This window comes from Sorex fumeus, unplaced genomic scaffold (genome assembly GCF_029834395.1).
Source record: "Sorex fumeus unplaced genomic scaffold, SorFum_2.1 ptg000030l, whole genome shotgun sequence".
In the NCBI taxonomy this organism is placed as follows: Eukaryota; Metazoa; Chordata; class Mammalia; order Eulipotyphla; family Soricidae; genus Sorex; species Sorex fumeus.
In genome coordinates this window covers 14,597,249-14,741,427 of record NW_026606087.1, presented here as the reverse complement: position 1 = coordinate 14,741,427, position 144,179 = coordinate 14,597,249, and the positions used below count along the sequence as shown (strand labels likewise).

General features: G+C 36.5%; 12 protein-coding genes and 1 pseudogene across 13 annotated transcripts; 6 read left to right on the top strand and 7 right to left on the bottom strand.

The window, feature by feature from the left end:
* Positions 1-584: 584 nt before the first annotated feature.
* Positions 585-1,544, top strand: LOC130025338 (olfactory receptor 51G2-like). The gene has a single exon (XM_056116297.1). The coding sequence runs from the start codon at positions 585-587 to the stop codon at positions 1,542-1,544; it is 960 nt and encodes a 319-aa protein (XP_055972272.1).
* An 11,220-nt stretch (positions 1,545-12,764) lies between these two features.
* On the top strand, positions 12,765-13,664 carry LOC130025128 (olfactory receptor 51G2-like). Its single transcript, XM_056116058.1, has one exon. It carries the CDS (start codon positions 12,765-12,767, stop codon positions 13,662-13,664), a length of 900 nt encoding a protein of 299 aa, XP_055972033.1.
* An 11,391-nt stretch (positions 13,665-25,055) lies between these two features.
* LOC130025126 (olfactory receptor 51G2-like) lies at positions 25,056-26,015 on the top strand. Its single transcript, XM_056116055.1, has one exon. It carries the CDS (start codon positions 25,056-25,058, stop codon positions 26,013-26,015), a length of 960 nt encoding a protein of 319 aa, XP_055972030.1.
* A 10,789-nt stretch (positions 26,016-36,804) lies between these two features.
* Positions 36,805-39,913, bottom strand: LOC130025456 (olfactory receptor 52Z1P-like). Its single transcript, XM_056116395.1, has 2 exons — positions 39,892-39,913; positions 36,805-37,763 (listed from the first exon to the last, which is right to left on the bottom strand). Exons 1-2 carry the CDS (start codon positions 39,911-39,913, stop codon positions 36,805-36,807), a joined length of 981 nt encoding a protein of 326 aa, XP_055972370.1.
* A 4,055-nt stretch (positions 39,914-43,968) lies between these two features.
* On the bottom strand, positions 43,969-45,340 carry LOC130025127 (olfactory receptor 51I2-like). Of its 2 annotated transcripts, XM_056116057.1 has the most exons (2): positions 45,304-45,340; positions 43,969-44,870 (listed from the first exon to the last, which is right to left on the bottom strand). In XM_056116057.1, exons 1-2 carry the CDS (start codon positions 45,338-45,340, stop codon positions 43,969-43,971), a joined length of 939 nt encoding a protein of 312 aa, XP_055972032.1. The 2 variants fall into 2 exon arrangements, with proteins under 2 accessions (XP_055972032.1, XP_055972031.1); XM_056116056.1 differs by lacking the exon at positions 45,304-45,340 and having other exon boundaries at positions 43,969-44,901.
* A 5,474-nt stretch (positions 45,341-50,814) lies between these two features.
* LOC130025454 (olfactory receptor 51G2-like) lies at positions 50,815-51,771 on the bottom strand. Its single transcript, XM_056116394.1, has one exon. The coding sequence runs from the start codon at positions 51,769-51,771 to the stop codon at positions 50,815-50,817; it is 957 nt and encodes a 318-aa protein (XP_055972369.1).
* A 12,656-nt stretch (positions 51,772-64,427) lies between these two features.
* Positions 64,428-65,375, bottom strand: LOC130025453 (olfactory receptor 51G2-like). Its single transcript, XM_056116393.1, has one exon. It carries the CDS (start codon positions 65,373-65,375, stop codon positions 64,428-64,430), a length of 948 nt encoding a protein of 315 aa, XP_055972368.1.
* A 22,429-nt stretch (positions 65,376-87,804) lies between these two features.
* On the top strand, positions 87,805-88,761 carry LOC130025452 (olfactory receptor 51G1-like). The gene has a single exon (XM_056116392.1). The coding sequence runs from the start codon at positions 87,805-87,807 to the stop codon at positions 88,759-88,761; it is 957 nt and encodes a 318-aa protein (XP_055972367.1).
* A 4,297-nt stretch (positions 88,762-93,058) lies between these two features.
* Positions 93,059-93,997, bottom strand: LOC130025451 (olfactory receptor 51I2-like). Its single transcript, XM_056116391.1, has one exon. It carries the CDS (start codon positions 93,995-93,997, stop codon positions 93,059-93,061), a length of 939 nt encoding a protein of 312 aa, XP_055972366.1.
* Positions 93,998-100,282: 6,285 nt separating this feature from the next.
* Positions 100,283-101,236, bottom strand: LOC130025314 (olfactory receptor 51I1-like). Its single transcript, XM_056116273.1, has one exon. The coding sequence runs from the start codon at positions 101,234-101,236 to the stop codon at positions 100,283-100,285; it is 954 nt and encodes a 317-aa protein (XP_055972248.1).
* A 17,855-nt stretch (positions 101,237-119,091) lies between these two features.
* LOC130025325 (olfactory receptor 51V1-like) lies at positions 119,092-120,033 on the bottom strand. The gene has a single exon (XM_056116283.1). The coding sequence runs from the start codon at positions 120,028-120,030 to the stop codon at positions 119,092-119,094; it is 939 nt and encodes a 312-aa protein (XP_055972258.1). The 5' UTR covers positions 120,031-120,033.
* A 7,457-nt stretch (positions 120,034-127,490) lies between these two features.
* On the top strand, positions 127,491-128,432 carry LOC130025328 (olfactory receptor 51V1-like). Its single transcript, XM_056116287.1, has one exon. It carries the CDS (start codon positions 127,491-127,493, stop codon positions 128,430-128,432), a length of 942 nt encoding a protein of 313 aa, XP_055972262.1.
* A 23-nt stretch (positions 128,433-128,455) lies between these two features.
* On the top strand, positions 128,456-134,384 carry LOC130025450 (olfactory receptor 51V1-like; annotated as a pseudogene).
* The last annotated feature ends 9,795 nt before the right edge of the window (positions 134,385-144,179 follow it).

Genomic DNA, 144,179 nt, shown 5'->3' with positions numbered 1-144,179 from the left:
CTATCTTTTTATTCTCTAACAACTTTTCATATTTCTTTTTAGAGAAAATAAGGCTCTAAATGATCAATCAAGGGGATGGAAAGATAGTATAGTTGGTGAAATATTTGATATCTACGTAGTAAACTTGGGTTCAAATGTCAGTAGCATATAGTTCCCCAAGCACTATGAAGGTGGAACCCTGAGTACAGAGCCTGGAATAATCTCTGAAAAATGTTGCATATGCTTAAAGACAAAAAATAAAGAAAGAAATGTCTAGAAGACTACAAGACTTAGTGTAGGTACATTTCAGAGCTAAGTCTATAACAGTAACATTCATATTTGTAAAGAATTTTGATTAGACTATATTGTATAAGTAAAAGAAATATCCTTTTTGTTTTAAGAGAATATTTCAAAAAACCCACAGCAGCAGTTAAATGGAGAAGTTCAAGGGAAAATATGGGCATGGATTTAGGAGGGATTGCAAAAAGTAATGCCATGTATAGTTGCTTTATTTTGATTTCTTTCCATTTCCTGACACAGATGCGGATCTTTTTATTGTCTTCCCCATTGAAGAGTGGCTGTGGAATTGTACTGTGGTTAGAGATATGACAACTTTAAACTTGAGCAATACCCTGTCCTCCACATTCTATCTCACAGGTATCCCTGGTTATGCGGAATATCACCACTGGATTTCCATTCCTTTTTGCCTCCTCTACCTCATTGGAATAATGGGTAACTGCACCATCCTACATATTGTCCGGACAGACCCCAGGCTCCATGAACCCATGTACTATTTCCTGGCGATGCTCTCTCTCACTGATATGGGGATGTCCATGCCAACAATGATAACACTCTTTAGGGTGTTGTGGTCTATTTCCAATGAGATACAATTTGATGTCTGTGTGGTCCAAATGTTTTTTATTCACACATTTTCTTTCACTGAATCCTCTGTGCTCTTGGCCATGGCCCTTGATCGTTATGTGGCCATCTGCTATCCTCTAAGATATGCTACCATTCTCACCCCAAGACTTATCACTAAGATTGGAATCGCATCTTTTCTCAGGAGTGCCTTTGCAATGATTCCACTTTTGGCTCGGCTCCCCTTCTTTCCCTTCTGTCGGTCCCACATTTTGTCACATTCTTATTGTCTACATCAGGACATGATTCGTCTTGCATGTGCTGATGTTAAGTTTAATGTGATTTACGGATTAGTTCTGATCACTGTGCTTTGGGGCATGGATTCTATGGGTATTTTTGTATCTTATGTGTTTATTCTTCATTCCGTGTTAAAAATTTCATCCCGTGAGGGGAGGTTTAAGGCCCTCAATACATGTGCATCCCACATCTGTGCTGTGCTCATTTTATATGTGCCCATGATTGGCCTATCTATAGTTCATCGTTTTGCTAAACACTCCTCCCCACTCATCCATATCTTCATGGCTCATATCTACTTGTTAATTCCACCCGTACTCAACCCAATAATCTACAGTGTGAAGACAAAGCAGATTCGCCAGGGAATCCTTCACCTGCTTCTTCGCCAAAAGATCAGTTCTACTGCTATGTAAGAAATTCTCAACTAGTATAAAGATATCTTAATTAGAGATGCAAATACATAGTGATTTTTCTGTTAGTATTCTAGCCTAATTGCTACACAGAACATCATTTTAAAAGTTATAAAGAAACAATTGGTATTCACTGAAACTGTGTCATAATCTGTTTCACAAATATTTGATCATATTAGCTTAGTGTGTATTGTAAGCAATTTTGTCTGTTCTATCAATTTTCTTATCATACATACATATCTATAATTTTTATATTAAATTTATTTTTCTTTTCTTGTTGTACCTATGACTGTCAGGGATTACAAAGCCTCACTTAAGATAATTGTGATTTTAAACTTTTTCAAAAAAGATATTAAATGTAATTTTTGATACAAGGACTGTTTGGGTTTGCAAGTGATGAACAAGAGAAAAGTTGGTGATAGGTCATCTTTCTTACCTCAGAGATTTATTTTACCATAGATTAGTGAACTAAGGTGGGGAAAATATTTTTTTCTTAATTTATACTCCATAGAATAAATTTAGTGCAAGAACAAATATCAGTTATATTTTACTGAATAATAATTTTTTATACACTGTGATTTACAATATTAATAATGGCAGGATTTCATACATAAAACATCACACCCTCCATCAAAGTGCCATCTTCACTTCACCATTGTAGCATAGCTGCTCCTTTTCTATCTTCCATTCCCTTTAAAATTATGTTTCCTACTAATGACCAGTTCTTTGTTTCAGGTTTTGTGTGTGTGTGTGTGTGTGTGTGTGTGTGTGTGTGTGGGTATACACATGCTATTTCCTTGCTTTTTTCTTTATGTATCAGATGAATGGAAAGATCACTCTGTATCTGTCATTCTCTTCTGATTAAGGCCACTCAGAATGGTACTCTCCAGACGCATTAATGTAGCAGAAAATTGCATGATTTTGTCTTACAGTCAAGTAATATTCCACTGTGTGTATGTACCATGATTTATTTATACAGTCATCTATTTTAGGATGCTCTGGTCATTTCCAGATTTTGGTATCATGAACAGGGCTATTATGAATGTAGGTATGAAAATAATGAAAATGTCTTTTCTGAAAGAGTTTTTAAGCCCTTGGGTATATGTCAAGAAATGTCATTACTAGATGGTATGGGAGATAAATTCCTACATTTTTAATGAAGTGTCCATATTTTTTTTCTAATATTGCTGCTCCATTTGACATTACCACCAGCAGTAAGTAGATTATGTTTCCTTTTCCCCCCCATTACGACCAATACTGGTTGTTTATGATCTCATTAGATGGGCCAGTCTCACTGGTGTGAGGCAGTATCACATTATTTTGATTTGCATTTTCTGATGAGTGATGCAATGAATTTTTTCAAATACTTCTTGGCCAGCTGTATCTCTTCTTTAAATGTTTTGTGATATCATAACTTTCTCTTCTGTCCTCCCACAACAATTAACATTGTATAGATTAATGTTTTTGTTTTGTTTTCTTGCAAAATAGGAATAAGATTCTGATGCCTTGACAGTTGTGTTACTAATCAGTTTAGTTAACTGAATATTTAAAAAACATTATGTATAAAATAACACCTTTTTTTATTGAAATTTATTAAATTAGTATCTCCTTTGCTTATGAGAATCTTAACCAGTATTTAGCTTTTGTGAAAATGAATCTAATCACAAATTGATATATAGACATCAGGATTTTGGCATTACTATTTCATTTTGACTTACATAGAATATTACACACTCTGACCATAACATATCTGAATGATGTTGAAGTCTATTATTCTATACTGTCACTGTCACTGTCCTCCCATTGTTCATCGATTTTCTCGAGCAGGCCCAGTAATGTCTCCATTATGAGACTTGTTGTTTCTGTGTTTGGCATGTTGAATACGTCACGGGTAGCTTGCCAGGCTTTATCGTATGGGTGAGACACTCTCGGTAGCTTGCCGGGCTCTCTGAAAGGGGTGGAGGAATTGAACCCAGCGTGGCCAGGTCGGCTGTGCGCAAGACAAACTCCTTACCACTGTGCTATCGCTCCAGCCCAATATTTAAATTTATATTTAAGTTATTTATTATTCTATTATCCTTAAAAATATTCTCAAATTTAGTTTGTCCTAAATAGTGTAAGCAAAGTCCTATTAAATAGTTAAAACTTATTTAACTATTAAATTGAAGTAAACTATATTAGATATATTTTTCATCTTTTATTTTCTATTTACAATCTCAACTCTTAAGATTAGTTACTCATGAAAATTTTTGCCTAGTAAGTATTTTTTCTTGACATGTTACATTTTTCAAGGAATTCTTTTATGTACCTTGGCATATAAATATTTTTTTTTTCTGTTTTTGTTAGAGGTAAAAGTATCATATCTTTTTAAATGTCATACTGGGAATCAAAATGTAATTACCAATATGGCTGGTAAAATAGTATTTTTTTAATTTTGATTTTGGGGCCACACTCTGCTATGCTCATGGCTTATTTCATGTTTTGTGCTCTGGGATAATACCTAACAGTGCTCACGGGACGAAGTATGGTCAGAAATCTAACCCTGGTCAATCTGTATTAAGGCAAGAACCATACCCACTACTATTTCTCCAGTACTGTAAAATTTTCATGCTGATATCTGCAACCCCACCTTAAACTCCTTAGGATTAAAAACACAAAATGCCATTTTGGATTAATTTTTAAAAATAATATGTCTTATGAATGAGACATAAGACATAAGACATAAGACATAAGGCAACTATCGCCCGATCTGCCTATTGTCTGTCATCTACAAGTTGTTCACTCGAGTCATCCTGAATAGGATTGGCAGAACACTAGATGAAGGACAACCATGTGAGCAAGCAGGGTTCCGCAAAGGATTCAGCACCATCGACCATATCCACACGATAACCAAACTCATTGAGGTTTCTCGGGAGTTCAAGATGCCGCTCTGCTTAACGTTCATTGATTTAAAGAAGGCCTTTGATTCTGTTGAGACGGAAGCGGTCATTGAAGCACTAGCCAATCAGGGCATTCAAGCCCAATACATCAGGATCCTCCGTGAGCTGTATTGCGGATTCACTACCAGGATCTCACCATTCTACAAAGAAGTGATCCTTGATGTCAAGAGAGGGGTGCGGCAGGGTGATACCATTTCACCGAAACTCTTCAGTGCCACCCTCGAGAACATCATGCGACGACTGGAATGGGAAGGAATGGGAGTGAAGATAGATGGTCGGCAACTACACCACCTCCGCTTTGCTGATGACATTGTTTTAATAACACCAAACATCAGCCAAGCGGCACAAATGCTGGCCGACTTTGACCGTGAGTGTGGAAAGGTAGGACTACAGCTGAATCTTACGAAGACAATGTTGATGAGAAACAGCCTTGTTCCTGACGCCCCATTCGCTCTCAATGGAACGACCATCTCCGAATGCAACAGCTATGTGTACCTAGGTCGAGAGGTCAACATGACAAATAACCTGGCACCCGAGCTGCGCAGGAGGAAGAGAGCGGCTTGGAACGCCTTCAAGAACGTCGAAGAAATAGCTAAGAGGACGAAGAACCTCCGGCTCCGGGCACATCTCTTTGATTCCACTGTTCTTCCTGCATTAACATATGCCTCAGAGACCTGGGCCCTACGCAAACAAGATGAGAACGCCATTCAGGTCTCCCAAAGAAGAATAGAAAGAGCTATGCTTGGAATATCACGTTTCACTCAAATGAGAGAACGAATCCGGAGTTCTGACATCCGTCGACGATCAAGGATCAGGGATGCTGTCTCATTTGCCAAGGTGTCGAAAATCAGATGGGCTGGTCATGTAATGAGATTTAAAGACGACCGTTGGACTAGAGCTGTTACTGATTGGATTCCACGGGATGTCAAGAGACCGCGTGGCCGCCCACCTACCAGATGGTCAGACTTCTTTGTCAAGGTCATGAACGATCGGTTTGAGGCCCTCCATGTTCCCGGAGCGAAGAGATGCCATTGGGCTACACTAGCACGCGACAGGGACAAATGGAGACGTTACTGGCGCCCGCTCGAGCAAATCGACGACTAACGGGAAGTGATTAAGTGATTAATATGTCTTATAGCAAGCTGAGATTACTTTTTCAATTCTAAATATTTACCACCTGTACTGCCCAGACCCATGTGCTAGCTGTGCCCATGAGTTCTTGCATAGTACATGTAATTCCCAACACTTGTGTTGCCTGCATTTTCCCTCTTGAAATGTGTACTTGCATGCCTAATGCTTGACTGTGTAGTAGGGGTCCCTCTCTACCCTGGAGAAGCCCACAATCTCTCTTGGACACATTCTCTCTCTCTCTCTCTCTCTCTCTCCCTTCCTCAAAACTTCCTGTCTTAACAATAAAACACCTGTCTTAACTTAAAAAAATCAAGATATCTTAAAAATATGAAGGATATTATGATATACTTTTCTAACTATATCTTAATATTTTAGGTATATTATCTATTGAAATGAAAATAAACTATCATCAAAAAACGCATTTTTTTCTGTAACCAGAACATTTGTTAAAATTCTGAAATTTCTAAGGCATTTCTTCACAAAGAATTATGAAAACCTCGTTAAACTTAATTGAAATTTTAAAGTTCCTAAGTTTTTACATGTTGACAGACAAAAGTTAATAGAGGACTTTCAGTAGACTAATTTCCAGTATTTGTATTGTTCTTTTATAAAAATAATGGGTTCTTAACCTAACTTATCAAAGATTCTATAGGATATGCATGTTGTTTTAATTGCTGCCTGTTAGAGATTGTATCCTAGTGCAATAAATTACTATTGAATGCACAATATTAGCACTGTAGTACTGTCCTCTTGTTGTTCATTAATTTGCTCAAGAGGGCACCAGTAACGTCTCACAACAAATTGTGAAACTTGTTACTGTTTTTGGCATATCAAATACATTGTGTGAAGCTTGCCAGGCTTTGCAATGTGGGTGAGATAGTCTTGGTAGTTTGCCAGGCTCTCCGAGAGGGGCAGAGGAATCGAACCCGGGTCAGCCATGTGCAAGACAAACACCTTACCCGCTGTGCTATATGGGGTTATAACATAATATTGGTGGAAAGAAAATTTGAAGGAAAATAAGCACTATCATTAGCTATATAATTTAGAAGTAGACTTTAGCTATGCACATATCTTTGAAAAGAAATTAAATAAAAATTATTTTTAAGTTTAGGATATTTAATATACTTTCTCTAGTGCTATGTTCTAGTAAATGAAGTTTGTCAATTCTTTTACTAACAAAATCATAATAATTTTGTTATAATTACTAAAAAGAGGTTATAATATTCTAAATTTTAAATTTCATTTAACAGTAAAGATCATTTTAAGTGGATATCTATACAGACAACCCAAATTTCAGTTTTAGTAATTACTATCACTAGAGTGCATTTTTAATATTTTATTGAAGTTACATGATCTCCATAAAATATACTTTAAAATATAGATCAAAAACATTTTTAAATTAATATAACTGCCCCAGAAAAATTAAGTTGGCAAAAGGAGTGATAGAATATGTTAAAGAATGGATAAACAAGTAAATGGCAAATTTACATTTAAAATGAGTATAGATCATGGTGTCTCACTAATAAAAATTAAAAAATGAGTACAGAAACATTTTCATATTTTTAGAACATTAATAAAATCTATCAAGCAACTCATACTATTATAACAAGAGTCTGTTTTGTTCTTCCTTGAGTTAAATTATCATTGAAATATTTATCTCTAATGCTTATTTTAAAATTAGGAGACACACTCATGTCTTGTTTATTAAGTTCTGTGCATTTATACTACTGCCTCATTAAAAGCAGTACCAGAGATTTATTCCTACATATTGAGGCTGTATATTTTATCTTATTTTTGCTTTTTGGGTCACACCCGGAGATGCACAGGGGTTACTCCTGGCTCTGCACTAAGAAGTTACTCCTGGTGTTTCTCAGGGGACCATATGTGATGCTGGGAATCGAACCCAGGTCAGTCACGTGCAAGGCAAACACCTTACCCGCTTTGCTATCACTCCAGCCCCTGAGGCTGTATATTTTAGAGGCTTTCTAACCTTCCCCCAGTATTCCCACATAGCAATAACTTCCAAAAGTGCTGAGAGTGGAGAGAAGAAAATGGAAAGATACCTAAATTGCAATGGTGGCACGAACAACGTTACAGACAAGGTCCTGCATGTGTCCTGGGGACTTCTCTCTAAGGACTGGCAAAATACTTATTAACCCAGGCTTCTTATGCTGAGGATGAGAACAATTACTCCAGACATGAGGAAATGTCCTGCTGAGTGTGTAAGGACTAGGAAAAATAAAAGTGAAAGGAAGTAGAAAAATGCACGGGGGGACTTGTGAGTCAAAAGAGAGGAAGGTAGAAGTCAATGTGTGAGAAGGACACAGAGGCTTGGTCAAGAAGTCTCTCATTCGCAGTCCATCACAGGATATAAATTAGTTCAATGAGTTATGCCAAGCTAATATTATTCAAGACAGACTTTCAGACATAATTTGTGAAAAATACCCCAGAACCAGGTAAGTATACTCTTTGTACACGTTTTCAAAGAATAAAGAACAATTTTCATACATAAGAACAAAGGAATTCTACAGCAGTACTAAGATTTTACTAGATTGTTATGTTCTCTACAGATGTTAATTGTAATTTTTATACAAGTAATCTTATATTATATTTTTATATTATGTGTATTACATCTCATGTACTCTGATGTTTGAATTTTTACCTAATTCATCAAACTGCATCACACTGCTGTGAGGAATGGTGGAAGATCTCAGAAGATCAGGGGTTGGAGTTTAAAATATAGAATCAGAATCTATAATGGTTACATTATCAAAATGATCCCATGCTGCAATATAAAGGTTGTGATAGTATAAGTGGACAGACATGATAAATATACAAACTATAATTTGCATGTATGCTGTGGAGTTTTCTAAAGTGTTGCATTTCTATTCCACTTAAATACTGAGTTCTCATTTTCTTTTATCCCCTAGGCCTGAATGTTTTCTTATACAGTATAATTAATAACTTGTAAACTATATACATGGAGTCATTATGATAATTTTATCAGGAAATATTATTCTTCACTATATGAAATTGAGATAAATAAGATGCAATTCACTTCATAATTTTAGTCAAACTGTCACTTACATTCCCACCCTAATTTTTTAATTTATGGAAAGCTATACCAGTTCTTACATATGTCATTCTTAGTCATTATTCTTCAAAGTATCAGAGTCTGGGATGTGGCTTGGTGGTAGAGCAGTTGTATTGCATGAGAAGGATCTTAAACAGCAAATAAAACAAGACACACAGACAAACACAAAATCATGGCTGCAGAGGTATAAAATGGTTGAGGCACTTTCTTTGAACACAACTGACCTGAATTTGATCTTTGTCACCACATATGGTCCCCAGAATACTACCAGAATTGGTCCCTGAGAACAGAACAGGATAAAACCCTGAGACAAGCTGCATGTGGCCCTATCCTTCATAAAGAAAATCCCCCAAACAAAGAAATAAAGCTACCATTGTAACTAGTATATAACAATTATGGCAGACATTAGTGTCTCCATCACCATCATCATCATTATTTTAAAGTTACTGTATATTAAATTCTGTATTTTATCAACAGTGGCTTCCTCAACTGTGATCACAATTTGGTCAGATTGCTATAGTTCTTCATTTTACAGAGGAAGAAATTTTGACACTTCAGCATAGAAAGCATAAAGTGATCCAAAGTTAAAAACCAAAAAAGTCCTAAAAACAAAAATAAAATAAAAGTAGATATAATTGCAGAATCATGTTACTATGATAAAGATCATAGTTTGAATGTCAAAGATGGTTAAGCATTTGTCTCCTGAAAATCTCAAGAAAATTTCATTGTGATGACAAAATGTGCTTTAGACTGGTTTTCAGATAGATATAACAATCGTCACTTCAACATTATACCCATTTCTTGGCAATAGGAGAAAGACATGATATGAAAGAAATAGTCTGAACTAATAAGTGTGGTGAAAAATTTGAATTATGAGTGAGAGATAAAAACATAAAGGAAAGGGTAATAAAGGAAATTCTGGGCATTAATAAAATATTATAAACATTTATTGAAAGGGGTTTGAATGAAACAAACACAAGAATGGAGAGAAGAAATATTTAGGTGCTGATAGTATCTGGTGAACAAAGAAAAAGCAAGGCTCTATGTTCTAGGTTGTACAGATATGGTCAGAATTTAATTAGAATGTAACTAGTTAGGTTGACTAAGCTTAAATATGAAATTTTCTGTTTTTTAAAAATAATTGGGTAAATTTTTATTTTTTAAAAAATCAGAATTATTAAACTTTCAGACTAGTTACGTGGTATATTCAGGGTTTATCTACCTGCAATTATATGGAATGGCATTATAGGGGATTCGAGAGTACCAAAGAGCCAAGGTAGATTTTTTTATGATACAGAAATCTGCAAGTATGATAATTTACAATAGAAATCTATCTGTTGTAAATTTAATAAATACCACTTGGTAAGTAGAATACTTAGTGATGAATATGTGTAATCTTGAGCAATCATTGTTTGGTGTCTTTATAATTCGTCTCATATAACAAAGAAAGTATAGGTAACTAATTTGGGAAAATATTTGTTTCTTTTGGACCAATTAGATAATATTCCATTTCCATTCAAATCCTTATAGCTGTTACTGAACTTTATAATTTTTGTATATTTTTCTTTATTATTATAATTAATTTCTACTCTATCATTGCACAATCTCTGTCATCATTTTGCAATTTCTAAAGAACCTTCTCTAAATTATTGTAAGTCTTGGAACATAATAGGGAATATCTTTATACTATAAAATCAGTGTGAGTGAGTCTGAAAAGATTCCATAATTTTGAAAATAAGAACATTACATAAAATCATGCAAATAATAAATAATAATTAAAATAATTAAATATAATTATTTAAAATAATTTAAAATTATCATTTGGCATTTATCATTAGAGACCAAAATGTTGCACTTGTAAAACTAGGAGATAACATCATAGGAATAAGAATATGCTGAATAATATTTGACTATGTGTATGAAAGATTTTTGGAGGAGTTGGGATGTAGGCCACACATGCTGTACTTACTTGCTTATACATGACTGTACTAAGGTGGATTATTTCTAGCTGATCTTAGTGAACCATATGTGGAACAGGGTTTCTAACTCAGGCCAGATGCATGCAAGGCAAGTGCCTTACCTGCTGTACTCTCTCTCCAGTCCAAGGCTTTTGATCTTTGTTCCAGGAATGGAGAAGGTTATCAAATAGTAAAGCATTTGCTTAAACATTTCAGAGATCATTAATGAGAAAAAGCACTTTAAATCCAGTGAGTATGGCCAAGAAAATTTTATTAAAGAAATTATAATTTTCAATAATGTAGAAGAGGTGGTTTGGTGTTTCTGGTATATGTATATGTTTTTATTGAATCACTGAGATACAGTTACAAAGATTTCATTTTTGAGTTTCAGTCACACAATGATCGAAAACCCATCCCTCTACCAGTGCACATTCTCCACCACCAGTGTCTCCAGTATACCACCCATCACTTTTTAACCCTCCCCGTGCCTCTACAGCTGACAATTTCCCCCATATTCCTTCTCTACTTTGGGTCATTATGGTTTGCAATGTAGATAATGAGAGGCTATCACCTTTGGTCCTTTATCTACTTTATCACATATCTCCCATCCTGAACGATTGCACCAATCATCATTAATTTAGTGATCCCTTCACTATTCCAGCTGCCTTCTCCCCCAGTTCGTGAGACAGGCTTCCAACTATGTTGCAGTATTCCTGGCCCTTGCATCTATTGTCCTTGGGTGTCAGTCTCATATTATCTTATTTTATATTCCACAAATTAGTATAGTCATTCTATGTCTGTCCCTCTCTTTCTGACTCATTTCACCTAGCATGATGCTCTCCATGACTATCCACTTAAAAGAAAATTTCATGATTTCATGACTTCATCTCTCCTAACAGCTGCATAGTGTTCCGTTGTGTAGATGTACCAAAGTTTCTTTACCCAGTCCTCTGTTCTTGGGCACTCAGGTTGTTTCTAGATTCTGGCTGTTGTGAACAATGTTACAATGAACATACAGGTGCAGATGTCATTTCTACTATGTTTTCTTGCACTCTCGGGGTAAATCTCAGAAGTGGTATTGCAGAGTCATATGGAAGCTCAATTTCTAGTTTTTGAAGGAATGCCCATATTATTTTCCAAAAAGGCTGGACCAGTCGGCATCCCCACTAACTGTGAAAGAGCACCCCTTTCTCCCCACATACATGCCACCACTGGTTGCTTTTGTTCTTTCGAATGTGTACTAGACGCTGAGGTGTGAGATGATAGCTCACTGTTGTTTTGGGATGTAGAGCATTATTCATGTGCCTTTTGGCCATTTGAATTTCTTTTTTTGAGGAAGCGTCTGTTCATTTCTTCTCTCCATTTTTTGATGAGGTTGGAGGTTTGTTTCTTGTACAATTTTACTAGTGGCTTGTATATCCTGGATAGTAATCTCTTATCAGATAGGTATTGAGTCAATATTCTTTCCCATTCCATGTGCTCTCTCTGTATTTTGGTCATTGTTTCTTTTGAGGTGCAGAAGCTTAACAAACCAAATTGGAAATGAAAGGGAGGGGCATCACAATAGAAAATGCAGAAATTCAAAGGATCCTCAGAGATTACTTTGAGAAGCTTTATGCCACAAAACAAGAAAACCTCAAGGAAATGGATAAATTCCTGGTTTCCTATAGCCTCCTGAGGCTGAACTAAGAAGACCTGGAGTACCTGAATAGACTTATCAACATCAAATAAATTGAAACAGTAATAAAAAGTTTCCCTAAAAACAAAAGTCCTGACCCAGATGGATTCGCTAGTGAATTCTTCCAAATCTTTAATGAGGATTTACTCTGCTATGCATATTCTAAGTTTAATAAGTTTTATTTAGAAAATGGTGTCAGTTTTACAAGAAAGAGCAAAGGTTCTTTTGGCTATAATTTAAACATTTAATTATTCAGAACATTCAGGATTTCTATGAAAGGTACACTATGCAGGCGTTATACTAAGAACTAGAATTTATTTTTATGTGTGTTACAGATGATGATCTTCTTACTGACTTTGGAGAGTGAGACTCACTACATTGGAGAGTGACTTAAAATAAGATTGTAATTTAACAGCAATCCTCATGGCAGCTTTAAACTCCAGCAATACTGTGTCCTCCACATTCTATTTCACAGGTATTCCTGGCTATGAAGAATATCACCACTTGATTTCCATCCCATTCTGTCTCCTCTGCTTTATTGGAATAATGGGAAACTGCACCATCTTGCATATAGTTAGAACAGACTCCAGGCTTCATGAGCCCATGTACTACTTCCTGGCTATGCTCTCTCTCACTGATATGTGTATGTCCACACCCACAATGATAACACTCTTCAGGGTGTTGTGGTCCATTTCCAGGGAGATACAGTTCAATTTCTGTGTCCTACAAATGTTTTTTATTCATACTTTTTCTTTCACTGAATCATCTGTGCTCTTGGCCATGGCCGTTGACCGATATGTGGCCATCTGCCATCCTTTGAGATATGCCACTATCCTGACCCCAAGACTTATCTCTAAAATTGGAATTGCATCCCTTCTTCGGAGTTCTTTACCCATCATTCCACTTTTTGCCCGGTTACCATTCTTGCCTTATTGCCGCTCCCACATGTTGTCTCATTCCTATTGCCTACATCAGGACATCATTCGCCTTGCCTGTGCTGACATCAAGTTTAATGTAATATATGGGTTGGTTGTGATCACATTGCTATGGGGAATAGACTCTCTGGGAATTTTTGTGTCTTATGTGTTTATTCTTCATTCTGTTTTAAAAATTTCATCACGAGAGGGAAGGTTTAAGGCCCTCAGCACATGTGCCTCCCATATCTGTGCTGTGCTCATTTTGTATGTCCCTATGATCGGACTCTCGATGGTTCATCGTTTTGCCAAACACTCTTCTCCTCTCATTCACATATTCATGGCTCATATTTATTTATTAATTCCACCTGTACTCAACCCAATCAATCATCTACAGTGTGAAGACTAAGCAGATCCGTCAAGGAATTCTCCATTTGCTTCTCCCAAAAAATATCAGTTCTACTATGATGTAGCCAAGGTCTCAGGCAAAGATGTCATAATTCTTAGTTATGGAAATTCATGCTTCCCTGTACAGTTTTGGCATGCTAACACTGATGTTAGTAATAGAAGAACAAAGAATTAAACTAGAGCATTAAGAGAATAAAGAAATACTCTAAAAATAGTTGTATTCAATGAAGTAACATCATCTGATTTTAGCATGTTCTTCATAATTCTGTTCTTTGTATTGTTGTGCTCATACTTTGTGTGCTGGGAATAATTATCATGTATTTTCCCACAGTTTGAATTTTAACCCATTTTGAATTGTACCTACCTATAAGGTTTTCCTTGAATATACTGAACCTTTGTTCCTCTATTAGAGAAACTAGACAGTCTTTCTGTGTAAATTTGAATATAATTTTCTGCCCGGCAAGCTACCAAGAGTATCTCGCCCGCACGGCAGAGCCTGGCAAGCTCCCCGTGATGTATTCGATATGCCAACGGGAGGGCCTTTACTTTACTTTACTTTACTTTACTTTACTTTACTTTACTTTACTTTATATTTGGCTGGAGCAATAGCACAGCAGGTAAGGCATTTGCCATGCAAGCAGCCAATATGGCCAACCTGAGTTCGATTCCTCCGCGCCTCTAGGAGAGCCCGGCAAGCTACCAAGAGTATCCCACCCACACGGCAAAGCCTGGCAAGCTCCCTGTGACGTATTCAATATGCCAAACACAGTAACAAGTCTCACGATGGAGATGTTACTGGGCCCACTCGAGCAAATCGATGAATAACGGGAGGACCATGACAGTGACTTAATATTACTTTTGTTGTGAATTATAATATTGTTACAATTTTAATGTTCACAATATAGCAATACCATCATTTAAACAGTTATTCATGCATATCCTTTCATTTTTGAGAAACTTTAGTTTTCTCAGCAGTAGGAACAGGTGTCCTTCATACGCTTTATTCTTTACTTATTATTATTTTTTTCTTATTTTGATATTGGTCCAGGGCTGGACCGATAGCACAGCGGTAAGGTGTTTGCCTTGCACGCAGCCAACATGGCTGACCCGAGTTCGATTCCTCCACCCCTCTCGGAGAGCCCGGCAAGCTAACGAGAGTATCTCGCCCGCATGGCAGAGCCTGGCAAGCTCCCCGTGACATATTGGATATGCCAGACACAGTAACAACAAAGTCTCCAATGGAGACGTTACTGGGCCTGCCCCAGCAAATCGATGATCAACGGGAGGGCCTTTACCTTTTACCTTACCTTACTTGGAAGTACTTGGGAGCTAGACTCTGACAATGCTTAGGAGACCAGGTGGTGCTAATGATTAAATTTGTTGTTCCTGCATTGAAAACATGTGTTCAAGGTCCTTTGTTCTATACTTTCCCATTAATTTATTTTATAAATAATGTTATATCTTGAACTAGAGAGTTAGTATGGGTGGCTAAGGTGCGTTCTTTGCATGCACTGACCCTATTTGATTTCTGGCACTACATGGTCTTCCAAGCATCACTAGGTGCAATTTATAGACTCTTAACCAGCACAGAGTGGTTCAGTTAATCCTTGACAGTACAGGTCTAAAGCAGCACTGCATGCTCTGCTCTGCCCACTGAACCAAAGGCCCAGGTGGATAAAAATGGTTGAGTTGCTCACTCTCACTTTCTATACTCCAGAATATGGCTTCAATGCCCCCTCCCCACCACCAAATTGTTTTTTAATCTCATAGACAACTAAGGCACTGATTTAAAGTTTTTGTAAATAATCATGGGTAGATAGATGCCTTAATGCATTTATAAACCCATAGCAATATAATTTAGTTTAACTATTACATCACTATCACTGTCACTGTCACTGTCCTCCCGTTGTTCATCAATTTGCTCGAGCGGGCCCAGTAACGTCTCCATCATGAGATTTTGTTGTTATTGTGTTTGGCAAATTGAATATGCCAGGGGTAGCTTGCCAGGCTTTGCCGAGCAGGCGAGATACTCTCGTAGCTTGCCAGGCTCTTCGAGAGGGGCGGAGGAATCGAACTTAGGTCAGCCACGTTGGCTGCGTGCAAGGCAAACGCACTACCGCTGTGCTATTGCTCCAGCCCAACTATTACATCAATGCAAAAAATATTTTATTTATTAGAAGTTGTTTACAAACCTGGTAACAGGAGATGCATAATAATTTTATCTACAATTTCGCAATATATAAAATAACTTTATAGATCCAAAATTATCTGACACATAGTTCTGCAGAGATATGTATAAAATATGAAAACTGTATTTAATTGTATTAGTTTATAAGTGTTCACCTGAAAATAATGATGGGGAAAAACCTAAGGAATTTTCTAGCTTCTATTATATTTTCTGCTATCAATATAAGTAAAACTCTTAATAAAATTTTTTTTCTGTTTTCAAAATTGAGATTTCAATAGTTTAAAAGGACTTAAATGTTCGATAAATGTTTAATAATAATAAGAATTTGCATACAATATTCCAGCAAATAAGAATTATATATTGAACTGGTTCTACTATGACAATCAATTACTGTGCTTGGAGTAAAGTTGTTACTTCATTATTGAATATCTAATGTTCATGAAGTGAACAGTAAGGCTAACCAGTTTGTATATACCAAAAATAATAATATTGGGGGTCAGGGAATAGCTCCAGTGCTAGAGTATATACTTACCATGTGGACAAACCTGAGTTTGATCCCCAGTACCATACAGCTCCCACAGAACTATTGAGAGTAGCCTCAAACTACTTTAGAGTAGGTTGAGAGTAGGTCTTAAACACCACTAGGAGTGACTTTAGTAATCCTGATACTGCTGTGAGTAGCTGCTGTAACAATAATAAAAATTCTGGAGATAAAAGTTGGCATGAACCGAATTCGATTACTAATAATAGAGACATTGAGGGATTATAAAGTTAAAGTTCTCGGTATCAGGATATAAAGTCCACTATATTTTAAGAACACTAGATGAAGGACAACCATGCAAGCAAGCCAGGTTCCGCAAAGGATTCAGCACCATTGACCATATCCACACGATAACCAAGCTCATTGAGGTTTCTCGGGTGTTCAAGATGCCGCTCTGTTTAACGTTCATTGATTTAAAGAAGGCCTTTGATTCTGTTGAGACGGAAGTGGTCATTGAAGTCCTAGCCAATCAGGGCATTCAAGCCCAATACATCAGGATCCTCCGTGAGCTGTATTGCGGATTCACTACCAGGATCTCACCATTCTACAAAGAAGTGATCCTTGATGTCAAGAGAGGGGTGCGGCAGGGTGATACCATTTCACCGAAACTCTTCAGTGCCACCCTCGAGAACATCATGCGACGACTGGAATGGGAAGGAATGGGAGTGAAGATAGATGGTCGGCAACTACACCACCTCCGCTTTGCTGATGACATTGTTTTAATAACACCAAACATCAGCCAAGCGGCACAAATGCTGGCCGACTTTGACCGTGAGTGTGGAAAGGTAGGACTACAGCTGAATCTTACGAAGACAATGTTGATGAGAAACAGCCTCGTTCCTGACGCCCCATTCGCTCTCAATGGAACGACCATCTCCGAATGCAACAGCTATGTGTACCTAGGTCGAGAGGTCCACATGACAAATGACCTGGCACCCAAACTGTGCAGGAGGAAGAGAGCGGCTTGGAACGCCTTCAAGAACGTCGAAGAAATAGCTAAGAGGACGAAGAACCTCCAGCTCCGGGCACATCTCTTTGATTCCACTGTTCTTCCTGCATTAACATATGCCTCAGAGACCTGGGCCCTATGCAAACAAGATGAGAATGCTATTAAGGTCTCCCAAAGAAGAATAGAAAGAGCTATGCTTGGAATATCACGTTTCACTCAAATGAGAGAAAGAATCCGGAGTTCTGACATCCGTGGATGATCAAGAATCAGGGACGCTGTCTCATTTGCCAAGGTGTTGAAAATCAGATGGACTGGTCACGTAATGAGATTTAAAGACGACCGCTGGACTAGAGCTGTTACCGACTGGATTCCATGGGATGTCAAAAGACCGTGTGGCCGCCCACCTACCAGATGGTCAGACTTCTTCGTCAAGATCATGAACGATCGGTTTGAGGCCCTTCATGTTCCCGGAGTGAACAGATGCCATCGGGCTACACTAGCACGTGAGAGGGACAAATGGAGACGTTACTGGCGCCCGCTCGAGCAAATCAATGACTAATGGGAAGTTAAGTGATTAAGTGATATTTTAAGAATATTTTACTTTTCTTTTTTCTGTTTTTGAAATTGAAATAACAATGGCGTATAACAACTTAAATGTTTGCGTTTTAGGGCTAAAATGTTATAGCACCACACCCACCACTGAAAAGCCAGTTTTCCTACACTATTTTCCATATGACCATTCCTGTCTCTTACCATTGAAATTTTTAAACCTCCTATAAATTTTATTTTAATTTACTCTTTATTTTCATTGAGGTAATATGTTTACAATCGTTGAAAGTTCATGGTATTGATATACAAAATTATTGTACCTCATTACAAATAAATTGCCTATAATCCTCCACCATTGTCTCCATGTCACCTTTGGTTTGATCATCGCATCGAATTGGTGATACCCTCCAGTATCTATTCAAGATACAGAGAGCTTTATGCTTTCTTTTCTTATAGCTGAATAATATTCTGAAGTAGAATAACTGTATCTTCAAATTACATATATTTTTCAACTTTTACATCAGTTTTATAAATCATTTCTTTTCTTTAGTTTCTATTCAGTAGTTCATATCCTCATTAATACATTTCTTGTCCCTAATTCTAATTACCCTCTTCAGAAACTCACTTTGATCAAATATTATCAACAAAATGTGTGATATAAATGAACATCTAAATGGAGTAATTTCATATAAAATGTCATAATGTATATGTGTAAGAATGTTAAGTGAATATAAATATTTTTGGTTGGAGCAGTAGTACAACAGATAGGGCATTTGCATTGCACATGGCCTACCTTAGTTCAATCCCGAGCATTTCATATTGTCCCTGAACACTGCCAGGAGTAATTCTTGAGTGCAGAGTCAAGATGTAATCCCTCAACATCTCCAGGTGTGACCCAAAATTTAAAAAAAAGAAAAGAAAACCTAAGTGAATATAAATATCCCAATTCCAAGCACCACTAAATAATATGAAAATCAATAACAGTTGCATAATTAAGAGTCCGACTAAGTTGACACAACCATCTTACCATCTTCAAATAAAAAGTTCAAATGCAAAAATTCATTTTCAATCCATGGATGCTAAAAACACCTTTATAACTCTTTGTATAAAAAGTAAGGAGCAGTACCAGCATTTTTAATAGAAGTATATTTGAAAGTTATTATTGTATATTTTAAGTTTAATTTACTAATAAAACTATTTTAAGGTAATATCTAAATAGAGAATGAAAAAACTATTTTAAGATAATATCTAAATAAGGTAAGGTAAAGGTAAAGGCCCTCCCGTTGTTCATCGATTTGCTCGAGCGGACCCAGTAACGTCTCCATTGGAGACTTTGTTGTTACTATGTTTGGCATATCGAATACATCACGGGGAGCTTGCCAGGCTCTGCCGTGCGGGCGAGATACTCTCAGTAGCTTGCCGGGCTCTCCAAGAGGAGCGGAGGAATCGAACTCGGGTCGGCCATGTTGGTTGCGTGCAAGGCAAATGCCCTACTGCTGTGAAAATTAGGATTATAATTATCGTTACTGTCTTAAGGTTTTAAACTTATTTTACTCACTTTATTCATCATATAAATTACATATATATTAAGTTGAAGAAACTTCCCAAGGTGTTCAAGAATGTCTCAGGGAGCCATTGGTTATTTTTGGCCAGCTGGACTTTATTTACTATAAGTGATGGAGGATATAAGGCTGATCTGTCCCCATATTGTTGAGGATACCTACATAAACTCAATGTTTAGGGCTGAAGGATCATGTGATGCCATAAATTAGACCCAGGGCATGGAAATGCTAAGCATGAACCCTATCCATTGTATTACCTCAGAGCCCCTTAATAAATTATATTTCAACAAGAAACTTCAAAAACAAATATTCTTAAAAATAAAGCATTCTTACCCTGAAATATATTATGAACTTGATCACTTGATCACTTGACTTCCCGTTAATCATCGACTTGCTCGAGCAGGAGCCAGTAACATCTCCATTTGTCCCTGTCACGTGCTAGTGTTGCCCAATGGCGTCTGTTTGTTCTAGGAACACGAAGAGCCTCAAACCGATCGTTCAACATCTTGATGAAGAAGTCTGACCATCTCGTAGGTGGGCGGCCATGAGGTCTTTTGTTGTCCCATGGAATCCAGTCAGTAATAGATCTAGTCGAGCGGTCATCTCCAAATCTCATTACGTGTCCAACCCATCTGATTTTTGATGCCTTGGCAAACGAGACAGCATCCCTGATTCTTGATCTTCGACGGAGGTCGGAACTCCAGATTCTTTCTCTCATTTGAGTGAAATGTGATACTCCAAGCATAGCTCTTTCGATTCCTCTTTGGGAGACCCGAATAGTGAATAGCATTCTCATCCTGTTCGCGTAGGGCCAGGTCTTTGAGGCATATGTTAATGCAGGAAGAACAGTGGAATCAAAGAGATATGCCTGGAGCCAGAGGTTCTTCGTCCTCTTGGCTATTTCTTCAACTCTCTTGAAGGCGTTCCTCCTGCACAACTCAGGCGCCAAGTCATTCATCATGTTCACTTCTCGACCTAGGTACACATAACTGTTGCATTCGGAGATGGTCGTTCCATTGACAGTGAATGGAGTGTCAGGAACGAGGCTGTTTCTCATAAACATTGTCATGTAAGATTCAGCTGTAGTCCAACCCTTCCACACTCTCGGTCGAAGTCGGCCAACATTTGTGCTGCTTGGCTAATGTTTGGTGTTATTAGAACAATGTCATCAGCAAAGCAGAGATGGTGTAGTTGCCGACTGTTTATCTTCACTCCCATTCCTTCCCATTCCAGTCATCACATGATGTTCTTGAGGGTGGCACTGAAGAGTTTTGGTGAAATGGTATCACCCAGCCGAACTCCTCTCTTGACATCGTTGAGCACTTCATTGTAGAATGGTGAGATCCTTATAGTGAATCCATAATACAGCTCACAGAGGATCCAGATGTATTGTGTTTGAATGCCCTGATTGGCTAGGGCTTCAATGACCGCTTCCTCTCAACAGAATCAAAGACCTTCTTTAAATCAATGAACATTAGACAGAGCGGCATCTTGAACTCCCGAGATACCTCAATGAGCTTGGTTATCATTTGATTATTGTCGATGGTGCTGAATCCTTTGCAGAACCCAGCTTACTCACATGGTTGTCCTTCATCTAGTGTTCTGCCAATCCTATTCAGGATGACTCGAATGAACAGCTTGTAGACGACAGACAACAGGCAGATCGGGAGATGGTTGCCAATGTCATGGATGTGTCCCTTCTTGTACAGTAGTACTGTCCTGCTGATTTTCTATTGGGACAGAACCTGGCATTCAGACAGGTAGCATGTGAAGAACTGAGCCAGTGTATTGATGAGTACTGATGACAGGGTTTTCAGGTGTTGAGGTCTGACCTTGACTGGGCCAGCTGCTGTTCACTTCTTCCCAACAAAATTGCGTGTTGGATTTTGGAAAGGAGAACATTGGAAATGACATATCCATCCTCCGGAACTTGGTATGTGGTCAGGTGGACGTGGTTCTCAAAGAGATTCTAGTAGAAGTCATGGATAATCTTCTCCATTGACCTTCTGCTGGATGTGATAGATTCATCAGGACATCGGAGGGCAATCGTCTTGGTCTTGTAGTCGGTCAAGGACAGACGGGCATTGTGAATGCTTTTCCCAGGTTCTGCCACATCTACCAGCACTGCTGCTCTTCTCTCTTTAAGGTCTTCTTTTATCGCTTCTCTGCACTGCTTTTCAAGCTTGGATGTTTGCTTGCAATTGCCTGAGGCTTGTTCCAATCCAAATTGTTGAATGAGCTTGAGAGTTTTTGAAGACAAGCTTCTTTTTTGGCTATCTCTTTCTCAGTGTTCTTCATACAAACATGGAGATGCTGAACCAGTCGACCGTATTCCATGTTCATGTTGTCAACGACGGTATCTTCCCATTTTGCCTCAATAGTGCCAAAGAACTCCCCAGTTGGTGGTTGAAATATTGCCTCATTTGAATTTCTATATATTAATATGAACAGTTATATTAGCTTGTTTAATAAATAGCTATATAAACTAGTATTGTAGTTTATTGAATATGTAGCTATATAAACTAGTATTCTTATCATATGGTACTATTTTATGTGTCTTAACTTTCAGTTTATACATTTGATATTCATTTTACCTTGTATATCCAAATTGAAATAGCCTGAAATACTGTAAATAGAGGCAGGAGGAGATATATTGAATGGTGGAACTGACAGGGTTACAGACACTGGGGAAATATCTCTCTTAGGACAGAAAAATGCTTATTAACCATGCTTCTTACCCTGAGAATTAGACCAGACTCCCATAAGAAGAACTGTTCTACCACACATATGAGGACTGAGAAAAGTGTGGGAGGAAAGAGAAAATTCTAGAAGGGCACTTGAGAGGTAAATGAGAGGAAGACAGTAGCCAATGTGAGTTTCCCAGTCCACTGAAAATAGTCCATTCAAAAACAGTTTTATGGTGCTTTCCCATGTTTATATTGTTGAAGATATGCTTTTCAGACATGATTTGCTAGTGATACTCCAGATTTTCAAGGTAGGTAATATGTCTAAGTATATATGTCATACTTACAAAACATATGGTACTAATTTTTTTAGATGTAACAGAGGAAGATTTCTAGGATAATGTTAGAATGATACTAGCTAGCCTTCAAACTCCATTGCAATACAAAGATTAATCATTTTATATGAACCTAATTATAACTCACATCTTTACCCCATTTGCAAGTTCTTATGTTTTAGTTTATGAAGTTTATGTTTTGCTTCCCATAGGAAATGGTGAGAAAGATCACAAGACACCTGGAGAAGTGTTTGTAATTATAGAACCAGAAGCAAAATGAGTTAAGCTTAGCACAATCACCAGTACTATAACTCAGAGTTGTGAAATAACACATCACAGACACTGGTGAATATATGAATATAGAAAATATCATTGTATGGGTATTCAAATTATATGTGTGTCTACTTAGATTATCAGCTTTTGGGTTTAGCATTGCTAAGAATCCTATTTCTTATACTGACAGATTTCCCATACACGATCTCCTAAATAAAATCATCAAGTAGTTATGTTTGGTCATGGTAATTTATATCTCTGAATGTATTCTTTATGACATAAAATTTAAAAAATCTAATGCAATCCACTTCCCAGTCATCAGTTTAATTCACCAGTGTAATATGACCACTCTTGTTGTTGTTGTCATAATTTTTGTATTTTAAAGAAGTAATTTAGACTTCCTCAATCATTTTTACACTTATTATAATTCAAATATTTGTTATTACAGTTAGTATTGTTTCATCATTGTTGTTACTGAAGTCTCCATCATCATCATCATCATCATCATCATCATCATCATCACTGTTTTAAGTTTATTGTGTTGTTAACTCTCATGCTAAGTATTTCACCCACAATCCTTTATTTTTCCTGATCACAATCCTATCATATGCTGCATATTCTCATTTTACAAAGAAAGAAACTTTGACATTTCGATATAGGGAATTTTTAAATCTTTTATTCAAAGTAAAAAACTAAGCAAGTGCTAAACCCAAAATATAACATAGATTGATGTTATGTAGAACATACCTGAATGTGTAAAGTGGTGATCAAATGTTTTCTGAAGATCTCATAAAATTCATAGAATGGTTTCAGGAAGATTTTCAGATCAGATATCTTAGTTGTCACTTCAACTACATCAACCTATTTCTTCATGGTAAGGAGCCACAATCTTAGAGATACAATCTAAATCAGTGAGGTTGAACAAAAGCAGATTGATGAATTTTGGGCATTAAGATGCTATCTTTGCATGCAACCAACCAGGGTTAAATCTTCTACACCACCAGAAAATATTCCTGAGTGTCAAGTAAACCTTGAGCACCTCTTGATGTGGTTCAAAACAAAAAACTATTTGGTTTATTGTGATTTATTTATATGTACCTGAATGACATTGTATGGGATTTGGGATTTCCAAAGGGACGAAATTGAGTTTACAATATGAGGAAATAAAACTTCTATAATTTACAAAGTAATCAATCTGCTTAGCTTATAAACTTGAGACAATATTTTAGCAAGCACAATACTCAGAAAGTGATAAAAAAATTTAATTTTATGTGGCAGCTTATTGATTCTGAAAATTTTACCACATTCACAAAGGAAATATAGGCATCTAATTAGAGAAAATAAGTTTATTCTTAAAATAATAATAATAATAGTAATAGTAATTTTATTCTTCTTTGGACTTATTAGAAAAGATTTAGTGTCATTTAGGATGCTAAGATGATTTTACTATTATATCATTTTGCATAATTTTAGGGAGAACCTTAAATCACTGATCATTTACATGTCATCTCTAAGTGACTGATAATTTCCAAAGGGAATAGTTAAAATATTCTGATAACGTAACATTAGACATCAATTCTATTTTGCTTTGAACATTTTTAGTGTTTAGAATATATAATAAGGGCATCACATTAAAAATATTTTATGAGTTTTAAGTACTGGATTTTGTACTTATGTTATTTTTTCCAATATGCAGTTATTATAATGTTAATTCAATATGAAATTGGTTTTCATATTTGGCTCTCTTTAGAAAACAGGCCTGTGACATTTAAAGAGAGAAATGGAGATGATTAATTCAAAATGATTATGCAGAACTCTATATTGTAGATGTCTATAAGGAACTTTACTTGTTTACATTTTGATAAGATTATCACACCTAGTTAGAAAAAAATATTTGTGAAAATCACTTAAAGAATCAATAGAAAAACACAATGGTTAAAACAAAACAAGTAAGACTGGTCAAGAATGTTTAAAAAACTAAACTACAAATTTCAGAAGATAGTTGAGAAGAGATTGTGTGGGTGTCTGACTGGATAGTGCATTTAGAATACATGCTGTGAGTTATAGAAAAGAAAAGTAGGCTTATATATCAGCAAAACAGGAGTAAATGTATTTATGGTTATGAATGGATACCTTCATTACTAACTCCATCAACAATATGTGAAAGAATGAGGAACATTATGAATATAAAGTTTAGTAGAATCACAGTAAGCAATGAAGTTTTCTTTTCTGTGTTATAGATGCTGATTTTCTCACTGCCTTTAGCACCGGAGTTATTGTGAAACTGGATTGTGATTTAACAGCAATCCCCATGGCAGCTTTAAACTCCAGCAGTAGTTTGTCCTCCACATTCTATTTCACAGGTATCCTTGGCTATGAGGAATATCACCACTTGATTTCTATCCCATTTTGTCTCCTTTGCCTTATTGGAATAACAGGAAACTGCACCATCATGCATATAGTTCGAACAGACCCCAGGCTCCATGAGCCCATGTACTATTTCCTGGCCATGCTTTCTTTCACTGATATGTGCATGTCCATACCCACAATGATAACCCTTTTCAGAGTTTTATGGTCTATTTCCAGGGAAATTCAATTTGATGCCTGTGTAGTCCAAATGTTTTTAATACATACTTTTTCCTTCACTGAATCATCTGTGCTCTTGGCCATGGCCATTGACCGGTATGTGGCTATCTGCCATCCTCTGAGGTATGCTACTATTCTCACCCCAAGACTTATCATCAAAATTGGAGTCACATCCTTTCTTAGGAGTTCCTTACCTTTAGTTCCACTATTGATCCGACTGGCCTTCTTACCATTCTGTCGCTCCCACGTTCTGTCTCATTCCTATTGTCTGCACCAGGACATCATCCGCCTTGCTTGTGCTGATATCAAGTTCAATGTTATGTATGGATTGGGTGTTGTCATTGTGCTGTGGGGCATAGATTGTCTGGGTATTTTTGTGTCTTATGTGTTTATTCTTCATTCCGTATTAAAAATTTCATCACGAGAGGGGAGGCTTAAAGCCCTCAACACATGTGCATCCCACATCTGTGCTGTGCTCATTTTGTATGTTCCTATGATTGGGCTCTCTATTATTCATCGTTTTGCTAAACACTCTTCCCCACTAATCCATATCTTCATGGCTCATGTCTACTTATTTGTTCCACCTGTCCTGAACCCAATCATCTACAGTGTGAAAACCAAGCAGATCCGCCAAGGAATGCTGCATTTGATTCTCCCTAAAAACATCAGATCATCATTGATGTAGGTATTTCCTCAGTACAATGCTCACCTCTCTCGGTGTTGCAGATGTATAGTGAACTGTTGATCTGGGTATCTTTAGCACCACTGTATTAACACAGAATATTTAGAGAATAGAAATTAAGTCAACTGAGTTTCAGGTAAAGATTCTAAAAGTGATTAGAATAGACTCACGTTAGAATTATTCACATATTTTTCTTGGGCAGGGGTGATATTCTAGTGAGTGTCACACTTGCCTTCCACTTGGAAGACCAGGATAGATCCCCAGCATCCCATATAATCCCCTGAGCACTACCAGGAGTGATTCCAAGCACAGAGCCAGGAGTTAGACCTGAGTGCCACCAAATACAGCCAAAAAATCCCCAAAATTAAATAAACAAAAAACAGTTCTTCTTGAGTGTGCTTATCTATGATTATGTTCATGTTGAGTGAGTTAGAAATAATTTCCCTCTAATATTTCATATTTATAATTCCAAACTTATTAGAATTAGGTCATTTCCTACATGAGGTGTTCTTAAAAATAATTAACTTACTTATTTGATACAATAGTTATCAGAGAATTTTATATTATCACCTTTATCACTTATAAATGTCTTACTAACCTACATTACTTTCATTAAATGTTTTGTTGATAATATGTAATTTCATAAGTTATTTATATTCATGATGTATTATATACATCATTTAAAAATTTGTGCATGATCTGTTTCCACTTAGAAAGATAAGAACTTTTTTTGTTTTTTTCCCCTTGCTTTTGTCACTGGGCAATGTTGGAGAAGTCAGACCTGGTGTGTGCTGAACGTTCCACATGAGCACTGCCCCATCCTCAGTGATTCAGGGCTCCGGGCAGGTCATGTCCTACAAAACTGCAGCTTGAGGCCCAGAACTTAATTTTCCGTTCTTGGTTGAGGGTAATGAGACATAATCTTGACAGCTTTGGGTATGGGTTCTGTGATACTGAGAACTGAATTGGAACCAGCCACTTAAAAGTATAAGTAATAAGTAATTTTAAACTTATAAACAAAAATTTTGATATTTTTCATAAGAGCATTTGTAGAGACTTATTTTTGTGTGATGGTTTACATTTATATTCATGACAATTTGTAGTATAATATTACATACATGTAAATTATATAACTTTGTTTGAAATATATAAGTGATAACAAAATTTTTATGTAATTATTTTAATTACATGAAACTTTAGAACTTTTAAGCTGGCCATAATTGAACATATATTTACATATAACTATATGGAAAATGTTCTTAGTTGAAAATCTTACAACACACAGAATGAAGGTGAAAAACACTTTAAGATATCATATACATGATGTTATTCCACCATTATCTTTCTTATGTCCCATATCTAAGAAAGATCCAACTCAGTCAAAAGGTGGGGAGAAGAGATAAACAGAAACTTCCTCAAAGAAGAATTACCAATGGACAAAAGACACATGAGAAAATGCTCTACATCACTATTCATCAGAGAAATGTGTATCAAAACAACAATGTGATGTCATTTTATAACGCAAAGACTGACAGAGCAAAAAGAAGAAGAGAACAAGAACAATCAGTGCTGGCATGGCTGTGGGGAGAAAGGGATTCTCTTTCAGTGCTGGTGGGACTGTAGACTGGTTCAGCTTTTCTGAAAAATATGGAAATTCCTAAAAATAATATAGGAATTGAACTTCTGTTTGATCAAGCAACCGCACTTCTTAAAATAAATCTTCCTTCATTCTCGGGGCTGGGGAGATATACAGGGATTAAGGTTGCCTTGCATGCAACTAAGCCAAGATCAATCCTTGGCACCACAAGATTTTCTTAATATTACCAATCAGTTATAAGATATAATAGAAAAAACATTTTTAAACCTTAAATCATGATCAATTATATTTTATTTATGTTATATATTATCTTATAAATTGAACGTAAATTTACCCTTTATTATAATTATAACTTGCATTTTTCTGTATTGCTCCTTTTTAGACTATAGCTTAATGATACTAATTTCTACCAAATTATATTAATGTTCACTATCTTTAGAAACCAGACCAGTGCCATCATTATGTGGTTGGAAGTATGTCAATAATAATTTAAACAATACCGACCAATACATTTCTTAATAATCTATGTAGATACCTTTGAGTGTTTTGAAAATGCCTTTTAACTCAGAAAGGGCATATTTAAAAAATAGTCTATGAGTAATTAAAAATTCAAAAAAGCTGATTTGTAGCAAAATTGATTTGGCTACCACACCTAATGAAATATGTATTATAAAGAAAGAAAAATTATATAATATTTTACTCAGGTGATAGGTAGACAAGCCAAACAAATAAATGTAGCACTGTAGCACTGTCTTCCCTTTGTTCATCGATTTGCTCGAGCAGGCCCAGTAACGTCTCCATTATGAGATTTGTTGTTACTGTTTTTGGCATATCAAATACATCATGGGTAACTTGCCAGACTTTGCCGTGAAGGCGAGATATTCTCGGTAGCTTGCTGGGTTCTCTGAGAGTGGCGGAGGAATTGAACCTAGGTAGGCCGGGGCGGCCGCATGCAAGGCAAATGCTCTACCACTGTGCTATTGCTCAGGTCAAATAAATATACTAAGTAAAACAAAATTATTAGAGTACATATCAAATTAGTGATTTCCCAAAGGGAAGAAAAATAAGTAAAATAAAATTATTAGAGTACCTATCAAATTAGTGATTTCCCAAAGGGAAGAAAAATATCTGGTAAGGGGGTCAATTGCATAGTGTAGAACACAGCTGGATATTAGGGTAAGCACAATATAACATACACACATTTTTATTTATAATAATGTACAACAAATCCAAAAATGTTATACTGCAATATTACTTATAAATGTCTTAAAATGCTGATATAAAATATAACCTTGTCTAGAAATTTTCTAACTAAAATTTAAAAATTTTGGACCAAAGTCGTAATACAGTGGATAAGGCGATTACCTTTTAGGCAGCTGACCCAGGTTCAATCTCTGAATCCTCATGTCGTAACCTGTATCGTGTCAGGAATGATACCTGAGCACCATCAGCTATCACTATCACTATCACTATCCTCCCGTTGTTCATCGATTTGCTTGAACGGGCCCAGTAACGTCTCCATTGGAGACTTTGTTGTTACTGTGTTTGGCATCTCAAATACACCACCGGGAGCTTGCCAGGCTCTGCTGTGCGGGACAGATTCTCTCGGTAGCTTGCCGGGCTCTCCGAGAGGGGCAGAGGAATCGAACTTGGGTCGGCCATGTTGGCTGTGTGCAAGGCATCAGCTATGGCCCCCCAAAAAACAAAAACTATAAAATTCAAACCTAAATTAGGAATAATGTGATGACTCATGGAAGTGGAGTGCATGCTTTGATTATGAGTACCAAATTCTACTCCTGGCACCATGTGCTTCCTGAAGCACTGCAGAATATGTTTCACTGACCCAAAATCAAAACAACCTAGAAAAGATTGTGTGGGTTCTTCCCTGGGTAGTATCTTCAAAATAACTTAGGTACAGGGAAAATGTGGATGGGCCTTCACCCTTAGTGCACAGAGAAGAATCTGATTATAAGTAGAGATTTCAATAAACTATAAAGATGATGGCATGAAGAGAATAGCATACTAGTGGTGACAGAAAGAAAAACTCCAACCCCTGTCCTGTACATTCTATATCACAAGTACATTAAGCTATGAGATGTAGCATTATGTGACTTCCGTTACATTCTGTCTCCTCTATTTTATTGGACTGGCAGGGAACTTAATCATCCTTCACACTATCTAGACAGGATGCGTGAGTCCATCTGGTCATGCTTTATCTGATTGGACACGCTTTGTCCTGCTTTACCTGATTTGTCATGCTTTACCTGATCTGTCATGCTTTACCTGATTTGACAAAGCTTCATGCTTTGTCATCTATTTCCAGGGAGATACAATTAAATGTTTATGTATTTTTTAAATTCATGGTTTTAACAATTTGAATCATTTTTGTTATTAATAATAAACCCCTGGAGTAATATTTAGTTATTTAAAATGTGCTACTATTCTTTTTTTTTTTTTAGTGAAGAACCATGAGGTACAGTTGTAGATTTACAAATCTTTGTGCTTGTGTTTCAGTCATACAATGATCAAATACCCATCACTCCACCAGTGCCCATTTTCCACCACCATGGATAATATCCCCCCCCATCTCCCCTCCCACCCTGCCTCTGTGGCAGGGCATTCCCTTTTGTTCTCTCTCTCCTCTTGGGTGTTGTGGTCTGCAAAAGAGGAATTGAGTGGCAAACATGTTCAGTCCATAGTCTACTTTCAACATGCATCTCCCCTCCTGGGAGGATCCTCCAAACACCCTTTATTTGGTGCTCCCTTCTCTATCTGAACTGCCCTTTCCCCTAGAATACCTCGCTGGCCTCTAAGCTATGAAGTAATCCTCCTGGTGTTGATCTCAGCTATTCTTGGGCATTAATCTCATATTTTGTTACTTTATATCCCCCAGATGAATGCAATCTTTCTATGTCTATCCCTCTCTTTCTGACTCATTTCGCTTAACATGATACTTTCCATGTAGTACCACTTGTACGTAAATTTCATGACTTCATCTTTTCTAAGAGCTACATAGTACTCCATTGTGTAGATGTACCAAAGTTTCTTTAACCAGTCATCTGTTCTCGGGCACTCAGGTTTCTTCCAGTTTCTGGCTATTGTGAAGAGTGCTGCAATGAACAAACAAGTGCAGATGTCACTTCTACTACACATTTTTGCCTCTCTGGGATATATTCCCAGGAGTGGTATCACTGGGTCAAATGGGAGCTCAATTTCTAATTTTTTGAGAAACGTCCATACTGTTTTCCAAAAGGGCTGAACTAGTCGGCATTCCCACCAACAGTGAAGGAGTGTCCCTTTCTCACCACATCCACGCCAGCATCAGTTGCTTTTGTTCTTTTGAATGTGGGCCAATCTCTGGGGTGTGAGATGGTATCTCATTGTGGTTTTGATATGCAACTCCCTGATGATTGATGATGTAGAGCATTTTCTCATGTGCTTTTTTGCCATTCGGATTTCTTCTTTGAGAAAGTTTCTGTTCATTTCATTGCCCCATTTTTGGATGGGGTTGGATGTTTTCTTCTTGTGGAGTTCAACCAGTACTTTGTATATCCTTGATATCAACACCTTGTCAGATGTGTATTCGGCGAATATCCTTTCCCATTCTGTAGACTGTCTTTGTGTTTTGGTCACTGTTTCTTTGGAGGTGCAGAAGCTTCTTAGTTTAAGATAGTCCCATTTATCTTACTCTGTTTTCACTTGCTTGGCCAGTGGCATGGCATCTTTGAAAATACCATTAGCCTCAATGCCGTGGAGGGTTTTGCCAACTTTGTCTTCAATGTACCTTATGGTGTCTGGTCTGATGTTGAGGTCTTTAATCCATTTTGGTCTTACTTTTGTACATGGTGTTAGGCAGAGTTCTGAGCCCATTTTTTTGCATGTAGCCGTCCAGTGATGCCAGCACAATTTGTTAAAGAGGCTTTCCTTACTCCACTTCACATTTCTTGCACCTTTATCAAAGATTAGATGATCATATGATTGAGGGGACATGTCAGTGTATTCAACCATGTGCCAGTGGTCTGCAGTTCTGCCTTTGTTCCAGTACCATGCTGTTTTAATTATTACTGCTTTGTAGTACAGTTTGAAGTTAGGGAGGTTGATTTCTCCCATTTTCTTTTTCCCAAGAATTGCTTTAGCTATTCGTGGGGGCTTATTGTTCCATATAAATTTCAGGAGTGTTTGCTCCATTTCTTTGAAGAATGTCATACGTATCTTTATAGGAATTGCATTGAATTTATACAATGCTTTCGGTAGTATTGCCATTTTGACAATGTTAAGTCTCCCGACCCATGAGCAGGGGATATCTTTCAATTTCCTCATGTTCTCTTTTATTTCCTGAAGTAGCGTTTTGTAGTTTTCTTTGTACAGGTCCTTTTCTTCCTTAGTTAAGCTGATTCCTAGGTACTTGATTTTCTGGGGCACAATTGTGAATGGGATTGTTTTTTTCATGTAGCTTTCCTCTCTCTCACTGCTTGCATATAGGAAAGCCATGGACTTTTGTGTATTGATTTTATAGCCTGCAACTTTTTCTTCCTTTCCTACCTGAATGCCCTTAATATCTTTTTCTTGCCTAATCGCTATTGCAAGTACTTCCAGTACTATATTGAACAGCAGTGGACAGAGTGGGCATCCTTTTCTCGTCCCTGATCTTAGAGGGAAGGCTCTCAGTTTTTCCCCATTGAGGATGATGCTTGCTGTAGGCTTATGGTCTTACCCAAAGACTGACCACTGAATTTGAAATGCAGCTTTACTTAGGAGTGCCTTACAAATCATAATATTTTGGAACTAGTGTGCTTTTTTTTCCCTACTGATGATTCTTTGGAGAAAAAAGAAGCTCAGATATTATAAAATAAAACTTCATAATAAAATACTTGACTTGTCATAAATCTATATAAATTTGTAGTATATTTCATATAATAAGAGTTTCTTATTGATTAACAAATTAGAATTTCAAATATCATTCATATGTACTAGGTCAAATTATTTCTGGAGTTTGTTTTTTATCCTTAAGTTTCTATTCTCCCTGTTTTCTTTTTAATTTTAGTTTTTGGTCCATACCCAGTGATGCTCAGGCCTTACTTCTGCTCTGTGCTCAGGAATCACTCCTAGTGTAGTTCAGAGAACCATAGAAGGCACATGCAAAACAAATAATCCTACAAGCAATACTATTTCACCATGGCATTTTACCTATTATTATCCTATTAATTGTCTGGAATAATATTTGCCCCAATCATTAAGCACATTCACTTGCTAAACTATAGAACATCAATGCTAAACAATAAAGATATATGAGTATAAAAATTAGGCAATATTATTTACATAACAAGTTAAAATAAACCCTGAGATAAATGATGCACAATTAAACATCATCTATATATATGCTTAATATGAATCATTTAACTATTAAAATTGTTCTCAACTAAGAACATCAAATTAAACTAATTTGATTTTGGTATTTATGTGCTGAATATATCTTTCTTAGATCTTGTGTTACCCAAGAATTTTTGTCACTTAAAATTTTGTCACTTATTTTTACTAACAGAAATATATCTAAACTATCTCATCCCATATTTTGACTATTATGTACTAGAAAAACATTTACTGAGAATATATACACAGAGAGCTTGACTTTAAAATTTAAATATCATTATTAAGGAGATGGAGGGTGGTAGAATGGAAACTGGGAACATTGGTGTTGGGAAAATATACAAGGGTTATGTTTTAGAACATTGTATGACTGAAAATAATGAACAACTTTGTAATCATGTATATAATGGTGATTAAATTTAAAAAAATAAAAAGGGATATTTATTAATGGAGCCGAAAGGTAGATCCAAGAGTTGAGTGCATGGTTTGCATGCAAAAGACCCAGGTTTTGTTCCCAGCACCACAAGATCTTCTGAATACCAATGGGAAAGCTGCTATATTCCATAGAACACAAAATAGGGATGGCTCCCACACATGCCAAATGTAATACAAACATGCTTTTGATATTATTATTATGTACTAGATTTTGTCTTATCATTTATAATTAGTTATATTCATAAAATATATCTTTTAAAACATTGGGAATTACATATTCTAAATGGGTAATTCTCCTTAATAAACTATGTTAAAGAACTGAATGACAGACGTTGTGAATGCATGAATAAATGGGTGATATGTTTGTATTCTGGGTTAAAGAATTCAGATTACTCCATAGGTGTCAAGTCTAAAAGTAAAGAACATGCCAAACTTTCAATTTCCTATTTTAGAAAAGAAACAGCTATACAAAGTAAACTGAGATACTAACAGAAAGATGTTAATGTGATACCAAAAAATCTGTCTTGGTAAGTCTTACCTGTCCTTTGTCTGGCCATAAATTCTTACCAAGAATCCCCCTCTTTTCTCTTCCTCAGTTTGAAACATCCTCATTTTCTTGTTTTTGGACCACACCTCCAGTGCACAGAGGCGACTCCTGTGCTCAGAGATCAGTCCCAATAGTTCTAGGAACTATTTGCACCGAGTACCAAACCAAGGGTCCCACATGCGAAGCATGTGCTTTACTCCCCCCAAAACTTTTTGGCTTTTTGGGTCACACTCGACAATGCTTGGGGTTACTCCTGGTGATGCTTGGGGGACCATATCGGTTGCTGGGAATCAAATCCGGGTCATCTGTGTGCAAAGCAAACACTCTACCCACTTTGTTATTTCTCTGGCCCTGTTTCAGCCCTTTGAACCATCACCCTGGCCCTGTATTCTTTTTTAAAAATATACTTTGTAAAAGTTTTGACAACCACGTACAGTATCATGTACGTACATTTGCATGATTCATTCAACCTTGGTCGTATTACTTTCTATTACACTTAATGCTAGTTGTTTTTTCTTACACTTTGGAGCTACATCTGGTGCTCCGTGGATCATTTGGATGGGGGAGGCGCAGGGAGAAGAGGGAAATCAAGCCTAGGTCTGCCACCTGCAAGAAAAAGACTTGCATACTATTGCTCAGGTCCCCTGGACAGTTTGGGGGGTATATTTGTTTTGTTTTGTTTTGTTTTGTTTTGTTTTGTTTTGTTTTGTTTTGTTTTGTTTTGGGCCCACACCCAATGGTGGTCAAGGTTTACTCCTGGCTCTGCATTTGAGGATAACTCCTGACAGGGCTCAGGGGAACATAAGGGAGAGCGGGAATGAAATCCTGGTTAGCTGCATGCAAAGCAAGAAAGAGTCCTACCCACTGAACTATTACCCAGGCACCCTCTAGTTGGACATTTCTAAGCAGCTACTCATTTTCTTTCTGTTATTACTTCTTTTGTTTGTCTTGGGTTATAACCCGTGGTGCTCAGGATTTATTGCTAGCTCTGTGCTTCCGGTTTACTTTATATTTTGGCTGCCTATTTTTTCTTTCAATATTCTTTTTTGTTTGTGGTTTTTGCTTACTCCAAACTTGTGTTTAGGGCTCATGCTTGGCATTGCTCAGGGGACCATTTGAGGGGCCAGGGATCACACCTGGGTCCACTGCATGCAAGGCCAGCACTTAACTCTTAGCCTATCTTTCTGGTTCGGCTTTGAGTATTTTCTTGGACACATTCATGTACATATTCATAAAAGCTTCATATACATTGTTCTTTCATATATATGTATACATATATTATACAAGTTTTAAAGTACAATGGTTGGCTTTAGTACTTTTCCTCTTCATTTTGTGCTCATATAATACCCATGACAGCTATCCATATGTCAGCATGGTTGCTGTCATTTTTGGCTGTTGGTAAGTCTTCAGACTCAGTGTCTGAACGATCATTAGTAAATATCTTACAGTATTTTATATAGTAAGCTCATCTTTACTGATATCCTTGGCTATAATACTATTTGACAGTTAAGTTTCTGAAAACTCAATGGAATGTATTTTTCTTAGTAAATGATGCCTAGGGCTGGAGTGACGGCACAGTAGTTAGGGAGTTTGCCTTGCACACGGCAGACCCGGGTTCAATTCCTGCATCTCTCTCAGAGAGCTTGGCAAGCTACCGAGAGTATACTGCCCGCATGGCAGAGCCTGGCAAGCTCCCCATGGCATATTCAATATGCCAAAAACAGTAACAAGTCTCACAATGGAGACGTCACTGGTGCCCACTTGAGCAAATCGATGAACAATGGGTGGACAGTGCTACAGTGCTACATGGTAGTATTGTAAATCAAAAGCAGAAGCATAATCTTGATTTTTTACATTAGCCAAGCTGAATTCTAGTGCTTGCAAGCAATTTTATAAAAACAAGATACCTTGGGACCAGAGAAATTATACAACAATGAAATCTCTGGTCTTCATTGTGACTAACATGAGTTTATTCCCTGGTATCATACATAATTTCTAAATACAGTCAGAAATAAACCCTGTGCACAGAGTCAAGAATAAACTTAGAGCAAACAAAAAATGAGCATGGCTCAAAAAAGCACTCTTCTCCTCACACACAAACAAGTTCACTTGTTTTTGTCTACAGTTATAATATGAAATATCCATTCAGTTGTTTGTGGATTCATAATTTAGGGGATATTGGAATCTTATTACCAATTGATAAATTCATAATTATGTACCTGACTTTTTAACAGCATTCTCTGCGTTCTTGGAATATCTGTTCAAACAGTAATTGTCCAAATTATATTTGACTTTTATATTTTAATATCTTTTCATTAGGGAAGCTGTTTTCTTTATAAAATTAAGTGTTATTCTTGAATTATACTGTAATCATGTTAATGATGCAGAAAGCCCTTTATAAGAAATTACAATAGCAACAAAATAACAATGACATATCTTATCACTTCCCCAAATTAGTGCTTACTGTTTTCTGCTATATGAAGCATTTCTGCAAAATATTAGCCCAATGGACACACAGTCATTTAATACAATAATTTAAAACAATGAAACATTATTTCCTTAAAATAACGTGATTTATATTTGCTTGATTTCACATGGTATTTAAAAGCAGCCATTCTTATATTCTTATAAATAGTATGTTTACCAAAATAATATAAGAATATGCTATTCTTATAAATAGTACATTTACCATTTAAGTATTTTCAAGACACTCCAAAAAGTACATTTAACAACTTGAACATTCATATAATGTTTAGGATTGATCAGCCCAGATTGATGGAGATGACATGCAAGCATGTTCCTCCACTTTTGACTCTCTTGTACCTTGTTGCTTCATGATCTTTGGGTTATTTTGGTTGGTTGCAGAAACCTAAAACTCGCATCCTTATCTCTTTTGTCTTTACGCCATAAACAATGGGATTCATGGTGGGTGGTATTAGTAAGTAGAGGTTTGCCAGAAGAATAAGGGTATGCCTGGGCACACGAGTTCCAAAGCGATGGGTAAAAAAAGAAAAGAAGGCCAGTGTGTAGAATATTAAGATTACACATATATGTGCTCCACAGGTTCCAAAGGCCTTTGCCCGGGCTTCTTTAGAAGGCAGTTGGAAGACTGTTCTGAGGATTAGCCAGTAGGATAGTGAGATAAGCACAAAATCCAGTCCAGTGGTGAGAAAAGCAGCAGTGAGTCCATAAATGCTATTGGGGACAAAGCTATTGCAGGCCAGCTTGGCAATGCCCATGTTCTCACAGTAGGTATGGTGAATAACATTGCTCCTGCAGAAATGCAACCTTAGAATAAGGAGAACTCCTGGGACAACCACAACCACACTTCGAGCCACCAGAGCAAGTCCCACTTTGCCAATGAGGGAGCTTGTAAGTACAGTTGCATAATGAAGTGGTGCACAGATAGCCACATAACGATCAAAAGCCATGGCCAGCAGAACCGCAGATTCAGAGAGGAACAGACCATGGACAAAGAACATCTGTGTAAGACAGGCAGCGAAAGTTGATGGGGAGGGACCCAGCCAGAAGATAACCAGCATTTTGGGCACTGTGACAGTGCAAAGGAAGACATCATTCAGTGCCAGCATGGCAAGAAAGAGATACATGGGTTCATGGAGGCTCCTGTCCCAGGCCACCACTGCCATAACTAGACCATTTCCTATCACAGCCAAAAGGTACATAAAACTGAAAGGAATTGAGATCCAGATTTGGAAATCTTCTAATCCAGGGACTCCAGTCAGTAGGAAATCAGTAAATTGAGTAGCTGTATAATTGGATGCTCTTATGGAAAGATGGCCAAAGTCTGTCACGTGAAAAACAAAATCAGTAGAAAAGAATGAATGAATATTTATCACTCACTATCCCTCATAGTGAAGTTCTAAGCATGAGCTTTGGTATGATGAATTAGAAGGAGAAAAAATAACCTAAGAAAGGTTACTAAGATATGAAATGATCGTAGGTAAACCAGTAAAGATTCATAATTACACAATACTGTTCCATATTTCTAAAAGAATAATTGCAATTTGGGAAAGAGTTCTTCCTAAGGACCAGTGGTCCCTCCTGGTGATTACTAATCAACCTTTCAACTGGGCCATTGATTTCATCTAAGGGCCAGTATTCCAGGTGATGCTCAGGATATCACGTGGTATCTGAAGTCTACTAGCGTTGGCCAAATTGAAGACTTGTACCTTAACTTTTATGATATCTTTCAAGTAGTATCGATGATATCTTTCTAAGGGTAACTGAAATTTTTACATTCATGACTAAGAGAATAATATTTCATTTGTAAAAAAGAAACAGAATTAAAAAACAAAATAGCAAAAACATACCTGCCATTTTTATTTATTTGTTTGTTTCAGGGGTAACACACAGCAGTGCTCAGGGCTTACTCCTGGCTTCTCTTTCAAGGATCATTTCTGGTGTCATCTTGTTAGCAGAACCATATGGCGTGCTGGAGATCAAACCAAGGCGAGCCATGAGCAAGGCAAGAACATTAGTCTTTGTATCATTGCTCTGGCCCTTATCAATCTTAAAAAAATTAAGAAAAAATAGCTTTTTCCCTCTAAACAATTACCTTAAACATAAAGTCATTCATTTTCTAGAGCTAGAAAACAGTTTTTCAACTGCTCTAGTTAGCCACATTCTGTGATTTTGTCAATAAACTGTGTATTTACCAGCAAAATTATATTTTTGATTTCTTCCTTAAGAAATTTCAAAGTTTTAAATAATGCTGCTTCTTCTAATAAGAGTCACTAATACCTAATATTTTTACAGGTTTCATGCTGTCAAGTAGATGTAAAACTATCCTGCATTTCTAGGTGTCTTCAATAGTTTTAGTTAGCTAAAATTCTTTTTATATTTTCCCAATGCTTATGTTTAACAAAAAATAGAGTACACACCAAATTTTAGTACTGTTTTTCTCCCCTTCACCATTGACAATCTCTCTTCTCTCTGTCTCTGTCTCTGTCTCTGTCTGTCTCTGTTTTTCTCTCTCTCTCTCTGTTTCTCTCTCCCTCTCTGTTTCTCTCTCCCCCACCTCTTCTCTCTCTCTCTCTCTCTCTCTCTCTCTCTCTCTCTCTCTCTCTCACACACACACACACACACGGGCACACTCACAATTAAGGAGAGAAAAAAAATCTCATCATATGCCAAATACAGAGCACATAAAGTTCTTTTTCATGAAAACAAAGAGAATGATACTTTCGGTGATTATTTGGTTAAAACCATAAAAGTGAATTCACTTTTTTTGTCACCAAAGAATGAAGCTTTACTTCATTTTTTTCTACTTTTTTCCCAGCAGTGTCTAGTTTTGCTTATAACAATCACACCAAACATCATCATAGTTAAATTGAAGATAGCACATATCATCTCAGCAAAAGTGGAATATAACAGCAATGGTAAAATAATAATTAAAACTATAAACAAAGTGCACTAAATATTTTCCTAAAAAACATTCTAAGCATCTCATGTAGACTATCTAGTTAAAAGACCATAGCTACCATATAAGCAGTTCTTATAGTATCCCAATTTTACACAGAAAAGAATTCAAACATAGAAGGACTTTCTCTGGGTCACAAGACTAATGTATATGTTAACAAGTCAAGTCCAGGGATCCTAATGGCACAACTCAAAGTTTTAAGAATAATTTATTATCATTTACCTTGTAGAGGCATGATTTTTCTAGAACACTGAGAACATTATATTACAAATCTTGAATATCTTCTTAGTACTTCCCGTAGCATTACACTAGGTTTTAGGACTCAGAAATTATTCGCATGTGTGAATATATTTATAGATATATCTCTAGTGCACATGGATATTTTTAAGAACAACCCAGGGACTATTATCTAGGTGGAGGATTCCCTTTTGGGTGTTTGAAATAATGAGTGGCTGTCTTTACACCTGAGACACATAGTAAGTAATTGAATTACCTGAATTAAACTTATCGTCCATGCTTGTTAAATTATATTTTACAATTCTTAAATATACCTCGTAGTTTTTCATCTCAAACCAAATTTCTGTTTAAAAAATCTAATCAAAATAAATTTTGATTAAGGGATGAGTAAGGGGGAATGGGAGGGATACTGGGAACATTGGTGGTGGAGAGCGGACACTGGTGGAGGGATGGGGTACTCGACCATTGTATGACTGAAACATAAGCATGAAAGTTTGTAGCATTCCACTAGGTTTTAGGACTCAGAAATTATTCACATGTGTGAATATATTTATAGATATATCTCTAGTGCACATGGATATTTTTAAAAACAACCCAAGGACTATTACCTAGGTGGAGGATTCTTACCAAGTTGTCCGTAACTGTACCTCACAGTGATTCATTAAAAAACAAAAAAAAAATAATAAAAAATAAGTAAATTTTGATGCTAGAAATTTAAAAATATATGGATCTTTAATAGTATTCCAGTATTCCATGGGAGTGAAAATAACAACAATTAAAAAAAAAAACATAAAGCAAGTGTCTTTGCAGATTTTAAGTTCTAAGTATTCTTATGTTATTTGGTCCTCATCACACCAGTAGAATACATGCTTTCTTCATCAGCTTCTATTTAGTTTGCGAGAGCTTCCATAACAAACACCAGGGACCTGGATTCGAACAGAAGAAATCAATATTTTCACACTTCTAGATACCAGGAAGTGCAAGATCATATGATTTGCTGATTTGTTTTTTAGTGAGGGAGTCTATACTGAGACTATACTTGATGAGTTAATTCCATCAGTCATACTTCATGACTTCATTTAACCTTGATTACTTCCTCGAAGGTATTATCTCCAAATAGAATCACTGAAAGCCAAACCAAACTTCTTAAAAATATCTCTACCTTTTTATTATTTTTTCTTGCTGACTCAGTATATAGAGTATGTAGTTTTTAGAGACTACAATACCAAAATTATTGTATCTCTGAATGCTTTTTTAAATTCAGTTTCTGAAAAACAAATGTCATTTATGACAAAGACAATCTTGAGTCTATTTTAAATATAGGTCATTGCATTACCAATTGTTCTTCGCTAAGTTTTATTGAGGTCGTATTTCATGAAAAACATAGTACAATATTTGAGAAATTCAACCTTTCAAATGGATTTTTTAAATGCATAGAGGACCAGAGAAATAGTCAGAAATGATCCCTAAACACAGAGCCAATAATAAATCTGAGCACACACAATAATTGTGGCCTCAAAACAAAAATAATACACACACACAAAGAACAAAATATAGAAAACTGATTTCAGTTTTATTTTATACTCTGTATTCAGATATCATCACTGTTCTGTTTTGTGTTTTGGAGAACTTTTCACGATAAAAATAAAAATAAGTTGTATTTTTTTCTGTTGTTGTTTCTGCTTTATTTAATAGTGACCAAATATTTTTTTACAGAGCAGTTATAGATCTATAGAAAAATTAAGCAGAAAGCAGGGTTTACTTTTATCCCTTTACCTCACCAATCCAGTTTCCCAAAATTTTAGTTTCTTGAAGTAATGTAATTGGTTTCCTTTCATAAACTTATATTTAAATATTTTTATTAAATTTAAATTCATAGTTTACACTCAATTTTGTATTGTAAATTCTATGGCATATGTATAATGTCACAAAGCTATCAGGGCAGTATCATACACAACAATTTTATTTTTTTATTTTATTTTTTTATTATTATTAGTGAAACACCATGAATACAGTTTTAGATTTACAATTTTTTGTGCTTGGGTTTCTATTATACAATGATCAAATACCCATCCCTCCACCAGTGCCCATTTTCCACCACCATGGATAATATCCCTCCCACCCCTATCCCTCCCATCCCACCCTGCCTCTGTGGCAGGGAAATCCCTTGTGTTCTCTCTCTCCTTTTGGGTGTACACAACAATCTTAGTACTTTACAAATCCCTTATTTTTTCCATTTATCTCCCCTCCCAATCCTTTTGATTACCATTGAATTTTTTTTGTATACACAGTTTTATTTTTCCCCAGTGTTGTAGACTTGGAATAAAACTGTATATAGTCAGACTGGATTCTATCATTTATTAATTAGCATTAAGAGTTGTTATCACCTTTAAAAATGTTGTTTCTTAGAATTTTGGGCCACAGGAGGTATGGTGTCACCAGCAGGTCAATCTGTACCTGTGAGGCGAGAGCATCAGCAGCCTGATGGCGCCTTCAGACTTCCAGACACCCCAAAATTGCTGCTGTGCCTTTGGCCAGACCCCAAGAACTTGGGGCAAAGTTTATCAAGAAAGTAAACAGCTTTTGAGTATCTAGGAAATAAGGGCAACTGAGGCTTAAGTGGAGAGAACAGATATCCAGGAGGTAATATTATCTGGAGTCAATGAACTCCTACGTTACAGGCTTGTCTTTTTAACTGTCTTCTTGTGTCCTTACAAAAAGTACTTGCTCTGTGGAGACAAAGGTAATTGACGGGATGGGGAAGTAATCAACAAACCCAAGCTCCCTGCATCCAGGGAGGAAGGGCAAACCAATGTTGTCCTACACTCTGGAGTGTTCTAATAGACAAGTATCTTATTTTGTCAGGTGGGAAGGAAGTCAAAATTTAGCTAAGGTTAGATCCAGCAATAAGGTCAAATAAAGGAAGGAAGGAAGGAAGGAAGGAAGGAAGGAAGGAAGGAAGGAAGGAAGGAAGGAAGGAAAGAGAGAGGGAATGAGGGGAAGGGAGGGAGAGAAGGAGGGAGGGGGCAGGGAGGGGGGAGGAAGGGAGGGAGGGGAGAATAAGGGAGGGACAAATGAAAGAAAAAGAAAGAAAACGCAAAGTTAACTGTCATCAAGGCATACATACAAAAATTCATAGAAAGATATTCAAAATGCAAAATGCAGAATAGGGGAAGAAAAAATGAAAAACGTTCTCAATCTGTTCAAATTTAAATAGCTATTAACTCAAAACAGAACATTTTACACACTTGATGTTATGTCTGACCTATGGTATTCATAAACCCCAAATTTAAATTAAATACATAAAATGTAAATATCTAAATATATCCTTAAATAATTACATCAAATTCTATGGGAAAAAATTAATAAGAAAAATATATCAGGGAAGAGAAAACACAAAACAGTAACAAAACGATAAACAAAGCTAAACAAAATGATATGTATAGCAACTGTTAAATAATTAAACAATTAATTAACTTACAAATTCAAGATTTGCCATATCAGTTTTTACAAATATTATGCATTTCTGGTACATGTGCAGTAAACTATACCTTTGCATATAAAGTGCTATAAGTAACTTCTCATTTTTAGCGTGACACACTGCAGATGCAATGCAGTAAAACACTGCTGCATTTCCTTTTATTTTAAAGACTCCTCTAAGGCAATTATTTAAAGTAGGTGCTGTCTAAATAAAATACAAATTACGTCCATCAATATTCTTAGTGACACACTGCACAATAATTCTTGAGTTGAAAACTGCATTTATTTAAATTTAGCTGCATAATTTCATAAATCAGTAGGAAACATGATTACATTAAGAAAGACCACAGTTACTGAACATTTCAATACATCAATTAATATTTTATTTCAACTTATTCTATATATTTCCACTCATTTTTCTAAGCTTTAAATTTGAACTAAGCAATAGATATCAAATAAACAAGAACATGCCAAAAAATATGTGAAACTTTAATGGTGAACATAGATTTTTAAGGAAACATATTTATAGAATTTACTTATCAAAAATTAAATAGCAAACTTTACAGAGATAATAAAGTATACAGGATATATAATTATTTAGAGTTTGTATTAAAATATTTTACAAATCTTCAGATTTCTATTAATAATGAGTGACTTCTAACCGTATAGATTATTGAGAACACACACTTTATATGTTCAATTATTTGTCATCTATTTTAGTTGAGTTACTTGAGAGAAATTAAAGGCTCAAATATATTGCTGGGATATTTAAAATTTTTTCAGAATATAGAAAGAAAAATTTAGTTTTATAAAGATTATTTCACACACACTTGCAGCCCTAAAGTCATTTAAGCTATAATTTCAGCAGACTACCCATGATACGGGTCCGTATCTCCCGGGTTTTAATACAGTATACAACAGGATTGAGAATAAGAGGGACCAATAAATATACATAACCCATGATAATGTGCACTACTGGTGGAACATGTTTCCCAAAGCGATGAATAATGGATACCCCCAGCATAGGGACATAGACCAGGAGCACAGCACAAATGTGAGAGACGCAAGTGTTGAGGGCCTTGAATTGTTCTGCCCTGGAAGCAATACCTAATACAGTGATTAGGATCTTCAAATAAGAGAGGAGAATGAGTAGAGAATCCACCCCAAAAGTGATCAGAATGATAATAAGGCCGTAAATGCTGTTGATACGATGATCAGAACAGGAGAGCTTGATGATATCTGGGTGCAGGCAATATGAGTGGGAGAGCACATTGGCCTTACAAAACCTCAACCTCTTAATGAGAAAGGGTCCTGGAAAGATGACAGCTACAGCTCGCAGCAAAAGTCCTCCACCTATCCTGACAATGGTAGAATTAGTCAAAATAGTAGTATACCTGAGTGGATTGGAAATGGCCACATAACGGTCAAAAGCCATGGTAAGCAGGATGCCTGATTCCATTAGAGAAAATACATGAATGAAGAACATCTGAGTGAGGCAGGCATCAAAGTCCACTTCACGAACATTGAAACAGAAGAGCTTGAGCAGTGTGGGGAGGGTGGCAACACAGATTCCTAGGTCAGTAGCAGCCAACATGGAGAGAAAAAGATACATGGGTGCATGAAGTGACTGTTCCACACGAATAACTGCTAAAATGGTGATATTTCCCATAAAGGCGATTAGGTAGAGAACACAAAACAAGATGGAAATCAGTGGATGTGAGTTCTCCAGGCCAGGGAAACCAGTGAGAAGAAAATATCCATAGGTGCTATCATTGAAAAATTCCATATCTAAAGCTCAGTGTACTTGTGTCAGTCTTATCTATAGAATAAGAGAATCTGGATTATCACCTCACCATATTATTTATTTCATGAAGTGTCTACATGATACATTTATGCAGCTTGTTGGACAAATTACCTCCATCATTTTTCAAAGGTATAGACATAGACACATGCAGACATCTTTATATGAGAAGTCACAGCATGAAACTATCAGATCAGCTTATTAATTTCACCAATTTCAATCACAACATAAAATATCACGTATAAACAGTGCTCATGATTTTTTCTTATATTTTTTATAAGATGTGGCTGGTTACTATGAGAGGACAATCTAAAATTAGTTTGAAGGTTAAAGAATAACAGAAGCAAAATGATAGTGGAATAGGATTTTCTCTGATTCTTATGCTTATAATATTTTTCAGGGAATTATGATAAATGAGTAACATGAACATAGGGGATTATGAAAATAATCCACACAGAATTTCTAGAAATTCACAGAGAATGATTTTAAATCTGAAATAAATTGGATTATTTATCTATAATACATTATATCATGGTAATGTTAAAAAATACAATGCTGACTATACTCTCTTTATGTATATGTTATATATAATATATATCATATGCATATTATATTATGTATAGTATAATAACATATTACATTATACATTACATATACATAAACATATACACATATAATATATAGTTATATATTATATGTATTTATAATTTTATATATTTTTTATAATATATATAATCTTCTTTGTAAAAGCCAAATAGGTTACCTGAGTTTGTGGAGCAGCTGAATAAATAACTAAGATCAACTTGAGGGTTATAGATTTTATATGTGAGCTGACATAAATTACTCCCATATGATGTAATGGCAGTAGATACTGTTTACTAATCATCCATCCCTTGCACTTACCATTTCCATTGATTATTTTGAAACTCCAGTGAATTAATGAGAGAAATAAGCATCTTTGGAAAGAGCATGGTGAATCAAAAGCTTCAAAAGAAAACTGTTCTACTTGTATTGATCTCACAGACAAACTTGGAGAGAAAATAAAATCTAGGAGTAAGAATTATCTTTAAAACTTACCTTTCCCTGAAATATAGACGAGGAATAAACTATATACCTAGTTTTCCACTATAAGTAGTAAGTCCATCTACCTGGCTATAAAACTGAAGAATGAATATGTTCCTAAAATTACTAGGAAAAAGAAGTAATGTATATGTGTTTGTATGTGTGTGTGTATGTGTGTGTGTGTGTATTTGTCTGTCTAAAATATTTAGAGGTTTCCCCCAGAGAATTATGTCAGCTGAGTCAGAGTTGCTATGAATGATTCCCTAGAGTCCTTAAAACTCTTTTGATTATTTTTTCTACCAATTTACAAGGGAGAAAGGAAGTTAAAGACAATATTATAAATGAATGATGGTATTGTGAGTTTATGTACATAAACACAAGGCAACAGAGGTTGTAATGACAGCTTGGAAAAATTAATAAATATAGATAGAAGACAAAAGTTGGAAAATTTAATATAGTTAGAAGAAAAGAGTAAAAATAATAAAAAATAATAAAGTTAGTCAAGTGAAGCTATGTTGAATTTTGTTTTCTTTTCAAGGATATTTTTAAAAAAAATTATTAAAGCTCCATGAGTTAAAAAGTGATTCATAGTTGAGGTTTTGACTTATTGTGTTTCATTCTAATCCCACCACCAGTGTCAACTTTCTTCCCCCAGTGTTCCCAGGTTTCCTTTTCTATTCCTGAGCCCCAGCCTGAGCCTTCCAACTTGACAGCATCTTTTACATTTGGTTATGAAATTTTGTGTTTCACAAATGACTCTGGTTTGGATATTTTGCTCTACCATTCCTGAATTGACTCCTGCCCCAATTGATTTTCATCTCTTTATTCTCTACTTCCTCTTTACTCTATTTCTTTCCTTCTTCTCCCTATACTCTGGGGCCAATGGTGATCTAGGTATCCCCCATTTATTTATTTATTTATTTATTTATTTATTTATTTATTTATTTTTGTGTCACACCTGACGATACACAAGGTTTACTCCTGGCTCATGTACTCAGGAATTATTCTTGGTGGTGCTCAGGGGACCATATGGGATGCTGGGAATTGGCTGTGTGCAAGGCAAATGCCCTACCCACTATGCTATTGCTCCAGCCCTGGCAGCTCCCCCCTTTAAACCATTGCATTTTTTGATGCAATTATTTTAAATACCAAGCACCCCAGTACTTCATTTAACATGGTATATTTTAGTTCCATTCATGTTGTAGAAAATTGGAAGCTGTTTTATAAATAATTGAGAAAGGGTAATAATCATCTTTATATGGCTTCCTGGATTAGAGATATGAGACTCATATCTCTTAATTTATAGAGCTCATAAAATAGTATCACTTACCTAATTATAAAATTTAAAGCTTTTCTAATGATAATGTATTCAAGATATGACTATATCAAATTTATGCATTAAAGTGCATACAGACTAACAGATACTTTATTGCATACTTTATCACTTTAAAAAATGAATTATATACATTGGTATATTGGAGACATTCAGTATAAAATATATGCAATTATATCACTCATGTGGGATGAAAATTTCTGCATAATAAAATCCACCAATATTTTTAATTTTTTTTACCTATATACAGTTGAGCATAGACTCTACTAAAGTGATCCAAACAAATATGCCAAATGAGGTTGTCTTTAGCTTGTTTGCCCACACCAGTTCTACTAAGGGATTATTTTTGGCTCTGTACTCAATAATCACTCTTGAGGCACTCATAGGACCATATGGCATGCAAGTCTATATCTCTGACCCCCAAGAGTATTTCTGATTAGCTTATCTTGTATACTTTGAGGGAAACATGAATTCTAGCCTGTAAAACAGAGAATAGCTCTAGAGAGTTAGTACAGTGGGTAGTGTTCTTGCCTTTCATGCATTTGACCCAGGTTTGATCCCCAGTACCACTTGTGGTTCCCCCAAGCTCTGCCAGGAGTGGTCCTTGAGCACAGAGCCATGAGTAAGTCCTGAGCATGGATGAGTGTTGCCCCAAAACAAAAAATAAAAAGACATGAGTTTGGAACATACTAATATTAATTCACTAAATAGAAGAGTGAGTTAATTAAAGCAATTAATATATAGGACAAATTAAATAGAATATATGACTCAAATTTAAAAATAAGCTTTTAAATAGTTGCTACTAGCTTCAGAAATTATGACATGGTTTCTTAGATTCTGAATATTAGTAACTGGAAGGTCTTAATGACACAGTGAAAAGAGTATTATAGTTCAATAGGAGAGTGATCATGATCATAAAAATTGAGAAAAATTATTTTCAAATCATATTCCTGATAAACAGCTGAAGCGATGGCACAGCGATAGGGCATTTGCCTTGCGCGCAGCCGGCCCCGCAGAGCCGAGTTCGATTCCTCCGCCACTCTTGGAGCGCCTGGCAAGATACTGAGAATATCTTACCCGCACGGCAAAGCCTGACAAGCTACCCATGATGTATTCAATATGCCAAACACAGTAACAACAAGTCTCATGATAGAGACATTACTGTGCCTGCTGGAGCAAATTGATGAACAACGGTAGAACAGTGACAGTGATTCCTGATAAGGTACTCATAAATATATAAATATATAAAGAATATGTAAAGAACTCTTAAAACTCAAAAACAAATAGAAAATACCACAATAAAATCAGTCTTTAACTATTAAAGTGGTTATAATCAAAATCACCAAACTATTCACACCCATAATAAGGACTATATTCACAGGAGAGAGACAACAAATACTGATGAGATTATGCAGAAATATTAATCATCATATGTTACTGGTGGAAATTGTAAGTATTATAGTAGCTCTGGAAAATAATTTATCAGATTTTCAAAATATTAAAAAGTTATATCAGTTTTCTATATAAGAAAATAAGTTATTTGTTCTAATCACAGCAACATTTTTTTTTGCAAAAGACAATGAAGAAATACAATGGAATAAAAGAACAAGCAATAAACAGTGAGACTTTTAATTATAAGAAATAAAGAATTAAAAAGTCAAATTGCAATAGGTTGCAGAAATAAACTTATCAACAACCTAAAGTGTTTAATAGTTCATTTATATATCATATTTAATTATTTATACATTATTGATTACACACAAAGGAATTTTTTAGAATTTCTTTTAAAGAAATACCAACTGTTTACAACTTCCCATTAATATCTTTTTTCATCATTGTCAACTCCAATTATACTTTAGTTTCTAGTGTGACATCTGATATTTCAAGAGAAAAACAAACAATAAAAGACTATTATACTATTTTTATTTGTGTGTGTGCAATATTTCAAATTTGTTTAATCTGGATTTACTCTATTATCTAAGATCTGTCTGTTGCTACTTCCATCCCATGGGTATAAATCCCTTTAACAAAGTAAACCTCCTTTACTATCTCCTCTTTAGAGAAGCCCATGTTTTATCCTAAGTGTGTTTCTCTTCCCTCCCCCCCCTCCCCCGCTCTGCCAACTCTCTGTCCCTTCTATTAAAAAGAAAAAAACTTGGGGATGGAGCAATAGCACAGTGGGTAGGGCGTTTGCCTTGTACGTGGCCAGCCTGAGTTCTATTCCCAGCATCCCATATGGTCCCCTGAGCACCACCAGGAGTAAGTCCTGAGTGCAGAGCCAGGAATAACCCCTGTGCCTTGCCGGTGTGACCCAAAAGCGAAAAAAAAAATCTTCAGTTAATAAAAAGAAAGCTTTGTGGAGCTAAAAAAACAAACTTTAAGCACTGCCATGTGTGCCCCCAGAAAACAAAACAAGACCCAAAAATGTTATCCTATTAAATCAGTATTAGTGAAGAAGTAAAAAAAGAACAGTTTATGCATGTATATATAGAAACAGTGCATTCATATATCTTATATACCTAGTAAAAAATGTATTTAATATACTAGGCTAATATGAAGGCTATACAAATAAAATTCACATTTTCAAAGACCTTTCCTTCAAAGTTGAGCAATTGGTTATTATGAAAACTAATAAGATTTTAAAATCTTATTTAAAAAACTCAGAGACAAAATATTTTGTTGAAATTGCATTCACTCTTGCTATTTTAAAATTGTGCTAGTAAGTCTTGTCAACTATTATATTTGCAATTTAAGAGCTGACTAGCCAAATCGTATTTGCAAAGAAAAAAAATGGGTTTTTGTTTTGATTTTTTGTCCACACTCAGCATCCTATCCACTGTACTATCTCTCTTGTAGCCCCAAATTATTCTTTCTCAACTCTAACTCTTACTTTACTTTAAGGTAAAGACAGGCTATGAGACTCAGTGGTAGAAAACATATCCTGTATGTGGAAGGTCCTGAATTCTATCTCACCTCAGTAAAAACAAACAAACAAAACTCAGGCAGAGCACCCTATAGACATTTTTCAACTTTTTTAAGAGTTCCTACACTAACTTCAGAATCCACTTAGAATAGGAGTCCCCTTCATAAATAATAAATAATAAAACATTTCCTTTAGAAGCTCTCCTACATGAAATTAGGACCAACACCATTTTGGGGTATATAAAAGTGAACTCAGGTCCTCACACAGGTAAAGCAAATGTTCTGTGACTGTGTTTCCTCTCTGCAAGTCATTTCTCTTTAAAAATCTGTATGTCCCAATTCTATTTCTTTTTCTGGAATCTATAATAACATTCGCACTTTAGCAGCTAGTTAATGAAATTTTTTCTCATTTAAAAAAGCATATGGGGATGTGATTATTTATTCCTTTCGACAAAATCTTCATATGAAAGTTGATACTATCTACTATCTCTGTCTTACATTCTTCTCGCAATGGAACTCACTCTTAGTTACTCATAGTCATGTCTACAGTCTCCCATGCCTTTTCTTTCACTACCCAAGATTTAATGACTCTGAGTGTCTCTGATGCTGGTCCCATTCTTCTGGAAGAAGCGCCATAGCCTCATTCGGATCTGTTTGGTCTTTATGGTATACACGACTGGGTTGAGCACTGGAGGTGTGAGGAAATGAAGATAGGAGAGGAGTACACGACTAAACGGGGAAGGCCGCCTCCCAAATCTATGGATCATGGAGAGACCAATCATAGGTGTGTAGAAGAGCAGCACAGCACAGATGTGGGATACACAAGTGTTGAGGGCTTTGAGGCGTTCTGCCTTGGAAGCAATGGACAGCACTGTCTGGAGGATCAACGCATAGGAGAGAACAATGAGAATCGAGTCCATACCCAGAGTTGACAGCACTACAAAGAGACCATAGGCACTATTGATGTGGGTATCAGCACAAGCAAGCTTCATAACATCTGGGTGCAGGCAGTAGGAGTGGGAAAGTAGGCGATGATGGCAGTAAGGCAGTTTTTTTAGCATAATGGGGGCTGGAATGTGGAGGCTGATGCTGCGTATGACGATGGCTCCGCCCATGCCAGCAATGCGGGGATTGGTGAGGATAGTGCCATAGCGCAGTGGATTGCTGATGGCTACAAAACGGTCAAAGGCCATGGTGAGAAGCACAGAGGACTCCATGATGGAGAATGTATGGATGAAAAAGAGTTGGGCTAGGCACGCATCCACTGCCACCTCCTTGATACCAAGCATATAGATGGTGACCATGGTGGGGAGTGTGGAAGCAGAGAGGCCCAGGTCAGTCACTGCCAGCATGGATAGGAAGTAGTACATGGGCTGGTGTAAGGAGGGCTCGGACCTCACCACCCATAGGATCAGGCTGTTCCCTGCCAGAGACGCAGCATACATGATACACAGAGGTATACAGAGCCATGCACGCACAGCCTCGAGGCCCGGAAGGCCTGTCAGGAAGAAGGTGCCAGTGTGGTTGGTGTAGGTCATGATGGCCTGAAGGAGGTAGAAATCCCGCAGAAGTATAGTTACAGACCCTAAAATCAAAGAGATTGCTGGATCAGAAAATCTTCTCCCCAAAAAGGTCTTTGCATAAATACCCAAAACATTTGATGGCGACAGTCTTCTGACTTTTCTAAAGTACTTCACCTGTTTCACATTAAAAAGCTCTTAGATTTACCGAGGAGCGGAAAAGAAAAAAAACGTCTTGTGTACATGCCCAAGTCTGATTCTGGAACCACATAATAAAAAGCACTCTAGGACAGGAGGATAGTACAGTGAGCAGGGCACTTGTTTTGCCGAAGACGTTCCTGTGTTCCATCCAGCATCACATATGTTACTAAGAGTCGTCCATGAGTGCAAAGAACCAGGTGTAAGTTCTAAATACTGCCAAGTGTGGCTCCAAAAATCATAAAAATTACTTCCAAATTAGTTTGAAACATAGCTCTTGAAAAGGACTTAAACAATACTGGCTGCATTACATATAAATTTAAAAAAATAGAGAGAAAGAAAAGAAAAGAAAAGAAAAGAAAGAAAGAAAGAAAGAAAGAAAGATAGGTTCCCTGAACCCAGGTATTTTATTTTCTGTCAAATTCTCCTCACAGCAATTCAATAGATACTTTTCTAATGTACTTTATATTAGAACTTAGAAAAAATATATATATATTTTATTGTAAAAACAAATTTAAATAAACCCATTAATATTTCAGCCTACTTTTATTGCAGCAGTACAAATTTTTCTCACAGACAATTTTAAATGCCAACTTATTGCAAAAAATGTTAAACATTTATTAAAACATAATTAATCCTCTGTTAGAACTATGTCTGTGGAAGAATAAATAGAGTGGTGTGTGTGTGTGTGTGTGTGTGTGTGTGTGTGTGAGAGTGTGTGTGTGTGTGTGTGTGTGTTGTGATGGATATCAAACCCAGGGCCTCAGACTTGCAAGATAAGTACTCTACTGCTGAATTTCAATCCCAAAGATTAATTTTGTTTGTTTGCCCATACCCTGCATTGCTCAGAGCATGCTCCTACCTAACTCTACATACAGGGATCACTCTTGGTATAGCTCTGGGTGTCCTATTGGGTGCTAGGGATTAGACTCACGTTGGCCGCAAAGAAGGCCAGTGCACCCTATTCACTGTACTATCATTCTGGTCCCATATACAATAATCAAACTATAGAATATTAAACAAATATTTTTAAATTATCCGTAACTATTCAGTATTATAGAATGTAGAAATTAGAAAAAACAATTTACTTGCCAATAAATCAAGACTTACATTCTCTTATCAAGTAATTTTGAAGATATACAACAGACTGAGAACAAATTGATCTTCCCTATATTCACATACTTCAATTTTGGTGACTTTTTTTTTGTGAGGGATATCTCAACTATTTTCCTACAGTAAATCCATTCTGGAGAACTCAGTGTAAAATAATTCAGTTGTAAAATAATTCAGTTTAGAAGCTTTTTATCTTTCCTCCTAATCATAAACAAATGAAGGAGATTTCTTCACTTCCTAAAAAGTACGAAGCATTTAATGAATAATGATTCCTAGCAAGAATTATCTAAGTTAGTAGATCTTACTAAATCCTCTCCTGTCTACAAAATTTCTTCATTTATTTTCCCCTTATTCTATCCCTTTTACTCTCACATGTCTAGGAAACAAATTCAATTCACTAGAATACTTTCATTGAGAAGTAGATCTGCATACATAGTAAATTCTTTCATTTTCTCTAAAGTTTAAAATATCCAATTATAAACTATTATTTTTGTGATTTGCAAAATGTCTTTGCGTATGTCATTTTAAAACATTTTAACTCTCAATCTTGCAAATCAGCTTTGCTAGATTAAGCAGACCTCTTTATTAAGACTTCAAATATAGAACTTAACTAAAATTGCTTGGATCATAAAAGGAAGAAACAGGAACGGAATGAGTTTGACTGAATCAGTGTTTTTAACTGTGAATATTGCTACTTACAACTAACTATAACTCTGAATTACTATAAAACAGACTCAAAACTCATCCTTATATAAAATTAGCTAACATGCCTCAATAAATTACAATCTCTTAAATTTCCAATAAAGTGGTTACTTATTATTTTTCTCTTCTAATTTATAACCTCCAAATTAAATGATTGTAGTTTCCTTCAATAGTTAAACTGTTCTAGTCTAGGAGAGTAAAACAAAATTATAAAAAAATACATTACAGTAACACTGAGCTCAATATGTTACATAGTATTTGTATACTCCAGTACAGTGCACAATATATTTATATAATATATATTATATACATATTTAACATATATCATACTATAGGTTAGCATATAGTATCATTGCATAGTAAGTAAATCATTGCTCATACACAGACAAATGCAATGCTGTAGAAAATCCACCTTAGTCAGAAAATTGAGAAGGTAAGAATTTAAATTTAAAGAATAGGAACAACCTCAAGAGAAATAAACTTACACAACTGTGCTAAGCTTTCAGATAAATCTATAGAAGAAACTGATTTAAATGCCCAGAATGTTTTCACCACAAATTATTCAATACCAAAAAACATACAGAGATCATTACAAAGATACCTTTGTTTGTTTATAGGTACCAAAGTTCAAATATTTAATAAAATATGTCTGCCAGCAATTTATGCTTATATAGAAAAATGGAATTTTGGTTTCTTCCTTCCATATACATGTTTTTAAATTTCTAGTCAATTACTAAATATGGAATAAATGTAGAATGAGGTTGATAAATGCCTGAGGATACCGACTAGGAATGACTGTATATTCAAACTTATTGCTTGAATATTTTATGTCTATGAATTTTCTACTCTACAAGTCACCTTGCACCTAATTTTAACTAGATGAATTTAATATTTAGTTAATTAACTGAAAGGCCCTATACTCTTATCCATAGATTTCAAATGAAGAAACAAAAGCATTAAAAAATGCCCATAATTTAAGAAGATTCAGAATTATTAAACTTTGAAAATTGGATGTGAATGCTAAATTTTAGATTAACTTTGAAAAATGGATTTTTTTAAAAAAAAAAGACATTGAGGTGCTCATGGGCTGGAGTGATGGCACAGCTGGTAGGTTGTTTGCCTTGAACGCAGTCCACCTGTCCGACCTGAGTTAGATTCCTCCACCCTCTTAGAGAGCCCGACAAGCTACTGAGAGTATCTCACCTGCACAGCAAAGCCTGGCAAGCTACCCGTGATGTATCTGATATGCCAAACACAGTAACAACAAGTCTCACAGTGTTACCAGGCCTGCTCGAGCAAATCAATGGACAACAGGAGGACAGTGACAGTGACAGTGAGATGCTCATACACACAGAACTTATTGTTTTTGTATATATTGCATTAAACAGTCTGATAAATTATGTCTTTTTATAACTTTATGGATGTGTTCATGTGATATTTTTTCTTATGCTTTTTAAGAAATGCTAAGAGAAAGGGTTTTATAAGAAGAAATACTTAAATAGGCAGGGTACCGGTTTTTGTTCTTAGCTTTTGCATACAGTACTAAATAATTAAGAACAAAACAAATAGATTTGATCAGAACTTGAACTTAAGCAAAAGCCACCTTATAACAGATTTAGAATGTTACGACCTTTGCACTCATGGGAATTCTTTGTTTTGGCTTGTTAGCAGATTTTCAATCAAATGTAAAACAGTAATATAATAGAGTACCAACGGGAAGATACTCTTGATTTCCTGATCTGTTGTTATTTTTCATAAAAAAATGGGTTCAAATCCATAACATTGAACATCACTATTATAGCTTGTTTGTTAAGAAATAATAGGAGAATAGGTTTCACAAAATATTTTTCAAACTATTCATATATACATATATTATACTGAAATAAACTTTTCATTTATCTAAATAGGGGAAATGAGTGAACTGCATTAATTGTGATAGCATATGTACTCATCATTTCTATTGGATTATAAAATATCACCTGAGCACACACACATATATTAAAAACATCATCTACAAAATATTTAGAAAACAAATAATATTTGTTAATATTTTATCCTCTTTTATTGTATCCTCAAAGTACTTACCATGCTCAAAATGTAAGACGGTTATTTATTTAAAAGATGATCCTTCAAATATTTAGAAATAATTGCTCATTCTGTATTTGTCAGCTCACAGCCTCATTCTATTACCTACTAAGAATGATTTTCCAAGAATAAACAGATTATCTTTTTAAGATGTTTTTACAGATAAGCAACTCTCCATACCACTCTTTCCCTCAAGGTTTTCCTCATGTCAGAGTGTTTTCTTAGTGGGTAAGAATTCACTTCCCTACACCTCAAAGTAGGAATGCCTCTTGGAGAACCCGGCAAGCCACTGAGAGTATCCTGCCTGCATGGCAGAGCCTGGCAAGTTCCCCGTGGAAAATTCAATATGCCGAGAAACAGTAACAACAAGTCTCACAATAGAGACGTTACTGGTGTCCGCTCGAGCAAATCGATGAACAACAAGAGGACAGTGCTACAGTGCTACATCTCAAAGTATACAAAAATCAGGGTATAGGACTTTTGACAAAGTGTTGAAAACCATATTTTGCTTTTCTGCATCTGTTATAAAAGCAAAGTGGAGAAAATTGTCAGAAAATATACCCAGGCACTCTCAGATGGTATATAAAGATGAGCTCCTTCTTGTAAATCTTCAATATACTCTCTCTCAGGTTTTTAATTCAAAGCATATTAACACTACTCTTAAATGAGCATTGCGAACGAAACTTGCCAAATGTTTTACTTCTTTTTTCTCTAAATTTCTACTGACTCACCCATAAGGAGACAAGATCTGAGAACATTTCTTATCATCCTCCAGGGTGCATACATGTATATAATACCTTGATGAGCACAAAAGGTGCCATGGGCTTTGGGGAAGCAATTGCCTTTAACCATGCCATTGCCAAATAAGTTTTGGAATGGACTGTAAAGAGACTTTTTTGTGACTGGAAATTCTTTGACTCTATTCAAGTCTATCTCAATTAACTGCTTATCCCAATGTGGTGAATTTTTTAAATTGGTGGTCTAGGATTCACTGTCACTGTCCTCCCATTGTTCATTGATTTGCTCGAGCAGGCCCAGTAACATCTCCTTGTGACAGCTGTTACTGTGTTTGGCATATAGGATACTTCACAAGTAGCTTGCCAGACTTTGCCGTGTGGGCAAGATACTCTCGATAGCTTAACAGGCTCTCCGAAGCGGGGGGGAGGGGGGGAATCGAACTCGGGTTGGCCATGTTGGCCACTTGCAAGGCAAACTCCCTACTCGCTGTGCTATAGCTCGCTTGTCGGCCTTTTGGCTAAGAGCAAGTGTAGGTCTAGGATTACAAGCTCCAATATCAAAAAAGCTTATTTTAATGTGCTACACACACACACACACACACACACACACACACACACACACACACATACATATATATGCTGATTGGAATATATATGAGACCAGTTGTAGTTATATGGTCAGACTTCTTCGTGAAGATCATGAACGATCGGTTTGAGGCTCTTCATCTTCCCAAAGCGAACAGATGCCATTGGGCTACACTAGCACGCGACAGGGACAAATGGAGATGTTACTGGTGCATGCTCGAGCAAATCGACGACTAACGGGAAGTTAAGTGATTAAGTGATTATATATAAAACTTAGTCATATATATCACTGTCACTGTCACTGTCCTCCCGTTGTCCGTCAATTTGCTCGAGTGGGCCCAGTAATATTGTGAGACTTGTTACTGTGTTTGACTATCAAATGCATCATGGGTAGCTTGCCAGGCTTTGTCATGCAAGCAAGATACTCTCATAGCTTGCCGGGCTCTCTGAGAGGGGTGGAGGAATCGAAGGCGGAGGAATCTAACTCGGGTCAGCTGACCTGGAGGCATGCAAGGCAAATGCCCTACCTGCTGTACTATTGCTCCAGCCCAGTCATGTATATATAAGTATATAATTAGTATTCTCTAGGTAAATGTTTTATATGCTCTTTTTGCCTCATATTTTTAATTATTGTCACTGTCACTGCCACTGCCCTCCCGTTGTTCATTTATTTGCTCGAGCGGGCCCAGTAACGTCTCCATTGTGACAATTGTTACTGTGTTTGGCATATCAAATACATCAAGGGTAGCTTGCCAGGCTTTGCCATGCGGGTGAGATACTCTTGGTAAGACATAATATTATCGACACAGGAAGGACCATGATATCACCAAGTGGTCTAGGTGGGTGTTGTTTCTTATGTACAATTAGCAAAATATTAAAAAAAATCATACACACACAAGTTCCACAGCAACAAATCAAGCAAGTTCTTTTAAATAAAGTGTGCTCCACCAAATAAAGGATGTTTGGAGGATCCTCCCAGGAGGGGAGATGCATGTAGAAAGTAGACTATGGACTGAACATGTTTGCCACTCAATGCCTCTTTTGCAGACCACGACACCCAAAAGGAGAGAGAGAACACAGGGGATTGCCCTGCCACAGAGACAGGGGGGATGGGGGGATGGGGGTGGGAGGGATATTATCCATGGTGGTGGAAAATGGGCACTGGTGGAGGGATGGGTATCTGATCATTGTATAATTGAAACCAAAGCACAAAAAATTGTAAATCTACAACTTTAAAAAAAATAAAATAAAATAAAGGGAAAAAAAAATAAAAAATAAAGTGTGCTCCAGAGAGAACTGTAGTGGGACTACCATAGTTGACCCTGTTATGCTTGAACTGATAGGATTTTATATTATGTCTTCAGGGTGAATTAGATGACTTTGTCATATTGAGGTGGGGTTTAGGTGGTACATAAATGATTGACAGGTATTTCATATTATAAATATATTGCTTATGTGCATGTGACTATCTATATACATACACAAAATCTACTAACAGGAAAAACTGCAATGCCAATCATATTTTATGAACTATTAATGAGGTAAGTGAACTAAGGACAAGAATTGGGTTTGTATATAATCATGATGTAATACATCCTGTTGATTTTTGTTTTTTATTCTCTTAGGAGATATTTCCCAGAATTAATTGCATTTTCTTGGGCTCTAGATACATATAAACTTATTTATTTGACTTTTCCTTATTATCATGGTCTCATCTCACTGTCCGCCACTAAAATGAACTCCCAACTACTTTAACACTACCACCACTGTGAGAAAATGGATATATGATTAATAGCAGTTTCTCTGAGGATAAACTATATGGATTTTAATCCTAAAACCATCAGTAACTCTCCCAGTTTGGGGGTATTTACTTGACATCTACTTGACTTTTTTTTTTCATTTGTGAAAATGGACTAGTATAAAAAATGCATATTGCTGTTATGAGAATGAAGTTAGTACTCCATTGAGTACTCAAAAAAGTACCAGTACTTCCAACTTTTATCAGGGTCAGTGAGTTAATTGAAAGGGCCAAAGCACATGGTTTTCATGCAAGAGGACAAGGTCCAATCTCCAACATAATATAGAACAAGCAAAAAAAATAAATAAAAATAAATTAAAAAATCTTATATAAAAGCAAATGCTGCTAAAAAGCCATGATGTTAAGCAATAGAAAATGTGAAAAAGGATAATAATATTGGAGTCTAATATTATTAATTGAAGATTTACTTACTCTAGATTTCAAATGTGATACAGATTTACAATCCTTTTTGTAAAGAAAGTACTGGTAGGAGTCAAAATAAGTACACCTAGAAGGTAAAGGTAAGGTAAAGGTAAAGGCCCTCCCGTTGATCGTCGATTTTCTCGAGCGGGCCCAGTAACGTCTCCATTGGAGACTTTGTTGTTACTGTGTCTGGCATATCCAATACTCTCGGTAGCTTGCCGGGCTCTCCGAGAGGGGCAGAGGAATCGAACTCGGGTCGGCCATGTTGGCCGCTTGTAAGGCAAACGCCCTACCCGCTGTGCTATCGCTCCAGCCCTAGAAGAAGTAAAAAAAAAAAAAAGAAGAAAAGAAAAGAGATCTGTGGAACCTCCTACTCACTACACACACAGCACAGCACAGTCTACCCATTGTTCATCGAGTTGCTCGAGCGGGCCCAGTAATGCCTCCATTGTGAGACTTGTTGTTACTGTGTTTGGCATATCGAATATGTCACGGGGAGCTTGCCAGGCTTTGCCATGACCCAAAAAGGAAAAAAAAAAGACACACTCAACACCCTAATGATGTAAACCAAATAGGGCCAGCAGCACAGCCTGGGGGTCATGATGCTTGCCCTACATTCAGCTGACCTCAATTCAATCCCTGTTACCATTGGGGGTCCCAACCCCCCCCCTCCCGCAAATGCCACCAGAGGTAATCCCTAAGCACTCTGCCAGGAGGAGACCCTGAGCCACACCAGGCAGTAAGCATGGCCTAAAAATAAAAAGTGAAAAGGAAACTTTTGAGTCCTTGAATGCCACTGACACAGCAGGGAACACGTGAACAAACGGCCTATTCATGCTGACTTTGGCCCGGATTTAGCATGCTGGGGAGAAGGCGACCGCCTTGTACGCAGCCAACCTGCACCGGACAGCGTCCCCTGAGCACTGTCTCAGAGCCAGAGTGACCCCTGAGCACCTGCGGGTGTGGCCGGAAAACACAAAAGAGGAAAAACCCCTCTCAGAGGCCATGGGAGATTGCGGGAACAGAGAGAAATCAGCAGCCGCAGGACACACAGGCACCCTGATCTCTGCCCTCAGCCGCCCCCACCCGGGGAAGGCTCCCTGTGACCTGTGACCTTTGCCCTTAGTTGCCCCTCACTTGGGGGAGACTCCCCGTGACCTGTGACCTCGCCTCAGCAGCCCCTCTACCTGGGGAGGGCTCCTGTGACCCCTGCCCTTCATCTGGGGCAGGCTCCCCGTGTTTAACCGCTTCCAAGCAATCACCCTCCTCCTTACGCAGGGCCGAAATCTCTTTAACGGATCTTTTTTTGATTGTTTGTTTGGGGGCCACACCTGACAGTGCTCGGGACTGACTCCTTGCGAGGCTCGGGAAGAATGTGGAATGAGAGCCCTCTCCCGGGCCTAGCTGTCCACTGCTCATCTGACGCTTGTGCCAAACTGGGTACTGGGTCACAGGTTCTACCATAGTGAACACACACACACGCACATGCACACACACCCCATGATCTGGCTAGTAGCGTCACAGGTTCTACCATAGTGAACACACACACGCACATACACACACTAACACACACAAACCCCATGATCTGGCTAGTGGTGTCACAGGTTCTACCACAGTTAATACACACACACACACACGCACACACCCTGTGATCTGGCTACTGTCGTCACAAGTTCTACCATAGTGAACACACACAAACATACACACACTTGCACACACATGTGTGCGCGCACACACACACATGCACACACACTCGCTACACAAAAGCTAGATATCAAAGTACAAGACAAAAAAAAAGATGAAGGAATTAAAGACAAATTTCATAACAATGAAATCCACATAGAAAAATGATTTTTTTTGCTTTATTTTCTTTGGTTATTTCTTTTTATTATATTTTATGGTTTAAGTTTAATTATCATGACTTGCAATTTTAAAATACTGTAAATTGTTGGATTTTATGCGTGTAACATTCCAATACTACATACTCTACCAGTTTCCATTTTCCCCTCCATTTTCCCAAATCCCCTTCAGTTTCCCTACTCAACACCCTCCTCTCTGTTCCTACATTTCACTAGTGTGCTGCATTCTTTAGCTCAGTTATTAGGTTATTAGGTTCCATTACTTTTGATAGTTTGTTACTCCCTTTCTATGCTTCTTTATATCTCACATATGAGAGAGGTCATTCTCAGTCCCTCTACTCCTGCCTGACTTTACTCAGCATGATATCTCTAAATACATTTATGTGGTAATAAATTGCATGATTTTTATATAGCTGAGTAGTATTCATATATATATATATATATATATATATATATATCAGATTACCCAGTCATTTTTTTTGTCATGGTGTCATGGTTGTTTCTAGGTTTTGGCCATTATGAATAACATTGCAATAAACATGTCATCACAGATAATTTTTCTGAATGTTGTTTTTGGGCTCTTTGGATAGATGCCCAGAAGTGGGGTTAGTGGGCAATATGGAATTTCAACACTAAGCTCAACACTAAGCTTTGTTAAAAGTGTTTGTAATGCTTTCTCAAAAATGGTTCAACCAGTTGACATTTCCACTAGCAGTGGATGAGGGTTCCTGTTCCTCCACATTCATGACTTCACTGATTGTTTTCTTTTTTATGATGTATGGCAGTGTCACTGGTATGATGTGATATTTCACTGTTTAAATTTCCTCTTATGATCAGTGATGCAAAGTATTTTTTGTATACCTACTGGACATAGGAAAGTTACTGGACAACAAAACTTGAGGAAGTTTTGTTCATCTCCTCTCAAATTTTGGAAGAGATTAATTGTTTGAGATTTTGGGCTATTTTTTTTTTTGAGTGGGGGTAAGTTTTATCAGTGCTCTATATCTTAGATATTAAGCTTTTGATAGAGGTATTGGTCTGTCTTTTTTATTTTGTCTTTATTTTGGTCATGATTGTTTTTGATGGTGTAAAATTTTCTTAATTTGATATAATTCCATTTATTTATCTTTGCTGTCTTTTCCTTGGTCACTGATATTTTATCATTGAAGATTCAATGGTATAGAGGGTTGTGCCTATGCTTTCCTCTATAAAATTTATGAATTCAGGTTTTATATTGAGATATTAATTCATTTTGAGTTGACTTTAATATATGGTGTGAGATAGGTACCTTAGTTATTATTTTTTTACATGTGGTTAACCAGTTTTCCTGGCACCACCTGTTAAAGAGGTTTTTTTCTTGCTTATTCATGCTGTCAACCCCTTTGTCAAAGTGTGAAATACTTTATTTTGTGTATTTTTTAGGATAATTTTTATATGTTGTTATATAAATCAGAACACCCTCGAGAACATCATGCGACGACTGGAATGGGAAAGCATGGGAGTGAAGATAGATGGTCGGCAACTACACCACCTCCGCTTTGCTGATGACATCGTTCTAACATCAGCCAAGCGGCACAAATGCTGGCGGACTTTGACCGTGAGTGTGGAAAGGTCGGACTACAGCTGAATCTTACGAAGACAATGTTTATGAGAAACAGCCTTGTTCCTGACGCTCCATTCGCTCTCAACGGAACCACCATCTCCGAATGCAACAGTTATATATACCTAGGTCGAGAAATCAACATGAATGATCTGGCACCTGAGTTGCGCAGGAGGAAGAGAGCAGCTTGGAATGCCTTCAAGAGCATTGAAGAAATAACTAAAAGGACAAAGAACCTCCAGCTACGAGCACATCTCTTTGATTCCACTATTCTTCCTGCATTAACATATGCCTCAGAGACCTGGACCCTACGAAAACAGGATGAGAACGCTATTCGGGTCTCTCAAAGAGGAATCAAAAGAACTATGCTTGGAATATCACGATTCACTCAAATGAGAGATAGAATCCGGAGTTCTGATCTTCGTCAACGCTCAAGAATCAGGGACGCTGTCTCATTTGCCAAGACATCAAAAATCAGATGGGCTGGACACGTAATGAGGTTTACAGACAACCGCTGGACTAGAGCCATTACTGATTGGATTCCACGAGACATCAAAAGATCACGTGGACGCCCACCTATAAGATGGTCAGACTTCTTCGTCAAGACCCTAAATGATCGGTTTGAGGCTCTACATGTTCCTAAAACGAACAGATACCATTGGTCTACGCTAGAACGCAACCGGGATGAATGGAGACGTTACTGGCACCCGCTCGAATAAATCGATGAATAACGGGGATTAAGTGATTAAGTGATTATATAAATCAGAAGTATTTTGATTGCACATATTTGCTAATCTTAAAGGTATACTTAATGGATTGTAAATGTCTGGACCGAGGAAAAGAGAGGCCAATTCATCAAGTCAGGGACAATTGATGCTCAAGACTCTAAGGCAGAGGCAAGGTTGAAGTATTGTTCCAACACACGATGACTGTTACCCATGTCTCACAGGCAACAGCTGGTTCCCAGAGAAGTGGGTCTGGAGGCACTCCCTTCAGGCCCAGCAACATCTAGTAATAAAGATGTTGTGCCAAGGAGAATTCCAACAATGGAGAAGATCTTTTTGTTGGTGGTTGGCTGTGTATCACACCCAGTGTCACTCAGGACTCACTCCTGGCTCTGTACTCACGTGTCACTACTTGAGGGCCTCTAGAAACTGTATGGGATGCGAGGATTCAAATCTGAGTAAGAAGAATGCAAGACAAGCACCCTAGCTACCGTGCTATCACTCTGACTCAATGGGAAAACCCCAGAGTTTAGTTTTGTAGATTCCTAGATGTTCAATTAGAAGTTATCTTAGATGTCTCTGAATCTTGATTTTATAATCTGCTTGTTGTAACTGGTACTCTCTCAAGAGATTGCCTGCTTACCTCATGACAACCTGAGTATTTGTCAGACTGATACTGATTTTTAACAGAAAATAATATTTCATTGAAGCAAGATTTTCTAATGTTGGGGGAAACACCATAATATATACAGTTTCTGAATAATTAATTTATTGCTATATTAAATAAAAGTTGTACTGAGTCTACTATCTGTGCTGAGTGTTTATCACAAATTATTTTACCTCCATAATTCACAGCTTTTGAGGGCGAATCATCTTTAGAATGCGGACTCTAATTTCTTTGGTTTTTACACTGTAGACAATTGGATTGAGCATAGGGGGTACAAGAAAGTGCAGGTATGAGAGAAGCATATATACTTGAGCTGGTAGCTTTTTTTTGCCAAAGCGATGGATCATAGATAGGCTGACTAATGGGGTATAAAACAGAAGTACAGCACAAATATGGGACACACAGGTATTGAAAGCTTTGAGCCGCTCAGCATTAGAAGCAATGCTTAATACTGTCTTCAAAATTAGCACATAGGAGAGAAGAATGAGTACAGCATCCATCCCCAGCGTGGAAAGCATGACAAAGAGCCCAAAGCCGCTATTCACACGAGTGTTGGAAATGGCCAGCCTTAGAACATCAGGGTGAACACAATAAGAATGAGACAGAGTGTTTATAGGATGAAATTGTAGTCTTCCAAGGAGCACTGGCAAAGGAAGATGAAGAGCAGCACTACGGGTCACAATGGCAAGCCCAATGGCCCCAATGCGTTTGGTTGTGAGAATAGTGGCATAGCGTAAGGGTTCTCGGATGGCCACACAGCGGTCGAAAGCCATGGCCAATAGCACAGCTGATTCAATGACTGAGAAAGTGTGGATGAAGAAGAGTTGCATGAAGCAGATTGCAGCTTCCACTTTTCGCCAACCCAGGAGAAAGATTGCTGCCATTGATGGTAGTGTAGAAATGGAGAGGCCCAGGTCAGCCATTGAAAGCATGGAGAGGAAAAGGTACATGGGAGTGTGGAGACTGGACACAGACTTGACAATGTACATTATAGTGATGTTGCCCAGAAAAGAGAGAATATAAATAGAACAGATAGGGATTGCTGTCCAACAATGAGCACTTTCCAGTCCTGGGAAATCCATGAGTATGAAGAAAATGCTGCTCACATTGTTGTTGATAGTAATTGCCATTATTCTGGGGAGAGCTTTACCTGGAAGAAATTGTAAAGAAAGCAAAATTTTATTTTTACAGCATTTCTCTATTATCTCATCCTGCATAGCATCCATAATCAAAGTATACAAAAAATTTTTAGTTTTCCCTTTACACAATACTGAGTTCCAGTCCTTTAGACATTTCACTAAGTTATAATTCAACTTCCTGTTTTAGAGGTTTGTCCTGGCTAAACATATTTAGGCCTTTTGAATAAAATAATTATCCAAATTCAAAATAATTTCCCATTTGAAAGTTATTCAACCTCTGAAAAAATGCAAAGGGAAATTTAGTTGACAGTACAGAGTCCAAGTCCCTAAACAAGGTAAGTTTTAATACCAGAATATATAGTTTTAACAAAATCTAAACAAGGATTTACAAGATGAGTAAGGAGAGGCTGCTAAAAACTCAGGGCTGGGATGAATGGAGGCATTACTAATGTCCACTCGAGCAAATCAATGAACTATGTGATGACAGGTGATACTGGTGAAACAAGGATAATTACATGTCATGGTTGCTTGAGAGGTAGAAAACAAAATACAAACACATTAATGATAACACTAAACTCCTGACATTACCAATCTATACACTTTTGTATACCTAATGCGGTTTAGGATATCAAAAATAATATTTGGGACCAGAGAGATAACAAGAATTTGAATCACATGTTGTAGGCAGAAGGATTGGGTTTAAACCCCAGCAACACATGGTCCCCAGGAACTATTGTTGTGATCGCTAGACCAGAGTAGTCCCTAAATATTGCTGGCTCCAAAACAAAAATAACATGTAATAAGAAGATGCCTATAAGCACCTGTACTTTATTTGTATTACTGGATTACAAATCTCTTTTAAATGACAAATAACATATAGCATATGCCTATAAACGTCTAGTAGAGAACAAGTCAACATAGAGCACATCATAAATTGTTCATGAGAGAAAAGATCATTGGACAGATAAAAGACACTAATTCTGAATATGTAGTATCCATGCCACAATTCATATTTTCAAAGAATGAGCCTAGAATACCTCCAATGGTAATTATTAAATACGGAATAAAGTGTGAAATCTGAATACATATGGTTCAAGATAAACTTCAGTCTTATATTAAAAGCTCACATTAAATAATTTCCTTTGTCAACACCTCAAAAAAAATTCTTTTAACAATTGAGATATGGTGCTAGAGAGATAGTACAGTGGGTAGGGTATTTGCCTTCCACATGGCTGACTATAGCTCAATCCAAGATGGTTCCAAGATGGTTCCTGGAGCCCTGCCACCTTGAAGGCAAAGCCAAGAGTAAGACCTGAGATCTTCTAGTTGTGACCACCCCCATAAAAATGGAGACAAAATAATAACATCAATTAGTAATTGATGTTACAGCTATGACCAAGGAAGAATCTTTGTTGTGTTATAATCGTTTTACATTTTGTAGTTATAATAACTGTTAGGGAGGTCATAAAGAATCCCAACAATACCCATTCCCATTCTGAATGTCAACTAAGGAAAACCCAGAGAAGAATTTCTGTGAGGGTTGAATAACACTGCCAGAATTGAAATGACCATGGGAAGTATAAAGTAAATATATATTGCTGATAATTGGTCCACATTTTTAAGACAAATGAAAAGTACCTCTAAGGAAAGCAAAATGAAGGACTGGGACTATCATGTGAAAAAAATCTGTCAAATAAAAAGGAAAATGAGAACTTTATATAGATATAATTTGTGGAGATGGGAAAGTAGGTGAGTTGCCAAGGTCATTTCTGTGTTCTAAGACAATTCTGTCTCTGAATTTTTATTATAAGGTAAAATGTGGACAATGAACAGATTTCCGTTCCATCAGCCTGCTTCTGACTAGTCTAGTAAAAACTTTTAATTACAAAAAAGAAAAATCAGCCTCTCAATGTTAAAGATTAAAATTCTCATAAGTACATAAAATGTATCATTACTCATAAAAGAAAAACATCTAAGATTTAAAATGAACGTGCCTTAAAGAATAGTCACCAAACTGGTATTAATTTTTTAAATTATTTATTCTTATGAGATGATATTCTTATCATTTCATTCCTACTTTGGACAACTGGCAGGCTACCAAATGCAATCTGCCCACACGGTAGAGTCTGGCAAACTCCCCATATTGTACCCAATATGCCACATACCAGTAACAATGATGGGTCTCATTCTCCTAACCCTGAAAGATCCTTGAATATGGCACTTTTTTAAAAAAATCTCAGGACTACAATGAAGGAGACGTTACTGGAGCCTGCTCGAGGCAATTGACAAACAACATGGTTGTCGTGATCTCGTGATCGTGATTCTTTAAACATAAGAATAGAAAAGAAGAAAACTTTATATTTAGTATACTTAAAATTATACTTGATAGGCTAGTGATCAGTTCACAGATGAGTTGGAGGCTAGTAGGGGAAGTTTTTGTTTTGATTCTATCTTCTACAGATATTAGAAAAGAGAATTTGATGATCTTATCGTCTTATGCTTAGATGTAGAGAATAGATTCAACTAACATATCTGATTATGTACAAAGATATATTTTGAATTATAATGGTTCTTTGTAGTTTCTCCAAGTGCCTACCAATAAACTGAAAGGTATGACTGTGTGGGTTAAGGAGTCATTACTAATATTTGTAGAAAATAATTGCAACTTAAATTTCAAGGTTTTTCTTTGAAAAATGTATAATTTTCTGAAAAATGTTTCTACATTACTCATACTATAGATGGCTCTTTAGTTTTATAGTTCTTGAAACATGTTAATACTGTCTTAAAAATTATAACTACAGAACTGGAGTTTTGGAATTTCCACTGTCCTTAGAAACACTACATAAATTAAGTCATATATAAATACAGCATGAATACAGAACTATCCTGCTTTAAAAAAATCTTGTACCTAAGTTTTCACATTTTAATTTATTTAAATGGTTTATCATAAGAAGTAACTGTAGCTCCTAATTCTTGGAATTTTAGTGACAAATATTTGGTGTTCTACTACAATCTATCATAGAAATGATATATTTTCCTTCCTTCCTTCCTTCCTTCCTTCCTTCCTTCCTTCCTTCCTTCCTTCCTTCCTTGTTTCCTTCCTTCCTTCCCATTTCCCTTCCTTCTTTTCATATTTTTAGACATCATTTATTTATCAACTATTTAATATGTGTCTTACATAAATATGGGCTGGAGCAATAGCACAGCAGGTAGGGCATTTGCCTTCCATGTGGCCAACACAGTCAACCCAAGTTCGATTCTTCCACCCCTCTCGGAGAACCTGGCAAGCTACCGAGAGTATCTCACCCGCACGGCAAAGCCTGGCAAGCTACAAGTGATGTATTTGATATGCCAATCACACTAACAAGTCTCACAATATTACTGGGCCCGCTGCAAGCAAAAGTTGATGAACAAGAGGGCAGTGACAGTGACAGTAACATAAATATAGTTTGACCTGAAGTTGACGTAAACTCTGAGTAAAAAAAGGAATGATCGTGAATTAAGGAAAGAGGATTCAAAGATTTATTACCAAGACTACAAAAATATTGTATAAAGGGATTAGACTGATACAGGCCTCCAATAAATGTACGTTCTGCATCAGAGAGAATGTTAGATTAGAAACCTTGACCATAACTTTCAGCTTCTATCTCAAGTCCGTACATTCTGTGATTTGCACTAATCTAGGCCCACCTGTATCTATCACTCACCAGAAGTCAGAGCAAGAACAATAGTCTTGTGTGTTTTGATGTCGGCAGGGCCTTATTAGGCTCCCTGCTTTGCTACATTGCTGAGTGAACAGAGTTATAAAGCTTTGGTTCTTGTTCTCTTGGAGTTTCCCTCCCAATCCCTGTGGTATATGTCCTCAGGGAAATATCACTGTGATTATGTAAGATAGAGTCATATGCAGCTAATCATGTGTTTCTTGGCTAGCTCTGCAGATATTATATGTTTGAAAAAGCAACAAGTTTTACGTTACACTTGTATTCATGTTCTATGACATTTCTTTAACTCCTTCACAATAGACACCATCACATAAACCATTATTTTCATATATTCCAGTGTGCATCTTCTATCAGATTTGAAACTTAAGGAAATATAATTCTCCAACTCATCTTGTAAAATTCAGATAAATTTTTACCCTTAAATTTCAAATATCTTGTAGAGAAAGTGATATATTTATATCTGTAACACAATTTCAAAGAGCAATAACCGTAAGAGATTTCCTCTCATTTGGACTGAATGCTTTTTGTTAAAACAATATAGTTTATGCCTTTCTTGTGTTGCTCCTTGACTTTCTATCTCTTTCTACGAATGACTTCTTTATATTTACTAAAGAATCATAAGAAAGAGTCATCACTTAATCACTTAATCCCCGTTATTCATCGATTTATTCAAGCGGGTGCCAGTAACGTCTCCATTCATCCCGGTTGTGTGCTAGCGTAGCCCAATGGTATCTGTTCGTTCTAGGAACATGCAGAGCCTCAAACCGATCATTTAGGGTCTTGACGTAAAGTCTGACCATCTTATAGGTGGGCGTCCACGTGATCTTTTGATGTCCCGTGGAATCCAATCAGTAATGGCTCTAGTTCAGCGGTTGTCTGTAAACCACATTACATGTCCAGCCCATCTGATTTTTGATGTCTTGGCAAATGAGACAGCGTCCCTGATTCTTGAGCATTGACGAAGATCAGAACTCCGGATTCTATCTCTCATTTGAGTGAATCGTGATATTCCAAGCATAGTTCCTTCGATTCCTCCTTGAGAGACCCGAATAGCGTTCTCATCCCGTTTTCATAGGGTCCAGGTCTCTAAGGCATATGTTAATGCAGGAAGAACAGTGGAATCAAAGAGATGTGCTTGTAGCTGGAGGTTCTTTGTCCTTTTAGTTATTTCTTCAATGCTCTTGAAGGCATTCCAAGCTGCTCTCTTCCTCCTGTGCAACTCAGGTGCCAGGTCATTCATCATGTTGATTTCTCGACCTAGGTATATATAACTGCTGCATTCGCAGATGTTGGTTCCATTGAGAGCGAATGGGGCATCAGGAACGAGGCTGTTTCTCATAAACATTGTCTTCGTAAGATTCAGCTGTAGTCCGACCTTTCCACATTCACGGTCAAAGTTGTTCAGCATTTGTGCTGCTTGGCTGATGTTTGGTGTTATTAGAACGATGTCATCAGCAAAGCGGAGGTGGTGTAGTTGCCGACCATCTATCTTCACTCCCATGCTTTCCCATTCCAGTCGTCGCATGATGTTCTCGAGGGTGGCACTGAAGAGTTTTGGTGAAATGGTATCACCCTGCCGAACCCCTCTCTTGATATGGATGATTACTTCTTTGTAGAATGGTGAGATCTTGGTAGTGAATCCGCAATAGAGCTCACGAAGGATCCTGATGTATTGAGTTTGTACGCCCTGATTGGCTAGGGCTTCCATGACCGCTTCCGTCTCATTATCACAACAAGCTCCCTGGAGAGCACAAGGCAGAGTCTCCTACCCTGTGCCTGACTATCCTTGCCAGGGCCCAACAGCTGAAGACCTCCAGGCCCCAGCCAAGGCCTTACTGGGGCCACTCTCCACACACTTGGATAAACCTCAGGCATAACAGAACTGGCAGAGGAACCCAGGTGTGTGGGACCCGGGGCTGAGATCTCCAAGCCTGCATGGTTTGGGACTGGACCTGTCAGTAGCTAGACAGTTACACCCTCCAACTGCCGTGTAACCCCAACAAGGGCCAGGATCCAGAGATTATCACAACAAGCTCCTGGGACTATTTATTTACTTTTCTCTAAGTTTTCAGGGTACCTTAAATATCCAACCCGCACAGCAGAGCCTGGCAAGCTATCCGTGGTCTGTGCCAAATAGACCAAATTGATATGCCAAATACAGTAATAAATGGATCTCATTTCCCAGAAAGAGTATAAGATATAAAATCAGTTTACTGGGTTCATATAAATGCCCTTGAACTTTATTTTTCAAGTTCATGAGAGAATAATATAAGATAAAAAAGATAAACCTTTTTACAAGGTAGTAAATCTGTCTCAGTGGTACAATAACTCATTAATTCCATAGAATCACACAACTCAACAGGAAGTTATATTTCCCCCTTTTTAGTTTTTTTTTTTTAATTTTGGGGGGTTGCCACATTTGCTGATCAGGGCTTACTCCTGACTCTGTTCATGGAACACGCTTGGCGGATTGCTAAATGATGCAGATAGAGCCGTTTTTGTCCTGGAGAGATGGACCCTACTAGAAATTCTTTTAAGTTTTATAGCAGTAGGAAAAATAATTAAGTTTTACAATGATGCTTAAGATTACTTCATAAATTCCCATCCATTTAGGCAGTAGTTGATTGGAAGGGAATCCAGTTTTTTAGTTTTTTAGTAAGATCCAACTATAAGACTGAATTTTAGGTGGGTATAATTTTTTATTTGGGAAAGAGAAATTGTGGTTTAGATGGCACATTTGCAACAATATATCCACCAAATTGGTCAAGGTTTTCCAACAGTGTCGTGATGTTATATGACCCAATGAAATTAATATTTTATAATAGACCCTATAATTAATTTAGTGCTATTTTTAATTAGAGTACTCTTATACATGCAATTACATTGTATATGTAAGAATAAAAATTTATTTTTAAAAAGCATCTGGTAGATTACAAAATTAGAGTTTAGATTTGAAAAGCATCGTAGCACTGTAGCACTGTCCTCCTGTTGTTCATCGATTTTCTCAAGAGGGCACCAGTAATGTCTCTATTGTGAGACTTGTTTCTGTTTTTGGCATATCAAACACATCACGGGTAGCGTGCCAGGCTTTGCTGTGCGGGTAGAATATTCTTGGTAGCTTGCTGGGCTCTCTGAGAGGGGTGGAGGAATTGAACCCAGGTCAGCCCCATGCAAGGCAAATTCCCTACCCACTATGCTATCGCTCTAGCCCTTGAAAAGCATTAAACACAAGAAATAATAAATATTGGTAAACTTTTAAAAGGGGCTGGAGCGATAGCAAAGCGGCAGGGCATTTGCCTTGCACACGGCCAACATGGCCGACCCGAGTTCGATTATTCTGCCCCTCTCGGAGAGCCCGGCAAGCTACCGAGAGTATTTCGCCCGCATGGCAGAGCCTGGCAAGCTCCCTGTGACGTATTCGATATGCCAGACACAGTAACAACAAAATCTCCAATGGAGACGTTACTGGGCCCGCTCGAGCAAATCAATGATCAACGGGAGGGCCTTCACCTTCAAACTTTTAAAAATAATATGTATAATCTATAGGGAATATAAAAGTTAATGAAAACCTGTTTTGTTTTGTTTTTCTTTCCTCTTTTTTGGCTTTAGGTTTATACCATAGATGTCAGGGGTTACTGTAATCTGGCTCCACAATCAGGAAATATTTCTGGCTGTGGTTGGGGGACATTTTGGAATACCGGGGATCAAATCCAGGTTCATATAGTGTAAGGCAAATTCCTTACCCACTATACATCCCTCTGTCCCTGATTCTTTTTCATAAAATGAGAGAATATGAGGGTTTGGAGGACTGGAACTAGAGATTTTAGTTCCAAATTTAAAATGTTATTGTAGTAGACAAAGGTGCTCTTGCCCTTAAGCACTCAGGATTGAAAGGGAGGATCAGGGGGCTGGAGATTAAATGGTTAAATTCAGAAGATTTATTTAGGGGAAAGGGAAAGCACATCTATGAATTTACAACAGATTTTGGGTTCATATAATCTTAATTTCATTACTGTATTAAATTATTTCTTCTACATATCTCAGCAACCTCTTATTAATGTTTATTTACTATGACAAATTATATATATATGTGTTTGTGCATACATATACCCAACATATATTTATGATTTTTGCTCTATATGACTGTCTTAAGTCAAATGGGAAAAAGTTGCAAACAAAACTATTCTTTATTTATAGTGTTAGAATTTTCTTTTAATGAACTTAATTTTTATCTTTTGTTTTGATTTGATTTTGTGGTGGTCAGGACTTACTCCTGGCTCTGCTCTCAGGGATCACTCCTGGTGGGCTCAGAGGACCATATGAAATGTTTGAGATCAAACCTGGGTGAGCTGTTGGCAATGCATATGCCCTTCTTTCTGTCCTATCACTCCAGCTCTAATTTTTGTCTTATGAAATAGTTTTGCTTAAAATAAACACTATTTCATTGGGTTAAATTGGGTCAAATCAATGACTCAATTCACATTTTCTTCTTTATACAGAATTCTTCACCAAACTCCAGGAGTATTCTTCACAAGTTACCGACCAAATCCCAGTTTTATATGTAACAGTATAGAATGTTGATATAGCTTAATTTATTTATAAAGATTAAACATAGTAGTTGAGGGACAGCAGAAAGCAGCCTAGCAAAAGCTAGGCTTTTCAATTTATTTCAATTCAAAATTAATTTAATTAAGTGAAGAGTATTAATTGAATAGGTCACAAAACATACGGTTGATACCTTGTTTCATTCTTCAAATATACTAGTTGATCTGCTCTTGCCAGAGGCCCCATTTTCTACAAAATGGGTAGTTTTTTTCTTCCTTCCACTTGGTGGAGAAGATAGTTTAAGGAGCCAGACAAAGTTTTGTTTTGTTTTAGTTTTGGCTTCTTGAAGTATTTTCCAGGCACGCTACCGAGAGTATCTCACCCGCACGGTAAAGCCTGCAAACTACCCATGACATATTCGATATGCCAAACACAGTAACAAGTGTCACAATGGAGACATTACTGGCCCCACACCAGCAAATCATGAACAACAGGAGGACAGTGACAGTGATAGTGACTGATGTCAAGGAACAGATCCTCTTGGCAGATGACGCCTCATTTATCAAGAGATCATTCAGTTATTGTATTATCTCTTTGCATCTTATTGATTTTGCCATAATCACACTTGTAGATCACTTTATTTACTGACTCAGGTTCCACACATGTAAGATATGGCTCCACAATCCTTAGCATGTTAAAGCCTATTAGATTAATAAGGGTGTCATAGAAGATCTGATGAAAACAGAAAAACTACGACACCTTTCAGACCTTGGGGGCTCACACCTTTAATACTTCTGATCCTGATGATGTCACTTTGGATTCTGCATGTATATAAAAGTTGCTAACTGTTATTGCCATATGAATAATTTGAGCCTTTGTTCTGTACATTTGACTATGCCTTGAAATAGTGCTTAGTTCTAGATATAACTTTATTAACTTTCAAAGCATCATTTGAGTCAACACTTTTCTTGGGCACTTTGTCTTCAAGTCTGTGAAATTGTTATTCCTTTCTGGATGATTTTTAGAACAGGATTCTTTTTTTTCTTTTATTTATTTTCACCCTCCATGATTTCATCTAGAAGAGAGGTTCTAAATAAAAATATTTAAATATATTTTTCTGATATTTCTTCGAAGGTGGGGATTTTAATAAGAGTTTCCCTGATATACATAGGCCATCTGTCAGCATCTGAATTACTCGTTCATTTTGAACAATTGTTTGCTAAACACAGTTATTATTTAATAATTTACTTTTTCTTTCAGAAACTTTAATATCCTTCTGACTCTGGCCTCTGTGACATCTGATGAACATACACTAATAATATTATTAATGATAATTTGTATGTATCAGGTTACTTTTTTTTCAGCTTTCAAAATTCTCTCTCTATAATCACTTTTGACTCTAATGATAAAATGTGTAGGAATTAATTAATTTCTCTAAGAATTTTATATTATTTCTGAATATGGAAATCATACTTTGGTCAAATGTACTCATTATCCAAGAATTGTTTCTTTAAATTCATTTATTTCTTAACATTATGAACTTAAAATTACTTTCAAATGCATCTATTTTTTCTACTTAAAAATTTTACTCCCCTAGGAAGCCGGTTTTCAACCCCTGATCTGCGTGGGACGGGCACAGAGGCCCAGCTCTGGGCAACAAAGCTGAACAGCTCCAATTCCAACAGGTATAGCCCGCCCCCAAGGGCCTTGGTCCCTCTCTCGGCACGCGCAGCTAGAACCAGCCCCTAGAAAGCCGGTTTTCAACCCCTGATCTGGTGGGACGGGCACAGAGGCCCAGCTCTGGGCAACAAAGCTGAACGGCTCCAATTCCAACAGGTACAGCCCGCCCCCAAGGGCATGGGTCCCTCTCTGGGCACGCGCAGCTAGAACCAGACCCTAGAAAGCCGGTTTTCATCCCTGATCTGCGTGGGACGGGCACAGAGGCCCAGCTCTGGGCAACAAAGCTGAACGGCTCCAATTCCAAACAGGAGACGTTCCCAACACCTCGCCCAGTGCCAGGGACTCTTTCCGGAGCCGTGGCCACTGACGCGGCCGCGAAATATTTTCCCACTACGTATGCCATAGGAACCATAAGCTACCCTCTTAGATGGAAACGTCTCTATTTTAGCTCAGCCACTAGAAACACAGTAGCCAATAACTCATAAGCCTATCTTAACTCACACTGCATATCAAGCAGAATAGTAACAGTGAACATGAAGGACTAAACCACACCTCTCACAATGGTAAAGCAATGCAAAAGCCCACCAAACTTTCATATTGAAGAGTCTAGCCCAGATGACACCAACAGTACTGTAGTGTTAGACAACCTCTCTGACAAGGAATTCAGAAGGGAGCTACTTAGGATGCTTAGGGAATTAAAAGAAACAATGGAAAGCAATGCCAATAGAAGACAAGAGGATCTGAAGGCAGAAATGAGGAAAATGCAGTCAGAAATGTCAGACCTGAAAAATCTCGTAGGCGAATTGAAAAGCTCAGTGGAAGGCCTCAGCAGCAGAGTAAGAGCGGCTGAGAACAGAATCAGTGAGCTCGAAGATGAAGTTCAGAGACTCTCCAGAAAAGAGCAGAAAATGGAAAAGAGACTCACAATTCGGGAACAGACGGCAAGAGAAGATCGTGATGAAGCCAAGAGGGGTAACATAAGAATTATTGGAGTCCCAGAGGTACAGGAAGTAAACCTCGATGAAGAAGAAACTGTCAAAGACATCATTGCTACAACGTTTCCAGAGCTGAAGAAAACTTGTGACCACATTCAGGAGGCCCGAAGGGTACCAGCTAGAAGAAATCCGAATAAAAATACCCCAAGACACATTCTGATCAAAATGACCAAAACCTTAGACAGAGACAAAATTCTGAAAGCAGCAAGATCGAAGAAAGAAATCTCTTACAAAGGAGCATCCTTAAAATTCACAGCTGATTTTTCTGATGAAACCCTCATGGCCCGAAAACAGTGGTGGGACATAGTAAAAAAAACTCAATGAAATAAATGCCTCCCCAAAAATACTTTTCCCAGCAAGACTCTCATTCATAATAGAAGGAACAACACACAGTTTCACAAAATACACAAAATTTTAACAGAACAATGGGACAAAATCCCATAACAATAATCTCTCTCAATGTCAATGGGCTAAACGCACCAATTAAAAGACATAGAGTGGCAGGATGGATTAGAAAATTGAACCCAACATTCTGCTGCCTGCAAGAAACGCGTCTCAATAGTCAAAGCAAACACAGTCTCAGAGTCAAAGGCTGGAAAACAATCCTACAGGCAAACAGCTCCCAGAAAAAAGCTGGGGTAGCCATCCTTATATCAGACCACATCGATTTCAGAGTGAGGAAGGTCATAAGAGACAGTGAAGGCCATTTCTAATTGACCAAAGGATCTGTACAACAGGAAGAACTTACAATAATAAATGTATATGCACCTAATGAGAGACCAGCAAAGTACTTAAAACAACTACTCATAGATTTGGAAAAAGACATCAATAGCAACACAATACTAGTGGGAGACTTCAACACTGCTTTGTCACCTCTTGATAGATCAACCAGACTCAAGCTTAGCAAGGACATACTTCATTTGAAGGAAACAATGGAAGAAAGGGACTTAGTAGATATATACAGGACACTTCATCCACAAAAAGCTGAATACACATTCTTCTCAAGCGTACATGGAACATTCTCCAAGATAGACCACATGCTGAGCCACAAAACATGCCTCCATAAAATTAAGAAGGTAGAGATTGTATCAACAATCTTCTCAGACCATAATGCGCTGAAATTAGAAGTAAATCACACACAAAAACAGAAAACTAAATCAAACACCTGGAAATTAAACAGTGCACTATTGAACAACGAGTGGATTAGACAGGAAATCAAAGAGGAAATCAAAAGATTCCTAGAAACGAATGAAAATGGGAACACGAGTTACCAAAACTTATGGGACACAGCAAAGGCTGTGTTCAGAGGAAAGTTTATAGCTCTACAAGCATTCCTCAGGAAGGAGGAGCGAGCACACATAAGTAACCTAACCTCACAGCTTGGAGAAGGACCAAAAAAAGGAGCACAACCCGAACAGGAGAAAGGAAATAATAAAACTCAGAGCAGAGATTAATGAGATGGAAACCCAAAAAACAATCCGAAAGATCAATGAAACCAAGAGCTGGTTCTTTGAGAAAATTAACAAGATCGATAAGCCTCTAGCAAAACTCACAAAGAAAGGGAGAGAGAAAACACTAATAAACCGAATCAGAAATGAAAAGGGGGTCATTACAACAGAAACCACAGAAATTCAGAGGATCCTCAGGGAGTACTTTGAGAAGCTTTATGCCATGAAACATCAAAACCTCAAGGAAATGGATAAATTCCTAGACTCCTACAGACTCCCAAGGCTGAACCAAGAAGACCTGGAATACCTGAACAGACCTATCACCATCAAGGAAATTGAAATGGTAATAAAAAGTCTCCCCAAGCACAAAAGTCCTGGCCCGGATGGATTCACTAGTGAATTCTTCCAAATCTTTAAAGAGGACTTACTCCCAATGCTCTTTAAGCTTTTCCACGAAATTGAAATATCAAAAACACTTCCGAACAGTTTCTATGAAGCAAATATCACACTGATACCAAAAGCAGACAGAGATACCACAAAGAAAGAGAATTACAGGCCGATATCCCTGATGAACACAGATGCAAAGATCCTCAACAAACTACTAGCAAATAGAATCCAACTACTCATCAAAAAGATCATACACCATGACCAAGTAGGATTCATCCCAGGGATGCAAGGATGGTTCAACATTCGGAAATCAATCAACATAATCCACCATATCAACAAAAGAAAAGATAAAAAGCATATGATCATATCAATAGATGCAGAGAAAGCATTTGATAAGATCCAGCACCCCTTTATGATGAAAACCCTTGCCAAAATGGGTATAGAGGGGACCTTCCTCAACATAATTAAAGCCATCTACCACAAGCCTACAGCAAGCATCATCCTCAATGGGGAAAAACTGAGAGCCTTCCCTCTAAGATCAGGGACGAGACAAGGATGCCCACTCTCTCCACTGCTGTTCAATATAGTACTGGAAGTACTTGCAATAGCGATTAGGCAGGAAAAAGATATTAAGGGCATTCAGGTAGGAAAGGAAGAAATCAAGCTCTCACTATTCGCAGATGATATGATACTCTACTTAGAGAACCCAATAACTTCCACCAAAAAACTCCTAGAAACAATAGACTCGTATAGTAAAGTTGCAGGTTATAAAATCAATACCCAAAAGTCCATGGCTTTCCTATACGCAAACAGTGAGAGAGAAGAAAGCAACATGAAAAAAACAATCCCATTCACAATTGTGCCCCAGAAAATCAAGTACCTAGGAATCAGCTTAACTAAGGAAGTAAAGGACCTGTACAAAGAAAACTACAAAACACTACTTCAGGAAATAAAAGAGGACATGAGGAAATGGAAAGATATCCCCTGCTCATGGGTCGGGAGACTTAACATTGTCAAAATGGCAATACTACCGAAAGCATTGTATAAATTCAATGCAATCCCTATAAGGATACCCATGACATTCTTCAAAGAAATGGGGCAAACACTCCTGAAATTTATATGGAACAATAAGCCCCCACGAATAGCTAAAGCAATTCTTGGGAAAAAGAAAATGGGAGGAATCAACCTCCCGAACTTCAAACTGTACTACAAAGCAGTAATAATTAAAACAGCATGGTACTGGAACAAAGGCAGAACTGCAGACCAATGGAACAGGGTTGAATACACTGACATCTCCCCTCAATCATATGCTCATCTAATCTTTGATAAAGGTGCAAGTTATGTGAAGTGGAGTAAGGAAAGCCTCTTTAATAAATTGTGTTGGCATCACAGGACGGCTACATGCAAAAAAATAGGCTCAGAACTCTGCCTAACACCATGTACAAAAGTAAGATCAAAATGGATTAAAGACCTCAACATCAGACCAGAAACCATAAGGTACATTGAAGATAAAGTTGGCAAAACCCTTCATGACATTGAAGCTAATGGTATCTTCAAAGATGCCACGCCACTGACAGAGCAAGTGAAAACAGAGATATATAAATGGGACTATCTTAAACTAAGAAGCTTCTGCACCTTCAAAGACACAGTGACCAAAATACAAAGACAGTCTACAGAATGGGAAAGGATATTCACCGAATACACATCTGACAAGGGGTTGATATCCAGATATACAAAATACTGGTTAAACTCCACAAGAAGAAAACATCCAACCCCATCCACAAATGGGGCAATGAAATGAACAGAAACTTTCTCAAAGAAGAAATCCGAATGGCAAAAAAGCACATGAGAAAATGCTCTACATCATTAATCATCAGGGAGATGCAGATCAAAACCACAATGACATACCATCTCACACCTCAGAGACTGGCCCACATTCAAAAGAACAAAAGCAACCGATGCTGGCGTGGATGTGGCGAGAAAGGGACACTCCTTCACTGTTGGTGGGAATGTCCACTGGTTCAGCCCTTCTGGAAAACAGTATGGACGATTCTCAAAAAATTAGAAATTGAGCTCCCATTTGACCCAGCAATACCACTCCTGGGAATATATCCCAGAGAGGCAAAAATGTATAGTCGAATTGACATCTGCACTTGTTTGTTCATTGCAGCACTCTTTACAATAGCCAGAAACTGGAAGAAACCTGAATGTCCAAGAACAGATGACTGGTTAAAGAAACTTTGGTACATCTACACAATGGAGTACTATGTAGCTGTTAGAAAAGATGAAGTCATGAAATTTACATACAAGTGGTACAATATGGAAAGTATCATGCTAAGCGAAATGAGTCAGAAAGAGAGGGATAGACATAGAAAGATTGCATTCATCTGGGGGATATAAAGTAACAAAGTATGAGATTAATACCCAAGAATAGCTGAGATCAGCACCAGGAGGATTACTCCATAACTTAGAGGCCAGCGGGTATCCTAGAGGAAAGGGCAGTTCAGATAGAGAAGGGAGCACCAAATAAAGGATGTTTGGATGATTCTCCCAGGAGGGGAGATGCATGTCGAAAGTAGACTATGGACTGAACATGTTTGCCACTCAATGCCTCTTTTGCAGACCACAACATCAAAAGGAGAGAGAGAACACAGGGGATTGCCCTGCCACAGAGACAGGGGGGATGGGGGGATGGGGGTGGGAGGGATATTATCCATGGTGGTGGAAAATGGGCACTGGTGGAGGGATGGGTATCTGATCATTGTATAATTGAAACCAAAGCACAAAAAATTGTAAATCTACAACTGTAAAAAAAAAATAAAATAAAATAAAGGGAAAAAAAAGAGAAAAAAATTTTTACTAAAGATCCATATTTTTTGTTATTGTTGTTAATTCCAGTTACTCTGATTTTCACTTTAAGAATCTGTATTTATTTGATACTTTAAAAAATTAGTTTTCATTGACATCATCAATGTGGTTAAATGACATTCTCATACTAAGTTTATTTTATTGATTGCTTCTTTATTTCCTGGAAAATATTTTCTTAAAAATAATTTAAATATTTAACTTTTTTTTTCATGGCATTGGTTTCCGAGTTTCTTCTGGAATGTTTTATATTTTCTTACATTTGCCTCCCAGAATTTGTTTTTATTGCTATTTGTTTTTGTTAATTTATCTGATTATGCAATAATTATTTGAAGTCCATTTTCTTTGTTAGGTTGTACAAAGTTTCTGCTAAGTTAACTTAGTAGCTAGCTAATAATTATACAGATAATTGTTTGGATATCTGGAACCAGTTAGTTTCTAAGGAATTAATGTGGTGTTTTGATCTTAATAATGTTTAATTATGTGAAGATAAAAGTATGTGTTAAAACTCAAAGTTAAGTGCCTTAAATTAGTACAGTTAAATTATACTTCAATAAATTCAACAAAAGAAAGCATTAACCTTAACCTTTCCTGAATTCACTTACATGCAAATATTTTATCTTAGTGAAGGTAAAACCAGGATAGTGACATATGGAGAGGAAATGGTTCTGAGGGCTACTCTGATGGTGTTCTGCTCTAAAAGTCGGGCTCAATGATTTCTCCAATTGTTAATGTTGAATCATATTTTCAACAAAAATTTGAATTATAGGGCTGGAGAAGTATCACAGCAGATAGGATGTTTGCCTTAAACATGGCTGACCCAAGTTCAATTCCTCCATCCCCCTCAGAGAGTCGGCACGCTATTGAGAGTATCCCGCCTCCACGACAGAGCCTGACAAACTTCCCATGGCATATTCAATATGCCAAAAACAGTAACAACAAGTCTCACAATGGAGACGTTACTAGTACCTGCTCAAGCAAATTGATAAACAATGGGAGAACAGTTCTACTGTGCTACAGTGCTTTCAGTTAATTAATTTTTATTGGAGCAAAATTTATTGGCAGAGGCTCCTACCTCCACACCTGGCTGTCCTCACTAGGGCCCATTGGAGGAGAGTGGATTGAGTTTCCCTCCCCACCCCGAGCAGAGCCCCGACAGCTGAAGACCTCCGGTTCCAGCCACAGCCATGCTTAAGACCACTTTCCACATGTTCAGAAAAGCCTCACACATGAAGGAACCTGCAGAGGAACCCAGGTGAGCGGGACCCGGGGCATAGATCTCCTAGCTTGCTAGGATCGGGACTGGGCCTCCTCCATGCAGATCCCCCATCTTACAGTATGTAGACGTTATACCCACCAACTGCCCCTGGTGCCATTTAATCCCATCAACGGCCAGGACCCAGGGACTATAAAACCCAGCTCTCGAAAGCACGCAGCCGCATTAATGGCTGCGTGACATCTTATTGTCTAGTTCTTACTCTGGAGAACCTGGCAGGCTACCGAAAGTATCCTGTCCACATGGCAGAGTCTGGCAAACTCCCCGTTGGTGTGTTCAATATGCCAAAAACCAGTAACAATGATGGGTCTCATTCCTCTGACCCTGAAAGAGCCTCGAATGTGGCACTTTCTAATATCTCAGGTCTAGGATGAAGGAGACGTTACTGGTGCCTGCTTGAGGAAATCGATGAACAACATAATGACAGTTATAAGGTAAAGGTAAAGGCCCTCCCGTTGTTCGTCGATTTGCTCGAGCGGGCCCAGTAACGTCTCCATTGGAGACTTTGTTGTTACTGTGTCTGGCATATCGAATACTCTCGGTAGCTTCCGGGCTCTCCGAGAGGGGCGGAGGAATCGAACTCGGGTCGGCCATGTTGGTTGCTTGTAAGGCGAACGCATTACCCGCTGTGCTATCGTTCCAGCCCTGACAGTTATACAGTGGAGTAAAATTAATTTAAGTCTCCATATATTTCATAGGTATAATTTTATACCAATTTAGAATATGTTGCCACATCATAGCCACAAATTACTAATATCTAACTTTATGACATAAAGGTAGATATAAATGTGACTAAGTATTTGAATGAATACATTTGCAATTGGTTTCAGTGTTCAACAATTCAAGAAAGATATTTGTACTGGCTAATGTGATAAGCTCCATTTATTTAGTGTAATTTATTTTCCATTCCAAATAAGTTTAGACAACTTTGTTTTGTTACTTTTTAGGAAAATAGTTGGTGTCTTTGTCCAAAATTAAGTTATAATTTTATATATTTTCAGTTTTGTATGTACACATTTTTATTAATACTTTTATACAGTTCTTATTTTATTTTTTAATGCTTAGGATCTCCCAGTCAATCTTATCTAAACACAGTTCCATTTTATAAACTTTCACTCCAATTTTATTTATAAAAAGAAATTAAAATAATAATTCACACTCACTGTATTCATACAAAATAGAACTGTTTCATTTTTCTGCTATAGAGGATACTCTGAAATGTTTAATATCTGTAATATGCTTCCATCTTTCTCAATCCCTTAGGACAAAAATATATTTTAGCCATTTGGCTGTGATAGTAGGAATTCCCAGGGCTTTTTTAATCTCTGAAGAGCTTTCCAGACACTTGGGAGACTCTCTCCTGTTGACTTTGAAAGAACCATTAAAACAACAAGCCCTTGAAGTAAGGCTTCACTGTTCCACACCGAATTGTGAAGTTCTGCATTTTACAGAAAAGGGTAATCCTGTCAACAGAAATATCTGAAAGTGAAGACTATTCATTCTGCAGTAAGTGAAGCATTTTTAGCAATAATAATGTCAATGACTTGTATAAAACTGAAAATGTCCACTTAAGCAAACTGGCATAAGAACAATCAACTTTCCAAGGATCAAGAGACCAACAAAAGAAAAATTTTGAGTTAGGATGTGTAAAACTTTGGATAAAAATGTTTGAGAGAAATCTCGTTTTTGATAACTAGTATATGTTCAAGTAATGTGATTTATATTTTGTTTTCTTTTAATTAATGATTTTAATCATAAGCAACTTATAGCATGTTTGTTGATGACATATTTATGTAAAGTGTAATGCTAAATTTTAGATTCCCAAATTTTACAGATTGTGTATCTTTTCCTTGAGCTTTGAAAAAAAAATCTCATAAATTGCAAACTTGCATATCACTAGCACAGCGGTAGGGCGTTCGCCTTACAAGCAGCCAACATGGCCGACCCGAGTTCGATTCCTCCGCCCTTCTCGGAGAGCCCGGCAAGCTACCGAGAATATTCGATATGCCAAACACACTAACAACAAACAAATACATTATGTTTTTTACTTGTTGAACCATCTAGAATATTAGATACTTTGGAAAATTTGAGAGTTTAATACTCAATAAACAGTAACATGAAATATGTTCATTCCTACTGGTGAAATTGATCATTTTCTTTGCAAGTTCTATATTTTAAAATGGAAATTTATGTTTTGGAAAAACCTATTAAAATACAGGTAAGTTCTCAGATTAAAAGCATAAAAATGTTATGGCTGTATAAAATCATTCTATAGTATATCTACTAGTATAAAGTATTCTACTAGTATACAAATATGCAGTTTTAATCTTAATTAATAATGCAAAATTCCAAGACACATTTTATAGCTACTGTAATTTTATAAATATTATATCCTTAGGTAAATCTATTTTCCTTCCCTATGAAGAGTTTTCTTCAGAATTAAGCCTTAAATTCCAACTCATCAGTGAAATCTTCAGAACTTCCAAGGTAAAATTTACTTAGAATAAAGTATATAGCTAGATGTAAGTTCAGTATATCTATCTATTCATACCCTTTTATATTTTTATAGTTAATTGTGTAAACTTTGTTTTATGTATATCAGTATTAAAATATTATTTTCTCTCTTCTCTCTTTTCTCTACAAACTTAGCAAAGTAAGTATAATTGCTGATTGCTGTATTTTCACAACAAAGAGTTTAAGTTATTAGCATGATTAATTGATGGTTTGGATAACATAACAATAAAATTACGAAGTCATCTTATGGCATAATAATTTAGTTTCTTCAATTTTTTTAAATATCTGGCATGTGTTCAAATTTTCAGAGCCCACATGACACAAATCAAGACCTTATTTAGTATTACATAATTAACATGGGTGGTATAACTTATATTATCTAATGTAATATAGCATGGAATATATAGAACTAGAAATGTTCAGCAACTGATATAAGAATCGGTTAAGAGACAATTCTTCAGCTAAAATAATAACAATAGCAACATTGATAAAATATAATAAAACAAAAAGAGGTTAATTCAACTTGAAGTTCAGAGCTGAAGTTATAATTAAGCAAAGAAGCCTTGTATTTTTGTAATTAAGATGCATGTCCAACAATCATGTATGTGAGTGAGAGATGCTAGGTTTTTGTGGAATTGCAGAATGTTTTTTATAATGTGCTATGTAATTTTAACCTATCTCTACCAGGGAAATTTTTCTCATTAAAAGTATGCAATTTAGAAATTTTAATAAATCAAAGTGACACCATTAGAATAATCAGCTAAAATATTGCTCCTGGTTGGACTTTGAGTTATACTTTTACTTCATGTATTTCTTTATTCTTCACATTATTCTTTCTTCTTCCTCCAGTCTTCCCTTCCCTTTATTCCTCCTTCCATTTTTATCTTCCTTTTTCCAGTATTTTTATCTTTATCTCTTCTATTGCTACTCATTTCTGCCATTTCTTTTCTTATCCAACACATGTTTATGATGCCCTTAATATAGAATATTGACTTGCTAAACTATATCTAGACATCTTTTTAAATTCTTTCAAAATTATATTAAACAAATGGAATATATATAATATATAAATACTGTAGCACTGTAGCACTGTCATCCCATTGTTCATCAATTTGCTTGAGTGGGCACCAGTGATGCCTCCATTGTGAGACTTGTACATGCATACATAAATTGAAATACATGTATTATATGCAAGCATAATAACTTCCATGCACTGTGATTTTAATTAAAATATATATGTAGTTTAAATATAAAATTTTGGAATTTTATGAAACGTTTTTGTGATCTTTAATGAGAAGAGATTTTTAATTAAGAGTGATTTTATTATGTAATACTTTCACTTGGACACGTGTTTTATATTAATTGAGTACTAGACTTTTCAGAAAAAATTCTAATTTATTAAATTAATGTGACGTGATTTTTTGCTATATTATAGAATTAATGTAACAACATTTAAATAAATTATAAATAAATTATTTAAAGCAACACTAGAATTTACATAAATCAGACTCAATTAACCAGTCACTCACAGAAAAGTCATTCATCATTAGTGTATAAAATTTTTCAGGAAAAAAAATCTCAGTCACAAAAACAAAATAATTTATGACATCAAGTATTTAATAACATAATAGCAAAGAAAAAATGATCAGATATTCAAATTGGTCCAGATACAATAATAGAAGTGATAGAAGCTATTAAAAATAAAATGTTTCCTGGAAAGGTCAGGGAAAGTATTCTGAAGACATACAATCTGAGATTAGTTTTTAAAACTGAAGAGAAATTCATAATACATAAGACATGGTACTCACCCTGAGTACAGCTATAGAGGCTCACCTCCCCTCACCTCCATCCCTCTTCTCCTCTTTTCTCATCTTCTTTCCTCTTCATATTTATTTAATAAATAACTATTTTGGGAACCTTTTGTTTCATTACCATCTTTATATTAAATAAAATATTTATAAAGATAAAAATATGAATTTTAAATGTCTATGACTTCCAACAAGGGAGCAAGAGGAATTTTCCCCTTCTTGTTCTGGGCTAAAGCTACCATGATGTCGTGTGGTCTGGACTCACTTTGAAAAGAAACTCACCAATTCCTTAACCTTGAGGACATCAAAGAGCTTGCTGTTCTCTTTTATTGCATTCAAATAACATTTTAATCTGAATATCCACTGTGAGTGCAAGAAGAGACAGTGTGTGTCTGGAAATGACCTATGGGCAAGGTCTGGGTAAGGAGCAAGGGAAGGACAGACCCTGCCCGGCTGTGTTAGCTCACTCCCAGACATGGACCAACAACTGTCTCTGTCTCTGCAGTTCTTAGCCTCTTGGGTTTGGGGCAGATCAAATGGTATAAAAAGCTGCAGTAATAACTCAGTTGGAATTTTTTTTTGGTGGGGAGCGGGGGCTGAAGTGATAGCACAGCAGGTAGGGCATTTGCCTTCATGCGACCAACCTGGCCAACCCGAGTTCGATTCCTCAAGAGCCCAGCAAGCTACTGAGAGTATTCCACCCACACAGCAAAGCCTGGCAAGCTCCCCGTGACATACTCGATATGCCAATCACAGTAACAAGTCTCACAATGTTACTGGGCCCACCCGAGCAAATCGATGAACAACTGGAGAACAGTGCTACAGTGCAAACTAAAAACTAGTGAGAGCCTGGCAAGCTCCCGTGGCGTATTCAGTATGCCAAAAACAGTAACAATAATGGGTCTTATTCCCCTGACACTGAAAAAGCCTCCAATATGGCAGCGTTGGGAAGGATAAGTAAAGAGAGGCTGCTAAAATCTCAGGGCTGGGACAAATGGAGGTGTTATTGATGCCTGCTAGAGTAATTTGATGAATAACGGGATGACAGTGATACAGTGATGTTTTAATTTAATAAGTGAACATAATTGATAACCTATTTTATATTTTTTCAATTGCCCTAATACATGATTACTCTTTTATAGGTAAGCATCTTGGACTTCAGTTCTATCTAATTCCTACCATGTTGGCGTTTAATAATACTATTTTGAGTAGACCAACCTTCTCATTCATTGGCATTCCTGGTCTAGAAACTGCACATATGTGGATCTCAATTCCCTTCTTTCTCCTGTACCTTGCAGCTCTTATGGGTAATGCTCTTCTGCTTATATTAGTTAGAGCAGAACAGAATCTTCATGAACCTCAGTTTTATTTTTTGTCTATACTTGCCATAACTGACCTTGGTCTTTCATTGTCCACAATGCCAAGTGTCTTAGCTATCTTCTGGTTTGATGTACGCCATGTAGGTTTGGATGCCTGTCTAACCCAAATGTTCTTCATACATACTCTATCCTCTGTAGAATCAGGTGTCTTGGTAGCCATGGCTTTTGACCGCTTGGTAGCTATCTGTGCTCCACTTAACTACAACAGGATCCTGACCCATTACACAGTTGTTTGCCTCAGTGCAGCAGCCCTGCTACGAGGTGCTACTTTACTGGCCCCTCTTCCATTTTTTCTCAGGACCTTTCCTTTCTGTGGGGCCAATATTCTCTCACATTCTTACTGCTACTACCCCGATATGCTGAACCTGGCCTGTGGAGATGTCACTTTCAGCAGTGCCTATGGGTTAGCTTTTGTACTTTGCACATTTGCAGTGGATGCAGTCTTCATTCTAGCTTCATACATGAAAATCTTAGGCACTGTTATGAAGTTGGAGATTCAAGACAGAAATTGGAGACCACTGCATACTTGTGCATGTCACCTATGTACAGTGCTTGTGTTTTACTTGCCTCTCATCAGCTTAGCAGTCCTGCATCGTTATACTCAAGACACCTCCCCAATTCTGTATACAAGCATGAGTAATGCCTACCTCCTCATGACACCATTGCTCAACCCTCTTGTCTACAGTCTCAAATCCCGACAGATTCAGTCTGCTCTGCGCAAGCGATTTTGGATACAGCGTGTTATCGCTGGAGAATGAAATGTGTTCAGTATCAGAAGGTGCAACTGATTTTAGAAATTGATTCAGACTCTACTACATGCCTAGTAGCATGCTAGTCACCATAAGTTCAAAATTAAATGTATACTTAGCAGATCTTCACAGGAAGAAGAAAAAGAAAGTCAGAATGCTTAGGTAAATAATCATAACTTTAAGCATGAATGATGGTTGTTCAGTAGTGTGAAGGGGAAATGGCAATAGGAACCCAAACTCATTGTGTTTGGGATATGTATCGTACGGATTTGCCCTAGATGCAAAATTCAAGAGCTTAATTCTGAACTGTAAAAGAGCAATGAGGATATGATCATATAAGTAAGACAAGGTGTTACCTGGTTCTTCATATCCCATGGTCTTTAAGTAGAGGCATTAAATTCCAAACTTGATGATAAATTTATGACTACATTTTTAATATGCCTGACAATTTTTATAATTTCATAATAATTAATATTTGAACATTCTGAATATGGAGAAAAGATAAAAAAGCTGTGATCCCTGGTTCAATTCCTTAGTACATGTAGGAATAAATCCTGAGTACAGAGCCAAGAGTAAGCTCTGAGCACTGCCAGGTGTGGCCTAAACCCCACCCACCTCTACCTGCTTAACAAAAAAAAAGTCAGAATTTCAGAATAAAAAGAATATGTAAATATTTAAGAAATGGTTTAATTTAAATTTAAATTTAAGAAAGGGCTGGAGCAATAGCACAGTGGTAGGGCGTTTGCCATGCACGCAGCCAACATGGCCGACCCGAGTACGATTCCTCTGCCCCTCTCAGAGAGCCCGGCAAGCTATCGAGAGTATCTCGCCCGCACGGCAGAGCCTGGCAAGCTCCCCGTGACGTATTCGATATGCCAAACACAGTAACAACAAAGAAATGGTTATTCTCTGGTTATTTTCACCCATCTGTTACTTCATTAAAAATACATATTTTTAGTTTTTCTTCATTTATAGTTCACGCTGAGAGCAAATATACAATTATACTGACTATCTAAACAAAGTTATGTATCTTTCTTTAGCTACAAAATAATTTCCAATTTATAAATCAGAATATATTTTGCTTGTCTTAGATAGTTAACAGGCAGCATAGAAGATATAGTCATATGACATATTCTAAAAATATGCTATAATGCAATAATTGAGCTCATGGCATGATTTATACTGTTATATGAATTCAGAAAAGAAAGCCAGTAAGGACTCAGGTTTAGAAGAAACTTCTGCTCTGAAAACTGAAATGACCATTAGAAAAGAGGCCACAGGAACACAAAACCTATCTCAATTCAAAATTCATTAAGTTATTATATTTTAATTTAAAGGGAGTTGGGCCACACCTAGCAGAGCTTAAGGCTTAAGTCTTGCTCTTATGTTCAGGAAATCACTCCTGACATGGTTTGGGAAGACAGGGAACAAACCAGATCAGAGCCAGGTCAACTGCATGCAAGAGAGCAACTAATTGCTGTGTTATCCCTTTGGCCCAATCAGTAATTTGTTTTTAAGAGTCTCTTACCTGTAACCTTTTCTTAATTATTAGTAAAAAATAAAAAGTAAAGTAAAGGCCCTCCCGTTGTTCATCGATTTGCTCGAGCGGGCCCAGTAACGTCTCCATTGGAGATTTTGTTGTTACTGTGTTTGGCATATCGAATACATCACGGGGAGCTTGCCAGGCTCTGCCGTGCGGGCGAGATACTCTTGGTAGCTTGCCAGGCTCTCCGAGAGGGGCAGAGGAATCGAACTCGGGTCGGCCATGTTGGCTGCATGCAAGGCAAGCACCCTACCGCTGTGCTATCGCTGGATGTGAGGGCGATCTGGCTGCGACATCTGTCACCCCATTGATCGCCAGGGTTGATTCGGCTGATCAGGCTGACTAGGCGGTGTCCCCTTCCTCCCGCACCGCTCCATGTGCGTCCCTCCCGAAGCTGCGCGCTCGGTCAAAGAGGACGGCCTTCCCTGAATAGAGATGGACCGGTCTTAGGTCGAGGGTATACAAGTAGCTGCGCTCCCCTGCTAGAACCTCCAAACAATTATTAGTATAAACAGAATTTTTAAAAATATGGCAAATTTATGCTTTCAAATAAATTAAAATTTGAATTGTCAACATGTTTATCTATCTTTCAAGGGCAAGTTTAATTATTTATAAACAGATAAATGCTTCCTAATGCTGAATTCCCTAAACATGAATATATAGAACTGGGGGTGATTTCTCAGTAGCTGTTCAGGTTTTTTGAAAACAGAAGACAATTTTCTTAAGGAATTCCTCACGTTTCTGTAATTTGGTTGAAGTGAACAATTCAAATCTGTGTAAAATAATAAAAAAAATTCATAATGCTAATAAATATTTTTTTAATCCTTAAAGAGATTACAAACTGAATAAAAGAAATTTATCATTCTTCAGGTTTCATGGTAGAATTAAAGTAAAAGATTCTCCTTTTTATTTGGAATGCTAGATGGATATCAAACTGTGGCATTTGTATTGATGCAATACTTGCTGCCATTGAAAAATATTTAATATAAATGTAAATAGAAACAGATATGGGAGATTTCCTCAACAACAAAGAAAAAAGACAGAGACATAGCAATAATTAAATCTTTAACCTCTTTGTTTTTAATCCTTCTATTTAATTCATGAACTACTATTTGGACTTACAATTCCTTAGATGTCAAATAATAAGACAGTATAATGAAATGTTCTACTGTAATCTGGATAGGGTCATTTAGTTAATTTTGCCTTTATGGGAAACATATTCTTTTCTCATTCACTAAGTAGTATTTCTTAAATGATAATATTTTATGTGATTTATCTATCTCCTGTAATGTGGTACATAGTGAATTCAAGACTAGTTGAGTAAGCGTGAAATAAGAAAGAAAACTGCAAGGAACAAAGAACAAATGTTGAAATATAAGCACTATGCATCATTATTAAAAAGTAATAAATCCATTGTATAATTGAAACCCAAGCACAAAAATTTGTAAGTCTGCAACTGTACTGATGTCTTACTAATAAAAAATTTTTTAAAAAGTGATAAATCATGAATTATTGAATACACAACTGAATAAAGTGATTATGTAATAATATCTGTGTTCTGAGGTTGTTAATTTGATTGTATCATTAGGATATAAAATAATATATTCATCTATTATCTTCTTTAAAATATTGAGCAGATAATATGGTATGTGATACACACAAATATGAATTATGTAAGTCTAGTCTGAACTTCTTACACATTTTTAATTAAATTAATTTTATGAAAAATAGATAAATGAACAGTAGATACTTCAAAAACTATGTTATTCTCTAGTTTTCTTTGAAATCTTCATTTGAGTTTAGAAGTTTTATTCTTTTGTATTTATTTTTAAACCATTGTATTTATTAAAAAACCACTTGGACTTTGTGTGCTAGATATTTTCCACTTTTAACATAATGGTTAATATTTATTGAAAATTTATTATATGCAAGATTTTATAATATGTACTTAAAATAAATGATCATATTTCTTATATGATATCCTTAGAAAGCATATGCCATTATTTACTTCTTTTCACTAATGGGAACATTAAGACTCAGAGTTAAATTCAATTTAATGCAATCTGAAGAACTGTTATATTTTTCTTTAATTTCTTACTGATTTATTTTTGTTAATAGGGCTAGATTCATATGTTTCAGAAAAAAGGACTCACAAAACATTTATTAAAAATTATGAAAATATCCTTTTCTCTCATTTTAAGTATTTTTCTCTTTAATGTGTCAAAAACCCCAAAGGTAATACATATAATAATATACATTGTATACTTTTAATGTTTAAACCATGCAGCTAGATTTTTAAATGGAAAATATTTACAGGACTACTTGGATTGAAAAAGAATTTATATAAAAATGATGTGAATGTTATAGATGGGAGGATTTATAAATATCTTTCTTGGTCTTATATTTAAAGTCAGGGGTTAGGAGAAATAGTACAGTGAATGAGGTGCTTGCCTTTCACATGGCTGATCCAAGCTTGGTATCCTACACTCCATTTACTTCCTTGAGCCTTACCAGGATGATCACTGAGAGTAGAGTCTGGAGTAAACTCTGAACACAATTGGGTATGGCCCAATAACATGACAAACAGAAAAATAAAGCTAAAAGGACCCTTATATTTCCTGAAAGATTGCAGTGTTATAAAGAGATGAGCCAAAATAAACACTTCAGCATAGGAAAATAATATCTTCCTTTCCTTCATTCTCCCCCCCCCCCCCCCAATATCCTTAATCAGCTCCTGAGAGAATTTTTCTCTATGCTAGCATGCTATCTTAAATGCAACAGTCTACATAGTGAATTTCTTATTTGTTTTGTTTTCACACTATAAACTAAAGGATTGAGGACAGGTGTGAGGAAAAGGAAAATATTGGACATTGTGACATGAGGAAGAGGAGAGTGATACTTGCCTATTCTGTGGATCAGGGCTAAGGCAATAAGTGGGACATAGAAGATGAGGACAGTGATAATGTGGGAAACACATGTATTGAGTGCTTTTAGCCGTCCCTCTCTGGAAGCAATGCCGATAACTGTCTTCAAGATTAGAGCATAGGAAAGAACAATGAAGATGGAGTCAACACCAAAGGAACAGAGAACCAGGGTGAGACCATATATGATGTTCACACGAATGGACCCACAAGCTAACTTCATGACATCAGGGTGGAAACAGAATGAATGAGACAGGATGATGTTCTTACAGAAGGGAAGTCTCTTGAGCAAGATGGGTAAAGGGGCCATCAATGCCACTCCTCGAAACATAGCGGCCAATCCCATCTGAGTAATGCGGGAGCCAGTTAGGACCATGGTGTAGCGCAGAGGGTTACGTATGGCCACAAAGCGGTCAAAAGCCATAGCCAGCAGGATTGCTGACTCCATGGAAGAGAAGGTATGAATGAAGAACATCTGGGCCAGGCAACCATGGAACTCAATCTCTCTGTGGTTGAAAAGAAAGACATTTAGAACAGTGGGTAAAGTTGATACTGACATGCCAGTGTCAGTGGCTGCCAACATGGACAGGAATACATACTGAGGCTCATGAAGACTGGGATTTTTATGTATTATATGAATGATGGTACAGTTCCCCATAATGGCAATCATATACATGATTATCAATGGAATTGACATCCATATATGAGACTTTTCCAGTCCTGGAATTCCTGAAAGAAGGAAGAAGGGTGGCTGGTAGAAAGTGCCGTTGAACATCAACATGATGAATAAGCCTAAAGAAAAAGGAAGTTTGAGACAGTGAAGTTTAAAAATCAATTTAAGTTTATCTTATTGAAGACATAGTCTAGAAATAGGAGAGATTATCTGTTGTATACAGAGAATATTGACTAGGATTGAACTCAGTTTAATTTAAAAATTCTATCAATACACACATATATAAATACGTATATATATATACTTAAATTTAGGTAACATTACTATTAACAAAGTACATTTTAGAATACAGCTTCATATTGCATCAGATTTTAATATATATGATAATACACAATTCTTGTCACTGAAATTATAATTACCATCTACTCTCATTCAAGAAACTAATTCAACTTATTCCTCTAATCCTCTTTCTCATTATATAGGCACTGTCCTCCCGTTGTTCATCAATTTGCTCGAGCAGGCACAAGTAACATCTCACAACAAATTGTGAGACTTGTTATTGTTTTTGGCTTATTGAATACATCACGGGTAGCAATTTTATGTAATTAGTAACTTCTTTCATATGGTCAGTTTGGGTGATTCAATGGTTAAATACCATACAAGAGAATCTATAGCAAAAATATCTAAATAGAAAAATCTAAGAGATCAAATAAGCAATCACAGAATAATATGACTATCATATCAATATAAAGTATACAATAAGAAGCTAGAGAGTTTACAAAGGTAATACTAACACATTTAAATCATTCATAATTAAGAAAGTTCACTGTAAATGAATGGTGGATTATGAATATTCATAGGTTCTTTTTCTTCTCTTGGTATTAGAATAACTAAAAATGAGGCAGAAGCAAAGAAAGGTAATAGATGCTGGGACCAATTCTTACACTTTCCCTACAAAGTACATTGTAATAAGTGCACATGGCTATAACAATGTGTGAAAAGACTCTAATAAAATTGCTGACATCAATAAATTTTTTGTATGTCCTGTGTTGACATCAGGTAGTACAAGTAGTAACATAAAAATTAAAAACCAAACTTTTCAATTTTTATCTATAAATAGTACTATATTTTGTCACAAATTCTGTCTTTGAAATTCTTAACACACACTACAACTGACCTACTATCTACACTTGCCATAGTTAATGAATGCTACCTTTTACTTATAGGCTTCTTTTAGCCCTCAAAAAATATTTTGACTCACATTATGAACATATATCTTTTTGCACATATATCTTAAAAATTATGCATAATTTATTCACTGTCTAGGCTTATCTAATGTTTTATTTACTCTATTTATTTTCTTACTCTAATCTCAATTCAAATAATACAATCAAATACTACTTTGGGGAACACAGATTTTATTAAAATGTGATTTCCACATGCATATGAACCAGTGTTTGCTTGATATAATAAATAAGCAAGTATGCTAGTATAATTAAATGATTGTTATTTGAAATAAACCTACAAATAAAATGAAGACTATCAAATGCTTTGTAATTATGTAAGGCAGACCATAATTAATGAACGACACATATTGGTTATGGTCTGCACTACATAATTATATAACAATGGAGACCTCACAAAGCTTTGCTACATGAGGTTTATATGACCTTTATGTTACAGTCATAAACATAAACATGAGTATGCTTTCACAGAATACCTGGGGAAAATATGTCAGTATAAAACCAGTTGTTTTTTTCATTAAAGTTCTGTGTCGAATTACCTAAGCACAAATCAATATCCCTAAATGATTGCTATCACTGCTGTTTTTTTCTTTTTGGGTCACACCCGGCAATGCACAGGGGTTACTCCTGGCTCATGCACTCAGGAATTACTCCTGGCGGTGCTCAGGGGAACATATGGGATGCTGGAAATCGAACCCAGTTGACCCTATGCAAGGCAAATGCCCTACCCGTTGTGCTATCACTCCAGTCCCAACTAGCTCTTTTTATCTTCCAAATAAGCACTTGTCTCAATAATTTATGAAGATAATCAGAACAGAGGACAGTATAATTTTAGGAAGGAAGTGATAGAATTAAGTATGTGACAAAATATATGTTGGAGCCAGAGAGATAGCATAAGATTATGGTGCTTTACAGTGTTTGCCTTGCACTTGGCTGACCGTGTTTTTATCCTCAGCTCCACACCACTGCATATTGTTTCCCAAAGATCACCAGGAGCGACTCCTGAGCACAGAACCAGTCAGAAACTCTGAGTACTATCAGATGCTTGCTTCAAAAATTGTTGGTGATTGTTGTAAACCATATATCCCAAATAGAGATATATTAAATTAATCATGCTGTGCATTTAAAAATATTAATTAGTAGAATGAACTATAGGAATAATAATACATTAAGCTAATTGGTAAAATTTATAAATAAGATTTTAAAAAAACTTGTAAAAGGATAGAGTATAATAATTGCTGTGACTCAGACCTTTCCTATAGCTACAACAAAAGACACATAAAGAGAAAAGTTTGAGATAGTTATCAAATATTAACTGAACATTTAATACATTATGGTAGGATATAAAATGACACAAATGACATGCACTTTATTGTCATTTTTGTAAAATTCCAGTCAGAGAATAATAATCATTTTTAAAAGAATCATTGATTAAACAATGAACCAGGTAAAATATTATATGATGTCTTTTGACAAAATACTTTTCATAAATTTTGACTTCACCTCTCAAAAGAGGAACACAGTCCATTATATAAAAACAAAATAAACACATACATAAGACCAACAAACATAAAGCAATACCAAGAATAAAAATTAAAACTAAAAAACAAGAGCACATTTTGTCTTAGAAGGGTAAGTTTCTAAGGTAACAAACTTTGATTTCATTCAGCACTAAATTTATTTTTCTGTTTACTACTATTCTCTTTCAATGGCATTCTTTAAAGTTATAAACCTCTATAAAAATTTGGAGAGCACAGTAAATAAGGACTTAAGGGGCCAGAGAATAATTTCAGATGAGGATGGAATGAGAGGTCATAATTAAATAATAAAATATGCAACTTTATCAGGAAAAATCAAGTATAATTCCTAATGATGAATTCAAAGGGCAAAGGTATTATTTATTTTCATAACTCATTTTGTGCTATTCTGGTTATTCATCTAGACCTAGATGAAGACAGATGGAAAATGTAGGTGAGGTGTGGGAGATAGAGAATTTTTCTGTATAGACAGTAAAAAGCATGTAGTATTTTCTTATAGTTTCATATGTGATATTTTGTTAGATTTTTATATATTATAATATGAAGAAATAAATACTACTATTGTGAACAATTTATATGACATTTAACAATCTAACATTTAAATAATTTAGTAAAATTATTTTTTTGTCTGTGGCGAGTGGGATTGAAGCTAAGGCCTCACACATGCAAGCCAAGAGCTCTACCACTAAATCACATTCCCATAAGAAATTAAGTACTGGAGAAAAAAAAAGTGTTAGAGAAATAGAAAACAAATAACAGGGTACCTGTGGAAACAGAGAAGAAAGAATGAAGTGTGTGTGTGTGTGTGTGTGTGTGTGTGTGTGTGTGTATCAGACAAAAGAGAATGAAAATTAGAGACAGACAGTCAGACAGACAGGCAAAGACAAGATGTCTTAAGAGCTGGTTGTTTTAAATCCAACCACTCAAAAAGTGTTTTAATTTCTAGTTTTAAGAACCTAAACCTTTCATGAAATTCCTCAGTAATAACTTACTGCTTTTAGGTCTTCATCTAGTAAGTTTAATAATCAGAAGAGTCCTCAGTGGCACTGGGGGCCATGGCACCTAGGAAAGACAATAATATATATGGGGCCCACACATAGTACCTGGGATGTTTATTCCCTCTCAAGGCAAAAAACCAATAAGGAATGTAACAGACTGTTCCATCTCTCACACTAATTGTAGGAACTGGTCAGGTGTTGTGATATCTTGGGAGATAACAGACTCTCTTGAGAGAATAAGGTCAGATAAAAACAGTCAAACAAAACTTTCCTGTATCTTCTTGTACAGTTATTTTAACAAAGCTACCACCGTGAACAGTCAATAGTCTCTATTATTAAAAATTAGTATCCTGAGTAAGGGTGTGTGTGTGTGTTTTGTGTTTGTGTGTTTGTGTGTGTGTGTGTGTGCTCATAGAAAATACTGTGTTAAGGATCCAGCAGATCTTGGCCTGATTAACCATCTTTCAAAAATGTAATGAAATGTATATAACCACTATCCTAGTGCTTATATTTAAAGTGAATAAACAATCTGAAATAAAATAGAAGTGTTCTTTAGTATACTTAACAGAATCTCAATAATATTATTTACCATAGAAGGTGATGTCCATGTATGTATCTTTTTATGTTTTTGGCCTACGTATTTTAAGATGAACACATAGAACATTTTTTCTATATAAAATAAAAGAACAAAGGCAATTATAAAAAATATATTCTCCATACAATTCACCTGTATTAATCTTAAAACTCTAGGTACCTTTTAAATTTACTGTTGATTATGAACAGTTGAATAAGTGACTCTTCTTTGCACAGTGTATCACCTTATGCATATTTAATTATTAACTGAGTTTATACACAACCTAGAAAATATAATATGCAGCATATGTCCACATTCAGTTTATGTGAAGTTTCCAGAAACTAGAAATATTAAACTACTATCCTTCGGGCTCAGTCTAGATTGATAGTCAGTCTAACTAGTTAACCGACTCTCTTTTTTTTTTTTCATAGCAATGTTTTCTATTAAATACCTGATTTCCAGGTCAAAAAAGAAATTCCCATGCAACACTCTCCTGAGATAAAGCACAATCTACCTGATTAAATTGTCTATGTAATCATTATAAGATTTACTAATGCTGGGGACCAGTCCTGTATGAAGAGGACTGAAGCAGGGGCGCTGCTTCAGGATTAAGAAAAGAGAGAGAAAAGAGACAGAAATAGAGACAAAAGCCTGAAATTCCAGGGGGCTAACAGTCTCTTGAACTGACACCTGGACCGTCCTCAGCTTACATTATTTATTGCTTAGAACCAGTGAACATCAGGCGAACAACAAACATTCTTTAGTTGGATTAGACTTACACATCTGAGGGTGTTGATTAAATATAAATATAAACATGGATTTGGTTAAATCAGTAACATTGATGGGTCTCATCCTCCTAATCCTGAAAGAGCATTGAAATGGTTCTTTTAAAATCTCAGGGCTAGGTAGAAGGAGACGTTACTGGTGCCTGCTCAAGACAATCGATGAACAACAGGATGATCCTGATCGTGATCTTGATAAACATGGATTTGGTTAAACATAAACTTGCGTGTTTATGTAAGGAAGGAACCATAAGCTTCCCTCAGGGGAAATTCTTCTAGGCAATAAGTCCCTGGGATGGAGCTCCAGGGCAGTATTCCATTTCCTGGCTCCAACATTCTGGATTCTGGTTCCCAACAACTGTTATTACTCTATTCAAATGTGTCCTTCCTGGATTACCTATTTCATTTTAACTAATCAACTACAAAAGTAAAAGTAAAAGTAAAGGCCCTCCCGTTGATCGTCGATTTGCTCGAGCGGGCCCAGTAACGTCTCCATTGGAGACTTTGTTGTTACTGTGTCTGGCATATCGAATACTCTCGGTAGCTTGCCGGGCTCTCCGAGAGGGGCGGAGGAATCGAACTCGGGTCGGCCATGTTGGCCGTGTGTAAGGCAAACGCCCTACCCGCTGTGCTATCGCTCCAGCCAACAAAAAAATCTTTTGCTTAAGATTTATGTTAAAATTTGAAGTTAAATATTACTAGTGCAGCCCACCCCCCAAAACTTTAGTGTCACCTGGAGGTTAAATATATGTATTCAAATATGTAGAATCACCTACTTTGTAAAAAAAAATGCTGTCTTGTCATAATTAGGTTGGAAAGAAGGGCAGGAATAAAAGAGAAAAAATGTACACATTATGTTACTAATTTGCCTTTAGCGTACTGAAAATTTTAAACAATTTTATTATTTAAACTTAAATAAATTAAATATTAAAATATTGTATTAAGATCTTCTATGCAACACTAAATAAGACCAAGACAATAGTCAAATACTACCATTGTCTTGTCAGACAAGAAGAAACTATCCCAATTTTAACAAAACTATACCTTGGGGCCAGAGAAACAGTATAGAAGGTAAGTATGACATTTGCCTTGCACACATCTGCTGGGGTCACCCTGAGCATAATTGTCTATGACTCAACATTCCCTTCCACAAAGTATCCTTGTAATAACATAACAATGAGAATATATTCAACGGAAGAAAACAGAAATTAAAGGTAAAAAGACTCAAGGTCTTTTTTTCACAAAGTCTATACTTGCCTACTTGAGTAAATGTACCCTTCCCTTGAGTATCTTGTGTATGGAAGTCCTTATCTGTTTGGTTTTTAGGCTATAAACCAATGGATTGAGGACAGGAGTCAAGAAGAGGAAAAGATTAGCCATAGTGACATGAAGAAGAGGAGTTTTAAATTTACCAAACCTATGAATTAGAGCTAGTATAATGAGTGGTACATAAAAGATGAAGACAGTGAAAATATGGGAAACACAAGTATTAAGTGCCTTGAGCCGTCCATCTTCTGAGGCAATACCCAGTACTGTTTTCAAAATAAGGATGTATGAGATGACGATGAACACAGAATCAACTCCAAACGAGGAAATAACAAGGCACAATCCATAGATGATGTTGACTTTTACAGGGCCACAGGCCAGCTTCATAACATCAGGGTGGTAGCAGTAGCAATGAGAGAGAATGATACCCTTGCAGAAGGACAGTCTCTTCAGTAAAATTGACAAAGGTGCCATCAACATCACACCTCTAACTACGGCTGCAATCCCCATCCCAATAATTCGAGAATGGGTTAAAACAACAGTGTAGTGTAGTGGATTGCGAATAGCCACAAATCTGTCAAAAGCCATGGCCAATAGAATGGCTGACTCCATGGAGGAAAAGGTGTGGATGAAGAACATCTGTGTTAGGCAGCAGTGGAACTCAATCTCTCTTTGATTCAGGAGGAAGACATTAAGTACTGTAGGTATAGTTGATAATGAGAGACCCACATCTGTGGCTGCCAGCATTGACAGAAAGATATACTGAGGCTCATGAAGGCTCGGGGTGTTTTTGATAACAAAGAGGATGGTAGTGTTCCCTAGGAGGGCAATGAGATACATAATACATAGTGGGATAGAGATCCAAACTTGCAGAGCCTCGAATCCAGGAATTCCGGTAAGAAGAAGAGTGGGTGGTTGAAACCAGCTACTGTTTAAAACATCCATGTGGACACGTGGGATCCAGTGCAGATCAACTTTCAAAGACTCCTATTGGGAAAAAAAAAATTACTTCTTTTTCCAGTTTAAGCAATACACCTTAGTATTTTACATTTTTTTTTTTTACTTTTAAAAGAAGCTAGCACAATTTTTATTGTACTCTAACCCAACCTAATGTGCAAATTTTATGGGAATTAAAATTTGTACCTAAATGATAACATCTAAATTACAGTATATATGTGCTGAAAATGTATACAAACTCAAGTTTTTACAAGTTTGAGACTCAAGGAGAATAAAAAGCATTATCCAAAATAAAAATTGCCTGAATATACAAAGTAGAAATATCGGACAGATATTTTGATTTTTGATTCACTCAAAATTATTGACCCCACAAGCCTTCTGAACCTTGTGTTGTCAAGGGTAAGAAGAGGGTTAGGAAACATTGAAGAAAAATCAATGACATATATTTATTTATTAGTATATATTTGACTCAAAATGTTTTTAGCATCCTCCCCACATTTCATTCTGACTCAACTGATACATAAATGAAATCAAATTAATGAATATAATAATTATTTGATGACCGGAATATGTATAGCTTTAAGTGGTATTTTGCAATCTTCGTTGCTCCTGTAATCAGAAGATTTTTCATGTATTCATGCTTAATTTATTTTCTTTTGGCAGTAGAGTTGCTGCTGAAGTGGTAGAGTCCTTGCCTTGCATTTGTGCGACACTGAGTTTGATTCTTACAGTTTTGAAGGTCAAAATCATAATATGAATCTTGCAGGCTCAGCTCAGTCTTGCTAACAAGTTTGTCTTACTTCTGGAGGCTCTAGGAGAACAGCTGTTTTTTTTTTTTTATGCCTTTTCCAACTTCATTTTAGCTTTGTTTTGTTTGGGGGCCACACCCAGCTGTGCTCAGAACTTACACCTGATTTGGATCAGATGATGTTTGCAGGAACTGTATGGGGTGTTGGCAATTGAACCCAGCTATTTGTTTTATGTGCAAGGCAAGAGTACTACTCACTGTGCTATATCTCAAGTCTTTTCCAGCTTCTTTTTGTTTGTTTTGTCCCTTCCAAAACAAATCCAGGGTGTACACCTGGCAGTGCTCTGAGCTTACTTCTGGCTCTGCACTCAGAGACCTCTCCTGATAAACTCAAGGGACCATAGGGAATGCTGGGAGTTGAACCTGAGTCAGACATGTATAAGATATGTGCTATACTATCTTGTTAGTCCTGCTTTTCCAGATTTTTTTTGTTTTAATTTAAAAACATTATTAAAGCATTATTACAAAATTGGGCTAGAGTGATAGCACAGTGGTAGGGCATTTGCCTTGCACGTGGCCGACCTGGCTCACCCAGGTTCGATTCCTCCTCCTCTCTCAGCCCGGCAAACTACCGGGGTATCTCACCCGCATGGCAAAGCCTGGCAAGCTACTCGTGACGTATTCGATATGCCAAACAGAGTAACAACAAGTCCCACAATGGAGACATTACTGTGCCCGCTCGAGCAAATCGATGAACAGGAATACGGTGCAGACAGTGCAGTAATACTTACAAAGTTAGTCATAGTTGGGTTGTAGCCCAAACTATGTTTCAACACCAATCTCACCATCAGTGTCTTCTCTCCACCTGGGTTCCCAGGTTTTCTCCCAGCCACTCCCTGACTTCAACCTCAACAGGCACAGTTTGAAAGTTTGGTCTTTGGAGTTTGGATCTTTTGTATTCAATGTTGTTGACTCTTGTTTAAATATTTAGCTACATGCCATTTCTTTACACCACTGATTAAAAAATTAATTTTTCAATTATTTCTATGCAAATTAATATATTCCTTTCAAGTTATTTTTTTCAACTGTGTGAAAAAATTATTAATCAAAATATGATTCATGCCCTCTCCATGTTCAAAGTCAGTAATAAATCATAATCCATGCATATATACTTTGTTCTAGGTCTTTTCCCCCTGCTTTCTTATAAAAACTCTTTTCCTACATTATATGTACCCATATAGTCCAAGATTTCTATCCCAAGATTCTTAAGTAAGTCACAGTTTTTAAATAATTTTCCCATTAAGGAGACATATTTAGTTCTTCAGATTTTAGGATGTTGATATATTTTGGTGGTCTTAATTTTTCCAGTTCACCGATTTCAAGTATTTTCTTTAAAGCATCAATACATAACTATTTAAAATACATTTTAAAAATTATACAGGTCAATGACTATTCTTTGACTTAAGGAAACATGGATTTGGGGGCTGGGTCTATAGCACAGCAGGTAGGGCGTTTGCCTTGCATCCTTGCATGTGGCTGACCTAGGTTCGATACCCAGCATCCTATATGGTCCCCAGAGCACTACCAGGAATAATTCCTGAGTGGAGAGCCAGGAGTAACCCCTGTGCATCACTGGGTGTGACCCAAAAAGCAAAAAAAAAAAAAAAAGAAAGAAAATATGGATTATTAGATTTTCTTTTTTTATTCAATTGCTTAATATAAAAAATTTCTTTCAGAAATATTTTTATTAATTTATTTATTTATATCTGTATTTACTTTTAGCCTTAGTAATCTTACAATACTAAAAATGAAGTTCTAGAATTTTCCCACATCAATATCATAATAAATATATCTACCTATATGTATATATGTATATATATATAAGTATATATATATGCAGGCATCTGGAAAGAGATTATTTTCAATCATTCTACCTGCAAAAGTAGAGAATATATTATTTTAACAATTCACAAAAATCCCAAGTCATTAAAAATACATCACGTGATAACATTTGTTATTTTCAATTCATTTCAATGCAATTTAATATATTCCTTTCAAGTTATTTTTTTCAAGTGTGTAAAAAAATTAAGTGAATACTATTGCAGTTTTCATTGGTGCTGTAAGAGTAACAATGTAACACTGCAGCACTGTCCTCCCATTGTTCATCGATTTGCTCATGTGGGCCCAATAAAATCTCCATAGTGAGACTTGTAGTTACTGTGTTTGGCATATTGAATACGTCACAGGTAGTTTGCCAGGCTTTGCTCTGCGGTCGAGATATTCTCAGTAGCTTGCTGGGTTTTCCAAGAGAGGCAGAGGAATCGAACCAGGCTCTGCCGGGCCAGCTGTGTGCCGGGCCAGGCTCTCGGCAGGGGCGGGGGAATCGAGCTTGGGTCGGCCAAGTTTGCTGCGTGCCAGGCAAAGGCACTACCCGCTGTGCTATCACTCCAGCCCCAAGAGTAACAATATTCACAAAAATTATTTGAATAAAATTTGAAATATCTCTAGATTGCAAAATAAATACATTAAATTAATAGTTTCTAATACTTGAGCAAATATCTTAAAAACATTATGATTGTGTTCAAAAGAGTACAGAAGGTGAGGCATGTTCTTTTTATGTGGCTGCAGCCATCACAATTCTGGTTCAAATTTCTAGCACCAGTATGGTCCCCTGAGAACTACTTGGGGTGTCTCCTGAGCACAGAGTCAAGAATATCTACCAAGCACTGTTGGGTACAACCCTGCTCTCGCATCAAATCCAAAAACTTTTAAAAGAAAGAGATTCGGGCAGAGAGACAGTTTGAGCCCATGTTTTTGTACAGGAAGCCTGGGCTTATTTCCAGAACCACATTGTTCCCCAAACACAGATAAGGCACCCTCCCAATTCAGAGCTGGTGTAGCCTCTGACCATCACCAGGTACAGGTGTGACCACCTCCCAAAAATAAGAACATGAAAAACAGCATAATTAGATGAAATAGTATCAATATGTCTATCTTAGTTCTAGGGTAGAAAATAGTTCACATAATCGAACATACAATGTGATACAGTTGTTTTGATTAAAACAAAATAGCAATGTAACCACATTTAGATAGGCAGAATTAAGGTGGGAGGTGAAAGTACTATAATAGTCTTTAACTATTATCTGAAAGTGTATGAATTTCTAAAAAAATGACTTATTTAATCATATTTAAAAGCATGGTAAAAAATAAAACCCTAAACATAAATATTTGATAAAAATGAGAGATTTCTTCTTAGATTAAAGAAGTTAAAGAGAATTAAGACACTATTCTTTTATGTTTACTATCTGGAAAAATTAAAGCAATAGTTAAAATAAAAATAAATTTAAAATCATATAAATGTAAACATGCACAATTACCTTCTTATAAATGTGAATGTATCTTTGAAAGTCAGAGCTTTGTTCTATTGATTGATTTATAATTTTTCTTTTCTTTAAGTAAATGGTTCATATGTTCTCAAATATTTTTCTCATAAACATTTCTCTTAATTTATTTAATCATATTGCTATCTACTTTTATTCTTAGTAATCTTAATATTTGTAATATTCTAATACATTCTTTCATAGAATGCTCTATAATTTTTTAAAAATCATGTCAGTTAGCTGAGAGACTGAATGAGCCCTCCAAAAACATTTTCTAATAAAAAGACTAATTGTTAGAGATTTAAAATACAATTTTTTCTTTCCATATTTCATGATCACATGCCTAGCCCTTTCAATAATGATTTTGTCTAAACTATTATAATATTTTCAACTCTATTCACTTTGGTAGTTTAATTCCTCAACCATGATTTGACTTACTCATTTCTACATCAAAACATTCATATGTCTTTTCCTATGATCTCAAATGTGATTGTGTTTATATTAAATGATAGTATTTAAATTCTTTTATTAAAAACAAGTGTATACTCAATGCTCTATAAAATCTTTACATTATTTTATATTATAATAAATTCTCCAGTTATTATGGTCCCTGAAAATGCATTAATTTTTTTGTTTTTAATTTATCATATGTGATTTTATATTATCTTTCCACTTACCTAAATAAATTTTCTTATTCAATTTGACTTTAAGTATCTTTAAGAATGTGATTATACACAATATAGTTCAGAAAAAAGATCATTTAAAAACTCACTTGAACATAGAAGACATAATAATCACTTTTTTATAGATGTCTACTATTTTGTTTGTTTTCTAACACCTTTTAAAGAATTAAAACTCACCAGATATTCAACCTTCCTTTAAACTCTGATTTACAAATTGATGATATCCTCCTCTCCACTGAGGCTCATTTAGAAGTGAAAAGAATATGCCACTGAATTTTAAAAAAAGAATAAGAGAATTAGATAAAGAATATTCATTTTGGCATTTACCAACCCGATCAATTTCCAGATATTGTGCTGGATTATCATTTGTCTGTGACTGATTATCAATCCTAGTCAGAACAGTATTTCATGGGATATTTCTGAAAATACACGCAACTTAGAACTCATTTAACAAAGTACGTCCCACTTACAAAATTAAAAAAAAATGTTTATAGTATATACTTAAATTATACTTCCTTGAGAACCAAAAAAAACAAAATTTTGGTTTTTCTCTTATTTTATTTATATTTTTTACTTTCAACTCTATGATATTATCTTGATTACTTTATTAGTTTTATGTATTTATATATTTTTTCAATTCTCCCTTATTTATTCACTTTTTTTTAGAGCATTGAGCTTCTATTAGGTTCATACTGAATTGACAGAAAATTTCAATTAAGCAACTTTTAAAGATAAAGCCAATTCTTGCTTCTTTTAAATAAAACATACTTAATGATAATATTATTATCATTAATAATATTATCTTATTCTATAACCTCATCATAAAATGGGAAACTTCAACCTGAGCCCACAATAAGATAAGCATCAGAATTATTCTTTATAGTTTTGCCTCGGTGGTTGGTTTCTCATTAGATGTTAGTAACCTTTGATATTGGTATCTTCTGGACTTAGAGTTATTTGTTGCAGTAATAGAATATATTATATAAAGGTACCAGAGGGAGATTATCTAAAAATTCCCATAATGATGGCTTAAGTATGATACACATGAGATTTCACTCAAACAAACTACTAAGAGTCATGGTAATACAAACTTGTTTTTCTTAATAATTCAGGATCCTTATAATGATGACATATTCAAACATAAAACAAGTTCAGTTGCACTTTTGCTCTTACTACAATCATAAAATAATTACCTCTTTAAAAAAGTTTTTTTCTGATAAGTGATCTTTAAATATCCAGTCTTAGTTTGGATGATGACAGAAGTAAATAATTTTGAAATGAAATTCTCTACCTTAATTTTGAGAATTTGAAAATTAGTAATTATTTTTTTATCATCGATTTTGTTTTATTGACTACAATTTTGTGACCATGCACCCTTAGCACATAAGATATTTATCAAAGAATTATAGATCATGTATCTCAGCTACAGGACACATCTCGCAAGGCATGCAAGGCCTGGATTTGGCCACCAACACTACAAAATAAAAATATTCATGGAGACGTTACTAGGCCCGCTAGAGCAAATCGATGATCAACGGGAGGGCCTTTACTTTACTTACTTTTACTTTAGTTTATGTATGTAATAAAACTAACAAAGACCAAAAAACAGTCTATGGCACACAAGAATAAGGAATCTAGTTATCACAATGGCTAGCCTAATTGCCTCTTGTAATATGATGCACAGAAATTCAAGAAATGCTGATTTCCACTGGAAGTGAAAATATTTCATTTTTATACTTCAACCCTATTATATAAAATTACAATATGATTTAATTGCACAGTAACAACAAGTCTCACAATGGAGACATTACTGGGCCCGCTCGAGCAAATCGATGAAGAACAGGAGGACCGGACCATGAATGATTTAATTGAGGATCCATATTTAAAAATGCTATATATAATTCAAATAGCTGTAAAAGTACATGGGAAGAGTATGAACTACCTAAGATGGAGGCTTGGACAGAACGACAAGCTGACACACAGTTCATGCCCAGAGTTTTTTCCAGTTGTATTTCTTAGGGCCAGTGGGGTCATTTCAGCCAAGTAAGTTCCTCAGTGGTTCTCACTGAAGTAGGTTTCAGAACAATGAGTGCTGATTCCAAAAGGCATCTTAAATATTGCCAAATTTGTTTCCAAATTCATATAATTTTTCTGAGCTATATTATGTTAAAACTACACTTGATCTTAGCCAAATTTTGACTTAGTTGGGTTAAGTTTTTGCTAACATAGTTTTTATTTTTCTTGTTTTTAGATGTGCCAGGATCATTAAAATATCAATAAATACAGGTCACTGGTTACAGTATTTGGGAAAGTAAGACCGGTTATTTTATTGAGAAATCATTAGTAATTATTTTAAGGTTAACATCTATCTGGTTATGCCTGATAAGTGTTAAATACAATTTTTTACAACTAGGTTGCTTATAGAAATTTATATGCAATATGAGAACAAAGTTTAATATTTGCGAGTACAATAAAAACTTTTTTTGGAACAATTTAATTTAGAGAAAATACAAATTATATTTTGATTAAACAAAGTACTGTCATAATCTAATATCCAATCAACATACAAATCAAGGAAGTAGAATATACTAACATACAGAACACATAATTATGAAAAAATGTCAAGCAATAAATCTTCACTCAGAACTGACATATATCTTAGAAATAGTAGATACGGGCATTTAGAAAATTATTATGATTGCTTACTTATGTCAAAAAGTTAGAGACAAGGAATTAATATTTAATCTGAAGTATAGATACAAAAGCAAAATAGAGAAATATATGGTAATTATATTTGCATTTGGCATAGAAAAAAGATTTTGGATGGAAATATAGACATAGGAATCAATGAATGTCAAACAAATTCCAAGTAACAAAAATACATCAAACATAAGAAAGTATACAAAAAAGAAAACCAAACTTGTATAAAATGGATATCCCAACCAAGGATAAGAAAAAGATGTGCACTGCCAACATATCCAACCTATGCCATTTTGAATGCTTGTCACCTTGGTACTTCTAATTAAGGTTATTTGATGCAGCATAGCTCAAAGAAACTGTTAACATTACTTCAAAAATATAAGTTTTATATATATATACATATATATATATATATGAATAGCCTTTTTATTTGAGAAAACTTTCCATACACTATATACCATTAACTTCAGGATATAAGTCTTATTTGACTAACTTAATTTAGAATTTATAGCCATGTAACATTTATGTTTAATATTTATTTATGTTATTAAATTTAATCTGAATTTATACTAACCTATACAATTATTAGTTTGCTTGTCCAGCCTCAGAAGAAACAAAAAGCAGATTCAAAGTAGAGTGAGAAATACGCTGAGTCAAGATAACTATAGAATATTTAAGTTTTTAAGAGATATATGAGTAATTACAAGAGAGATTTCATTTCTGTAATTAAATTTTTATCAATCATTAAACACAAACACGTTATCACGTAAAGGGTTGAAATCGCATTAAACAGAAGAAGAATCTCATTAAACAGAATTCAAAGACACATATTATTTGAAAGGAGAAAACAGTGATGCTTGTACTAATCTAAACAAAATGCAAATAAGTACATTTAAATATTTAGTTTTACTGAGTAATTTATGAATTAGGATGAATCTCATCTGATGGAAGAAGGGTCCTGGAAAGTTTCCTTACACAAAATGAAAGGTTTTTACAGACAGAGCAAAAGTTTATCAGCAAAAGACTTCAGGCACAGACAGGCCTGCCTCAGGGAAGACCAGGACTTTTCTCATGCAGATTACCTTTTGTTGACTAGATTTGCTGAAGGTTATATTCAGGAAAGGGTTGAAACTAACATTGTTACATATGATATCTTATTTTGGAAAAAGGTTTGAGGCAAATGCTCTACTTAGTGCTTGCTTCCTTTTCTGTAAGAAAAAGTAAAGAAATTTCTGCTCTTAAGAGACATGGCTACCAAGAGTATTCGATATGCCAAACACAGTAACAACAAAGTCTCCAATGGAGACGTTACTGGGCCCGCTCGAGCAAATCGATGATCAACGGGAGGGCCTTAATTAATTAATAAGAGACATGGCAAAGGGGAAAATTACTTAGAAATAGAAAACAACCCTGGAGCCAGAGCTATAGAATAATGAGTGAGGCTTTTGCTTGCCTTACCCTGTACCGATAGCACAGCAGGTAGGGTGGTCGCCTCGCCAGAGGTCAACCTGGGTTCGATTTCTCTGTCCTTATCCGAGAGCTCTGCAAGCTACCGAGAGTATCCACACGGCAGAGCCTGGCAAGCTTCCCGTGGCATATCCGATATGTCAAAAACAGTAACAAGTCTCACAATGGACACATTACTGGTGCCCGCTCAAGTAAATGCATGAACAACAGGATGACAGTGCTACCCTGTACCCCATATCGTACCCCAAGTCTGCCAGGAGTGATTCATAATGCCAGGAGAAAGCCTTGAACAGTGTTGTGTATAACCCCAAAGCAAAACAAAACAATTGCAATTTGTTCCATGATATTTGTGGCTATTATGATTTAATACCTGAGGTTTGCTCTAATTTGTTATTTTTCAGCAAGCAATACTCTTTATGATCTATTAGTTTAACAATGTCTGTGTCCTTAGGATGTTACTTCATTACTCATGCAGTTCAGTGTCTAATATATCCATTTGTATCAAAGGGTTAAAAGACACATTTGAGGAAATACATAAGACCAAAGACCCCTTAATATTGGTGGGGATAAGAGGTGGTATTGTCACACGAATTTCGGGCTTTGGGTTTGAGAGGGTTTGAGAGAGTTTTCCTCAGTTGGGTTTGATGATCAAATCAGTGCTCACCCCTGGCTCTGTGCTCAGTGATGACTCATTGCAATGCTCAGGAGACTATATGCAGTTCCAGAGAACAATTAAGTTTTGGGCACATGCAAGGCAAGTACCTTAGCATGTGTATACTATCTCTCTACCCCAAATTTACTTTTCGTTGAAGTATCTTAACTTATCCTAGTATTAAAGTCATTATTTTATAGTCGCAGAGTACTTCACCATTATGTCCAATGTCCTTGCAGCATTATCCCAAGATTCTTCCCCCTTCTCTCGAACTCACTTAGTTCCCCATTCTATTGATCATGTCCCAGGATTTATTTCCATTGGGGATCAGTTCACTGATGACTTTAATGCTCAAAAGGATTCACCTCAAATGAATCTCCACTTGAAATTGGGGATTTTACTCTGCAATTAATCCACCGGGGACTAAAATACATTCAGAATTTCCCTTGGGGATTTGTCTCCACTGGGGATTCCCTTTTTTGTTTGTTTGTTTCTTAATACTAAGCATTTAAGTGAGATCATATAGTCTTCATCTTTTGCTTTCTGACTTGCTTCACTTAGCATGGTACTCTGCTATTTCATCAAATAGAATGTTTCAGCAAACTACAAAATTATGACTTTTCTCAGAGTTGAATATTCCATTGTGTATATATGCCACAATTTATCAAATAATCTTCTGTTAGTCACAGGTTGTTTTTAGATCTTGGCCATTTTAAATGGTACTGCAATGAATGTAGGAGAGCATAAGTTGTTTCAGATACTGCTTTTTTGTTCTTGTAGTAGATTTCTAGGAGTGAAATTGCAGGGTCATAAAAACAAGTTCAATTCATAATATCTTCAAGATTCTCTAAACTTTTTCAGAGAGGTTGAATCATGTAATGGTCCAACCAACTGTGACTGAGTTACTGGATTGTGGGGGTTGTGGGCAGGAGAGAACATCCAGAGGAGCTCAGAGCTATTCCTGGTTTTCTGCTCAGGGATCACTACTAGTGGAATTTAGGGGACTATATGTAGTAGAGGATATTGTACTCTCAATCAGTGTGGTGTCTTTTATTTAGGCCTCAGTTTTGTAGTGTAGAGGTTTTTAATTTGATGTAGTGCCCTTTATTTCTGCATTTGATTTCTTTGCCAATGAAGCAATATCACTAAAGACTAAAGAATTCAAGATTTCATATGATCTTGCATCTATTTTCTTCCATGTATTTTATGAATGTAGATTTGATATCAAGACATTGAACCTATTTTGAAATGACCTTTTTGTACCGTGTGAGCTAAGGGTTTTGAACTTATTGTTTTCCCATGTTCCTAAGGTGGAGGTTTTCCCAGAGTCATTTTTTGAGGAGACTGTACTTCATACTTCTAGACCCACTGTCATAAATTTACTGTTCTTATACTTTTTTAATGCTTATCTTGACTCTATTGATCTAAGAACATTTATTCTAGGATCATGTGGTTTTGATAGATGGAAGTTCTGATTCTAATGCTGTCCATCTTCTTTTATTTTCTCTCTAAATTGTTTTGGCTATTTAAGAAACTTTAAGGTTTCAAGTATTAAGGTTTCACCATAAGACCTCAAGTCTTAAGGTTTCACTTTCATTCCCTTTTCATACCTCATAAGCATTTTACTAATAGATATATACTTTAATTTTGTTGGAACTGCTTTGTGCTAAGTGGTAGTTTCATTACGAAGAGGATGGCTACAAAATAAAGAAAAGGAAAGTAAGAAAAAAAAAAGAAAGAAAGAAAGAAAGAAAGGAAGGAAGGAAGGAAGGAAGAAAGAAAGAAAGAAAGGAAAGGGAAAAAAAGAGAAAATGCATTGGTATTTAAAATATATCTTACTTTAGTATTTGAACTATCTCTTTGGAAACTCAACCCAGATAGTCTGTCACTAAGAAGTATCTTTGGGCTTTTGAAATTTAATAAAAGTTTAGTCTATTTTTATTGTGATAGGAAATATATATGCTCTGGTCTTCAAGTAAATTGTAAGAGATATATTTAATTCAATGAATAAATTAGTTGCATATAATGATATTTAAAGGATATCTCGACTCATTATTAGTAGTCTGTGATGTTGGCATTAGCTTCTTACTATACCTAATATCTGAGTGTTACCTTCATAAAGCTTTCCTCTTTATCCCCTTCCACACTGACGCCGGAAGCACAAGCTCAGCCAAAAGAGGCTAACAATATTCTGCCACTAACTGGAGGTTAGCTGCCAATGTGCCTCAGATGCTTTGGGCTACTTAAACAGTGTGTCAGAGTTTGTTATATTATTGGCTATGGTATCTGAGCATTTTCTATCCATTAAGCTATAATACTATGACCCCTTACTAACTGATCTTTAAAAAAAAAATTGGCTTTTTTTTTTTTGCTACGCCTGGGAGCACTCATAACTTACTCTTGGCTCTGTTCTAAGGAATTTCTCCTGACAGTGCTTAAAGTACCATGTGGTACCGTATCCCTGAGGATACAACCTCAATCCACTGTGTTTGGGGCAAGCACCAAACCTGCTGTACGTTGGCTCTGGCCCCTGGTCCCCTGACCTTCAGTAATTTAAAACATGGATATTTCATTTCCATCATCTTCTCACATTGATATTTTTGATGAATAATCTTAATTGATTATAAAAACTGATTCATAATTTATATTGTGAATATACACATTGCCTATGATAACATCAAGGTCAACATTTACTATTGGATGACTGTGACTCTATTTCTACATGTCTGAGTCTGTTGACTGTTATCATCTCCTATGCCCTTGTATTTTGTTCAGAGTACATTCACTACAGAGATGTACAACTCCAAATTCTGCATGTGTTTGTGTTTTGCATGTCTGATTTCTGCTTTTTCTTCTACGCCACCCTCTTTTTAATCATTCTTGGTACATCAATTTTGGGGCTATACAGTATACAACTTTGTACCAGTATTTATGTTATACGACCACCATGTCTTAAGTGCAAAAGTGTGGAGTTAGGACTAAACACATTTGGGATAAAATTATTTAGGTTTTTTCTTTGAGGAAGAATTTCAGTGATGTTAAAATTTATTATAAGTTTATAAATAAATTTAGTTATTTATTTCCCTATATAATCCCACTATTAAAGGCTCATGATATCTCACCCACACTGCAAAGCCAGGCAAGCTCCCCATGACGTATTCAATATGCCAAACACAGTTAACAAGTGTCACACTCGAGACGTTACTGGGCCCGCTCGCTCGAGTAAATTAAAGGCTCATAGTATAAGCTTTTAGTTATACTATGAGTTAGGTTATTTTTTTTTTGTGTAGGAGTACTGCTATTTATTCAGCCACTGACTAGCTGATTGATTAGGGCATGAACACCTTACTTTTTTCATATTTTTATTTATTTATTTATTTATTTATTTTTCTTCTTATATTTATTTATTGAATCACTGTGGGAAAAGTTACTAAGCTTTCAGGTTTAAGTCGTGGTCAGACAATGATCAAACACCGCTCCCTTCACCAGTACTCATTTTTCACCACCAAGAACCCCAATATACCCTCCTCCAACCCCTCCCAATGCCTGTGAGACAGATGATTTCCACTTAACTCTTCTCTACATTGATTACATTCATTATTTTGACGAGATACACCATTATTGTTTAGAGTTCCCCCACCCCTAACAATCAGAATTGCTGAAAAGACATTATGAAATACTTTGTTTTCTATAGCTGGTTATGAGAATCATATAATGATTTTGGATTTCTGCAAAGAACCAGATAATTAAGAGATTGGTTTCTGTAAGTCTGCTGTTATGTCTGTATCAGGGAGCCACTTGTGGGGGGCAAATCGTGACCTCGGTAGGGCATGAAGGACGAGCCGGTATCGCTCCCCTTTCCATTAGACTTCAGTTTCCCTGTCACTGCTGGCTCACACCTGGCTTTCCTATAAGCTCTGAGGCGGTGGCCACCTTGCTGCTGGGGTGGTGGGGGGGAGGCAGAAGGGAGCAATACCCTTTCCCTCCCAGGAAGGCATGGTGCCAGAGTTTAACCCATGGTCCATTCACTTTTCTGCTGCAAGCTGCCGGGCTCTGGACTAAGTCCTTTTGCCTCTGGAGCCATGGCCGTGTTGGAGAGCCGCTCGTGGGGAGCAACTCGTGACTTAGGTATGTGTGAAGGACGAGCCGGTACTATCCCCTTCCCATGAGACTGCAGTTGCCCCATCACCACCGGCTCGTATCTGGTTTTCCAATAAGCTCTGAGGTGGCGGCCACCTTGTATGTGGTCCAGATGCATTTCTGCCAAAAGCCGTTGGGTTTCGAGATTTGTTTCTGAGTCTCTGGGTTCATGGCCGTTAAGCAGATGGATCAGAAGCCAGAGAGGCCATTTGCAGGGGGCTACTCGAGGTATCACTGGGATGGGGAGGAAAGGGCCGGTTTCACCCCCATCTGGTGAGGCCCCACGTGCCTTGTCACTGCAGGCCCAAACCTGACTGTCCAGTGGCCTCTGGAGGATGGTGGTCACCAGGCCACCAAGGGGAACAGGCTAAGGCACGAAACCTATTCCCACCTGGAGTGGCCCAGAGCCAGTAACCTACTGCAGAAACAGGGTGAATTTCTGCCAAAAGCCTTTGGACTCCGAGATTCGTTTATGAGTCTCTGGGATCATGGCCGTTAAGCAGTTCAATTAGGAACCAGAGAGGCCATGCCTCCAATTATATAGCTGAGCCTGAGGTGTTTTGTGGGTGTGTCTCCCACATACCTAACTTATGGCCGTTTACTTTCTTGGTAAACTTTGCCCCCAGTTTTTGGGGTCTGGCTAAAGGCACATCAGTAAATTTGGGGTATCTGAAAGTCTGACGGTGCCATCAGGCTGCTGATGCACTCACCTCACAGGTACAGATTGACCTGCTGGCAGCACCATACCCCCGTATTAGTTGAGTTCTTAATTGAACTTTTGAATTGTAGAGTCTGTCATTGGTCAACATATCCTTTCTGTGTTTCTGTAATTTTATCTTTATAATGAGCATTAAAAGTATCTTATAGGGTTGATGAAACAATTAAATAAAATTATGCACACAAATCTTCTAAGATAGTGCCTATAGAATAGAATAAATGAAAAGTATGTTGCCCATTGTCATTATAGCAGCAAAATAATGTTTGCATGTCCCAAACACTGACCCGTAAGAGTGAACTGAGTTGCCTGTATTATATTTCTTCTTTTCCAATCATACTGGCAGTCATTATGAAATATAACAATTTTAGATAATCTTGAGGCTTGAAATCACTTTGATTTCTCAATGTTAAAAAGTAGAAAGATTTTTCTAGATAAACAATTTTGAGAATTATCAGTGTATATCATCAATAAAAAAGGAATGGAACAAAAATCTACATGTGTTTCTCTATCATTAAACTAGTCACTGATATCTGAGGACATTTCTTGTGATTTTGATTTGCTTATATTTAGTAATAAAAGTTGATAAACTTTTAAAAAACCTTTTTTTCCGCGTACCTATAAGTGTACGCCTTCTTTGGTGGTCTACTCATGTCCTCTATCCTCTTTTTTTGGAGGAATCAGGCCTTCACGCACAGCTCAGAATACCTGTAGTGATGAAGATCAACCTCAAGCCTATTGTTCTTTACAGCACTGTGAGAAACACAAATATCATAACAAATTCTGCAATTGTGAATTTGAAAAAAAAGCATGAATTGCCTAGGAAAATGCAGGCTTCCCTGGAATATGCAGGCTTCCCTAGAGTACCTGTGATAAAATATTTCTATGAAGGTAGAAGTGGGTATCAGAGTTTTGTGAAAGAAGCAAATATTCCGAAAAGATGTACAGGTTACAGAGTGACAACTTTGCCTTTGGCCAACCTGAATTTGATCTCTTGCATAATATATGTCTCCTGCCACTGCATGAAGTTACTCCCCAAGCACAGAGTCTGGAGTCATTCCTAAACAAAGTCTGTATTTACATGAGAAGTGGAGAGATAGTGCAATGTAAAATGTTCTTCCCTTGTTTGGGACTGACCCATTTTATCCCTGGCCTGGCAGCACAAATGATCCACCAAACCCCACCAGGAGTAACCCCTGAGTGCAAGTCATGAGTAAGCTCTAGTATAGTTAGTGTGGCCTAAAAACAAACAAAAAAAGAGTCACTATTTAGTGTTTATAATGTCTAACATAAAATATTAACTATATTACTATAACTCATTGTTTAATTTTATGAATGTAAGTATTAGTAATGTGATGCTTACAGTTTTAACATAAGATAAAATTTAAAAATAAAGTGCATATTTTGGGAAATATTTATAATCATAGAACATGTTCACTTACAACTCTTTTATTCAAATCAAAACTCAATATTAACATGATAATGACAATAAATGAATGACATTTTGCTGTGATACAGTTTAAAATGATTCAACAATAAAAGTAAAATGTGAAATGGTGACAAACATATATGTAGATGCAAAGCTAAGTTCTTGAATACCTCTTAGAGATATATTAAATACTGCAACTGCCACATATACAAAAGGGAAACTGGCCCTAATCTGGAAAGGAGTGTGACAATTCACTAAGATATAGGAAAAAATGGCCACTCTGTACTTTAACCCACATAATTAAAAAGATGGAATAATGAATGAAAGAAAAGCACTACACATATTATTCTTGATAGTTGTTTATTTTTTTTACTTTAACAAAGAAATATAAAGGTTTAAGAGTGAATCTCAAAAGTAGTCTTGTGGGGTCAGAGCAACAGTACAGCGGGTAGGGCATTTGCCTTGCATGTGTCCAACTCAGGTTCAATCCCTGGCATCTAATATGGTCTCCTGAGCACCGCCAGGAGAAACTCCTGAGTTTAGAGCCAGTAGCAACCCCTGAGTATCGCCAGATGTGACCAAAAAAAGGAAAATAAATAAAAAATAAAGCAAATGCATTTCTTAAAAAATAGTAGTCTTGCAACTTAAAAAAAATCATAAGGGAAAAATTTAATGATTAACTAATTTACTAAGTTTAATTTACATTTAAACTTTTCTTAATGGCAAAACTGCATAACAGAAATAATATTAGTCATTTCTGGAAATTTAATATTGTGAGAAAAAGCTAGACACAAAGAAGTTAAAGAATACTCTCAAACGTGAATAGAAATATTCTTTACTTGATTGTAGTAGTAATCACATGACAATACTTTTCAAAGCTTATAAACAGTATGTATATGTCTTGGTAATTATGTTTTCAAAATTATATAGATATATATTATAGAAGTATTTTATGGTAGAAAAAAGTTATAATGTCAGTTAAGTCTAAAAAAGAATATATCTAAATCTTATGAATTTCTACCTCTAAAAACATTAACTCATCATTTAATCTGTGTGTTTTAAACTACCTATATGTGATAGAAAATAACACCTACAACAGAGGATTGATGAAAAGATGTTAGAACTGTATTCATATTACTTGACCATAACAATATTCTGAGTTCTTGAAAAGAAACAGAAGCAAACAAACAAAAATCTTGGGCAAGGAACTTCATGAGATAAAAACTCATAAAAAACATTTTAAATTACTATTTTTATAATGTTAATTGCTATTAGGATTATTATTTGGATTGACAAATGTTTCACAAATGTCTCTTTCCTTCTAATCAGGAATTCACTGATTTTTCATATATCCAGTTCAATTACTAATCAAGTGGAAACAGGATCTCTTTGTCTGATGAAAAAACTTAAGTGAAGATTTTGTTATTTGTTTCAGTACTCATGAAATTATTCTAATAGTTTAATCTCCTTGTCCCAATAAGGAACTCATGGATAAGCTGGGTTTTAATGATGTAAGATGAACAGCAGGCAAAAATTGAATATATAGGAAGATACTTGTTTATGTCTTAAAACTTACTTGAAGAACTTTAATCATAAAACTTTGCCTTGCTCTTGTTAAGTGATTCAAATTATCCTCAATAATCTGACCATAGTAAGAGGCAGATTTTAGCAGCAGGTAGACCTCATGTTAGTATTGTTCTGAATTGACTATAAATGATTGTTTCTGATTTATAAAATTAATTACTTGTATCACCCACATCAACCCTTGACTTATGATGGCTGTAGGAAAATGGGGAGGAAATTATTCATAAGACAGAAACCAAATATGAATAGAAGTCATTAATTATATTTTAAAATGTTTGCTCTTACCCTTTTGAGTTCTGCTTGTCAGCTTTTAAACACATTCACTTTTGATGTTAGAAGTTACATTCATTTCAAGCGAAATAGTCCCTGGATTCTCTTCCGTATTTGCTGCGTCTTGATGCTATAAATAATAGGATTCATTAAAGGTGGAAAAAGAATATATATGTTGCCCATGAGAACATGAATCAGAGGTGAGAGATGTTTCCCAAAGCGATGAACCATGGTCAAACCAATGATCGGGACGTAGAAAACCAAAACTGCACAGATGTGAGACACGCAGGTCTGCAAGGATTTACTTCTCTCCTCCTGAGAAGCAATAGCTAGTACTGCGTGCAATATCATGATATAGGAGACGAGTATAAGCACTGAATCCAGCAACAAGTTGCAGATCACCAGGGCCAGACCAAAGATGTAGTTGAAGCGGATGTCTGAACAAGCCATTCTAATTAAGTCTTGGTGCAGGCAGAAAGAGTGAGAAAGTTTGTGGAGACGGCAATAATTTAAAAACCTCAAGCGAATAATGACTGGAGGTATGAGTAGAGAACTCCTGCAAATGATTGCCACTGCAATTTTTAAGATTTTGTCATTAGTTAAGATGGAAGAGTAGCGTAGAGGGTTGCAAATGGCAATGTAACGGTCAAAAGCCATAGCAAGGAGAACAGACGATTCCATGAAGGACAAACCATGAATAAAGTAGGACTGTGCAATGCAGGAATCCAGGCTGATATCGTGAACAAATCCCCACAGAACCCCGAGCACGGTGTACATGGTGGAGAGCCCCATGCACAGGTCAGTGAGTGCCAACATGGCCAGAAAGTAGAACATGGGCTGGTGCAGGCTTGACTCAGTGCGGATCACATGGAGCACCATGCAGTTTCCAAGGAAAACGATAGCATAAATAGAGGAGAAGGGAATTGAGAGCCACACATAGTAAGTTTCTAAGCCAGGAAAGCCAGTCAGATTAAATTTAGAATTGCTGGAGTTTGTGATAGAGTGAGAAGACATTAACTGAGACTTGAAAATCTTTCTAGAGAGATGTTTCAAATTAGGTTAGTTTAATAGTGTCTTAACTTATAGTTATATCATCTGCTTTGGGGAAGAAAATAATAATAAATATTCTTTAGTCTCAAAATTTTGCAAAAAAGACACTTAAATCTTTATCTTTTAGGGAAAAAATTCCTCTTTTCTAGAGATAGCTTTCCCAGTGTCATGTAAGAAAATCTGAAGGCCAAGAGATTTTATACAGAAATAATCATGTTTATGGGCATGAGGGATTTGGATTTAGGTTTGGACTTTTGGGAGTCTGTTAATCTCTAAAGGAAGAAAATATATGCTCATGGGTATATACTACTGCTATAGTTCACAGCATCCTAACCAGAAACATAAAATGCATGAGTAATTTTTCTCTTGTGTACCAGAGCTGTTTCTTTCACTATTCCCAAATGGTCATGATATCCTAAAGGAAATGAACTGATTATAGTAATTTTGCTTTGCTGAAAGTAAAATTTAAGTAAGAGAAACTTACCAAAGTGAAAGGATTCAGAACCTTCTTGGACTTTCCACATTGTTTCATCCTTTAAATTATTTTCTAAGTCATTTGTATAATTTGTTTAGCTGTCTTCCTTCTGTATGCTATATATTTTTTAAAAATTTTCATGTATTTCTTTATCCTGTACCATATTTCTACCTTTTCTGATGCTTGCAATATTATTAACTCTCATAATGTACTGATAAAAGTACTATATACTTTCAATTGAAAATGTGAAAGCCAAACTTAAATATTGAACAATGGGTAGAAATAGAATAACTAGATTATATTCACAATCCCGATCACGATCATCCTGTTGATCATCAATTTCCTCGAGCAGGCACCAGTAACGTCTCCTCCTTCCTAGCCCTGAAATTTTAAAAGAACCATTTCAATGCTCTTTCAGGATTAGGAGAATGAGACCCATCATTGTTACTGGTATTTGGCATATTGAGTATGACACAGGAAGTTTGCCAGACTCTGCCGTGTGGGCAGGATACTTTTGGTAGCCTGCCAGGTTCTCCAAAGGGGGTAAAAATAATAATAAGATGTCGTGCGGCTGCAAATGCGGCCGCATGCTTCCGGGAGCTGGGTTTTATAGTCTCTGCATCTTGGCCGTTGATGGGACCAACCTGGTGCTGGCAGCAGCTGGTGGGTGTGACACCTACCTACTGGAAATGGGGGGTCTGGTCTGGAGTCTCCTGCCCCCGCGCCTGGCTGTCCTCACCGGGGCCCCTTGGAGGTGGGAGGGTTGAGTTTCTCTCCTCCCCCTGCCGCCCCAAGCAGAGCCCCAGCAGCTGAGGACCTCTGGAGCCAGCCACGGCCATGCTGGGACCACTCTCCACACGTCCGGATGGGCCTCATGCATGAAAGAACTGGCAGAGAAACCCAGGCATGCAGGTCCCGGGGTTGAGGTCTCAAACCTACTCAGATTGGGACTGGACCTTTTCCAACCAGATTATATTATAGATGTTTAATTTGTTTTGCAAAATGCTACTATTATACAATTTGAAGTGATAATCTGTAGTGTTTGAGAATCACAGTTCCTATATATCACGGGCATAAATATTACAGCTGGATTTATTTTGTTTAATTATATTAATTGCTTCAGCCCAAATAACTATATTTAATATATAAGTAGGGATATATTACTGTTTTAATTTATACCTAAATAACTTTTTATCATTTTAGTGCGTTTATAGTTATGCTATATACATCTATATCCATATATATCATAACCTATATCTATATAGAGGTGGGAAATGTCTCACAAGCTATATAACACCCACAACAGCATGTGATCTAGCCCTGGCACATGATGGCACCTTTTTCCAGGTTTTTTTATTAGTTGCTTATAACCTTAAATAGTGTTATAAAATATCCAAATGGCCCTTATCAGAGACAGGATTTTCTACACCGATCTAAAGTTATAGCCATATCTCTATTTTGGTAAAGTACCTTCTCAAATATTTTTCCCTTTTGGAATGAGATTGTTTTATTACTGAATTCAGACCGTTTTTACTTATATGTGATTTACAGATACTTATTTTTAATTGTAAACTATCTTTTTTTCTCTGAACAGTGACTTTCCCAAAGCAAAGTTTTGAGAGATCAATTTAGGTTTGAATTATTTTTATTATATCTAAAATTCATGGATAAACCCAAATCATGCTTTTCTCATGCCTAACATTTTATCTTTAGGTCTATGATCCATATCAAGTAACTTTTTTCTTTCTGCATTTTTTTGTTAGATGTAATATGGTTGTAATGTTTTTTATTTGTTTTGGTTTTAGTTTTGAACCATACCTGGAAATACCTGAACCATAACAGGGCATACTCCCATTTCTCAGTGGTGTTTGGGGTATGACAAGGTGCTAGGATTCCAATGTGGACTGTGATTACTGCACCATCTCTCCAAATTAGACTAGAATAATGTTAATACTAACATTTGTGGCAGGAAAAGTTATAGCACCATGACCGTGGCTAAGCTATCTTACATACTTTTGAACTCTCCAATTTCACTGGGTCATGCAGTCTTCCCTTAAATAAAGGTGAAAAGCGACTTACACAGGAGTGGGGGTGTTTGTAGAGATCTATTAATGGGATAAATAGTCTTGTTGAGAATAAAAAAATTTCATTAATAGCATGATTACTGAAATAAACTGCTATGTTCAGTAAAGATGTTTTTAATAGCTCAAACTCTAATTGATGTATAAGTAGAAGAGTAGAAGTTTGTTCTTTCAGGTACCATTGATATAAATAGGGTCTTTCAGAACAAGATAATGCCAAAATGCAAAACATAGTACTTTATATCTGAATTTCTGACTATAAAAAGAACACACCTACTAAAAAGAAATTTTGTACATTTAAAAGCTAGCTATAAAAAATAATGACCCGTAATAATTGCTCAACTAGTAACATTTTAGAAACCTCTGCTTATATTAACATGTAATTTAAAAATTTTAATTCACACCATATGTACCACCAATAATAAAATAAATAAATAGTAAAATAAATAGAATGAAGTTCACTACAATTAAAAATAAAATAGTATTAACAACAGTAGAGATACAATAAAACTAAATTGCACTATTATTTTCTACTAACATAAAATTACTTTGTCATTTGAAAAATGGAAGTCTTATAATTTGCCCAGTAAATTTTATCTGAATATTGATATAAACAACCACTGTTTAGTAATTCCACAATGCCCAACATATAATATATATGTTAAACATAAAATAGGCTTCATATTTTTTGAGGATATTATGGATATAATTTGGTGGTTTTTCCTTGCAATCTCAAGACTGAACCCATTTTTTAAGCTTATACAGGCAAAACAAATGCTTTCCTACTGAGTGCTATACCTGACCTAATTCGTAGTTTAGTTAAAAGATATGTCTTTTGTATGACTAAAACTCAAACATGAAAGCTTTGTAACTGTATTTCATGGTGATTCAATTGAACAAAAAAAGATATGTCTAAAAATAGGCTATAACAATAAGAGGAAAACAATTTTATAGCATAAGGTTTGTATGTTTTTTTTGTTATCTACAGATATTTCTTTTTTAAAATTCTTAAATTATTATTTGTATGTTTTTAACAGCTTTATTCAATATCAAAACCACCACACTTTAACATGATAAATAACAACAGTTTATTGTGGTACAGTGAAATGAATTCAGGACAATAAGAATTAGCTGTGGATTGATGAAGAACATATACATCAAAGAAAAATTAAAATTATTTTGGAGCAATATTTCAATATGCTATTGTTCTAAGAATATAAAGTAAAAGCTGTTGCTAATCAGAAAAAGATTGTGACAATTTGTTAAGGCACAAAATCAAATTTTTGCTCGATATTGCAAAGCAAATGACACGAAAAAGAAAGTAATCACTAAGCAAGCTATAGGAAAGTTTTGGGGAAAAAAATGTAGTTCTCAAAAATATATATCTTAGGTGCAAGCAGCAAAAAAGAAAATGAATCACGAAAACATTGTTACAAGGATCTAGCATAAAAGATTAAGCTATTATGAGCAATTTACGCAATCTTCACTTACAGGCAAAATTGCATGACTGAAACCATGTTAATGTTTGCCAGAAATTTAAGACCATGGAAAAAGACTGCCATACAAAAGCAAAAGAACACTTTGGTACTTAGAAATAGTCAATAAGAGATTGTACTAGATAACAAATAACTGCTTTTCAAAGCTTATATGATGTGTATACTTAAAATGAGCAAATTGCTTTTGCAATCATGGCTCAAGAACCTCACCCACTTTGGTAACTTCTACTTTTTTGCAATATTTTACAACGATTACAGAGCTATTTCGGCTGGAGCGATAGCACAGTGGGTAGGGCGTTTGCCTTGCATGCAGCCAACATGGCTGAACAGAGTTCGATTCCTCCGCCCCTCTTAGAGTGCCCAGCAAGCTACCTGTGACATATTCAATATACCAAACACAGTAACAAAAGTCTCACAATGGAGACGTTACTGGGCCCTCTGAAGCAAATCGATGAACAACGGGAAGACAGTGCTACAGTGCTACATAGATATTTAATAAAAGTCTCCAATGGAGACGTTACTGGGCCCACTCGAGCAAATCGATGATCAACGGGAGGGCCTTTACTTTACTTTACTTTATTGAAAGAAGAAAAAAGTTATATGAGTTAAAACAAAAATGAATATGTCCAGATTACATGATCTACTACCTCCTTAAAAATAAATCAGGCTGGAAAGAAAGTTTAAGAGGTGGAGCACCCACCATTTCATATGCAGCAACCCTGTATCCAATCCTGGAACAACAGTGACCCCGGCACACTGGGCCTAGGGCACATATTTGCAGTAGCTCCCACTTGTCTTTAGGTGTAGCTCTAAAACTAAGGAAGAAAAACTATCATTCTGCTAGGACCTTTGTGTTTTAACTGTTCATGTTATGAGATAAAAGAAATAAAACGTGTAATAGTCTTGATAAAGAAATTAATCAGAAACATATTTATATTATGTTTAGGCCATAGTAATGACCTAAGCCCTTTACTGGTTTTTGTTGATTTTGTTTGGATTGGGAATCCAGCAGAATTCCCAGAGAGTTAGGGCAGTGAGTAAGATACTTACCTTCTACCCAGCCTACCTGCTCTCCATCAAGAGCACTGCATCAGGAATCCCAAACACTCTCCCCCTTCCTCCCCACCTCAACACACACACACACACACACACACACACACACACACACACACACACACACACCCAGGAGTGATCCCAGAGCACATAGACAGGAGTCAGACCTGAACACCTTCAGGTGTGATCCAAACTCCTTCCCCCTAAAAAAGTAAATTAAAGTAATCACAGATCACAGATCATCCTGTTATTCGTCAATTGCCTTGAGCAGGCCCCAGTAACGTCTCTTTCATCCTAGCCCTAAGATTATATTCAAGGCTGGTTTTTATAGTCTCTGAGTCTTGGCCGCTGATGGGATTTCACGGCGCCAGGGGGCCAGTTGGTGGGTGTGACCCCCGCCTACTGGAATTTGGAGGATCTGGGTGGAGGATGCTCGACTCCAATCCGAGTAGGCTTGGAGATCTCGGCCCCGGAACCCACGTGGCTTTGTCCCTCTGCCGGTACCTTCAGGTGTGCAGAGAGTGGTCTCAGCATGGTGGTGTCTGGTCCTGGAGGTCTTTGGCTGCCGGGGCCCTGGTCAGGGCGGGGAGGAAAGCTCAACCCGCTTGTAAAAGACAATCTTGGTTTAAGTCTGGAATCACACTGATGCCAGCAAGTGCCACCAATGGCTCACACTTAATGGTGCGCTGCACACAAAGCATAGTGCTGGCATCAGTGTTCCAAATGTACCAGCAATCCTGAGTCCAACTCATGCCGATAAATGGATTGATAGATTAGCATTTACATAATACGTAGATTCTAAAGTTTTTAAGCTGAAACGAGACTGTTTAACATTTCTATCCAATAGGAGCTGAAAAGCTTAACATGTGTTGCCACTAAAATAAGGCTTAGTTTGCTAATTTATTTGTGCTATACCCATTTCTCCTCTTAGCAATGGTTCGTCGCAGTTATTTTTTTAATTAATTAAATTAATTAAAGTAAATAAATAAAGAAAGAAAGAAATGGTACCATTTGAAATTTTAAATAGTAGTTCTGAGAATTATACTTCTACAACTCTTGGGAAATATTTAGAATAGCCATGCTTTTTGTTTTCTTTCATATCCTTTTTCAAATATCTATTTGTTTCCATTATACATTTTTCTCTTTTATTGTTTTTACTTTGTTTTCGAAAGACACCATGCTTCTCAGGGGTTACTCTTAGCTCTTCACTCAGGAATCAGTCTGGTGCTCAGGAGACTGAGTTGCTGGGATTCAAACCTGGACTAGCAAATTGCAAGGCAAAAGTCCTACACACTGTTTTATCTCTCCACCCTAAGTTTTCATTGGTTTTCTATTTTATACAATATTACAAGAGAAAACTTTATCATTTCATGTAGTGAATGCGGTTTAACTGCATGCAAGGTGATCACCTTACCTGTCTATTATCTCCATGCTTCATATTATAGCAATTTTATATAAACTTAATGTAGATATTTCACTTGTATTATGTCATTAAGAAAATAGATATTTTTTATCTGGGACTCTAAAGGAAGGGAAATGTTGAATATATATAAGTGGAATGTAAGACGTAAGTGACTAGTAAGTCATTCAATTTTTAAAAAAATTAAGAATGAAAGATATTTTAAAGTTTATTATTATTGTGACATTGACTTTTCCCAGTCAGTGATTTCTCTGTTTGATTATACACTAATTTCTGCTAAAAGCAGTAGAACTTACTCCTTTCAATACTAGAAATATTACTGAAACTTGCTATAACATTTTCATATATTAAGCCATTTTTATACCAGGGAACTTTGAGAATTGAATGAGCAGGTAAATCACCTGTTCACACCAAGAGGGAATAATGCAATCCCAGGAGCCTGGATTTGTCTGGGCTGATGCAATCCTCTCAATTTCTTACTCATAAATCTGTGCTGCTGATTCCCTATGGTAAGAGCTGGTAAGTGGGAAGACTGTCAGGGACTTACTGAGAGGTAGCAGTCAGACAAGACAATTTATGCTCTCAGAAACTTCAGTCACTGTCACCTGAATTGTGTGCTGTCTGTAGCTCAAGTTAAGATCATGTTCTAATGTGTCTAAAAGGATCAGGACATAGTTATAAAAACCTCTGAGATTAAATGACAAGGAAGTCTTTTTTGAAATCAGATTATGCTGTGACTCTCCTGCAAAGCTAATATTCGTTGGAGCTCCACAAGCAACCTTATGTGTACCATAGTCTGAAAATTATGTTGCAGGTGACAATTCTCAATTCAGGCACACAGCTCAAACAAAACTCTGAATAAATATTTACCTGAACTTGAAACCTACATCCAAACAGTAATGTATACTATTTCTGCCTCCATGATCAATTCCTCCACATTCCTTCTCATGGGGTTTCCTGGTCTGGAGCAGTACTACTCCTGGATTTCAGTTCCATTCTCATTCGTCTATGCTCTGGTTTTCCTAGGAAACTGCATGGTGCTCCATGTGATCCGAACTGAGCCATCATTGCACCAGCCCATGTTCTATTTTCTGGCCTTTTTGTCCTTTACTGATCTATGCATTGGACTATCCACTGTACACACAGTGCTGGGAATCCTGTGGGGGATTAACCAAGAGATTCATCTGAATGCCTGCATCTCCCAGAGTTATTTTATCCATTCACTGTCATTAACTGAGTCTGGAGTCCTTCTGGCCATGGCTTTTGATCGCTTTACTGCAATCTGCAATCCTCTGAGATACAACACCATATTGACTAACAGAAGAGTCATTCAGCTTATGATGACCATTGTGATGAGAAGCACTTTGGTTCTTCCTCCTATCATACGACTGAAGTTGTTCATTTATTGCCGTCCACATATCCTTTCTCACTCTTTCTGCCTGCATCAGGACCTGCTGAGGTTGGCCTGCTCTGACATCCGCTTCAATAGTTACTATGCCCTGGCTCTAGTCATTTATACTTTGTTGCTGGATTCTGTCCTTATTCTCATCTCCTATATTTTTATCTTGCATACTGTACTGGCAATTGCATCGCCAGAAGAGAGACTCAAGTCTTTGCAGACCTGTGTTTCCCACCTCTGTGCTGTACTAGTCTTTTATATTCCCATCATTGGTCTCACCATGGTCCATCGCTTTGGAAAACATCTCTCACCACTGGTGCATGTTCTTATGGGCAACATCTATATTCTCTTTCCTCCTCTCATGAATCCAATCATCTACAGTGTGAAGACCCAGCAGATAAGGAGCAGAATGAAGAAGTGGTTTTCCTTAAAATTCTTGTGAACTTTTTTATTTCATCAGTAAGAATGCGTAAGTCAAAATAATAATGCTGATTCTCATTAAGTTGTTTGTGCAACAACTTAAAATTCATCAAATTTTTGCAATTAATCTTGGTTGTTTAACATCTTTTAAAATGTTAAAAGTTAAGTGATATTTACTGAAACAGGAGACTAAAAATTTTTCATATTTACCCCATCTTCTAAATGTTGTAGCAATATCCTGGCTAGTGTGGGTACAGCAAATATTGCTTATATTATATTAACATATTGTTGCAATATGATATATCAAAACTTATTTTTGGTTCTTTCTTGTAAGCTTTCCATTTTGAGATAATTTCAGTAAAATATTTGGAAACATGTATACTACATATTTTTGTTAAGCACCATCTTTATATTAAATAATCTGATAGGTGAAATCAGACGTTACTCTTTCTTAGTGATAAAATGAGTAACTTCTGTAGTAGTGATGCTAGAATTTCCCTTTAAACCATTTGTTTTTCTTTATCTGAAAGAACGCAAATTCCCTAAAGGATTTAATATTAAAAGATTTATATCCCTCTATATCAATAATCTTCTGACTTACTTTATACCATTAAAATGTGAAATTATTCAAGATCAACTTTTCTCTCCAAAATTTATTGAAGTATTATTAGGATTTTTTAAAAAAATTTAACAGCAATACAATTATTTTAGATAATTTTTCAAAATCACTCAGGACTTCTATTTGTATAGCAATATTTATTCTGTTTTATTAATGAATTTATTATGTTTTATAATAGAACTTGATTTTATGGCTATGTATATATATATATATACCAATCTTCTATATGACATATAAAAACAACCAACAAATTATTTTGATTGAATGAAAAGAAATTAGGCTCAAAGTTTCTGAGTTGTGATATCAATGTATTCTTTTTTCTCGATAAGTTAATAAAATTATAAGTATTATTCACACAGATATTATGAAACATCAAAAAGATCACACAGTTGGTTTCTGTGGCATATTTATTAAAAAACTTAAACATATCAAATATTTCTTTTTTTCATTGCTGTACATCACCCAAGCAGAAACAATCACTGTCACTGTCACTGTCCTCCAGTTGTTCATCGATTTTCTCAAGCAGGCCCAGTAACATCTCCATTGTGACACTTGTTATTGTGTTTGGCATATCAAATACATCACGGGTAGCTTGGCTGGCTTTGCCATGTGGGAGAAATACTCTCGGTAGCTTGCGGGGCTCTCCGAGAGGGGCGAATAGGAATTGAAACTGGGTAGCCGGGTCAGGGGCATGCAAAGCAAATGCCCTACCCCGTGTGCTATGCTCCAGTACAGCATAAGGAATAAAATAGTATATATTATTATTCATCGACTATATATCAGTCGTAAAGGCAAAAATATTTAGTATAAATCTGCACATAAATGAGGTTTTCATTTCAGTTTAATTCTTATAGTTATGTGAATCTACTACTGAATAGAAACAAAAATTTTGAAATATTGAAAGTTTCAGCAAGTAAATGAAAAAGAAAAGAGGTGAGAAAACTAAAGAGCCTTTAAAAAATAGTCTTTAAAAATCTGCTAAGAAGATTTAGCAGTGTTTTATCAACTACAAACCAGTTAGGAATTTGTAAGAATATGCATGAGATATATTTACCAGGTAGTATTAAAACATCAGGTAATTGGCTATAAGTGATTAAAGACCAGGAAATTCTAACCATGTCTACGTATTTAGGATAAGGAACTACGGGGGTCTCATAATTATATATAGAGATAATGAAGTTGTCGTAGAATAGTTTTTAAATAAATGAACACCTATTTTATCCTTTTTTGTAATATATTTTAAAAATAGAAATCATTTTAGTTTTATTTAAATAAAAACAAAGTAATTTCCTTTAGTAATTGGAGGTCTTCTTTCAAAAATCGAGTAACATGCCTAAAATATCACAGACCATGGTTCCATTCCCTGTACTACCTGGTCCCTCATGAATCAGAAGTGCAGCTCTGAAGATCACCACATATCCCAGGACAGCTGGATGTTTCTTGAGTGGAATACTAAAAATATAAGGATTGCCCTTAAAGAATATTTTCCTACTATTTTTTTCCATTTTAATTTTTCTATTTCAACAGATTATTCTGTTCCCTAACCTTCACTGCAAATTGACCTGTTCTAAAATAAAAGTCAATTTCTTTCTTTCTTGTATATTCACATTGACGGACACTTTCTGTGGTAACACTTGCTCTTTCTAATATAATTCTACAAAATCATAGGACCTAAAATCATAGGGTTCTTTGCAGCACTCTTTACAATTGCCAGAATCTGGAAAATACCTGAGTGCCCGAGAACAGATGACTGGTTAAAGAAACTTTGGTACATGTACACAATGGAGTATTATGTATCTTTCAGAAAAGATGCAGTCATGAAATTTACGTAAAAATGGTACTACATGGAAAGTATCATGCTAAGACAAATGAGTCAGAAAGAGACGGACAGACATAAAAAGATTGCACTCATCTGGGGGGTATAAAGTAACAAAATAGGAGATTAATACCCAAGAATATACAAGATAAGTACCAGGAGGATTTCTCCACAACTTAGAGGCCAGCTGAGCATTCTAGGGGAAAAGGCAGCTCAAATACAGAAGGGAACACCAAATAAAGGGTCTTTGGAAGATCCTCCCAGGATGGGAGATGCAGGTTGAAAGTAGACTATAGACAGAACATGATTGCCACTCAATGCCTTTTTTGAGACCACAACACCCAAAAGGAGAGTTAGAACAAAAGGGAATGCCCTGCCACAGAGGCAGGGTGGGGTGGAGGTAAATAGGGGTGGGAGGGATATTGGGATCCATGGTGATGGAAAATGGGCACTGGTGGAGGGATGGGTATTTGATCATTGTATAATCGAAACCTAAGCACAAAAATTTGTAAGTCTACAACTGTAGACTTGTGGTGTTTCACGAATAAAATTTTTAAAAAAATCACAGGGCTCTATATTGATTAATTGCTGGACAAGGAGAAACTTGCTTGCACCTTAAGATTGAAAAATATAATTCTTTACCATTAGTCTTAAAAGTCCAGGAAGATTTTTGGGGACCCTTAAATCAGGTAAATCTCTAATAAAAAGTTGTCACACAGAATCTACAATATCAAGGAGAGCTGTTTGGGCATACATGTCCCCTTCTGCCATCCTTCCTACCGCTAGTGTGGCAGGTGGTATCATCAGGTTTTTAGAAATTATGGTGTAGGCAGAATGAAAGCAAGAATTAGATGCATAGTAACTGATGACCAGGAGTCGAGCTACCTCTCCAATCTGTACCTGTTCTCTTTGCTGACAAAAACTGCAGAAACTTCTGGAAGATATTATAAATGACATAAACAAGAAGTGTTAACATTGATGAGTCACCCAAACAGATGCATGCACATCCAGGTCAGAAGAAACTGATTGGACCTGAATCAAAACAGAAGACTGACCCCTTTCATGCCTTGTAGTCAGTGGTACACATAGGGAGTAGGATATACTACCTCCTTGGTTCTTTTTATATTGGTAGTCCACTCTTGTAAGAGCTTCATTATAAAAAAAAGTGTAGAAAAGACACACACTCACAGTGTTTTTAAAGCACAAATCCCTCAGAAAAAAATTATTTACCAAGGAGATAGTAAAACAGGTAGGACACTTGCTTATCACACAGCTGGTGTGCGTTCAACGCCCCATACACATATGATATCCTAGCCCAACAGAAATGCTCCTTGAGTGCAGAGTCAGGATTAAGCCTTGAGCACTACTGGGCGCTGCAAAAAATAAATAAATAATTTACCAAATATAAACAATGTATCAGGCATTAGGAGATATCTATTATCTATAACAGCTAAATAATATTTGTCTGTAATGATATAAATAGGTAAAGGTAAAGGTAAAGGCCCTCCCGTTGATCATCGATTTGCTCGAGCGGGCCCAGTAACGTCTCCGAATCGAACTCGGGTCTGCCATGTTGGCCGCTTGTAAGGCGAACGCCCATATAAATAGGATACAGAAATATTGATATCACTAATTTAGAAAGAGCACTGTAGCACTGTAGCACTCTTCTCCTGTTGTTCATCGATTTGCTTGATCTGGCATCAGTAACGTCTCACAACAAATCGTGATACTTGTCGTTACTGTTTCTGGCATATGGAATACACCACGGGGAGCTTGCCAAGCAGTGCCATGCGGGTGTGAGACTCTTGGTAGCTTGCTGGGCTCTCCGAGAGGGCAGAAGAAATAAACCTGGGTTGGCCATGTGCAAGGAAACCCCATACCTGCTGAGAAAATAGTTAAATAAAGCAGTGATATTTTCAAACTAAATGGATTGAAAATAGAAAAAAACGTTTAAGACAGAGACTGAAATGGAAATAGTTTATTAGTATTCTGAAATTGTGTTTCCACTTTTTTATTTATTCCTTGTATTCTTTGGCTTACGTATTTAAATTTAATCAATGTAGTAAGAATTCTCCCTCTTGTATTAATACTGTTGGTAAACCTTGAAGGAATAATATTTTTAATTAATTTTACACCATCCCAGAGAATAACAGCCTGGAATAGATCAAGAGGGAATATTTCTCTCCCAGGAGTCTGTATGCCCTGCATTGACACAATCCTTTGGACTACACCCCATAAACCTGAGCACTCTGAATTCCCATGTGGTAAAATATGGTAAATAAAAGGACTATTAGAGACTTTTTAGTGCTAATAGAGCAAGAAAATCTTTATGCTTTTGACACTTCAGTCACTCTCACCTAGTATGTGTTGCATGTGGCTCAGAGTACACCAGTAAAAGAAATTCATGATCTAATTTTCTTAATATGGTAAGGACTATGATTACTTTCTTAAGCCATGAAACTAAATACCAAGTAGGTATCTTACATAATAATTTGGTGCTGTGAATGCTATCACAAAACTGAACTTTTTCAGAATGCAACAACTAGTTTTACTTGTATTGTATTTATATGCCTGTTCTCAAATGTGGAGAAAAATTTTATCAAACTTGTGAATAAAAAGTTACCATTACCACCCAATAGTCATGTCTACTTTTTTAACTGCCATGATCAATCCCTCTGTGTTCCATTTTACAGGATTTCCTGGTTGGGAGAAATAGTACCCCTGGATTTCAGTTCTATTCTTTCATCTATTCTCTGGTTTTCCTGGAAAACTGCACTTTAATCCATGTGACCCAGACTGAGCCAACACTGCACCAGCCCATGTTCTATTTTCTGAGCTTACTGGCCCTCACTGACCTGTTTTTTGGGCTATCCTCTGTACACACACAGTGCTAGGGATTCTGTGGGTACTTAACCAGGAGATTGTTCTGGAAGCCTATTTCCCCCAGACTTATTTTGCCCATGGTCTTTCCTGCATCGAGTCTGGAGTTCTCCCTGTCATGATCTTTGATCACTTTACTGCAATCTGCTAATCTCTGAGATATAGCTCCATCCTAACTAATAGGAGAGTCATTCGGCTCATGGTGACCATTTTGATGAGAAGTGCTTTGTCTATTCTTCCTGGCATCATCTCACTAAAATTTTTCATTTACTGGAGTCCACACATCTTTTCTCACTCTTGCTGTCTGCACGAGGAGCTCCTGAGGTTAGCCTGCCTGACATCTGCTTAAATAGCTTCTATGCCCTGGCTCTGGTAATCTGTACCTTGTTGTTGGACGCTATCCTCAATCTTGTCTCTTACATTTTCATCCTGCATAGAGTTTTAGCAATTGCTTCTCCAGAAAAGAGACTCAAGTCTTTGCAGACCTGTGTTTCCCATCTCTGTGTTGTACTAGTTTTTATATTCCCATCATTGGCCTCATCATAGTCCATCACTTTGGAAAGCGTCTCTCACCACTAGTGCATATCTTTATGGGAAATATCTATATTCTCTTTCGTTCTCTCATGATTCCAATTATTTATAGTGTTAAAAACCAGTAACTAAGAAGCAGAAAGAAGAAGTTGTCTTCCTTAAAATTCTTGTGAATTTTTTATATTTCATTAGTAAGAATGTGTAAATCGAAATAATAATTTCTGGTTCTCAGTTCGGCAACTACTTAAAATTCATCAAACTTTGGAGATTAACTTTGTCCTTGTGAGATTCACCTGCAGTCTGATCTTTCCACACTCATGGTCAAAATAGGCTAGCATTGTGTCCTCCCTGAAAGAGGCAACATTATTTAAGATAAATTTTTCTTTCCATATATTAACTAAATATTGTTAGAATTTATTGAGAACTTTATAGCAATTAGCAGAGCGGGTAGGGTGTTTACCTTGCACAGGGCTGACACATGCCAACCCAGTTTCAATTCTCCGCCCATCTTCGAGAGCCCGGCAAGCTACCCAGAGTATCTTGCCTGCCCGGCAATATATGACGAGCTACTCGTGATATGCGAAACACAGTAACAAGTGTCACAATGGAGATGTTACTGGGCCCGCTCAAGCAAATTTATGAACAATGGGAGAACAGTGACAGTGACAGTGACAGATAATTTTTCAAAATCACCACTCAGAACTTATCGTTGTAGAGCAATATTTACTCTGTTTTATGAATGAATTAGTTATAGCTTATATTAGAACATGATGTTATGATTATATCACGATCACGATCACGACCACCCTGTTGTTCGTCGATTGCCTCGAGCAGGTGCCAGTAACGTCTTCTTCGTCCTAGCCCTGAGATTTTTTTTTTTTAAAGTGCCATATTCAAGGCTTTTTCAGGGTTAGGAGAATGAGACCCATCATTGTTACTGGTATTTGGCATATTGGGTATACCACGGGGAGTTTGCCAGACTCTGCCGTGTGGGCATGTTACATTTGGTAGCCTGCCAGTTTGACCCAATTAGGAATGAGATGATAAGATGTTGCGCGGCCGCGCTTCCGGGAGCTGAGTGTGATAATCTCTGGATCCTGGCCGTTGTTGGAGTTACACGGCAGTTGGTGGGTGTAACTGTCTAGTTACTGGCAGGTCCAGTCCCAAACTGTACAGGCTTGGAGATCTCAGCCCCGGGTCCCACACACCTGGGTTCCTCTGTCAGTTCTTTTATGCGTGAGGCTCATCCAAGTGTGTGGAGAGTGCTCCCAGCATGGCCTTGGCTGGGCCTCGGTGGTCTTCAGCTGTTGGGCCCTGGTGGAGACAGTCAGGCATAGGGTAGGAGACTCTGTCTTGTTCTCTCCCAGGAGCTGAGTGATTATATATATATATATTAATATTCTATATGACATATTTAAATAATGTAATAAACAGCGGTAGGGCGTTTGCCTTGCACGCAGCCAATATGGCCGACCCGAATTCGAGTCCTCCGCCCTGCTCGGAGTGCCCGGCAAGCTACCCAGAGTATCTCGCCCGCACGGCAGAGCCTGGCAAGCTCCCCGTGACGTATTTGATATGCCAAACACAGTAAAAACAAAGTCTCCAATGGAGACGTTACTGGGCCCGCTCGAGCAAATTGATGACCAACGGGAGGGCCTTTACCTTTTTATCTTTAATAAATTATTTTAAGTTAATAAAATAAGTTATATTCAAAGTTGATTCTCTTGTTACTAGGGTGTGATAACAAAAATGCAATATTTTTTCTTAATAAGATAATAATAATTTCAAGTATTATTCACACAATAATACCATTAATCATTCTTCAAAAGCATCATACGTGTACTTTCTGTGGCATGTTTATTGAAAGAGTTAAACATATAAAGTATCCCTACTGTTTCTTAAACAGAAACAATGAAAACAGTATATATCAACTGCTATATAGCAGTTTCTATATTTAGTATAAATCTGCACATTAAAGAGAATGATGTGAATATTAATAAATTAAGGGTAAAACTCACATTTTATCAAGGTTATTTGAGAACAGACAATTTGAGTAATGATAACTAAGAAAGTGGTATTGTAATTGATACCAAGATCTAAGGTGAATAACCAAGTAGGATAAAAACTAATGTTTGATCACTTGATCACTTGACATCCGTTACTCATTGATTTGCTCCAGCAGGCACCAGTAATGTCTCCATTCGTCCCTGTCATGTGCTAGTGTAGCCCAATGCTGTCTGCTTGTTCTAGGAACATGAAGAGCCTCAAACCGATCATTCAGGGTCTTGACAAGAATTCTGACCTTCTTCAGGGTGGACGGCCACACAATCTTTTGACGTCCCATGGAATCCAGTTGGTAATGGCTCTAGTCCAGCGGCCGTCTCCAAATCTCATGACATGTCTAGCTCATCTGATTTTCGAAGCCTTGACAAACAAGATAGCGTCCCTGATACTTGATCTCCGACGGAGGTTGGAATTCCGGATTCTTTCTCTCATTTGAGTGAAGCATGATACTCCAAGCATAGCTCTTTCAATTCCTCTTTGCGACATGCGAATAGCATTCTCAAACAGTTTTTGTACGGCCCAGGTCTTTGAGGCATATATTAATGCAGGAAGAACAGTGGAATCAAAGAGATATGCTCAGAGCCGGAGGTTCTTTGTTCTCTTAGCTATTTCTTCGATGCTCTAGAAGGTGTTCCAAGCTGCTCTCTCCCTCCTGCACAACTCAGGTGCCAGGTCATTGGGCATGTTGAGTTCTCGACCTAGATAGACATAACTGTTGCATTCGGAGATGTTTGTTCTGTTGAAAGTAATGGAACATCAGGAACGAGTCCATTTCTCATAAACATTGTCTTCATGAACTTCAAATGTAGTCTGACCTTTCCACACTCACTGTGAAAGTCGTGCAGCATTTCTGATGCTTGACTAATGTTTGGTGTTATTAGAACAATGTCATCAGTGAAGCAGAATTGGTGTAGTTGCTGACTGTCTATCTTCACTCCCATTTCTTCCCATTCCAGTTGTCGCATGACGTTCTCGAATTTGGCACTGAAGATTTTTTGTGAAATGGTATCATCCTGCCAAACTCCTCTCTTGACATGCTTGATCACTTCCTTATAGAATGGTGAAGATCCTGGTGGTGAATGCGTAATACAGCTCCTGTATTATAGAGAATCCTGGTGTATTGAATTTGAACATCCTGTTTGGCTAGGACCTCGATGACCACTTCTGTCTCAACAGAATCAAAGGCCTTCTTTAAATCAATGAACGTTATACAGAGTGCCATCTTGAACTCCTGAGAAACTTCAATGAGCTTGGTTATCATGGAGATATAGTTGTTCGCGCTGAATCCTTTTCAGAACCCAGCTTGCTCTCACGGTTGTCCTTCATCTAGTGTTCTGGCAATCTTATTCAGGATGACTCGAGCTAACAGCTTGCAGAAGACAGACAACAGGCAGATCGGGTGATAGTTGCCAATGTCGTTGATGTCTCCCTTCTTGATAGTAGTTTTCCACTGGAATGGAACCTGCATCCAGACAGGTAGCATGTGAAGAGCAGAGCCAATGAATTGATGAGTACTGATGGCAGAATCTTCAGGTGTTCGGGTCTAACCTTGTCTGGGCCAGGTGCTGTTCGCTTCTTTACTGACGAAATGGTGTGTAGGATTTTGGAAGGAAAAATGTTAGGAATGACATATCCATCCTGTGGAGTTTGGTATGTGGGCAGATAGACGAGGCTACTGAAGAGATCCGAGTAGAGTCATGGTTAATCTCCATTGCCTTTCTGGAAGATGTGGTAGATCCATCAGGAGGTCAGAGAGCAGCTATCTTGGTCTTGTAGTTTGTGAAGGACAGGTGGGCTTTACCAATGCTTTTCCCTGCTTCTGCCACATCTGCCAGCACTGCTCCTCTTCTCTCTTTGAGGTCTTCCATCATCGCTTCTCTGCACTACTTTGTGAGCTCAGACGTTCGCTTGCAGTTCCCTGTGGCTTGTTCCAAGCCACATTGGCAAGTGAGCTCGACAGTTTTCGAAGACAGGCGTCTTTTTGTGGCTATCTCTCTTTCTCTCAGCGTTCCTTGCACAATCGTGGAGGTGCTGAACCAGTTGATCATATTCCTCATCAAGGTTGTCAACGCCAGCATCTTCCCATGTTGCTGCAAAATTGCCAAAGAGCTCCCAGTTGGTGGTCATTCTGGGAGTTCTCTTCTTAACCTTTGACGCCCTTTTCTCCCCACTCCGTGAAGTAGAATTTTGCAAGATGGAGATGGTGTTCTGGGAAGTGCTGGTCCGGAGAACATCCTGGAGCATGTAGGTAGTGGAGGTGGTGGAGGTCTGCAAATAAGGAATTTATCTGGGACCAGTAGGGTAGGTCTTCTCTGTGGAATCCCTGGGTCGCTGGAGGTTGGTGGAAGCAAAAAGGGCAGGATAAGATGGGGCTTCTGATTTTAATCCCTTGGTCTCTGGAGATTGTTGGGAGCAGGGAGAGTATCTTGGTTCCCGGGTCCCGTTGAGCCTGGAGTCCAAGGTCACAGAGTTCCACTTACCTGGTTCTGTGGGGCTTCACTAGTGCATGAATCTCAGGAGCGTGGCAGCAGTTGGGTAGTTAAGGTAGTGTAGGGAAAAATAGAAAAAAAAATATTGAGAATAAAATTTCCTATAGAAAAATGAAATGACTGTTTATTAAGTCAAGAAATGAAAAGTAAATAGGAACAATGCTATAAAAGATGAGATTTTTCATTTCAGTTTAACTTTTACAGTTATGTGGGTATACTACTGAATCAAAATGTAGCACTGTAGGTACGAGCAGGTAGTGATGGGGCAACTGCAGTCTCATGGGAAGGGGTGTGGTACTGGCACATCCTTAATGCTCTAAGGAGGTCACGAGTTACCCCGTCCAAGTGGCTCTCCGGCATGGCCATAACACCAGACACACAGAAACCAATCTTGTAATTATCTGGCTCTTTGCAGAAATCCAAAATCATGACCGCGTGATATTATATGATTCTCATAACCAGCTATAGAAAAAAAATATTTCACAATGCCTTTTCCGTAATTCTGATTGTTTGGGGGGAAATTCTAAACAATAATGGTGCATATTTTTCAAAGTAATGAATGTAATCAATGTAGTGAAGAGTTAAGTAGAAATCATCTGCCTCACAGGCATTTGGAAGTGTGGGTGCGTACACTGGGGTTCTTGGTGCTGGTGAAGGGAAAGGTGTTTGATCATTGTATGACTGAGACTTAAATCTGAAAGCTTAGTAACTTTTCCCACAGTGATTCAATAAATAAATATAAAAAGAAAAAAAAAAGAAAAAAATTAAGGTGGAGTTCATGCCCAATTCAATCAGCTAATCAGTGGCTGAATAAATAGCAGTACTCCTACCAAAAAAAATTGTAGCACTGTAACACTGCATTGTCTTCCTGTTGTTAATTGATTTGTTCCTTTGGGCCCTGGCCTGGAGCGACAGCAGAGCGATAGGGCGTTTGCCTTGTGCACAGCCTGCTCAGCCTAGCCGGGTTTGATTCCTCTGCCCCTCTCGGATATGCCAAACACAGTAACAACAAGTCTCACAATGGAGACATTACTGAGGATCAAAATGAAAATTCTGAAATATTGAAACAGATTTGCCAAGCAAATAAAAAACATCAGAGCTGAGAAAATAGATAAAAAAGTCATCACAAAGGTTTAGCAGTGTTTGATCAAGTCCCAGATAAAGTCCTAGAGAATTCGAAATTTGCATGAAAAATATGCAGGAGATAGATTTACTAGATAGTATTAAAACATTAGGTGATTGGCTATAAGTAATAAAAGAAAAGGTAATTCCTAGCATGTCTAGATATTTAGAATAAGGAGCTACGGAGATCTCATAGTCATTCTAAAATAAGGAGTTCTAGAATAAGATTTATTAATATTTGAATACCTATTTTATCCTTCTTTGTAAAATATTTTTTAAAGGGAAAACATTTTAGTTTTATTTAGTGAAACCAAAGTAATTTCCTTTAATAACTGTAGGTCTGCTTTCAAAAGTAGAGTAACATGTCTAAAATAATCTCAGAACTGGGTTACATCCCCTGCACTACATGGTCCCTCAAGCATCAGCAAGTGCAACTTTGCAGGTCCCCAAGTATCTCAGCACTGTTGGACAGGTTGTATGATCCTTGGTACCCACAGCCCTGAGCAGCATCTTATCTTTGTGTCCTTTCATTGATCTGAGGGCTTAGTTTTCTAAGACTACATAGTGGATTCCTGATCTTTTGAGGACCTCTCAGAGACGCTTCAAAAAGAATAAATTAATAGTTTTCTGTGACTTTATGTTAGGAGGATGGCATGAACAAGAACAGTCACATGACAAATTGGCAGGATACACAGAGTTCCCCAAGGAATGGAAGACAGGTACAAGCATATGCTTCTCATCTCGGTGACCCTGAAGTTCCTGGAGCTCTCTTAGGAATGTGCCTTCCTGCAAGTACTTTCCCATTTGTTGCATTTATTCACTCTTTTCCTTTTCAGAGAAAACCTTTTGGAGCAGTAGCTCATTCTGGAATGAGAGTTGTGGCCCAGCCTTCTAATTTGCTGAAGCTAATGAGTGTTTTGTCTGATCCAGAACACTTCATAGTATGCCTTTTATTTTATCATTTTGTTTTGTTTCATTTTGTTTTGTTTTGTTTTGTTTTGGGGCCATATCCAGTTATACACAGACGTTTCTCCTAGATCTGCACTCAGGAATTAATCCTGGATATAATCAGAGGACCTATGGGGTGTCAGGGAATGAACCTAGGCCCTCGGTGTGCAAAACAAGCACCCTACTTGCTGTATGATCACTCTGGCCCCACTAAGCTTCTTTTACCCAAACAGAGGAATATTCCAATTTTTTGCTCAAATAAACAAAATACTTTGCCTACTTAGTAACTTGCATTGTACAATGACAGGAAAATAGACACGTAAAAGTTTAAAAATAAAATATTTCAGAAATAAAGTCAATACTAAAAACACACAATTGTCTCAGAATATATACTACGGCTTTCTGCCTCAAACTGTTTTACAGAAATGAATAGAAATATATTAACATTTATTTATCCATTTGCCGTATTAATCATATGACAAAATTTATATGTAAACTCGAATAACAAATAGTCTTTATTCTCCAGGATGGTTTAAATGATCAAGGGTCTAGAATACCAAACTTGAATACTTCAAGAACCATATAATAGTAATAATTCCAACTTTTTCATCAAATACATCTGTAGTATTGGTATAGCATGCCTTATCAACAGTAATTTGTACTATTTACAAAAGTAAAGTGTAGTAAAATTAAATGCTAAAGAATTAACCAAAGAGGAAACCGTTGTTGGCTTCCACAACAAGTCAAATGTTTCAGTTTCTTGGAGTTCACGTTCTAAAGCTAAAATATAATTATTTTTTCCTAATTCAAGAGCTTTCCCTAATTTCATTTATTTATATTATATAGTAAAATTTAATCTAGATGTTCTGTAATGTCTTGCACTTCCTATATTAGTTTTCAAGGTCAAAGAAAGCATGGTGTAAATCTGAGAAAATTTAAATAATAACATGATTCCTTTAGTTGACTTGAAGCTGGATAGATACTTCAAAGGCCTGGAGAACATGCTTTGTATGTAGAAGGCAAAAATTTTGGTTCCTGGAGTTTTGTCAGGAGCTACCCCTGAGCACAGAGCAGGGAGTAGCTCTTGAATATAAATGTCTGGCTCCAAATAAAACCCCAGGAAATATATTTTAGTTGACTTAAAATGTCCTATGTAATGTTATGTATCAACTCTATCAAGCTTTTAAAAGCGTAATCAGATTGAATAGAGTGAAATGGAAAAAAGAGCCACTGCCTTTAGACTTGTCAGTACTTATCAGTCAGGGAACTCTCTCAGTATTGAACACTTGCAGGAAAGTTAATTAGCTTCCTCAAATACTGGGAACAACAACAAAACACGTTCCTTACCCCACAAGTGTTTTATAAATTCACTGATGTTTTGTGTATTATCATGTACTCAATCAACTTCTGTTAAATTACAGTCCTCATTAATAGCTCTGCTCTTTATTATCTCAAGAAATGATCAAAACTACACATGTTTGTTTTGTAATCATTGGACTATCTTGTTTATCTTTCAATTATTAAATGCTTCACTGACCTAATTAAGACTTGCTTTTCATTTGTTAATATTTCCTATGGCAAACTAAATCTCCTTTGTGTAGTAACATAAAACTGACCTATTCGTACATTTATACTCTAATATCTGACTGCAACTTTCCAAATTAGTGTTAACAGTTTTTCTAATGGCTTGCACTGATTAAGAAGAGAGACTTCTGTGGTCAAAAGTTACAGTGGGTAGGGTGCTTTCCTTGCGTGCACAAGACTAGATTTTTGGTTCCAGCATCCCTCTATGGTCCCCTCCACAGCACCAGGAGTGATTCCTGAGTGCAGACACAGGAGAATTCCCTCAGCACCACCAGGTGTGGCTCTATAAGAAAAGAAAAAAAATAAATAAAGAGACTTCTAAGTTGGGCAGGGAGAACTTAATACAGATTGCGAAGTGTTGAACTTATAAGACATGTAAGCTGGGTATGGAGAACTTTCTGTAGATTGCAGAGTTGAATACACAAGGAGAACCTTACATCTGAAGGTCTAGGCTGGATTTTCAAGCTCTTCACTGAATTTTCATTGTATTTCCTTTCTATCTATCTCTTCCTCTTTGATCTCTAAATATATTTTGTAATCTTTACACATAACTCTTCGCGTGAACTAATTTGTTTACAGGCCTTATAAACTGATTTTATAAAGCAATTAAACAAATTAAGTGATATAAATGACCCAACCTTAATTTATTTGAAAGATATGTCTAAAAAAAAGCTATGCCAATAAGAGAAAAACAATCTTGTAAAATAAAGTTTGTATGTTTCTTCTTTGGTTTATGCAAAATCTCTTTCTTTATTATTATTTGTATGTTTTTAACAGCTTTATTCGATATCAAAGCTTTATCATGATAAAATTACAACAGTTTATTGTGGTACAGTGAAAAAGGTTCAGAACAGTAAAAATTAGCTCTGGATTGATGACTAACATATAGTTGAAAGAAAAATTAAAATTAATTTTGAGCCAAGGAGGTGTCTCACTTCTCCTCTCCAGGGTACCCCAAGTGAAATAACCAGCCCTAAAATACTTCATACAACACACCTTACCCTTACTCCAAGAGTACTGCATCACATTTGATGGGGTTCAAAGGAGGAAACCAATCTTAGAGGGAAACATTTTTTTTCTATATATATATGCACACAAGACTCAAACTTAACAACATGTTAGTCATCTCTTATAGAAGGTCTTACTATACTCTGGGTTGAAATACAACAGTCTTCACACTCTTTCCTCTAAGGATAATTTCTTGGTAGCATTTTCAGCAGTTTTTTCATTACAAACAATACAAAATACATTATTCTGTTTCTGTTTCGGGGCAGGGATTGGGATTCAGGATGGAAACATCCAAAATATGGTGGTGGGAAGGTGTAATGGTGGTGGTCTTGGTTTTTGAATATTAAGTGTAATCAAATATTGTGAACTAATTTATAAAATAAAAATAAAAAGGAAAAGAGAAACAATTTTGAGAAATATTTCAAAATACTGTAGTTCTAAAAATTAAAGTATAAGCTGTTGATAATCCAAAAAGGATTGTGACAATTTGTTAAGGCACAGAATCAAATTTTTGCCCTATATTGCAAAGCAAACGACATGAAAAAGAAAGTAATCAGTAAGTAAAATCTTGAAAAGGTTTTGAAAAAATGTAATCTAAAAAATACATTTTATAGATGCAAGCAGTAAAGTGAAATCACAAAAACATTATTACAAGTGAAAGCATCTAGCATAAAACTATTTATGATCAATTTACATAAACGTCTCTTA

Excerpts from the sequence above, each read along its gene's own strand:
- LOC130025454 (XM_056116394.1), bottom strand. The coding sequence starts at position 51,771 with ATGACCTACACCAACCACACTGGCACCTTCTTCCTGACAGGCCTTCCG.
- LOC130025453 (XM_056116393.1), bottom strand. The coding sequence starts at position 65,375 with ATGGCAATTACTATCAACAACAATGTGAGCAGCATTTTCTTCATACTC.
- LOC130025314 (XM_056116273.1), bottom strand. The coding sequence starts at position 101,236 with ATGGATGTTTTAAACAGTAGCTGGTTTCAACCACCCACTCTTCTTCTT.
- LOC130025325 (XM_056116283.1), bottom strand. The coding sequence starts at position 120,030 with ATGTCTTCTCACTCTATCACAAACTCCAGCAATTCTAAATTTAATCTG.
- LOC130025328 (XM_056116287.1), top strand. The coding sequence starts at position 127,491 with ATGTATACTATTTCTGCCTCCATGATCAATTCCTCCACATTCCTTCTC.
- LOC130025451 (XM_056116391.1), bottom strand. The coding sequence starts at position 93,997 with ATGTTGATGTTCAACGGCACTTTCTACCAGCCACCCTTCTTCCTTCTT.
- LOC130025126 (XM_056116055.1), top strand. The coding sequence starts at position 25,056 with ATGGCAGCTTTAAACTCCAGCAGTAGTTTGTCCTCCACATTCTATTTC.
- LOC130025452 (XM_056116392.1), top strand. The coding sequence starts at position 87,805 with ATGTTGGCGTTTAATAATACTATTTTGAGTAGACCAACCTTCTCATTC.
- LOC130025127 (XM_056116057.1), bottom strand. The coding sequence starts at position 45,340 with ATGTTACTCATTTATCATAATTCCCTGAAAAATATTA. Across the intron at positions 44,871-45,303 it reads TAATTCCCTGAAAAATATTA|ATTTTCTTCTCACTGGTTTC; the intron begins TAAGCATAAGAA and ends GCACCTATGGAT.
- LOC130025128 (XM_056116058.1), top strand. The coding sequence starts at position 12,765 with ATGGCAGCTTTAAACTCCAGCAATACTGTGTCCTCCACATTCTATTTC.
- LOC130025456 (XM_056116395.1), bottom strand. The coding sequence starts at position 39,913 with ATGGACGATAAGTTTAATTCAG. Across the intron at positions 37,764-39,891 it reads GGACGATAAGTTTAATTCAG|ACTTTGGCCATCTTTCCATA; the intron begins GTAATTCAATTA and ends TTCACGTGACAG.
- LOC130025338 (XM_056116297.1), top strand. The coding sequence starts at position 585 with ATGACAACTTTAAACTTGAGCAATACCCTGTCCTCCACATTCTATCTC.